Source organism: Dendrobates tinctorius, unplaced genomic scaffold (genome assembly GCF_039654945.1).
Source record: "Dendrobates tinctorius isolate UK_male_01 unplaced genomic scaffold, ASM3965494v1 ptg000029l, whole genome shotgun sequence".
NCBI lineage: Eukaryota > Metazoa > Chordata > Amphibia > Anura > Dendrobatidae > Dendrobates > Dendrobates tinctorius.
In genome coordinates, this window is record NW_027361697.1 from 6,560,390 (window position 1) to 6,704,568 (window position 144,179).

At 45.3% G+C, this 144,179-nt stretch overlaps 1 long non-coding RNA gene across 1 annotated transcript; it reads right to left on the reverse strand.

The window, feature by feature from the left end:
• Positions 1-60,528: 60,528 nt before the first annotated feature.
• On the reverse strand, positions 60,529-113,816 carry LOC141085780 (uncharacterized). Its single transcript, XR_012231406.1, has 4 exons — positions 113,734-113,816; positions 86,639-86,730; positions 83,793-83,894; positions 60,529-61,846 (listed from the first exon to the last, which is right to left on the reverse strand). It is a non-coding gene; the product is annotated as an uncharacterized lncRNA (long non-coding RNA).
• Positions 113,817-144,179: the final 30,363 nt, after the last annotated feature.

Sequence of the window (144,179 nt, forward strand, 5' to 3'; positions counted from 1 at the left end):
CCTATAAAAGCTTCACCTCACATTGTGCACTGTGAGAATTCTCCGGTGCCGGGAGCGGGTGGTCATGTGACCGCAGGTATGAGAGTGGCATACTTCCATCTAAATTCCGACTAGACGTGTCTGGCCTCGCACAATTCCCTTGTATTTAGCAAGTCACATAGATCACCTGCATACTTGAACCCCAAGCCTGGACAAACTCTTCAAATTTAATGTGTACACAGTAGACAGTTGTCTGTTTAGCGCCCTCTCATGGCGATTTCCATCAATCATTAGGTTAGATTTCGAGTACACTCACACTGGCGTATAACACCGCCGCGTGCTTTGCAATGTTTTATTGGATAACATTTGTCCCAATGTTACACTACGAACCAATGCAGATCTGCGATTATTTCCTCATTCGATAATTGGATCACACGACACCCATAAAAGACTATGGGGGCATGTGAAAAATGGGCTCAGATGTCATCCCAGTGCAGTCCAATGTACGCTCACAGAAACAATGCAGAAGATGAAGAAATTAAGTTCTCCATCTTCTCAACACTTGTGCTTTCATTCTCTCATGTGAGAGAATAGGAGGTTCACACTGAGATGAGACTAGGCTCAAACTCTGATAGAGTTCGAGCTGAATGTAATATTAGCATAATCGACCTGATTCTCTCACATGAGAGAACATACGCTAGTGTGAACGAGCCCTTAAAGCGAACCTGTCAGCAGGATTTTGGTAAGTAAACTACAGGCATTGTCAGGTTAGCAGTGTTAAACTGATTAAATCTGTCTTGTGGTTCTTGTGTAATCAGTGTTAGAAGTTTTCAGTTAATGATATGCCTGTGCTCTGGGGTGGGACTGTAGGCAGAGAAACCAAGGAGAGGCATGCCCAGAGGCCACCCTGAAGCACAAAAATGTTCCTCATCATACAGACGGAAAGAGCATGAGACTGATTGTGCTTCAGGCAGCCTGTGGTCAGGTTTTCTCTTGTTTTTTTCTGGCTTAATGCTGGAAAACAAGAATCTGCCTAGAGTCCCGCCCTGGAGCACAGGCTGTCATGTCGGACACGGTTCGCACCAGGTTGTCCGGCAGACAGCGGTAATACCCCATCCTACCACTTTGTTCTCAGCGGCGCCGGTTGGTCTTCTGATCTGGCTTGGATTGGGTTAACCAGGTTGTTAGTCTGGGTGAGGGATTAGCCACACCCCCTGCCTTTAAATTGTCCTGCGTGACTATGGGCGTCGCCGGCTATAGTTCTTGCCCTGTGCTAGCGATACCGGTCTGAAGGGGGCGTCTTAGGAGCATACAATATCTGGTGTAGTATATTCCGTTGTTGCCATTATTTCCTCCCTGCATGGTATTATTTGGTTGCCCTTGCACCTTATTGTTTTCTCTTGTGTGTACGCGGTGTGGTGCATTTCCCTTTCCCTTGTCCATACTTATTTGCGGGGTCTGGTGTTTGGTCTCTTCACTGGGTGGAGGGTGGTGGGTTCAGCTTAGGGCTGGACAGGAGACAAGGACAGGGTGGAGTCCCAGGCAGGCACACCTTCGGTGTAAACCCTGGGTTGAGGGACAGTCAGGGTTTCCTCTAGTCTGAGGGACACCGCAGGGGCCCCGGGGTTCATCCTAGAGTTACCTAAGCTTCCCATGACATTATAGTCTGCCCAAGAATTAGTTACCATGGATCCTATAGTCTCCATAACCAAACGACTGGAGGCTCTGTCCTTACAGGTCACTGAACTGAGGGGGAAAGTCCAGCAACAAGGCCTGTCAGTTCCTGCTGTACAAACTGAGGCAGCAGTCAGGGCAGCTGAACCCAAGTTACCTCTCCCTGAACGATTTTCTGGTGATCGCTATAAGTTCGTTGTATTGCGTGAATCCTGCAAATTGTATTTTCGTATGCGTCCACTCTCCTCAGGAAATGAGGCTCAGCGTGTGGGCTTGGTAATTTCCTTGCTGAGTGGTGATCCACAAGCATGGGCCTTTTCACTACCTTCTGATTCACCTGCATTTGAGTCTGTAGACCTTTTTTTTCTGATCTTGGTTTAATCTATGACGATCCTGACAGACTGGCGTTAGCAGAATCTAAAATACGCTCTCTGCTCCAGGGTGAGCGACTGACGGAGGATTACTGTACTGAATTTCGTCGCTGGGCTGTGGACACTCAGTGGAATGACCCTGCACTAAGGAGTCAATTTTTGCATGGGGTTTCTGGAAGGGTTAAACAGGCTCTGTTAATGTATGAGACTCCCGCCTCTCTGGAGGCTGCTATGGTGCTTGTAGTACGCATTGATCGCCGCTTTCGTCAGACTTCTCAGGAAACATTTCCTGTGGGGGGTGGGCAGTTTTTGGTGAGGCTACTTCAGGTGAATCTATTGAGCCTATGCAGATCGCTGGTATATCACATTCACAAAGTAACAAGCATAAATGTCCCTTGCCCAGAAAGCAAGGGGTTTGTTTTTTTGTGGCAAGAAAGGACATTTTATTAATGCTTGCCGGCTGGTACCTAAGAAGTACGCGCCGGCAGAAAACTGCTAGGCTCAGAGGGTTTGGAGGAGTCTAATCTGAGCTTCTGCATATCCTCCATGCTGGTCTCCCAGTGTATGCTCCCTGCCAAGGTAGTAGTCGGGGGCCAAGAGCTGTCGATTACTGTATTTGTTGATAGTGGTTCAGCTGCAAATCTCATTGATGAGAGATTTGCGCGGACAGCGGGATTGAAGGTGGAAAAGCTGCCTAATCCTATCCGGGTAGTTACCATCAATGCCTCCCCACTCTCACAAGGGGAGATTAAAGAGTTTGTGGCTGATGTACAACTCCACGTTGGGGTCTTACACTCTGAGCGGGTAACATATAAGGTGCTCAGTAATTTACCTGCTCAGGTAGTTCTGGGGTTTCCATGGTTGTCTATGCACAATCCGGTGATTGATTGGAAAACTCAGGACATAATTCAGTGGAGCAGAGATTGCCAGGAGAGTTGTCTGGCCACTTGTATTTCCACGGTGACTCCCAGCATCCCGGAGCCACTGCTGGACTTTGCTGATGTATTTTCTGAAAAGGGTTGTTCAGAGCTGCTACCGCACCGACCCTATGACTGTGCTATTAGGTTAAAACCGGGAGCCAAGTTACCGAAAGCCCGGATGTTTAATATCTCAGGTCTGGAGAGGCAAGCTCTCAAAGAATACATTGCAGAAAGTCTAAGCAAAGGGCACATTAGGCCTTCATCATCTCCATTAGCGGCGGGGTTCTTCTTTGTCAAGAAGAAAGATGGCGGATTTCGCCATGTCTGGATTTTAGGGAACTCAACCAGATTACGGTTCGTGACCCATACCTGATGCCACTCATACCCGATTTGTTCAACCAGGTGTCTGGTGCCAAATGGTTTTCCAAACTTGACCTCAGGGGGGCGTACAATCTCATAAGAGTCCGTCAAGGGGATGAATGGAAGACGGCATTTAATACCCCCCTGAGGGTCATTTTGTGAATTTGGTGATGCCATTTGGGTTGACTAGCGCACCAGCAGCATTTCAACATTTCATAAATGATGTCTTTTATCATCTTTTGGGGAAATTTGTTATCATATACCTTGATGACAATCTTTTTTACTCACGCGACCGTGATACACACATAGAGCATGTTAGGCAGGTGTTACAGTTGCTCAGAGAGAACAAGCTCTATGCCAAACTTGAGAAATGTGTATTTGTCGTCCAAGAATTACCTTTTTTGGGTTATGTAATTTCCGCCTCAGGGTTTAAAATGGACACCGCTAAGGTGCGAGCGGTGCTGCATTGGGATCGGCCTGATAATCTCAAAGCGCTTCAGCGGTTCCTAGGCTTTTCCAACTATTATAGGAAATTTATTAAGAATTTTTCTTTAATTGCTAAACCGCTCACCGACATGACTAAAAGAGGTACTAATATTTCTGACTAGTCTGAGGCTGCGGTGCGCGCGTTTGAATTCCTCAAAAACAGTTTTGCTTCAGCCCCCATCCTGGTTCAGCCTGATGTCTCCCTACCATTTACCGTGGAGGTGGATGCATCTGAGGTGGGAGTGGGGGCGGTACTGTCTCAGGGCCCATCCTTGGGCAAATTGCATCCGTGTACCTACTTCTCCAAGAAGCTGTCGCCTGCTGAGCGTAATTACGATATTGGTAACAGGGAATTGTTGGCCATCAAGTTGGCATTTGAGGAATGGCGACACTTCTTGGAGGGGGCTGTCCATCAGATTACTGTTATTACAGACCATAAAAATCTGCTTTATTTAGAGTCTGCTAAACGCCTGTCCCCAAACAGGCTCGCTGGGCGTTATTCTTCACCCGGTTCAATTTTTTTGTGACCTACCGACCAGGTTCTAAGAATACTAAGGCGGACGCCCGGTCCAGATGTTTTCCGGGGGGAGAGCCATGTGAGGAGCCGGTGCCTATCCTCCAAAAGGGTGTTGTAGTCTCGGCTATCACGACAGAAGTGGAGACAGAGATTGCTGAGGCTCAGGAGGAGGTACCGCCGGGTCTGCCTCCTAATAAATCATTTGTGCCACTACACCTACGCTTAAAAGTGTTAGGGGAACATCACGATACTGTCCTGGCAGGCCACCCAGGGGTTAAGGGCACTCTGGAACTTGTATCACGTCGGTTTTGGTGGCCCAAAATCTGGCAGGACGTGGCCTCATATGTGTCTGCCTGTACCACGTGCGCACGGGCCAAGACACCACGTTCCCGTCCTACTGGCATGTTGCATCCTCTCTGTGTGCCCAGTAAGCCATGGACTGAGATTTCCATGGATTTCATTATGGATTTGCCCTCCTCGGCTGGGAACATGGTCATTCTGGTAATAGTTGATCGGTTCTCTAAAATGTCGCATTTTGTTGCTTTGCCATCTTTGCCCAATGCGAAGACCCTTGCTCAGGTATTTATTTGCGAGGTGGTCAGATTTCATGGTGTCCCATCTGACATTGTCTCTGATAGAGGTGCACAATTTGTGGCAAAATTTTGGAGAGCATTTTGTTCACGTCTAGGGATCAAATTGTCTCATTCTTCGGCATTCCATCCTCAGTCGAATGGGCAGACTGAGCGTATGAACCAAAACCTGGAACAATACTTACGCTGTTTTGTGTCTGACAATCAGGAAGAGTGGTCGGCGTTTCTTCCTCTGGCTGAATTCGCGATAAACAATCATTGTCAGGAATCATCTGGGGAATCTCCTTTTTCTTGTGTTTATGGTCAACATCCCCAATTCTGTACCTTGCGCCAGGGGTACTCTGTTGGCGTCCCTAAGGAGGACCAGTTGGGAGCACAATTGTCATCCGTTTGGAGGAGAGTAAAGCAGTGCTTGCTGAGTGTAGGGTCTAGGTATAGACGTGTGGCTGACGGTAAACGTGTGCCAGGTCCGGACCTGTGTGTGGGTGATTGGGTATGGTTGTCTACAAGGAGCATCAAACTCAAAATACCATTGCTTAAGTTGGGTCCCAGGTTCATTGGTCCATTTAGGATCTCCACAATTGTCAACCCTGTGGCATTTCGTTTGGAGTTACCTGCTGTATACAAGATACATAATGTATTTCACAAGGCGTTACATAAAAAGGTCGTGGGTTATGTGGATGTTTCTCCCGTGCCACCGCCTCCCGTCTTAGTGTAGGGCACGTTGGAGTTTGAGGTGTCCAAGGTGGTGGACTCTTGGGTAGTGCGTCGCACTCTACAGTACCTGGTTCACTGGCGTGGCTATGGTCCGGAGGAGAGAACTTGGGTGCCGGCTTCGGACATACATGCAGACATAATAATAATAATAATAATAATCTTTATTTATATAGCACCAACATATTCCGCAGCGCTTTACAGTTGAACAGTTTCAAACACAACAGTCATAAGTAACAACGTTAACAATACAATAATTAAAGCGAAATAAGACGACCCTGCTCGTGGAGCTTACAATCTACAATGAGGTGGGGGGATACAAAGCACAGGTTTGTATTTACAATGATGTATTTACAATGACGGTCCAGCCATCTTCAGGGGGTGGGGGTTAGATGGAGATAGTGAATGGGCTACACACACACAAACATGACTTTGATTACTGAATGTGATAGGCCGCTCTGAACAAATGTGTTTTGAGCGAGCGCCTAAAACTATGCAAATTGTGGATGGTCCTAATATTTTGGGGTAGAGCATTCCAGAGGATTGGCGCAGCACGGGAGAAGTCTTGGAGTCGGAAGTGGGAGGTACGGATTAGGGCAGAGGTTAGTCGAAAGTCATTTGCAGAGCGCAGCGGTCGGTTAGGCCGATAGACAGAAATGAGGGAGGAGATGTAAGGGGGTGCCGCACTGTGGAGAGCTTTGTGGGTGAGAACAAGTACTTTGAATTGTACCCTGTAATGAATTGGCAGCCAGTGTAACGACTGGCAAAGAGCGGACGCGTCTGAGAAACGATTAGCCAGATGGACAACCCTGGCTGCTGCATTAAGGATAGACTGGAGAGGGGAGAGTCGAGTGAGAGGGAGGCCAATTAATAGAGCATTACAGTAGTCTAGGCGGGAGTGGATCAGGGCGACAGTGAGAGTTTTTGTTGTTTCCATGGTGAGAAAAGGGCGGATTCTAGAGATGTTCTTTAGGTGTAAGCGGCATGAGCAGGCAAGAGATTGTATATGGGAGGTGAAGGAGAGATCGGAGTCGAACATAACACCCAGGCAGCGCACCTGCTGTCGGGGTGTTATTATGGTGCCACCCACAGAGAGGGAAATGTCAGATTTAGGGAGGTTAGTAGATGGTGGGAGCAGAAGAAGTTCAGTTTTGGAGAGGTTGAGTTTCAGATAGAGAGCAGACATGATGTTGGAGACTGCAGACAGACAGTCAGTGGCGTTCTGTAGTACAGCAGAGGTAAGGTCAGGGGATGATGTGTACAGTTGTGTGTCATCAGCATAAAGATGGTACTGAAAGCCAAATCTGCTGATGGTCTGTCCAATTGGGGCTGTATAGAGAGAGAAGAGAAGGGGGCCAAGGACTGAGCCCTGAGGTACCCCAACAGTGAGAGGAAGAGGAGATGAAGTGGAGCCAGAAAACAGAACACTGAAGGAGCGGTCGGAAAGATAGGAGGAGAACCAGGAAAGAGCAGTGTCCTTAATGCCTAGTGACTGGAGCCTAGAGAGTAGGAGAGGATGGTCAACAGTGTCGAAAGCTGCAGAAAGGTCGAGAAGAATGAGCAGAGAATGGTCACCATTACGTTTTGCTGTCAGAAGGTCATTGGTCACTTTGATGAGTGCAGTTTCTGTCGAATGTAGGGGGCGGAAACCGGACTGTGAAGGGTCTAGGAGGGAGTGAGTGGAGAGGTAACGGGTAAGGCGTGAGTATATCAGGCGCTCCAAGAGTTTAGAGATGAAGGGGAGATTGGATTGGCCTGAGGAGGGAGTGAAAGGTGTCAAAAAGTTTCTTGGGGTTGTTACGATGTTTCATCGCCGCCATCCGGACAAGCCAGGCCCTCGTCATTGTGAGGTTCCTGGGGTCCCTCATAGAAGGAGGGGTGCTGTCATGTCGGACACGGTTAGCACCAGGTTGTCCGGCAGACAGAGGTAATACCCCATCCTACCACTTTGTTCTCAGTGGCGCCGGTTGGTCTTCTGAACCGGCTTGGATTGGGTTAACCAGGTTGTTAGTCTGGGTGAGGGATTAGCCACGCCCCTGCCTTTAAATTGTCCTGCGTGACTATGGGCGTCACCGACTATAGTTCTTGCCTTGTGCTAGGGATACCGGTCTGAAGGGGGTGTCTTAGGAGCATGCAATATCTGGTGTAGTAGATTCCATTGTTGCCATTATTTCCTCTCTGCGTGGTATTATTTGGTTGCCCTTACACCTTATTGTTTTCTCTTGTGTGTACGCGGTGTGGTGCTTTTCCTTTACCCTTGTCCATACTTATTTGTGGGTTCTGGTGTTTGGTCTCTTCACTGGGTGGAGGGTGGTGGGTTCAGCTTAGGGCTGGACAGGAGACAAGGACAGGGTGGAGTCCCAGGCAGGCACACCTTCAGTGTAAACCCTGGGTTGAGGGACAGTCAGGGTTTCCTCTAGTCTGAGGGACACCGCAGGGACCCCGGGGTTCAGCCTAGAGTTACCTAAGCTTCCCATGACACAGGCATATCATTATCTGAAAACTTCTAACACTGATTACACAAGAACCACAAGCCAGATTTCTTCACCCCAGGGATCATTTTAATCAGTTTAACACTGCCGTGCCAACCTGACCATGCCTGGAGTTTACTTAGAAAAATTCTGTTGACAGGTTAGCTTTAACCACTCTATGGGATAGGCTTGGGGTTCTGTATCAGAAAAATAAAGGTGGGAAATCCTAAAGATGTATCAAGTAATCGACTGTATATTGAAACCTTCTAGAAAAGATAGTTAAGTAAGAGAGGACATTCACTTTACTATTTAAGAAGATGTGAAAAATGTTATCTTATCGCATTATACAGTATAATTTTCATTTGTTTCTACTCCAGATTTGACTTGACTCTGCAAATGTCATTTCTTACCCATTAACCCTATTAACGGACTGAACAATAATCATTCCAAGCAGTAACATTTTCCATACATGATTTGTTTCATTCTTGTTATTCTGTGAAACTTCATAAATCCTGTATTGTCATCTGATCCTTACATTCAAAATGCTGCTTTTGATGAGAACTTAACTCTTGCCAGTTCATTGGGGACTCCTATGTACGCTGCGAATGGGATAGAAAATATTTGTTGTAAATCTATTCAAGGGAGGAAGTTACGTGTCATGAAATGCAGAACTTGATGGATGCTGAGAGCGCAACTATTCATGATTCAACTCAAAGTCTTCAAGGGAGGCGAACCCCTATTCAGGACAAGGCCATCCTGACTAAAGTATGAAAATATTTTTCAAGGATGGCTGGTGTAACACTTTCCGCTCCACTTCACTGGTTAATCAAAGGCACAATGCAAAACAGTTGCAAAGCTTGAATCTCACATTGTTTGGTTGTCCTACATGGTTCAGTTCATGAGTAACGTCCTGGAATTTCAGGGTTTTTTTTTTCCAACTGTACTGATCTGTAAACTTCATAGTATTTGTTGCCAACAATTGAACTTCAATTCCTATTGAAGTAAATAGGAGCTGAGCTACAGTTCTCAGCAACAGCCGCTACATGCCATGTGGAGACGTGCTGTACATCAGTCTGATCTGTAAACAGTTAATCAATAAAAGTGTCAGATATCAGGCCAGTGCCAATCTGATATTGACATTCTACCGATAGGTCATCTATATCATAAGCTTGGACAGCCCCTTTAAGGGCAGCACATATTAACTGCTAGGCCAAAAGGCCCTGGAAATATTAGGATATTATGATTAGTGGCGAGATCACTGTTTAATCCCTGTCTGTACACTGTCCTTGTATGGTGACACGGCCCTGTGCAATAATCCTTTCCTATGACTTCACAATTTTTATTGTCAATGTTCTGTGACATTACCGTGTTTATAATTTTTTTTTGTATCATCCCTTTTTGCATTATTCCTGTATTGTGATTCACAGTGACCATGACTACTACAAAGTGACATCACTGTGTGCATTACTGTATGCATTTTCTATGTACAGCGATATTATTGTGTTCAATATTCTACTACTTCGACAGCAGTGTGTGCATTATACCAGTACTATGACTTTACTATGTGAATTATTTCTGTGCTGATAGTTTGGATGCTGGCACTGGCTTTTTGATTAGAATTGCTCCAATTTTTATTCGTTTAGATTAAAAGCATGTTCCAAAGGTTTCCACAAACATTGAACAGGTAACACATTTGCTTACATGTTTCAGGCCGTGATGGAACTTAAAGGGAACCTGTCATATATAAAAATACTGATACTCTGCCAGTATGGGGTTAATAGCATTGTGAAACCGTGAAGCCATTGCACTGAGAGCCCTGCTGCCGGGAGGAAGGTGCTGCCGATGCGGTTTCAGTCACTGCTCTCTACATAGAGAGCAGCTGCTGTAACCGACCCCCGGCATTGACTGACAGCCGGACTTAATGATCAGCAGTTGTGATACATTCACTGTTTTCACTGATGCAGATCTAGCAGAGCTCGGAATGTTAAACACTGTGTAACCCCGCCCACCAGGGCTGGGATAAGGGGTAGGCAGGGTAGGCACTTGTCTAGGGCGCTATGTCTTGCCCACTTTGGGAAGGTGCACTTTGAAAGAAAAATAGCTGAATGTTTGCAACACCTTCCTCCAGCTACAGGCATTCAGCACAGTGACGGCAGGGGCACAGGCACACAAGAAAGCGTTGTCAGCCACTGATCCATCTCACCCCTTTCTCTGGCTCCTTCCCGCACTCAATTGTACTCGCTTCTGTCAGACACAAATACAGTTGTGATCGTCGCCCGGAACAAGAGCAAAGAAGCTGTAATCTCTCCTGCTCTGCTTGGATCTCCAGCAAGATGCAGGCTATTTCCAGCCTGCACCTTGTTGGAGATGGCGGATGCAGGGAACAGGGGATGGTGCAATGCAAGGATGCCATTGCGCTGTCCAGCGCCCACTGCTACACAGAGGAGGCGGTGAACGGGGAGCCTGGATTTAGGTGTGTATAAACCTTTTTCTAATTATGTTCCATATATTATTATTTTACTTGGCCATGAAATGAGGGGCTATGCAGGGGGAGCATGAAATACGGGACTGTGCAGGGGAGCATAGAATGAGGGGCTGTTTAGGGGGCATAAAATAAGGGGCTCTGGAAGGGGGTATAAAGTGAGGGACTGTGCAGGTGGGGGCATAAAATTAGGGGCTATGCAAGAGGGCATAAAATCAGGGCATGTGCGGGGGCATATAATGAGAGGCTTTGCAGAGGGGCATAAATGAGGAGCTGTGCAAGGGGCAGACTGTGCAGGGGGTCATAAAATTAAAAGCTGTGCAGGGGGGGCAAAAAATGAGGGGATGTGCATGGAGCATAAAATGAGGGGCTGTGCAGGGGGAACATAAAATGAGTGGCTCTGCGTGGAGCCGTAAAGTGAAGGGATGTGCAGGGGTGCATGAAATTAGGGACTGTGTAGGGGGCAAAAGATGAGGGATTGTGCAATGGGGCATGAAATGAGGGACTATGCAGGCAGGCTATGAAAGCAATTGAAGGTTTGGGGTCAGTAAATAAGGGGCTCTGCGGGGGGACAGAAAAGTATGTGAGGAGATCTCCAGCCAGACTCAGGCTACTTTTGGCCTGCACCTTGTTGGACAAGGCACACGCAGGGGATGTCAGATGGCATGATGCAGTGGCGTCAGCGCTTCGTCTAGTGCCTACTGCTACAGAGAGGAGACGGTGAATGAGGAGCCTGGATTAGGTGAATATAAGCCTTTTTTAATTCTATCACTTGGCCATGAAATGAGAGTCTGTAGAGGGGGGCATGAAATGAGGATCTGTGCATGGGGGCATAAAATGAGGGGCTGTGCAAGATAAGGCATAAAATGAGGGGCTGTGCAGGGGGAGCATAAAATGAGGGGCTTTGCAGGGGGCATATTATGAGGGTCTGTGTATGGGAGCATAAAATGAAGGCTTTAAAATGAGGGGCTTTGCGAGGGGGCATATTATGAGGGGCTGTATGGGGGGGCAAGCCTCTTCTGGGCACAAGGTATAATAGCAAATAAAAAATTCATTCAGCATACATGTATATGTCAGTGCAGGCTCACCCAAACAAATTACAGTACTTTCTCGCTCCCGGAACAAACTTTAGACAAAAAGGAGGTACGCTCCTAGAAGAATCGGTATCATCTTCAGCCTGAGATTCAGCATCCGCACAGCTCAGTTTTTCTAATTGACCCATGCAGTCTTCATTCTGAGAGGGACTGTGACTTGTTTCTCCTCCAGCTACAGATCACATTTTGTCTGGGCACTCACCAGCTTTGACACACTCCATTCTGCTCAATATCACTATCAAACTGAGATCTTCATGTGAACATATGCACCCGGTTGTTAGTCAAGATAGCCAGGTGCTTCAAACCAACCCTAGTATACCTGACTTTGCTACATATATATATACTGTAATACTGTATATACTTTATATATATACATACACACACCACCAGTCCATGCCCTAGCAAATTTGATAAATTTTGACAAGACTGAGTTACATAGAGCACTTTTTTTATCCCATGATATGGAAATAGGGTTAATAGTATAACTTTCATTACACAAAACTCAATTTTACTCAAACTGGTTGATGAAAAATGAATGACATGTAGCTCCCAACACCAGCAGCACTCATGCAGCTCCACATAAGGACACTATCATCATCATGTTTCACTCTAGGCACCATGCATTTTTCTATGTACTCCTCAACTGTACAACGTCATACCGTTTGAAGACATCAGTTCCAAAAACATTTGTCTTCATCTCATCACTCCGGAGGGTAGAGTCCAAGTTGTCTTCATATTTTTCTGCCTTGGCAGCATGAAAAGAGAGGCCGTACTGGGCCGCAGGCCTTAAAAGGGAGGCCGACATGACAGGGTTGAGTGGGAATTTAGTGAGCTGGAGTTAGGGATTAGGATGGTACTACGGGGTTAATGTATTTGGATAAGGTGGGGGCTAGTGCTGGGATGAGGGGGAGACGGGGTCAGAGCTGGAGTACGAGTTATCATTATAAAGACACTGACCATCTTAGTGTGGCAACCATTTTAGGTTCCCCCACATAGTGACAAGAAGCTCCCACCCACCCTCCCTTAATTAGTTTTTGGTTAGGTAATCACTTTGGGGTTAATCTTGTCTTAATAGGTTTCCTTTTCTTGTATGGATGGTATATGGACGGTATTTAGGGGTTGGGGTTATAATTTGTTTGTATGTCTGTATAATTACTTGTCACGGCAGTATTGCGTGGGGGGGAGGTCCTCGAAGTTGGTGGTGCTGGTAAATAGGGGATCTCAAGAGGTCCTGGACTCCCCCCTGGGTGGATTCAAGTGGACAGGTAATTGAATTATCCCGCCGAAGGGATTAAAGTGGACCCATGCTTAATGGTAATGGAAACTGGCCAGGTGGGTTGATATGTGACTCTGAGCTGGTGCTTAGCGGCTAGAGGCAAGACTCGACCTGGGGACCAAGTTGGGAATATCAAATCTGAGTTTTATGGTTTGGGGCTTCGAGGACCACCCCTTCTGGGACGTTGTGTTTAAAATGTTATGTTATATGTTTAATAAAAGGCTGCTGTGGCCAATTTATCCAAATACCTCTGGAATGTTTATTTTGTTGGTGTTTGAATCGATGGGGTTGGGTTCCCAATAAGAGTTTTAAATAACTAGGTACGGAAGCTCACATGAATCACGAATACCCATTTGTCATGGTAAGGGATTTTCTTTGTTGAGCAATACTCTTTTATAGTCAACTGTTTGCTGGACACCTGTTTAAGGAATAATTAGACTTACAAGTGGTTGAATTTTTGATAATTAGATTTTTCTTTTTTAATCTAAACTTTAGCTTTGCTCCTAAGAGATGTACTTATTTTTACAACATAGTCTTGCATGAATTTGTTAGGAAAATTACACTTTTTGGGTGTGCAAAATGACAAATCGTGCTTGCAATCAATGACCTACATTTCTGGGAGTATTTTTTAATATGGTATTCCATAGAAAATGTTGATTCTGAAAAAAAACCTAAAGGTTTCCTGACAGCCTGTTTGGGTATGCTCATTTATGTTGAGCACTGTATATAGAGCATTTGTTATATATTAGGATGGGTATTTATAGGATTATACATTTGTAGTCATCTTTTCGATAACTATGTCTAATATTAAGACGTCATATGGAAATATATTGAGGAATAAATCAAAATAGGCATGTGGGCTCTAATCCACGGGAAAATAATTTCTAACAAAATTCCTCGGTTGGAGACTGGGCACGCAGCCATGCAGAAAGCTTGTTCAGCTAACTGTTTCATATTTTTAGCTCTCTCTTCAATACCAGTAATGAGTGTTATAATAAGGACTATGCTTTGAAAGAACATTGCTTTTTGAAATATAATACAAAAACATTCTCAAAAGTACATTAATTATTGCTGCCTTGTGTAATAAAAATCAATCTAACACAAATGAATGTACAACATGTAGCTGGTAATGTGCAGATGAAACTGGCTAAAACAGCCATAAGTGATAGTTTTGACTCCCTTGTATCAAGGTTCAAATATTAACTCCATCTTACATAATGATAGAGATGACATCACTTATACTCGATTTCTGACCAATACATCAAACTGATTTACAAAGAACTTTAAAAATGTTGCTCCCTATATAGTGAATATTTTAATTGGTAATTGGTCTATCAGTAGAGGTGCTTAAGGTTCTTAGAATTGAAGTTACGCTTGTAAAGAGGTTGAAATAGAGAAGTGTCTTTATTACTTAGTAAATCACCTCTGACTGTTACGACCTGTTGCAAGTATCATGCATAGTCAGACAACAGCATTTCTAATCATTCCTACAGAATCTTAGCTTATTCCATATGAGCAATGTCCTCCAGTTCACTAATACTGTTGGGTTGGTATTCTGCAGTTGCCTTCTTTAAATGCCATCAAAGATGTTGCATGAGGCTGATGTTGTTTTGGGCTGGACAAAATGTTTGAGAAAATGGATACAGAAGAAGGTGTAGGTAGGAGGGGTTTTAACTGAATATAGTAGGAGATGGGGGGTTTATAAGGAGGGACCATTGGAAAAGAGACAACCATGTTAGATTACCATAATCCTGGGAATAGCAATCTCCTACCCATCCTCCCTTTTTGTGGTCTACAGCTGCCTTGGCGTTTGTTGTTTTGAGTCAGGAATATCAGTGGGTACAGGTGGGTGTTGTCTTCAGGAATCTGTCAGAGGGGAATGCTAGTTTGGTTAATGAGGCTTAATGAGTTTTGGACAATTTGTAAAACTTAGTAGATTTTATCACCACAGCGGGAAGAGGGGTCCTCAAAGTTGGGTGATGGGGTTGATGGTGGATGGGGGGAGCATGCTAAATTCCGAATCCCTGCTGAATTGAGTTAGGTTATGCTGGGTAGTGGAACGCTCATATTAAGGGTCTTAAGGGGCTCATGGGTAGTGACTTAATAATAAAATGTCAAATTGCTTAACAGGTGTCCTTGAGCTTGTGGCAAACAGATAAAACTAACATGACTTGAGCAGGTATATTGCCTGCCAGACATAAAGGGCTTTGAGGACCATCTGCTTCCATACAAAAGTTTATAGGATGGGACTATTTGGGTACAAATGTTATTTATGTTGTTCATTTAATAAATGGCTGCTGTGACCAATTTAATCCATCTCAGTGTATGGCCTCACTATCTCATGAGAGATCTGAAGGGGTAAATACTACTTTGTTTTTCAATGACGTTTCACGATTTCTTCTTCATTTTCCTTACAGAAGACATGATATTTTCTGCTAGGATTTCCAGATAATTGATTGAATCCATCTTTCCTTCCACAATCTGCAGGTTTCCTCTGCTAGAGAAAGCAAAGCAGCTTCCACCATGCTTCACTGTAGACACCACCAAGCCACCACTATGCTTTACTGTAGGCATCACCAAGCCCCCTCCATGCTTCACTGTAAACATCAAGGAGCTCCTACCATGCTTCACTATATTGAGCCACCACTGTGCTTCACTTTAGACATCTCCAAGCCACTGTCATGCTTTTCTGCAGGTATCACCGAATCATTATACTGCACTGTTGGTATCAATAAGTCAATGCCATGCTTCACTATAGACTTCAACATACCACTGCCACACTTCATTGTAGGCATAACAGAGCCTCTACTATGCTTCACTATAGGCATCATAGAGCCACTGCCATTGTTTACTGTAGACATCACAGAGGCACCTCTGTGCTTCACTGTAGGCTTCACAGAACCACTGCCATGCATCATTGGAGGCATCACCAAGCCAATACTATGCTTCACTGTAGGACAGTTGTTCTTTTCAGTTTAGGCTTTTTTTTCCCTCTTACTGGTGATGAGCGAGTATACTCATTGCTCGGGTTTCCCAGAGCATGCTCAGGTGTCCTCCGAGTATTTTGTAGTGCTCGGAGACTTGTTTTTTTGTTGCCGGAGGTGCATGATTTCCGGCTGCTAGACAGGCTGAATACATGAGGGGATTGCTTAACAAACAAACATTCCTCACATGTATTCAGGCTGTCCAGAAGCCAAAAATCATGCAGCTGAGGCGACGAAAACTAAATCTCCTGGCACTACAAAATACTCGGAGAACACCAGAACATGCTCTGCGAAAACCGAGTAATGAGTATACTCACTCATCGCTAACTCTTAGGGCATGTTTCCACAGGAAAAAATTTCCAAAAAAATTCAAAAAAACACATTTGAAAGGTTAACTCACCAAAACCCTGACTAATATGGGTTGCGTACTCGGTATCGGGCCGGCGTCGGCGGGATGTGTCACAGCAGCGGTGACCCGGTCCGTGGCCCTGGGCGCCCAAATAACAGGGGAAGTTTGAATGGTGGAATGTAATTAATGGAATAGTTTGTGATGCCACCTGTGGTGTTCGGCAAGTGAGATGTTGAGCTGACGCTGCGTGCAGATCCTCTGGGGCTGGTGGTCTGTTGCAGCCAAGATGGTGAAGCTCCCCACAGGTGGAGCTGTAGCCCCAGGGCAGTGTAGATGTAGGGGTAGAGGAGAGGCACAAGCGGTGTAGAAGCTGGTACCCCGATGTAGCGGTGATGGGTGTGTTGGCGCAAGAATCAATGGAGGACACCAGGGCTTGTAGTTCCAAAGCTTTACTCACAGTCTGTAGTACACGTACACGTGCCTGCCTCCATGCTGTGTCCTTCGGGTCAGAAACTCAATCAACCTCCAGGCCAGATGGAATGCTCCCTTCCAATGCTCCGCCAACATGTGCCTTTCTGAACGTCTCCTCTTATAGCGCCTTTAAGTGTGAAGTACTCCCAGTACTGAGTTACACTGGAGTGCCTCCTGACAGATGTTCCCAAGAACTCTACTTGTACGGCAGACAGCTGTAGCCTGCTTCGGGGACTCCTTACTCCTGAGTCCCTGCTCACTATCAAGGTTGCTGTTGTGCCCCCAAGTCTTAGATGGGAGTAGTGCATTTACAGCCCACTACTCCAACGGTGTCTGCTGTAGGACCATTAGTATCCGTACATCCTCGGGGACCGGGCCCCAGCCTTGCACTTAGAACTTCTAGGCAGGGTTCTTCCTCTAACCCACGTCCTCTGTTCCCGTTTACTCCTACATTCCGTACTAGTCTTTCCTTCTTATGGAAGATCAGGTTTCAGTTCAATGTCTTTCTCCTTCTTTCCTTTCCCGTGCCAGCAGACCCAGGTCACTGAGATATGCTGCAGCACCTCCTTCCTCCATCCCTCTCTCAGGGATCTTCTTTCCTCACTCCTCTCTGAGTGACTCTCCGACTGACTGACTACCTCTGAATCCTAAACCTTCCCGCTCTTTTATGTATTCTAACTCCACCCGCCTCCCAGCACGTTTTGTGTTCCAAGCAGGGAGCCACCAAAGGTGCTCTGCTACACTCCAAGCGGGAGCCGAACTACCATGTTGTGTGGGAAGCAGGTGTTGGAGCGTGGTCAGGAGCCTCCAACTTACCTGGATGGTGGGGCACCACACCTCAGGAGGAGGTGCAATACCTCTGTGGTGACTGAGCCTCAGGGGTGCCACAAATGCACGAGCAGGATGCAGCAGACCTCCATTAATAAAGGCTGGGGCAACACAGGTGCAAAACTACTGATGAGAACAGCCAGTAACCCAATATGGTCTGTCTGCCTAGTGGAAAAAAAAATGCACACAAATAGGGCTTGCATAGGACATAAGTCACCCAGATAAGTATGGTGCAAAGTGTCCGAACAGCCTATTAATGACGCCCATAGTATTAGCAGGCGGGCTGCTCAGCACTGTATATATGCATCACACAGAAAAAACCAAGCCAACATAAAGAGTTCTAACTGCATCCTGCAAAAATGATAAAAAGTGCAAAAAGATGAAAAGATATGGGGTATTAGTTACTATTTTGGCCAAAGAGGATTGGTCTCTTTTCATCTCTTTGCAATTTTTATCATTTTTGCAGGATGCAGCTAGACCTCTTTATTGTTGGCTTGGTTTTTCCTGTGTGATGCATATATATAGTGCTGAGCAGCCCGCCTGCTAATCCTATGGGCGTCATTAATAGGCTGTTCGGACACTTTGCACCATACTTATCTGGGTGACTTATGTCCTATGCAAGCCCTATTTGTGTGCATTTTTCTTTTCCACTAGGCAGACAGACCATCTTGGGTTACTGGCTGTTCTCATCAGTGGTTTTGCACATGTGCTGCCCTAGCCTTTATTAATGGAGGTCTGCTGCATCCTGCTAGTGCATTAGTCAGGGTTTTGGTGAGTGAACCTTTCAAATGTGTGAAAAGAGGCTGTACGCAGCGTCCAATCCGCAGCAAATATTGAAGGATTATGCCCTGTGGAAACATTCCCTAACAAATATACTGCTGATCCATAGGTCTGAAAAGTTCCATTTTTGCTTCAGACTTTCACAGAACACAGTCCCCACAATAACTTACTTATATGGTTTTGAAGTTATTGGGGCCAACATTTCTTTGAGTAAGTAGACGCATGAGTTTGGGCATGGAGGCATTCAGCAATTAGTATGTGTCTTATTGTGCAAACAGAAGCCTCAGCAACTGCTGCCAGATCTTGTTGCCAGTCTTCTGGGTTCTTGAGGGGTTTATTTGATTCAGTTGCATTTTAGGAACATTTATGTTTTTTTTTCAGGTCTTGCACTTAACCATCAAATCATGCTGTAATTAACATTTCATGGGCGTATGATCAGTTGCTTGATATTCAAATGGTCTGTCCAACACAGGCCACAGGTCACTGGTGATTTAGTCAATGTCAAAGTACCATCTTACATTTACAGTGCTTCCCTAAAGACATTGTACTGTGGTAGTGTAAGAGGTGGCCAGGACGGTAGTCGTAGCCGAGGACACCGGGGCTTTGGTGTCCTGGCCTCCTCCCACAGAAAAACCATCAGCTTCTACCGGCGTACCTGTTTGGGCTGCTGGTCCATGGACAGGGATTCCACTGTGGTGCGACCCAGCTCCTGCACACTTGGTTCCAGTGTTCAGGGTTGAATTATAAGGTCTGGGTTGGATCCCATGATTATTCGCTAGTGGTGCCCCCTTAATTCTTTATTATTACAAAATGTTAAAAGCACCAACTGTTATTTTACATCTCAGTAATGGAAAAACCTGTATTCACTGAATACAAAATTTACCCATCAATTGAGATCAATCCAGAAGCAGATATATATATATATATATATATATATATATATGTGTGTGTTTATTGTAGTAATTGTATAAAAAACACAGCCAAGGGCACTGGCTTCACACTCAATATGGGGGTGAGGCATATCTCAATTTTGGAGCTGATACATACATCCCCTCATTGTGGGGCACATTCATAATGCATCTGATTTTTATATAGTTTTTTCTCATTTCCAAACATTTTCCATTTGAGAAAGGTGTGTGGAATGGTCTCATTTATTAAAGTTGTGCTTAGATGATCCTAGAGTGAGAGTCACTATTGGCTACTCACTGCTGTGGCTCATAGAGGAGATCTTGAGTGGAAAATCCCCTGATATAATATCTATAACCCTAATGTTGCCCATACTGTTGTAGCAAGTGTAGACTCTTAGGCCTCAATTCATCATCTGTTTTTTTTTTTTAAGTCACTTTCTTTTTTTGTCTTGTGGTATTTGTTGATGTTTTTTTACACTAAATTCATCAAAATAGGGGACAGTAAAAAAAAAGTTTGCACAAAGTCAATACGCGTTTTTGTGACTTTTTAGCACAAAAAGTTTTGGTTTGCAAAAATGTCGCAAGTATTGCCTAAAAATATTGCTGTGGACATGAAGTCACTCCGGGAATAATAGAATACATTTGCAGCACATTTTATTACATTTTTTTTTTTACAAGTCGCAAGTGATGAATTACGGTAGCTGAAAATACCTGGAAAGCCTAAACTGACTATTCTGACTCCATAGACAGCATTTCTATAAATGTCTTTGTTGAGCCAGTACTCACACCAAGAATTTCATCAGACAGTATCAACCCAGTTGCAGAGGAAAAACACCAAAACTTGACAAACAATAGGCACAAATGCAATAATAAAACAGGCCCTCAGTCATTGCCTTTAACCCTGCATAGACTCTTGCCTATAGTCCAGTCTCATTTCACTGCAGCACAGTACCACTTAGGCTCCCATTGTTTCTGCTTTGAGCCCACTATCCCATCATGGCATACAAGGGGAATCTTAACATGACAAACCCTTTAACCCTTTAACGATGGCAAACAGTGTAAATTCTATGTTACTACCATCAACCGAACAATTTTTCCATGTGTACAAACTGCACAGCCAACAGCAACACTGGACTGAAAAAAAGATGCAACACTTTGTATCACATCATGCGACCAGTTGTGCATATCCTACTTTATGGGAAGATTTACTGAAGGGCGCTTTTTTCCACATTAAAGTGGTTGTCCAAGCTTGGGGCTAAAGTCTGCAGTCACGCTATGTAACTACAGACTTATGAACCTTACAGCACGCAGTGTGTGAGCTGTCAGGATTGCCCAGTGCTGAAAGCGGGAGAGCACATGACCACAAGTATGCGATTTGCATATATATGATCACATGGCAACTAAACATGCGTGGCATCACACAAGGATTTTGAATTGAGTGAGGACTGACACGTCTAGCCAGAATGTGGCTAGAAATATGCAAATCGCTTACTTGCGGTCACATGACCTCTTGCCGCCAGCGCCGGGGAATCCTAACAGTGTGCACTGTACGTGCTGTGAGGATTCACAAGTCTGCAGTCACATAGAGTCACAAGTCTGAACAACCCCTTTAAGTTGGTAGGTGAGATGAAAGGGAGAAGATGGAGTTGGTAAAGGAATAACTGATGATGTTGTTATCCCCAATGTTAAAATCCTATCTGGAACATGATGTTTTGTGAATTCTAGCTTTAGGGAGAGTACGTACATCCTACTTCTGACATACATACCCTGCTCACCAGAACACTGGTTACTGAGGTGGTAATCGTTGCCCGGGGCTAGATCACTGTGACGGCGCTTAGCGGGTGTGAAAATAAAAATGCACACACCCAGTTCTGCAGAGTCTTGTTACAATGTTCTCTTTCAGGTGCCAAACACAATGAGACATAGAGCAATTCACTGATAAAAAGGATGTAAATTGAAAAAAAGCATAGAAAAAAAAGCAGCCATGCTTACCAATACCAGTAGCCAATACAAATGCACTGCAGAATGCAGAAGGCCCCGTGATAAAGACTGGGGTAGTATCGGTGCAAAATACTAATATATTGCATGGGTTCCAGCCCACCGTTGAAGTTAACCCAATCCATTCAGGGCTCGGACTCTGGCTCTACCATGACCTGGATAATCAAGTAATAAGGGAGGAAATCCACCTCTATGAACAGATTCTTCTTTATTCAAACACAGTTCATACAAAGGACATAGGATAATGTGAAGGCAAATAGACTAGTGCTAGCATGGCACTGATATCTACGCGTTTCAGCTGTGTTTACCCTTGAAATGCGTAGATGTCTATTTGCCTTCACTGCGTTGAACTGTTTCTGAATACAGAAGAATCTGTTTATAGAGCTGGATTTCCTCCCTTATTACTGCAAAATACTAATGCAACAACCACTTACTAACCCCCAACACACCAGGGAAGTGGTTGGCTGATATTTCAAGTGCACACAGGCTTGCATAGGGCACCATGCACACCATTATGTGAGGTGCACCATTACTAAGGCCCCTATTATTAGATGAGGTGGTTTGTCCAGTACCACAAGTATACCCCATAGGACAGACACCATGCACCTTGTATAAAAATGGAAAAATTTACAACAAAAATATGTACAGTGGGTTCACTTCTCCAGGTGAGCCTAAATAGAGTCCAACAGCTAGCCACCTGGAAATTATACAGAGAATTTATCATACGCTTTATTTCTGCTGCACAAAATTTATGAACGTGTTGCTCGATGTTTGATAAACCTCTTCAACAAAGATTTATGGAACACATTATGGATTTTAAATGTGACAGGAAGAGCCAAACGAAAAGAGACCGGATTAATAATCTCCACAATCTTGTAAGGTCCAATAAATCTAGGCTTAAACTTAGGAGAAGCCACCTTCATAGCAATATTTTTTTGATGATAACCACACCATATCACCAACCTTAAACTGGGGACCAATGGTCCTATGTCGGTTGGAAAACCGCTAGGCCTTTTCCTGGGAGAGAGATAACTTATCCACCACTTGGTCCCAGATCTGGTGCATTCTCTCCACCACAGTGTCAACACCTGGGCAGGCAGAGGGCTCCACCTGCCCTGAAGAAAATCGAGGATGAAACCCAAAGTTACAAAAAAAAAGGTGACATCAAAGTGGCAGGACTAGCTCTATTATTTAAAGCAAATTCGGCCAAGGGCAAAAATGAAACCCAATCATCCTGATCAGCAGAAATAAAACTTCTCAAATATGACTCCAAGGTCTGGTTTGTTCTCTCTGTCTGCCCATTGGTCTGAGGGTGAAAAGCAGAGGAGAAGGACAACTGAATTCCCAGCCTGGAACAGAAAGTTCTCCAAAATCTAGACACAAACTGGACTCCTCTGTCAGATACAATGTTCTCAGGAATCCCGTGCAAACGAACCACCTGTTGTAAAAACAGGGGCACCAACTCAGAAGAAGACGGCAACTTAGGGAGTGGTACAAGATGAACCATCTTAGAGAACCTATCACAAATCACCCAAATAACAGTCATCCTTTGAGAGACAGGCATATCAGAGATGAAATCCATTGAAATATGGGTCCATGGCCTCTTGGGGACAGGCAAAGGCATCAACAACCCACTAGAGCGAGAACACAATTTAGACCGGGAGCACGTCCCACAGGACTGCACAAAATTCCTGACATCACGAGACAAGGCGGGCCACCAAAAAAAACCGACTCACCAGATCTCTAGTACCAAAAATACCTGGATGACCAGCCAAAGCAGAGCAATGAACTTCAGACATCACTCTCTTCTTCCACTGGTCAGGTACATACAACTTTCCACTGGGACAACGCTCAGGTTTGTCCTCCTGGAACTCTTCCAGAGCACGTCTCAAATCGGGCGAGATGGCAGAAAGAACTACCCCTTCGCCTAAGATGGTAGCAGGCTTGGTCACCACAGGAGAATCAGCAAAGAAGCTCCTAGAGAGGGCGTCTGCCTTGATATTCTTCGTTCCAGGAAGAAAAGAAACCACAAAATCAAAACGTGTAAAAAACAAGGCCCACCTAGCCTGTCTAGGGTTCAAGCGCTTAGCCGACTCTAGGTAAATCAAATTCTTGTGGTCAGTGAGGACCACGACTTGATGCTTGGCTCCCTCCAACCAATGTCTCCACTCCTCAAATGCCCATTTCATGGCCAACAGTTCCCTATCCCCCACATCATAGTTACGTTCAGATGGAGAGAACTTTCGGGAAAAGAAAGCACAGGGATTCATTTTAGATGTTACAGGATCCTTTTGGGACAAAACAGCTCCTGCACCAATCTCAGAAGCATCCACCTCTACCTGGAATGGAAGTGAGACATCAGGTTGCCGCAAAACCGGGGTGGAGGTGAATCTTCGCTTCAGCTCCTGAAAGGAAGAAACAGCCTCCGGAGACCAATTTAACACATCAGCACCCTTCTTAGTCAAATCAGTCAATGGCTTGGCAATACTAGAAAATTTTGCTATAAATTTCCGATAAAAATTAGCAAAACCCAAAAACTTCTGGAGGGCCTTCAAAGAAGTGGGCTGAACCCAATCGTAAATGGCCTGTACCTTGGCCGGGTCCATTTCAATAATTGACGGGGACAAAATAAATCCCAAAAAAGAAATCCTCTGTACTCCAAAAAGGCATTTAGATCCTTTGACATACAGGGAATTCTCCCTCAAGATCCGGAACACAGTCCGAATATGTTCCACATGAGAATCCCAATCCTTGGAGAAGATCAAAATATCATCCAGATAGATAATCAAAAATTTATCAACAAAATCGCGGAAAATATCGTTCATGAAGCACTGGAAGACAGAAGGGGCATTAGTGAGCCCAAAAGGCATCACCAGGTACTCAAAATGTCCCTCCGGAGTATTAAACGCCGTCTTCCATTCATCCCCATGCTTAATGCGAATAAGATTATACGCCCCCTGAGGTCAAGCTTGGTAAACCAGCAAACACCTTTAACTCTGGAGAATAGATCAGAAATCAGGGGTAACGGATACTGATATTTAACAGTAATCTTGTTGAGGGCACGATAATCAATACAAGGTCTTAATGATCCATCCTTTTTGGCTACAAAAAAAAAAACGGCACCTAAGGGTGACGAGGATGGTCTAATATGACCCTTCTCCAACGCCTCCTTAATATAGGATCGCATAGCCTCGTCCTCGGGTACAGATAAATTGAAGAGCCGACCCTTTGGAAATTTACACCCCGGGCTCAGTTCAATTGCACAGTCATAACTCCTATGAGGAGGCAGAGATGCAGACTCATTCTCACTAAATACATCATAAAAGTCCGCCAAATAATCAGGAACATCATGCGACTGAGGAGAGGTGGAAAACACCGGAGCCTCACTAAAGGCACACCGACAACCCCAACTCACCACAGACACAGATTTCCAATCCAAAACTGAATTATGAATTTGTAAACAGGGAAACCCCAGAACAATAGTATCATGCAGATTATGCAACACCAAAAATCTGCAATTTTCTTGATGGTCTGGGGCGACCCGCATTACCACCTGGGTCCAAAACTGAGGTTTATTTTTAGCCAAAGGAGTAGCATCAATCCCCCTCAAAGGGATAGGCGTCTGCAGAGGTGTCATTGGAAATCCACAACGTTTAGCAAAATCCAAGTCCATTAGGTTTAGGGCTGCTCCCGAATCCACAAAAGCCTTGGCGGAAAATGTGGACAGGGAGCAGATCAGAGAAATAGCCAGAAGAAACTTAGGTTGAACACCCCCAACAGAAAACGTGTGTGCAAAGCGTTTCTCTCGTTTAGGACAGACAGAAATAATATGAGAGGCATCTCCACAGAAAAAACACAACTTATTACGCCTTCTGAACTCCTGACGCTGCTCTCTGGAAAAAACTCTATCACATTGCATAGGTTCAGACATTTGTTCAACAGGTGGCAACGCCTCTCGTGCAGCTTTGCGTTCGCGCAAACGCCGATCAACCTGAATGGCTAATAACATAGAATCATCAAGACCAGAGGGAACAGGAAATCCCACCATAGTATCTTTTACGGCTTCTGACAACCCCTTCTGAAAGAGAGCAGCCAAGGCACTATCATTCCAGGTAGTAAGTACTGCCCACTTTCGGAATTTTTGACAGTACAATTCTGCAGAATCACGACCCTGGTTCAATGCCAGCAGGGTCTTTTCAGCCTGATCAATGGCATTAGGTTCGTCATACAACAACCCCAAGGCCTGAAAAAATGCGTTCACATTAGTCAGAATAGGATCATCTGGTTTCAAAGAAAACGCGCAATCCTGGGGATCGCCACGCAGCAAAGAGATGACAATTTTAACCTGCTGCGCGGAGCTCCCTGACGAGTTAGGCTTCAAGGCAAAAAATAATTTACAATTATTTTTGAAATTCAAAAATTTAGACCGATCCCCAAAAAATACATCAAGTGTAGGAATCTTTGGTTCAGCAGCATGTGAATGAGCAAGGTAGGCAGAAATTCCCCGCACTTCCACAGCGAGCTGCTCCACACGATCAGACAATTGCTTTATCTCCATTGAGAGAAAAAAAATTCCCCCTACGGCCTCAGAGATATAGAGGAAAAAATATACACACTTTTTTTTTTTTTTTTTTTTTTTACAATTCTTTCCTGCTATTGAGTACCCTAGGATCTGCGTTATGGTGGGTGATTCTGTTATGATTGAGTCACCATAGGAGGCAAAAACAGAAATACAAGCTAAGTCCAGAAAACCAGAGAAGTAGGCAACTATCAGATTGCAGACCCCTGAACCTATCAACACAACTAGCAGTGGCCGTGGGGGGTTCCTACGATGCCCTAGACCCCTCGATCACAGCCGGAGAATTAAATAGGCCTAAAGAATGAAAGGGGAAATCTAAACTGCCCCAGAGTAGACCCCAAAGCAATAGGCAGCCCCCAACATATAATGACGGTGAAGCAAGATGAAAACACTAACACAGACAGAAAGATAGACTGAGCAAAGCCGGGGCCCAAAACTACCTAGATAGGAAAGGACAGGAAGGCTGCTGTCTGCAATCTGCAAAAACCCTATCAAAGACATAAGCCAACAAGCTGATATGAAAAAGACCCTGAAGCAGCTAGGCTTCAAAAACTAAATCAACACTCAAGTATTTTCAGAAGACAGAGCTAAAGGAATTCAGCACACCCCAGCAGGGAATGGCAGAAATCCAGAAAAACAAAGCAAAACAAAGTCAAAGCACAAATGCAAAAAGCCGAGCAGTAAACTTAGCTTAGAGGAGCAGGAATTCAGACTGGTCTCCAAGGATCCCACAGAGAAATCACCCGCAGGGCAGAAGGGCGTCAGCAGCCTTATATCCAGTCAGTAACTCCACTCAGCCAGTCATCATCATCAGCCTCAGGTGTTTGATAATCAGGCTCACTACCTTTCTTTACCAGAAGAGGGAGTTCCTCGGGCCTCATTAGTGAAGGGGAAAATGAACTCACAACAGTTAAGCATTTTTTGCAACAGCACTGTTAGCGGCACTTTATATTTGTGATATGGGTTCAAGGCAGTTTATGATATCTTTATTTATCCTGTTATTGTCTGAGCCATGCACATGTCCAATTTTTTTCCTCAGACAGATTCTGTCCGAGGAAATAAATTACAGCATGCCAGAGTTTGATCCAATATTTGGATCACACTCAGCCATGCAAGTCAATGTCATCTGAGTGTAGTCCGATTTCCATGGACTGACAGAATGGAGAAAATTGAGAATTTTTTTTCCACATTTGAAAAAATTTGACAATACTCTGATCAAAGTGTGATTAGCTTCCACATTCTACAACTAAGGGCTACGGCCAGAAATGCATTAGAATGTTGGATTCTTTTTAATCTGTCTGGACAACCCTATTTTCCTTTTTAATAGAATAAAATAAAATAAATTTTATTTATATCCAGCCTATGGATCCTTTTTTCTCTCCTGTGATTAGCTTAATTGTCCCAATTCTCTTGGATGAGAGAAAATATGGTGACGTGACCCTAGACTTAAAGAATAGAATGTGGTACTCTACAGAGAAGATTCTGGTGCTCGAATAAGTTCCCTAATGCTTCCAAAATGATAGAAAGATCTTGGCACTCATTTATCACTTGCAAATTTGGTGTGTTTATGGTCGCAAAATGCAATAATATAATGCAACTTTTCAGTCATCTGGTATGACCCTTCACCAGTCATCAGATTGAAGATGCATTGATGGTATACATGGTATGATCAGAGACAATTGGATCACGATATAATCACACTCTATTCAGTCTCTGATCAGAGTTTCATCAGGGTGTGATTAGCATAGTTGACCCGATTCTTTCGGATGAGAGAATTTATGGCACCTGCCCTTAGAGTTAGAATTGTGACTTTTCGAAGAAAGAAAAGTTGCAATTCTTTACCCTGGATACAAGTAAAAAATATATCTTTGCACTGTGTTAGTCAATAGATAGAAAAATATTAAAATTTGAGAGTCCTCTAGGGTTGATACCTTTTAATGGCTAACTGAAAAGATGGTATCAAATTGCTAGCTTTCGAGACTACTCAGGTCTTTCATCGGGTCATCTTCTGAGATAGACACTAAAAGATATCAACCACTGAGGTCTATCAAATTGTAATATTTTTTTAACCCTGGATATAGACTTATTAATCTATCTAACTTTTCCTCACATTCCCACACTCTTTTTAAAAGTGGCAAGAGTGGCCCGATCACAAACAGTCATTAAGTTTTCCACAAAATTAGTGTCAGAGGCAGAGGGGAATGATGGGAGAGGGTGCTCCATCTGACGCTCTCTCCTCCATCATTGCTTTGAACTCTACAGGCGTATATGAGGCTGGTATAGTTCAATGCGACAGCGGCGGGGAGAGTCGGCACTGGCGGCAGGCGAGCCCCCCTGCCTCACGGGCCCCATAGCGGCTGCGTGATGGGCCGCTAGCTGGGGGCCCCTGGGGGAGTGGGGGCCCTAGGCAGCTGCCTGGTCTGCCTGCCGCTAACGCCGGCCCTGCTCTTTGCAGCTCCTCCAGAGTGACCACGGCTTTTCTATCTAGTGCTCGCCTTGCTTCGCGTATTAGTTTAGGTTGACGGCCATGTCTTGGTAGGGTTGTAGTTGTGCTATATGCTTTCCATTTTTGGATGATGGATTGAACAGTGCTTTGTGAGATGTTCAGAGCTTGGGCTATTTTTTATAACTTAACCATGCTTTTCTCTTTTCCTCAACTTTATCCCTGACCTTTCTGGTGTGTTCCTTGGTTTATATCATGGGTCCTCAAACTACGGCCCGTGGGCCACATGCGGCCCGCGAAGGACTTTTATCCGGCCCCTGGCCAGGCTGACATTAAACTGCACTGATTACAGGCCCGGCGGGCCCTGTAATCGCAGGTGGGACGAGGCGCCGAGGAAAGGCGTTGCGCAGCCCTCAGTATGCAGCAGAGACCACACAGGCGACGTGATTGTCATCACGCCGCCTGCGCGGCCTGATGACGTCACGCCGCCTGTGCCAGAAGAAGACTGAGATGAGCGGGTGCCTCTTCAGAGCAGTGGGGGACATAGGTGAGTACTGTTTTTTTTTCTTTTTAACTCCGGGTCCTATTGGGGACCTGTGCTGCCTAATGGGGACCTGTGCTACCTTTTGGGGACCTGTGCTACGTATTGGGAACATGTTCCTGCTTATTTGGGACCTGTACTGCCTAATGGGGACCTGTGCTACGTATTGGGAACCTGTTCCTGCCTATTTGGGACCTGTGCTACCTTTTGGGGACCTGTGCTACGTATTGGGAACATGTTCCTGCCTTTTTGGGACCTGTGTTGCCTATGGGGACCTGTGCTACGTATTGGGGACATGTTCCTGCCTATTTGGGACCTGTGCTACCTACTGGGGACCTGTGCTGCCTTTTGGAGACCTGTGCTATGTATTGAGGACATGTTCCTGCCTATTTGGGACCTGTGCTACCTACTGGGGACCTGTGCTACCTTTTGGAGACCTGTGCTACGTATTGGGGACATGTTCCTGCCTATTTGGGACCTGTGCTACCTACTGGGGACATTTACCTGCCTATTGGGGACCTGTGCTACCTTTTGGGGACCTGTGCTACCTGTTGTGGACATTTTCTTGCCTATTGTGGATCTGTGCTGCCTATTGGGGACCTGTGCTGCCTATTGGGGACCTGTGCTGCCTATTGGGGATCTGTGCTGCCTATTGGGGACCTGTGCTACCTTTTGGGGACCTGTGCTACCTGTTGGGAACCTTTTCCTGCCTATTGGGGACCTTTTCCTGCCTATTGGGGACCTGTGCTGCCTATTGGGGAACTGTGCTGCCTTTTGGGGACCTGTACTACATATTGAGCACATTTTCCTGCCTATTGGGGACCTGTGCTGCCTATTGGGGACCTGTGCTGCCTATTGGGGACATTTACCTGCCTATTAGGGACCTGTACCTGCCTATTGGGGACCTGTGCTGCCTATTGGGGATCTGTGCTGCCTATTGGGGAACCGTGCTGCCTTTTGGGGACCTGTACTACATATTGAGCACATTTTCCTGCCTATTGGGGACCTGTGCTGCCTATTGGGGAACTGTGCTGCCTTTTGGGGACCTGTACTACATATTGAGCACATTTTCCTGCCTATTGGGGACCTGTGCTGCCTATTGGGGACCTGTGCTGCCTATTGGGGACCTGTGCTACCTATTGGGGACCTGTGCTGCTTATTGGGGACATTTACCTGCCTTTTAGGGACCAATGCTGCCTATTGGTGATTCTTGCACCACACTAGTCTGAGCCTGATGTAAAATTGGAGTTCCACCAATATGGGCACTGATCAGTGTTGTGAGTTCATTTTCCCCTCCGTCACTGAGGCCTGGTGAACTCCCTATTCTAGTGAAGGAAGGTAGTGAGCCTGATTATCAGGCACCTGGGACTAATGAAGACGATTGGCTGAGTGGAGTCACTGACTGGATTTAAGGCAGCCTACGCCCTTTCTGCCCTGCGGGTGATTTCTCTGTGGACTCTTGGACACCAGTCTGATTCCTACTCTCCTAAAGCTAAGTTTTCTGTTTTGCCTTTTTGCATCTAAGATTTGTTTTTGTTTTTCTTGCTTTTTGGATTCTGCCACTCCCTGCTGGAGTGTGCAGTGTTCCTTGAGCTCTGTCTTCTGAAAGTACCTGAGTGCTGATTTAGTTTTTGAAGCTTAGTTGCTTCAGGGCCATTTTTATATCAGCTTGTTGGCTTTTGTCTCTGATAGGGTTTTGGCAGATTGCAGACAGCAGCCTTCCTATCCATTCCTATCTAGGTAGTTTTTGGGCCCCGTCTTTGCTCAGCCTGTCTTTCTGTCTGTGTAAGTGTTTTCATCTTGCTTCACCGTCATTATATGTGGGGGGCTGCCTATTGCTTTGGGGTCTGCTCTGGGGCAGTTAGATTTCCCCTTTCCTTCTTTAGGCCTATGTATCTCTCCGGCTGTGATCGAGGGGTCTAGGTCATCGTAGGAACCCCCCACGGCTACTGCTAGTTGTGTTGATAGGTTCAGGGGTCTGCAATCTGATAGTTGCCAACTTCTCTGGTTTTCTGGACTTAGCTAGCATTTCTATTTTTGCCTCCTACGGTGACTCAATCATAACAGATCAGGCTGCATTGATGGGCACTGATCAGGCCGGATTGATGGGCACTGATCAGGCCGCATTGATGGGCACTGATCAGGCCGCATTGATGGGCAGTGCAGTCTGTATGTCTCTGTGTGGGCAATTTTATTGCTGGTATATTGTTCTTGTAGCGCTGTATATATGTTGGTATTTTACTAATAGCAATTTTGAATCCCAAGGAAACAATGATATCAAGAAAGAGAAAAAAATTGCTCGAAGTGTAGGATATTCGAAGAACCCAAAAAATCGGTAAGTTTGATGATTTAACTTTACTTCTTCATTTTTAAGATTGTATTTGTTCCTATTTTGTTTTATTATTTCTAAATAAGATATGTGCAGTGTGCATATGAATTTGGTCCTAATTTTTTTTAAACTATATTCCGGCCCACCAATGGTCCGAGGGACCGTGATCTGGCCCCCTGTTTAAAAAGTTTGAGGACCCCTGGTTTATATGACGCTGTTTGATCCCTAATGTTCTCAAACAAATCTCTGAGGCCTTTACAGAAAAGCTGTAGTTATACTGAAAATAAATTACATATAGGTGGACTCAATAAACTAATTATGTGACTTCTGGAGGCAATTGGTCACTTAGTGTTATATTTAGGAGTATCAGACTACAGGGGGTTGAATACAAACTTTATGAATACAACTGTATGTAAGGAAATAATTCATAAAGACAACCACGTTACTGATTTTATAAAAGTCTAGTATTTTTCTGCGCAATGCAGTATTTATCTAAGTAATGTGCAAAATTGATTATAGTGCATAAGATGCAGTTTTGAAGGCAAAGGGAGGTGACACCAGATATTAATTTTATTTAGATTTGCATTTATTCATTCACTTTGCATTTTGTTAATATACCTTTAATACTTCTATTTTTGAAAGCATTCTTCACTTTGCAACTTATTTTCCACACCTGCCTAAAACTTTTGCACATAACTGTATGTTTAAAGGGAATCTGTCAGTAGGATCACTCCTCCTAAGCCGACTATATGGGCATGTTGGTCATAGAAAATTGAATTAAATGATACCTTGATATCGGCGATCCGATGTTTTATTCCAGAGAAATTCACTTTTTATTTTTGTAAGCAAGCTGTTAAGATCTATGAGCTGGACATAGATCTCCCTGAGAATCTGCCTCCAGAGCTTGTTTTAAATGAAAGTGGTTGTCACCAGTGTATGACATTCAGATCAGGAGAGCAGACTGTCAGGCTTTACCTGTCTTACACTGGCAATGCCCCCTTTCCTTTAAGATAAACTGTGGAGACAGATTCTCCGTGAGATCTATGTCCGGCCCATAGATCTTAACATCTCATTTACATATAAGAAAATCGTGAATTTCTCTGGAATAAGACATCGGATCGCAGATATCAAGGTATCATTTTGTTCAACTTCCTATGACCTACATGCTCATATAGACAGCTTAGGAGGGTCAATCCTACTGGCATGGCAGGTTTCCTTGAAATACTCTGACATAATACTGGCATGGTTGAATTCATGTGAGCTTGTGTTCTCTGGGTCATTTTGCTTGAGACCGGGAATTCATACCCCATCTAAATGCATAAGAATTTCCACTAGAACTTGATAACATCTATATCACTATTTGGCTGTTGAACTAAAGCCCCCTTGCTGAAGGCCTCTCTTGTTTTTTCCTCCATGCAGAACAATAACGACCTCCAGGGGTCACACATTTAATATTCAGACCATGTTTCACATTGAAAGCAAAAGGAGTAAAGGCAACATAAAAAGTGATCTGAAAGAAGTAGTGTGTGTATACGTGCAACCAGTAAATCAATGCAGCCGGAGCATTATAACATCAGCATCAGTTTATTATATTACCAGTGGATTGAGTCTTCTTGAGATTTGGCATTTTTATTGCCTGTCACAGAGATTTTATTGGAAAGTTCATAGATGTAACTAGTAAATAGCCTAATACAACCTTCATGTCAGGACCTGTACACAGCTCCGTATGCAACAATTTTTCTGCTACGGTTGGTCAAATGTAATCAGTGTTGGCCCGAACCTGCGTCATGATATCATGATATCATGATATGGGTCTTCTGCTTCTGGATACAATCCTTGGATGCTATGTACAGAAGAATTAAATGAAGTATAGATATTCTAATGGATCGGTACAGGGGCAGATATACCATTGGTGCAACCTGTGCAGCCGCACGAGGCCCAAGAGGTAAGGGAGCCACTACCAGCTGTGTTGTTGATAGAACTGTGCATTATGATGAGCTATTGGACCGCAAAGGGACCATGTACTGTTTTCGCACAGGGGCCTCTTTTGTCTTTGTCCCAATCCTGCTGTGGAAAATACATTATTCTACAGGAAACAACCTAGGGGACCTCGGCCCTGGTTAGAAGAATACAGATATGCTCCATTGACCATTGCTGAACCATGGATATGTTTGGAGAAAGCCAGAATTGAACCCGCCGGTCGCCTGGCTCCATGAAGATGTTCGGAGAAGCTAGGTTGTGACCCTCGGGTCAACTTATGTATGTAAATGGACTGTCATCTTCCTAAGCTCGTCATTTCCTCCTCTGTGTGTTTGTGTGCCATAGATGGGTAGTTGATCCTAGAAGATGAAGCCAGGCTGTGATCCTCCGGTCAACTGGCCTTGTACCTGAATGGACTGTCATCTTCCTACGCCTGTCATTACCTCCTCTCTGTGTGTGCCACAGGTGGGGTAGTCGACCCTGGGGTTTCTGAAGTAACAGCTGCCATTATCCTGGCGAGTCAGAGGAAGGGTGAGACCTCTATAATGTGCACCATCTTTGGGTACTGTGCTGGGACTGTTCTACGGGTTAACTGCCTGTTTTGGGGTTCAACAAAGCATTGCCACGCTGCTTTACCCCCACCCTGTGTTATCTGAGTACCGTTTTGCCCATGTTTAAAGGGAGAGTGGAACGATCCCTGGTCCATGCGGTTTTGGATAGTACACTTGAGCACCGGCCGACCCCCGTGTCTCCACACACGTATACTATGGCTATCCCCTGCTATGTGAAGAAAATTAATTTTCCATACCACAGGCAGCATGAATCTAAGCCCGGCTGCACAATTGCAACCAGTTATATTTTTCTCTAAAACTCGTTTTAGAGAATATACACTTTGGCGTCCCGTCACGTGATGGGTTGTCATGACAGCCGGGGGTCTGCAGAAGACCTCTGAGGCTGGTGTTTATAGGACATTATAATTTATACTGCACATAGCAGTGCTGAAGAAATATAAAATGATAATAACAAATAAAAATCAAATAAATGCAAATAGTAAAATTAGGTAATAATAGGATGATATGGGTTTCACCTGTAAAGCCAGTCGAAAAGCACACTGTAACGTTTACCTTTCATGAACGCAAAATATTTCAACGTGCTGAAAGTTCTGCTCTCTACAGCAGGCAATGCCAGGAAACAGAGCGTGCCTTATCCTAGTGCAAACACAGAACACACAATGCAGCGGGTCACCTTTATTCTTCAAGATGAAGAATGGAAAGAACTGGTTTTCAAGGCCGCACTGACATCTGCTTCATTTCTGGATAATACTTCATAACCTCATGGAGCAGCATTTCAATATTATCTCATAGTAGAAATGTAGTAAATGCGGATCAAGTGCTCTGTCTGGTGTAGGGGCGAACGCCGACAGCTGAGAGGCCTTGCGAATAGTCAACGTGTGGGCCTCCTTCTGCCAGCACTACTGCAATTCCATCTTTTATATTTAAAATAACCATGATATTTTAAATTATTTTATATATTTTTGAAAAATGAGAAGATAGTGTTCATTTTACCTGCAGTAAGGCAGTAAAGGGTTTAATGATTTGATCTCTTGTGGGCTAGAGCAGTGAAGGTATTAAAGTGGTGACCGCTTTACAAGATATTAATATAGAACATTAGATTGGTGGGGGTCTGACAGCTTGTACCCCCATCAATCAGCTGTCATAAGCTTTGGCGACAGCCAAAATACATTGAAAATACATTACATTGAAAATACAATAAATACATTGAACAGGGCAACAATGCCACCGCTGTCTGGTGCTGCAGAACAGCTCCTACTCATCTGAAAAAGAAGCTGTTCTGCAGTACTCGACAGCGGCCGCTACATATTGAATTCAGCAGCGCATTGTGTTTTTAAATCTGCCCACCATCAGAACCACCGCAGGAAAGAGTCCTTGTTCAAGGACAATATCTGGGCCCTTCTCGGTCCTATAGTTCATCATAATACACAATTCCACCTGCTTTGATGGAAGAAATGGGCCCCCTTACCTCTTGGGTCCCTATGCAGTGCTCCTCCAATGATATGTTCCTCCCCCTGGCCAGAGCTTATAATAGCTTATACATGGGCGGACATACTATTGGTACAACCTGTGCAAGGGAACAAAAGGGTGCAGTTCCACCTTCAAATCAGGCACATAGAGGGGTGTATTATGATGAACTACTGACCTTCAAAGCAGTGACGGACATAAGAAGAAGAAAGACCCTATGCAAGGGCAGTATATGGACCACTCTTTTCATCATCAGTGACTAAAGTTGTTGACTGGCCTCTTACTTGCAGCTGAAAAGGACGCCTCTAGTGTTCATGCACAAGGGCCTTCTTCTCTTCGTCCTTTCCTAAGCTGATCGGTGGGGGTGGCAAGTGTAGAGACCCCCACCAATCTGATATTACGACTCATTCCAATGATGGGCTATCAGTCTCTTGTGAACAGACAACCCTTTTAATGATGATTTCTTTTTCCAAGCCCTTCTTTAGAGTTGAGATTAGACCTGAGCGAATTTGTTCGGATTCAGTTCCGAATACGATCATTAGCGAATGTTGTTTTTTTTTGCAAAATTCGTCGAACACAGCCGAACATCAAACCGGTCATCAAACATACTTTCTGCACAAATAGGGTACCCATAGGGCACGAATATGGCAAATTCAGATTCGGCAACCGAATCCGAACAAATTTGCTCAACTCTAGTTGAGATCCACTTTGGCATTCCCAAATGATATGGACAACCATGTATTCGAATGACCATATTTCACTGCAGGTAATGGGTCTGACCCTACCTGACTTCTTCCTCTGATAACATCTAGTTTCCATGGGTCCAGGCAGGTTCCAGTTAAAATAAGGTAATCCTCATGAGACAACCCAATGGCATTTTAGAAAAAAAATATTCTACGACAATATTTTGACATATTGTGATATATTTTCAGAAATCCTCTGCAATTTACTAATTTATTTCTGTTGCCCAAGTCAGGGGAGTGATCTGTGTGATAGGGAGGAACAGCCACGGGGAAAAAAAAATACATTTAGTTATAATCTGCATCTGTAATAGTTGTGAAATTAAGGGTTTGAACGCAGACAGCCCAAACTGTTGCTCAATTAATGGCCTTTAATTACTCTGTGCTCGTATTGACAGCATTATCGTCTAATTTCAAACAGTAGTTGAACCTTCTCAAATGGAACATGAGATTTTTAGGGATAAAAAAAACCTTAATTATTCACTTGCACAACGCCTCCAATTATTTCACCATAGATCGACCCAATTGAATGTGTTTGCGTTTCTTAAGTCTTGACAAATACCTTCTGTTTTTCAATCCTCTGATCCCAATAGTAAACAGAACACGTTGTCCTCCAGACTATCTTCCTACACTCTGAGCAGCTCACACGGTGTTCTTCTGTCTCTGAGCTTTCCGCTTCAATAACACAGGGTCAAGTCATCTTAAATCCATTAAGAAGGAAATATATTTACATGGGTACTTATTATTTCTTCCGTACTGAGTCATGGAGGCTTTATTAGCCAAAGATTTGCAGCGAGTTAGAACTTGATGCAATAAAGTAATATGTAGAACTGTTGGCCTAAAGCAAGATGGTAACTCTATAGTCACACCCAGACCAACGACCTTATGGGGTCAAAAATACCCTCTATCCCATCATGTGAGGAGACCAGGACTAAAAATGTCTCAGAAACTTAATTTGCTCTTACACTTTAGATAGATGTCTACCAAGCAACAGCTATCTCTCTGGACTTTCACATACACGTGAAAGCTTCACTGAAGCCTATCTCCAGAGGGAAAATATGATAGGGAATTGAGACTTTTACACTCAAGAGGCCCTCAATCATATTAGATGGTCAGCAAGCCATGATGAAATCATCGGGTTCGCATTACTTTTTTCTAATGTGTATGTGGCCTTTAGGATACTTGGCTGTATCCATTAGTCTCATAGAATTTTTATAGAATTACAACAAACATGTTTGACATTCCATGGTCATGCAATTGGGCCGGAGGACCAAAGACTATATCTCTTGTCACTACATTCATCCCTAAGGTCAGACCCCCTAGTAATCTAATGTATTAGATGGTCAGCAAGACATGATGAAATCATCAGGTTCGGATTACTTATTTCTAATATGTATGTGGCCTTTAGGATACTTAGCTGTATCCATTAGTCTCATAGATTTTTTTATAGAATGGCAGCACAAATGCTTGGCATTCAATGGTTATGCAACTGGGCAAGAGGACCAAAAACCATGTCTCATGTCACTACATTCATCCCTAAGGTCAGACCCCCTAGTAATCTAATATTTATTGCATATCTGGTGGATAGATGCTAAGGTTTTAGGACTGAATACCCAATTGTAGTTTAATCAAGTTTATGCCTACTTAGCAAAAAAAACGTGGAGTATCTGTTGTTTGACATTTATTTTTTCATAAATCAAAATAACATTTGAAAATAAGAAATTTTGAAATAAATTTTCCTAAAAAAATCTGCTTCGCTTTCCTACTGATTATTCAGTCTCAAAATTCACATGTAAAATCTGTACTCGATAAAAACAGATTTTGCCATTACTGAGATAGGAGATGACAGTTAGTGCTCATAAAGTTCTATGGAACTTGCAGCAGAATGTCTGTGTTTGCCTCTAGTTCATCCCAACTCCATAGAATTTTAGAAGCACCAACTGTCATATCCTATGTCAGTAATATGAAGGTCTGTCTTCACTGAATACAGATTCTACTTCTGAATTGAGAGTGAAAGATCAATCCCTTAGGAGAAGGAAACAAATTTATCTGATAGGATTTGTTACAGAGTTGCTTTTTTTTTTCAATTATACTATTGATTTATCAAACAAAAAAATAAAATGATGGTTATTCTTTAAATGTGTAAGTGACTTATAAAACTATTTCAAGTAATTTTTCCCATACAGTCAAACATTTTAAATAAGCCATATTCTTACAAAATATATATTTTCTGGCAATTTACAGAACATCTGTGGACAACAATGTTGGCAATCCTTCCATCTACCAGTCCTTGTAAATTTCTAAATATTCTGTTTGGAACAAAGAACAATAAAGCAGAAAAAAACTGTTATTAAATTTCACTCGTTGTAATAGATCTCGTTATTACACTACGTTGGCACAACTAGTTTTTGCACAGCACTGGTAATGTATTCATTACAATTTCTGCATGACTGAGATCAAAACTATAAAAAAGCACCAAATTCCCTTCTATGAACTAGAGATCTATTTTCCAGTTCTTGCTGGACCTTTTGGAGAAAAGGAGTCCAGTCTTGGTAGGCTTCTTTTACAATCAGGTGACAAGCACCTGCAGAGGACCTGCATTGTTAGCAAACAAGGGGTGCAGGATAGCATCATAATGTAGAGACAGAGACCCTGATTCCAATAATGTAACACTTACTGGGCTGCATATTGGGCTTTTCATAAAATCACTGTTTTTTTAGCAGGAGATTATCACTAGAGGACTAGTAAACCAGGTAGTCCTCCATATTCATGAGCTCTGTATAAACCCACCTCCACCACCGATTGACAGCTTTCTGTGCACGCTGTGCATAGGCAGAAAGCTGCCAATCAAGGGTGTGGGCGGGGTTATGCAGAGCTCAGCATTCAGAAAACTGGTACATCTACAGCAGAGAAAACAAGTATTTTATCAAAACTGCACAAAGCAGCCTAGTAAGTGACACATCGCTGGAATCAGGGTCTCTGTCTCTATTTTATGTATAAAGTCTCTATATGGGCTTGTTGCATAATTAAAATCTGAAAAATAAAAGAGTTGCACTATTCATGCACAAACATGGTTTTTAAATTGATTGTTAAGGAACCATGCAATATTTGCAGCTAAACGAAGGGTATTTTTTTTTTTTATACAAAACTATGCAAAAGTTAGCGATTAATATGAAAGCAGGGCCAACATGCATTTAAACTGCAAACCTGAGAGTTTTTCTTTCACTGCATCATGGACTTATTGCCCAGATTCATCAAAAGGTTTACACCAGTAAAACACTTTGAAAACCCGTATCCATAATATTCTATGGTGCTGGTGACATTTACGTGTTTATTGTTTGTTGGCCATTTTGTCCACCCAAAAAAAAATCATGGAGACGTCTGTATTTAATCAAAGTCTCAAATCAAAATCACACAGGCAAGTCGATATAGTTCTTGGGACCATAAGTGAAAATCAGTGATGGCAAAAACAGGAACCACTGACCGAACACTTATTAAAATCCGATCCAAAATATTGATTAAAACTGCTCCTTTTTTTAAGGTTTTCAGGAAGAAAAAGCGGATGTCTGGATAAGGTCTTACTCGATGAAATTCCAGTCTTGGTAAATTTCTCCCGTCAGTAAATCATTATTACTAGTATCAATGCTAATCTGTTATATTAACATTACGTAGAAGCGCAACCACGGATGAAGACTTGTCATTTCGAACTCGCGGGTTGAACACCGTGACTCAGTTGTTTCCTAACGACGTCATCGCCCTTCCCTTAATTGCTAAGCACGGCGTCTGTAATGTGTCCTGGAGAATATACGAGAGGCAGAAGTAATTGTCACCTTGGCAGATTCCATACATATTCCACTTGTTAGACGCCGCAGGGCATGGAGTGCACCGTCCGCAACGGGGTTAATACAAGACGGTGGCTATAAGTATGCAACGTGCATTATGCTATGTGAATGCAGCATGAAAAATTGGGTGAAAGGTCTCATCCCCCCTCCCCAAACCAAGGTGCAGAACAGAGAAGAGGAACAGCAGCGGGGGGCGTCATATCCGTACGAAAACAAGTCTCAGATGTTGGGCGTAACTGGACAGAACCAGTCAGGACTGGTCCAACCCAAAAATACGTTCCCCCCTTCTCAGAATCATACGGGAAATTCCTTCTATTATCTGTGCTCTCCTCTTATAGCTCCTGCTGATTAAAGCTGCTCCTTCCCCTCCTCCGTTCCCCATCTTCTATTATAGGCAGCGTCATCCAATTTCCTAATATTTCCTTCCATGATTCACTCGTCCGTACCGCTACATCCAGACGGTTTGGGAATATGTAACGTTGTAGTAGACGGCCTCGAAAATCGACAATTTGATTTTCTTGAATATAGACCAAGAATATACAGATCCTTCAGAGACTGGATTTAGTGATCACTTGGGTCTCCGTGTTTAACTATTTCAGCTCAAGCATAGTGGTTGAAAGCAATGCTGCGGAGACTCTACGTTTCATTCAGACGTCCGTGTTGCATCTACTTTTTTTTCACAGATACAACAAGTATCCCTTACAACCTATGAGGCTGTTCACATGTCGAGTTTTTTTTCACGGACAATATGTCTGTGCAAAACACACGGAGACGTTCCTTTTATTTGGTATCACGGATGAAAATGGCCAATACAAGTCTATGGGTCTGTAAAAAGCCCGGACAGCACATGGATGGCATCAGTGTACGATGCGGGTGGTGTCTATATTTAACTCTGCAATGGATCGGAGAACCTTTCTCATTTATTTATATCTTGATCCATCAGTGAAATACACTGATGGTAAAAACGGACACACAGACCATATACTGATGGCACTGATGACACGATACCATTCTTCACGCACGTGTTTAAACATTAGGGATTTTGCATAGAACGGCTAAGAAGACTGAAACGTTGCCTTATATTCTTCAATTCTGCAACAATAAACACAACTAATTGGCAAGCGATAATTGAGCGCTGAGATCTTTCTATTGTTTTGGAAGCGGTCGGGACCCTATTCGAGCACCAGAATCTTCTCAGTAGAGTGCCACGAACTAATGGGATTGTGCACACGGCCCCAGTGCGATCGAACAAAAAGTCAGATCGCACTCGTATCAATGTTGTTCTATGGGGCCATGCACATACAAGATTTTTTCGTCAGATGAAAAATCTCAGCATATCTGAGTTTGATCCGATATTCTGATCGCCCTTTGACAGGCAAGTCAATGAGTCCATGGAAAATATTGAATTTACTTGGATGAGTACAGTCGATTTCCATGAACGGAATGGAGAAGATGGAGAATCACAATATGATTAGAGTGTGATTTGCATAATCAACCCGATTCTCTTGGATGAGAGGATCTAGGACCGTCGACACCAACCCTAAGGATGAGTTATGAGGCACCCTTTTTATAACCACTATCCTAAAAATGAATGTGAAAGCCATACACCACATCATCTGACCCTATCTATTATACAAGTATGAGATGCTTTTTTTTTTACTTGGGTAAAGAAAGTCACTTTCTCAGACTTTCAAATTACATTTTCTGACATTTCCTCATTAGTTAAAGGAGTTTACCACTTATAGACATTTTGACTTTTGTTGGCCATCGTTGTGTTAAAATAATATCAAATGGGTCCACACACACTGGGTCCAGTGCCTCCGCTCTGCTGCTGCTCCAGTCTCTGTGTACAGGCTGCAGCAGTGACATCATGACTACAGTGCGCATCACCACTGCAGCCAATCAAAGCGCTTAGCGGCTCATGCTCATTTACAAAAGGATCCCATTAACCAGGGGGGGGACATCTCATTAGAGTAACTTAGAGGCGCAAGAGGTAAGGGGGCTCATTTATACCTCCAAAACAAGTGCAATTTTGCATTTTTAGGAGCTCTTGGGCTGCAAAGTGCCCATATCTAGTTCTTGCACAGGTGCCCTTTTATTTCTTTGGCCGCCAGTGTCAGTGACATATAATGGGGTTTCAATATATTCAAACTAAAGGAACAAAAAAGCGCAATAGGGTCTTATCCGGGTTATAGCTGGAGAAATAGATTAGAATTTACTCACCCTTTTTAGGAGAGGTTCAGGCATGTGGGATCAGTAATCTGCTTGCTGCACGTCCAAAGGTCAGCTCTGCGACCGCTTGAAACATCAGATTTCGGAATAAATTCTTGGACTTTTGTGCGCTACCAGATAAATTCACTAATCCAGTATTAGGAGAAAGAATAATCCATTTATTTCCCAACGCGTTTCGAAATGTGTACCATTTCTTCTTCAGGGGATGTCATCCCCTGAAGAAGAAATGGTACACATTTCGAAACGCGTTGGGAAATAAATGGATTATTCTTTCTCCTAATACTGGATTAGTGAATTTATCTGGTAGCGCACAAAAGTCCAAGAATTTATTCCGAAATCTGATATAATGGGGTTTGTCAGATTTCCATTAATGGCAAGAATAGTGATAGAGCCTCGCTATTCTAGTGACTAGGACGAAAACCCGTGATGGGCAACGGATAAACCAAATCTAACAGAGCTGTTGTGCCATCATCCTTCTCGGATCCTTACAGTGTGGCACAGAAAAGAGGCATAAATCTATGTATAATTAATGCTAGAACAGTTATAAGTGTATATATATATCAATAAAATGCATCAATAAGTACAAATATATAAAGATATAAGGCTACTTTCACACATCAGGTTTTCGGCGTCAGGCGCGATCCGGCGTCGTGCCGGAATGCCGGATCCGGCAAATGTTTTGTAAAACCTGATGTGCCGGATCCGGTTTTCTGCCGGATCCGTCTTGTTCTTGACAGACAAAACCGGATCCGTCTCATCCGGTTCATCCGTTATTCTATCCGTTTTTCCACGGATTACGCCGGATCTGGTTTTTAAAATTGACCCTTGTGGCCTTCCGAACGGGATTGGCTACTGGAAAACTATATATAGCATGTTCCTACAGCCCTTCTTTGACAGGTTGTAGAGGAGAAAGTGCAGGTTGGAGAGAAGAGCAAGTTACTGGCGAAGATGGATGTTGTCATTGGAAATATTACCACTAGAAGTTCTGTGACGGTTTCAGTAATGAGGGACAATTTTGCACTATACTTTATGTCACCTCAAGGCAGAGTACACTGGCAGCATGACAGAGTGTGAAAGATTTGTGCCCTAACCAAACTTGTGTACCTTCTGGACCAACAGTATATACCTTTGCCAACCAAAGTTGGCTATCTTGTCATGGTCTTACTAGTTTTAGCTTTAGGCCACAGGTGTGTACCTGGTTGTGTTTTATGCAAAGTATTTCACCTTTTAACAAAAGTTGTGTACATTGTTAGGAAATCACCAACAATAAACACAACTTTTCAGGTGAAATACTTTGCTTCAAACACAACCAGGAACACAACTGTGGCAAAAAGCTAAAATTTACCCACAGTTATATACCTGGTTTTGAATACCTTTTTACCTTTTAAATACCCTGTATTTAACCTTTTTTTTAAACATATTTCGCCGCAGAAAGAAATGACAGACAACCAGTGTAAACAATAATTTAACTTTTATTTAAAATATTTTTTTTTGTGTAAACTGTTTTTAAAGTTAAAAAAACTTTTTTAATAAAGGTTTGAAACCAACCAAATGGGCATTTTTATTACAAAAAAAACATTATAACTCGGTGTAGTGTGGGGTGGAAATACTGCTGGAGGGGCTGCGGGACACTTCGACAATGGGAGTGTGGAGAGAGGACTGGGATCGTGGTGGGGAAGGAACAGTTAGAGGTGATGGTGTGGAAAAAGCTACAGAATGGGTGGACATGTGGGAGGCAGAAGAGGTGGTGGGCGGTGGAGTGGAGGGTTGGGCAGGGACTGTAGGAGCAGATGATGTTGATGGAAAGTTGTATGGGGAAGGAGTTTGGTACGGGGAAGGAGTTTGGTACGGGGAAGGAGTTTGGTACGGGGCAGGTTGCTGGAAGTGGGGAGATGTCTGGTACTGGGGAGGTTGCTGGTACTGGGAAGGTTGCTGGTACTGGTGAGGTTGCTGGTATGTAATAGGAGGGGGAGGATGGAAAGTGGCTGGAGGGGGTGCAGATGTAATAGGAGGGGGAGGATGGAAAGTGGCTGGAGGGGGTGCAGATGTAATAGGAGGGGGAGGATGGAAAGTGGCTGGAGGGGGTGCAGGTGGAGGAACTACAGTGGTGGGAGGTGGAGGTTGGGAGGTAACCTGCTGTAGAGCACCGTGGCACGAATGCATTACATGCATCTGCTGGGTAGGAGATAGTGTTGCCATGCGCTCCACAACAGACCTGAAAAAGGTGTGGTTTGGCGAAGATCTTGCTTCTGAATGCATGGTTTGCAGAAGTGTCTTCACCTCCAGAATGCTGGAGTTGATCTGCTGAAAGCCTGCGGAGATTTGCTCTGACAAGACTTTTAGACAGTTCTGGAAAGATGCATTCAGATGCAAGAACTGTGGCGCATAACTCTTTTCCTGACCCTTCTGCCGCTGCCGCCCAGTACCCGCAGGTGTACTAGAGGTGGCAGGGGCAGAAGGGTGGGGTAAAGGGAAAGCGATCTCCTCACCAGCAGCTTCATGTAATGTAGGCGGCCACGATGCTCCTGTGCTGGTGGATGGGACAGATGGGTCGAATGTGTGGGAAGGCTGGGAAGGTGCAGATGTACCGGGGCGGTCGAAGTGTCCCTCGGTGCCGGTCTCCTCAGGGATCGCCTCAGAAGGGTCCAATCGTGCAGGCTCCCGAGTGCTGCTCACCGTGCTGTGGAATAAAGAGAAAAAAAAACAATTAAAATACTGACATGGTATGGCCCTGGCTGAAAAAAAAAAGTTACATCTAACATTTTTTTTCACATGTGGTGTGTAATATTTACCTTCTGGTGAGCATTGTCTCCCGGAGGAACGACAGGGCTTCTGCGTACTTGTACTTGCTCCTGCGTCCTCCAGATCCACTTGGGGCCCGCATCTCTTTATTGAACTCCTTCTTGAAACGATCCCTCACAGACCGCCACCGATTCACAATTCTGTTCCCTGAAACGAGAAAGGACAAAGTGGTTAGTATACAACATCAGTGTTTCCCAAACTCCAGTCCTCATGGTCCCCAGGGGTCATGTTTTCAGGATTTCCATAGTAAATAGAAATCCTGAACACATCATCCGTGGGGACCACAAGGACTGGAGTTCGGGAAACACTGGTTTACATCAAGCAACCGGTACTGTATATACTTACGCTCTTTAATCTGGGCCCGAACATCGAGGTCCTCCCAGCGGCCCACAAGGAGCGAACAGATTTCCTCCCAGAGTCGTCGGGTAACGATAAGGTCAGCGTGGCGGCGGTCAGCCATATTCCAGAGCGGCTCCCTTTCTCTGACGAGATCGATGAGGTGGTCCACATCGAGTCCTCCATCCTCACCGTCAGAGTCGGGAGCACGCTGTGAAGGCTGTTAAAGAAAAAGACAAAAATAACATAATTAGCCTCCACAAAAGAAATGAAATAAAAAGTGCAAAAAAACAAAGCAAAAATATTTATACTTACACGCTGGTGACCGCCGCGTTGCTATCGCCGACGACCCTGGGAGGCACTGCAAGGACCTCTTGGCCAAGCACCAGATTGGGAAGACTAGAGAAGAAAACAAAAAATGTTATGTCTTTGGATGTAGACATTTGTTTGCTGTGTGTGGTCTGCAGAACATTGTTTTCTATGTGTTGTGTGTAGTGTGATGTTGTGTTTCTGCGTTTGATGCAAAATACTTACCAATTGTGAGCCCACTCCAGGTGTCTGTCCACCCCTTCCTTCTTCTTCTGGGAGCTCCTCTTCATCTTGTGAATCCTGTTTTGAAATAAAAGGGAATGAATAGACATATATTACAGAGATGATGGATTTTGGAAATAAAAACTTACCGTCAAATGCTGACGATGCGAGGGAGGGCTCCCAGAAGATGATGTGCTGTCTTCCTGGTGGCCACACTCCATGCCTGTGGGTGGTGTTCCACCTGCTGCCATTGCTGCTGCTGCTGCTGCTGCTGCTGCATCTATTGGGCGGCTGTTGAATAAAGAGAAACAAAGGGCCAATGAATATCTTGATATTCAATAGCCCTAGTTTGGAGGAATGGGGGATTTGATAATTACCGTCTCTCATCTGCTGCTGGCCTCCCCTCTTCAGCATGTTCCATTTGCTGCTCCATTTGGGGTGGTGGTGGTGCTGATGGTGCTGCAGTGGTCTCCTGCCTTCTCCTGCTGCGCTTGGTTGCTTTCTTGGGTGGCATGTTGGGTGTGGCTGTGGGTCCCACTGTCTTGCTTTTATATATGTCTTGTGGGCAGAGCTACTGAGCATGCTCAGACCCAAAAAACCGGATCCGGCCACCGGATCTGGCTTTCGCCGGATCCGGCGCATTGCGGCGCTCATAGGCTTTCATTGTGTGAAAAAGCCGGACGCGCCGGATCTGGCGTGTCCGGCTTTTTCGCCGGAGACAAAAAACGTTACAGTCTCCGTTTTTTCCAGACGCCGGATCGCGACACATTGCCGGATCCGGCGAAAACCGGATGAAACGCATGGACATCCGGCGCGATCCGGCGCAAATGCAAGTCAATGGGGGGGAAACCGGATCCGGCATTGCATTTCGCCGGATCCGGTTTCTGTCAAAAGCGCCGGATCGCGCCTGACGGCGAAAACCTGATGTGTGAAAGAGGCCTAAGAAGCAGTAAAAGAAATAGAACAGTAGAGTGAACCCTGCTCACAAGAGCTTACTATCTAAGTGGGTAGAAGGTTAGAAACAAGAGCTGTATTGGCTGGGATTAATACGGGATGCACTCTGCACCGAGTTAGATAATGGAACTGGAAGTTGGTGGGAAGCACTGGAAGAGATAAAACCTTGAAGTATTAAAAGTTTTTATGGCAAACGTAAATTGCAATGATTACGTTCCCCTCTAAGAAAGCGATTTGGCACCGCCTTATCTAGTAAATCAACAGTAGCTTCAGCTTCCAGCAATGAAAACTTTTGACGTAAAGCAGATGTTCTGCTGATATCTGTGAGTTTGGTTTCTAGAACCTTCAGTAGATGTCATAGCCAGGCACATGGTTCCCTGACAGTGGACACTGCAGGTCATAGGTAGTATTACATGGCCTGGAAACGGTCCACCAGAGCGTATGAATAGACCACCTCTATGCCCTTATGGACCTAATTTATCTTCATAAGTCCACCGCAATAACATATAAAATCCCTGGTCAAATATTCCTTTACATGAAAGTCTATGCAGATGTGCTCTCTCACACTTGGAAGGATACACTTAAAAAATTTTTACCCAGACTTTCCAGGCAGAAAATTGGCAGCATATAACAATAGCAGTAAATTTTGTCAAATATTATGGGCAAAAAACTATGCAGAATCTGAACGGAAATTAACCGGTGGTGTGGAATTTATATCGGCAGCACATTAATTAATGTTGAAAGTTTTTAACTTAAACTTCACCCTTTGCAAAGGATAGGGTGAAAATCGTGCAAAATTCATGGTATATGTGGTCATTTCAGGAACGTTGCCCTTAGCAAGCAAGATATTACACAAGGACAGTGTGGCCATTTACACACAGGGAATCCACTCCTGAGAAGCAAGGAGAAGGGTGAGGTTGGGAGCAATTCCCTGGTAGATAGTTTCTTTGGGTCATGGATATCCTGTGGAGGCATCGGGAAGAAAAACAGGGAGTAGCTGCTGCAACCCAGTTAGAAATTCCAATGTGGGTCAGGTTGAGGGTTAAGGGTAGGACCTACAGAAGTACAAACGAATAGGATATATTGTCAGCCCCTCTAGATTCCAATCGACTCTTGGTTATGCATGGTCCAGCCATCATTATAATAAATAGGGGTTATAATATAAAGCTACATGATCCGGCCAGGATCAGTCTGAGTGCAGTTACTATTGGTGCATGGAGGATGTGGAGACAGGTGAATAGGTGGGATGCAGATTATGATTAACATTTAGGAGGGAAGAGGTAGGTTACTGAGTTGAGGTGATAGGCTTGTCTAAACAGATGTGTTTTTAAAGCACATTTGAAAGCATACAGGCTAGATATTAGTCGGATCAGCTGGGATAGTGTATTCCAGAAAACTGGCGCAGCATGATAGAAGTCTTGGAGACAGAGGTGCCAGGTTCGGATTATGGAGGATGTTAATCTTAGATCGGTTGAAGAATGGAGAGCACGACTAGGGTGATAGACAGAAATAAGGGATGAGATTTAGGGCGGTGCATTACTGTGGAGGGCTTTGTGGGTGAGAGATGCGCTTGTATTGTATTCTGTAGCGAATGGGTAACCAGTACAATGACTGGCACAGGGTAGAGGTGTCGGTGAAGTGGCCTGATAGTAATATGACCCTGGTATGCTGCATTCAGAACGGGCTGGAGAGGAGAAAGTTTGGATAGAGAGAGACCGATCAGAAGAAAGTTGCAGTAGCCCAGATGAGAGTGAATAAGAGTGACAGTAAGAGGTTTTGTACTTTCAAAGGTGAGAAAAGGTCGGATTCTGGAGATCTTTTTAAGGTGCAGGTGACACGAGTGAATGAGTGATTGGGTATAGAGAATAAAGGAAAGTTCTGTTTCACATATGACACCAAGACAGCGAGCTTGCTGCTTGGGAGTTATGATTGCACCTCTCAAGGAAATTGCAAAGTCGAGTATAGGTAGTTTAGTAGAGGAAAGTCTCTGTTAGTTCATGTTCTATTTCTTGCTTTGTTAAATACACTTATTTGTCTCAGCTTTGGTCTCACTCGTTTTATCCCACGCAATCAGATTTCATAGTACCCACATAATTGTTACAGGGGGTTGTTATTTCATATTTGATTGAAGAGAGAAAGATATGCACAAGGTGGGTAGGAACAGATAGGGAGAGTTACTGAAGGAGATGTGAGAAAATAGGGTCACTTTTGTAGGCTTAGCGCAAGGAGATGGAAAGTGAACGTGAGGTGTAAGATCGAAGGTGATCCAGCCTCTGAGGGGATTGTGCAAAAATATGTTGACGGATATGATTGATTTTTTTGTAGGAAATAAGTGGACAGATCGTCAGAGCTTAGATTGATATGGGGGTCTGCACTTTAGGGCTCAGAAGGGAATGGAAAGTTTCAAAGAGTCATTTTGGATTCTTGGCTAGAGATGTGATGAGGGTGGTAAAATAGAGTTGTTTAGCTAGATGGAGAGCAGAGTCATCAGTTTTCAGAATAAATCGATACTGGACTAAGTCTTCTCCTGAAAGTGATTTTCTCCACAGACACTTGGCACACCCTGAACAGCACTGGAGAAAACGTGTGGGCAGCGTGCGCCAGGGCTGCCTTCTATACCGGGTCGTTCTGCATGTAGCATTCCCAATTGTTGTCCAATTGTTGGGATTCCCAGAATAAATGGGAATCCCAGCAGCTGAACCCTCATTGATCAGTAAGGTATCCCCCTATCTAATGTATAGGAAGTATCCCTCTAACATTACGTACTGTTACTCCATAATTCACTGTGTCCTGGTAAGGAGTTAACAAGTGACCCAGTTCTTATAACCTTACCCTTTGTTTAAAGAACAGGGAAAGAAAACATGTTTTGCTGGGAACTTGATCTTATTGTGTACTGGATTGCGCAGCTCCCTGTTACTGGGCAGACTTGTGTGTATATCAGACCTCAGTAACAGGGAGGGCTTGCCTCTGCAGCCGTCAGGCAGGGGGGCTGTTTTGAAACATAAGGAACACAGCTGGGAAAGTTTTTGCATCACTCTGCTCATTCTGTTCCTAGAAATGACTGTACTTAGAAAGTTTCTAAAGGATCTAGATCAAGTAACACAGAAAAGTTCATTTTCAGGGTGCTTAATTTCTAATTTGACATCATTAATATTAGGTTGCTATTTTTTTATTGACTTACGTAAATGACGTAAAGAGTCCACATGACCTTTTCTGCTTAGTTAATAGTCTCTCTACAAGTGTGCAATCCTTCAGTCTGACACCTCACATGTTTTGACAGGCTGTTGGGTGTAAAATGCTGCTGCCTTTTAGGAAATGATAGGATGCACAGGTGCAGTGAAAAACGCACCCAGAGGCAGACCACACGCACACTATGGGGTCCCAGAATCAGGAAGAGGAGGCTTTGTGCCAGTAAAAACGCTAAAAGAACACGAAAAAAAACGCTTACGTGTGCACACACCCTAAAAGGTTTGTTATTTTATGAAAGACTAAAGGCTCTGAAGGACAACACTTTTAAACCTGTGTTTGCAGCATATACCAGTTTATGTCTATGAATTGTTCTGACTTTGAAGCTGCGTAACTTTCCATTCACTCTTTTTTAGCTGATGGTTTCTCTTCATCAGCATATTGCCAGCACTAAGTGCAGAACCTCAGTTTTCCAGTATGCATTGTTCCTCCATTGCCTGCCTGAACTGAAAGCCCACCTCTTTGATATGCTTGTATATAATGTGACAGAGAGGAGAGCAGGAGCACAGAGACAAAGCCCTTTTTCCATTTCCTGTAAGGCCTGTTTCACACTTCCGTTTGTGACCATAAGTCAAGATCCGCCGATTTGAAAAAAAAAAACGGATCCGCCATTTTACTTGGCGGATCCGTTTTTTTCCTCATAGACTTGCATTATCGGTGGGTTTTGACGGATGGTCGTCCGTTCGATCCGCTTTTGTACGGATCCGCCAAGATTTTGGCGTCCGCTCAGCGGCCCGGACGGAGCATGTAACGCTATTTTGTTCTCCGGATCCGCTATTCACTAAATTAACCCGCATTTCTATCTGGCTGCTGGATAAAACTCTCTCTCTCCCCTCCATATCGCCGTTGCTGATCTCTCTCCTCCACATCGCCACTTCTGTCCCGCGAGATCTCTCTCTCCTCCACGACATACTCCTCCACATCGCCGCTTCTTTACAGCACCTTCTCCACGACATACTCCATCGCCGCTCCTTTACAGCACCTTCTCCACGACAGCACACCTACTGATGCCGCGAACACCCCTGCTGCTCCCGCTAACTTCACCGCTAATGATCCCGCCGTGCCGACAGCTCCCGCGTCACCATGCCCGCTCCCGGACTGCGCTACATCGCCGGTATTTTTAATTTTTTTTTTTTTCCACAGGCGCGGTTCCTTTAATTTTTCAACTTCGGTGGATCCGTACATCCGCCGATCCGATGCCACCCGTTCCTGTCAGTCCGCCTGCGGATCCGTTTTCCGCTATTTTGGCGGATTCGGACTGACAAGAAAAACTGAAGTGTGAAACAGGCCTAATCTGCCTTTGAGTCTTCGCTACTAGAGACGGACTACACTTAACAGGCAGGGGAAGTTTGACAGAAGAGAGACATCGAACAGTCAGTACTTTGCAGCAATTTTTAAGGGGGATAAGACAGCATAATTTATAAAGAAATTGATTATCTTTTGTTTTCTCTCAAGCTGTCTGAAATTACAGGGATAATTTAGGAGAAAAAGCAGATATTTTGTATAGGATGAGGGTACAAAGAAGCAATTATTCTGGTGGACACAAGTAATACTAAGTAGATTTGACGCAAATCGATTTGTACACCTTTATCTTTCGCCCACTGCACAGGAGATGCAAAACCACCTTTTACATGATGGCGTTTGCGTCTCTTACTTTAATTAGCCTGGCATGACAAGCCGGCTAATCAGAATAAGATCCATGAGTGCCGCCAGGTAAGAGGTTGTACTCCTCCTCCTGCAGGGCATGCTGGGCTGTCAGCTTACAGTTCGGTCATCCTATAGTATGCAGAGATGAGTTAGGCTGTCAGCTTACAGTTCGGTCATCCTATAGTATGCAGAGATGAGTTAGGCTGTCAGTTTTATGTGTAGTATTCCTTGCAGCTCAATTCGGCTGTACCTGCTGTAAATCCTCCAGGTGTCACCTTTTCATGGTGATTCCTCGGCCACTTAGCTGTTCGGCTATGCTGGGACTATTGCCAGTTGTAGCTTTCAGCTCATTGGGGTGTTTGCTCTGTGCTTTGAAATCTGATATTCTGATTTTTCTTGCTGGACCTTGAATTTGCCTTTTGATTACCCGTTTGTATAACTCCTTTTGTCTTGATGCATTCTGAACTTAGAATTTTGACCCTGGACTGTGACCTGACTATGCCTTTGCCTCTTCCCTCTGTTTATGATGTGCGCTCCTGACTCATGACCTCAGACTCCTTCACTTCCCTGACTCACGGCTTGTCAGTGAAATGTGACTTAGGATAATTGATTACTTATGTATCCGAAGGCGGGGAGAGCAACGACAGCGCTGATCGGGTGCACGGCTCATGTGTCATAAGAACTACATGTGAGCCTTGGGAATGCGAGGGCTGACACCATTGGAACTGTGCTAGCCCGGGAAATGAGCATAATTGTTTTTATTGTAACAGGGGCAAACATTCTGACTGAGAAGGCTTTCTCCTAGTAGTGGACACCCCCTTTAATCAGTAGGAGACTTTACATGTAAACTATAGCTTGATTGTTGGCTCCTGAGCTGAGACTGGGGTGGGCATAACTGATCCCAAAAATTTTTCAAGTTTGTTTAAATATGAAGCAGCGCTGTATCAGGCATAGTAAAGCTGAGTTTATAATTTGCTTCTTTCATTTTCAAAGGTCCCTAGAATATTGCTTGTGCACACTTTTACAATCTATATGTTTGCAATGTTTCCATAGGGATTGTAATGACATTCAAAAGACTTTCTTCCAGTATTTGGATTATTATGAGATTATTTTTTCCCTCCATTCAATTCATACACCTTGTCACTCTAGACTAGACCAATGCAATGAAAAAGAAAAGGCAAGTTTGAACAATCAAGTAAAAAATATAGGCACATTCCCTTGTAATAAGTGGGTGTGACATCTTGCATAATAAAACTGGCAGAAAAAATGCACAGGTAAATTAAAATCTGAGTACTACAATAGAGAAACAAAGGAGCGTTTAATATCCAGCAGGCAAAGCACAAGTTTATATAGCGTCACCCAGAGGGGAAAAAAACAATAGCCGTAAACTTTTTGAGTTGCAAAAAAGAACAAACTGTAATGAGAGCCAGCCTTAAAGAGGTTTTCTCAAAAAATGGCAAAGTGCTTGTAAAAACAAGCAACATTGCAATTTACGGTTTAATACAAATCCTCAATGTTCTTAAGAATGGAGACATTTTTAATTCTATAGATTACTGTTCGTTATCCGCCACCACTGCAGTCTATCAGATGTGGCTGTTTTCCCAGTCAAGGAGCGCAGTGCATGCATACTCACTGCTGTGTAGCTTGTAAGCATTGTTCTGAAGTTCTGATTGTTACATCCGATCAGCTTCAGTGGTTTTGGTTTCCTCCGATCCTGCAGAGGAAAACTGCTTCTGCATGCAGAACTGGAGAGTGTACAGTTTGGACCAGCGGCACGACCATGCAGTTGTTCCAAACTGTCATTCTCCAAGAGCACACTGCCTCTGGTAGGCAGGAAGCCCGGTGGCCGGGATCGGTGCAACTCTGAACACACAAATCTGGTGCATTCTGTTGGAAAACTCTCATATGCTGCACTGTCAGGTTTCTTGTTGGTTTATTTAAAGGAACGTGTCATAGCTAGTGTTGAGCGATACCTTCTGATATTCAGAAATATCGGATCGGATTGGATCGGCCCGATACAAAAAAAGTATCGGGTATCGACGATTCCGATCCCGGAAGCCCCATTTCAGTCAATGGGGCCGAAACATCGGAATTTAAAAAAACCCTTTCTTTCCTTGTACATCCTGTTCGGGAGGGGGGGAAGAGTGTGGGCGGTGTGTGGGCAGACACTGTGCGTGTCTGTGTGTGCGGCCGGGGCCTGTGCGGGCCTCTCGGGGGTCTGTACAGGCCTGTCGGGGGCCTGTGCCGGCTGCCGGTGTTCTGTACGGGCCTCTCAGGGGTCTGTGCCGACTGTCGGGGGTCTGTACGGGCCTGCCGGGGGCTTGTGCCGGCTGCCGGGGGTCTGTATGGGCCTGCCGGGGGCTTGTGCTGGCTGCCGGGGGTCTGTACGGGCCTGCCGGGGGCTTGTGCCGGCTGCCGGGGGTCTGTACGGGCCTGCCGGGGGCTTGTGCAGGCTGCCGGGTGTCTGTACGGGCCTGCCGGGGGCTTGTGCCGGCTGCCGGGGATCTGAACGGGCCTGCCGGGAGCTTGTGCCGGCTGCCAGGGGGTCTGTACGGGCCTGCCGGGGGCTTGTGCCGGCTGCCGGGGGTCTGTACGGGCCTGCCGGGGGGCTTGTGCCGGCTGCCGGGGGTCTGTACAGGCCTGCCGGGGGCTTGTGCCGGCTGCCGGGGGTCTGTATGGGCCTGCCGGGGGCATGTGCCGGATGCCGGGGGTCTGTGCGGGCCTGCTGGGGGTCTTGTGTGTGTGCAGGCATCGTCCGATGGGACTACAAGTCCCATCGGGCGATGCCTGCTACAATGACAGTGATTGACACATTAGCCAGTAGTAGTCCCATCATCCGGCTAATGTGTTAAATGTAAAAAAAACAAAAAACAAAAAACATACATACGGTACATACAGTCATATGTTAAAGTTTGGGCACCCCTATTAATGTTAACCTTTTTCTTTATAACAATTTTGGTTTTTGCAACAGCTATTTCAGTTTCATATATCTAATAACTGATGGGCTCAGTTATATTTCTGGATTCAAATGAGGTTTATTGTACTAACAGAAAATGTGCAATCTGCATTTTAACAAAATTTGACCGGTGCAAAAGTATGGGCACCTCAACATAAAAGTGACATTAATATTTCGTAGATCCTCCTTTTGCAAAAATAACAGCCTTTAGTCGCTTCCGGTAGCTATTAATGAGTTCCTGGATCCTGGATGAAGGTATTTGTGACCATTCCTGTTTACAAAACAATTCCAGTTCAGTTAAGTTTGATGGTCGCCGAGCATGGACAGCCCGCTTCAAATCATCCCACAGATGTTCAATGATATTCAGGTCTGGGGACTGGGATGGCCATTCCAGAACATTGTAATTGTTCCTCTGCATGAATGCCTGAGTAGATTTGGAGCGGTGTTTTGGATCATTATCTTGCTGAAATATCCATCCCCTGCGTAACTTCAACTTCGTCACTGATTCTTGTACATTATTGTAAGAATCTGCTGATACTGAGTTGAATCCATGCGATCCTCAACTTTAACAAGATTTCCGGTGCCGGCATTGGCCACACAGCCCCAAAGCATGATGGAACCTCCACCAAATTTTACTGTGGGTAGCAAGTGTTTTTCTTGGAATGCTGTGTTTTTTAGCCTCCATGCATTACGCCTTTTTGTATGACCAAACAACTCAATCTTTGTTTCATCAGTCCACAGGACCTTCTTCCAAAATGTAACTGGCTTGTCCAAATGTGCTTTTGCATACCTCAGGCGACTCTGTTTGTGGCGTGCTTGCAGAAACGGCTTCTTTCGCATCACTCTCCCATACAGCTTCTCCTTGTGCAAAGTGCGCTGTATTGTTGACCGATGCACAGTGACACCATCTGCAGCAAGATGATGCTGCAGGTCTTTGGAGGTGGTCTGTGGATTGTCCTTGACTGTTCTCACCATTCTTCTCCTCTGCCTTCCTGATATTTTTCTTGGCCTGCCACTTCTGGGCTTAACAAGAACTGTACCTGTGTTCTTCCATTTCCTTACTATGTTCCTCACAGTGGAAACTGACAGGTTAAATCTCTGAGACAACTTTTTGTATCCTTCCCCTGAAAAGCTATGTTGAATAATCTTTGTTTTCAGATCATTTGAGAGTTGTTTTGAGGAGCCCATGATGCCACTCTTCATAGGAGAATCAAATAGGAGAACTACTTGCAAGTGGCCACCTTAAATACCTTTTCTCATGATTTGATACACCTGGCTATGAAGTTCAAAGCTCAATGAGGTTACAAAACCAATTTAGTGCTTCAGGAAGTCAGTAAAAAGTAGTTAGGAGTGTTCAAATCAAGAAAATGATAAGGGTGCCCATACTTTTGCACCGGTCAAATTTTGTTTAGATGCAGATTGCACATTTTCTGTTAGTGCAATAAACCTCATTTGAATCCAGAAATATAACTGAGTCCATCAGTTATTAGATATATGAAACTGAAATAGCTGTTGCAAAAACCAAAATTGTTATAAAGAAAAAAGGTTAACATTAATAGGGGTGCCCAAACTTTTACATATGACTGTATTGAGGCTGCCTATGCAGCATCAGTAGTAAAAAGATCTAATGTTAAAAATAATAAAAAAAAAATAAAAAATTGTGTTTTTCTCACCTTCCGATGTCCCGCGCAGCGTTCCGATCATTGCGATGCGCCCGTTCCCAGTAATGCCTTGCGAGACCTTTGATGACGTAGCGGTCTCGCGATACTGTAGTCATCACAGATCCTTGCCGCAAGGCATTACTTACTGGGAACGGGAGTTGGCGGGAGCATCGGTAAGACTGCACGGGACGCCGGAAGGTGAATATAACCCGATTTTTTTATTTCAATTTTATTTTTTACAGGGATATGGTACCCACAGCCTGGAGGACAGTCTCCTCTCCTCCACCCCCTGGGTACCATCCGCAATTGTTCTGCTTACTTTTTGCATGGTGGGCACAGCCACATGCAGAAAGTAAGCAGAACAATGCATTCCTATGTGTGCGTAATCCCTGCAATTTCGCAAAATTAATGAGCATGCTGCGTATTTTTCCGCGATGCGATTCCGCAACAGGAAAATCCGCAGCATTAGCACAGCATTGCAGAATCCCATAGGATTACATAGGATACTGGGTTTTTTTTTTGCGTTTTCGTGGCAAAATCGCTCGTTAAAAACTGCCGCGAAAATGCGGATAAAAAAACGCAACGTGTGAACGCAGCCTAAAAGTTGGGACTTAAAGGGTTATTCTCAAGTTGTTTCTTGAGCAGCTCAGAGCTATGCAGTTTCCTTACTTCCAGGTTTCTAATAGGGAGGACTCTCTATGCCTGACAGTTCTAGTGACTAGCAGAGCTGCAGTATTTGCAGAACCATAAAGGTCAGCAAAAGTTCTTCTCCAACACATTCAGCCACCAGAGGTTTTTTCTGGAGTTTACACTGTTATCACTCTATTCACATAAAGAGATAACAGAAGATTTGAACAAGCACACAGCTGGGAGGGAAAGTGAGAGCCATGACTGTGCTTCTACAGGAATTATAAGTGCAAGGTGAATAGCAGCACTTCGGTCAGGAGCTAAGAGGAAAACAAGGGGAGGTGAGCAGCTAAATACTGTATCATGCATCAATGGACTGGAGTGAGCTAAATGGTATGTTAAGAGTTAACTTCACTCCTGGAATGTGACTACTATCCAGTTACCAGGGTCGGTGCAGTCAATAGTGGCTGAGCACCAGGAAAACAAATTATACACTCTAAAAGATAAAATCGCTCACTGCAGGCGAATGAAAGCAGGTAGAAAAAGCAAGTCAATCGCAAACTTACTTATTTTCATGCCGTCTAATTAATTAAAGCAGTTTAGTGACTTGAGAAAACTCCTTTAATATCAGGTATGGTAATTAGATATGCCATAAAACATTGGTTTGCAGTGTCCCAAGTGGCAGTCTGACCACCAAGTATCGTATTTTTACACTACTATTGGCATGTGGTGATCAGATGACAACTTTATTTATTTCATCCTCTCATTCCTTGAGGCAGTGTAGATAAACAGGCAGATCTCTTATTGATTGCTGGAAAATGGAAATTTTTGGCTTCAGGATATGGCACCATTAAATGACTATGAACCATAAAATAACAAGTAAGAACACACTAAAAAGTAAACTGATGCATAATTAGAGCAGTTGCCAAGGTTTAACTCTCCTGATACTATGATTTTGGTGCAGGCATTGATGTAGAGTTTAGAAGAATACCAACACATTTCAGAGAAATTTCACAGTATATTTTGCCTCCAATTAGGGAGCTCCTGTCAGCAGTTGAACTGTAGCTGGTGACACATTACCAAATGATTTTAAGGCTCATCTATCACATTTGTAACGCCGGTGGGTGTCAACTCACTGCACCACGGGCCGGGCTTGACTTGGAGGGGCGTGACTAAGTGTCTACCGGGTGTTCACTAGAACCTCTGATGGTGAGGCTGGGCCGCCAGTAGACCAGGTATTACTCAAGGGCAGTCCCCGCGACTGCAGCAGACTGGAGGGTCAGAGACTCGAGTATGGGGTACAAGTGGGCAAGACAAAAGTAAAGGAGGCTTTACACATAGCGATATCGCTAGTGATATCGCTAAAGCATCACCGATTTTGTGACGCAGCAGCGATACCGCTAGCGATATCGCTACATGTGACACTCACCTCTGACCGCCCCCCCCGCTGGTTATCGGTGATCGCGCGAGATCGGCCTGGTCCATTTCTCGTTGTCGGCTTCCTGCTGGCACCGACGAGCGAGCCATGGACGCAGGTGGAAGAAGTCATGCTCGCTGCGTGTGACGGTAAGTATTGACCGCCGACCGCTGCTGCATCGCTAGTGAAAGCTGCCTGTCTGGCAGCTCACTAGCGACCATTTAGCGATGCATCAGCGATCCTGACCGGGTCATATCGTGGTCGGGATCGCTGGTGCATCGCTAAATGTAACGGGGCCTTAGGGCCCCGTCACACATAGCGTCTCACCAGCGATCCCGACAACGATATCAACTTGTCAGGATCGCTGGTGAGTCGCTACATGATCGCTGGTGAGCTGTCAAACAGACAGCTTCACCAGCGATCAGCACCAGCTACACCGAGCGCGCGGCGTCGCTGTGTACGTTAGTTACCAGCGCGCTGATGCAGGGAGCTGGTAACTAAGGTACATATCGGGTTTCTAAGAGGCGTGAGTCACTTAGAAACTCGATGTGTACCTTGGTTACCAGCTCCCTTCATCAGCGCGCTGGTAACTAAGGTACACATCGGGTTTCTAAGCACCACGCGGTGCTTAGAAACCCTGCGCTTACCTTAGTTACCAGCGCGCTGATCGCTGGTCTCCCGCCTGTCACACGCAGCGAAGCGTGCTGGCCAGCGGGAGAACAGCGATCAAAAAAATGTCCTGGCTATTCCAGGGCAATCAGCGATAACCGGCAGAGGGGTCGGTCGCTGGTCAGTGTCACACACAGCGATCTCGCTGGTGAGATCGCTGTTGGGTCTCAAAACTTGTGACTCAGCAGCGATCTCGCTAGCAAGATCGCTATGTGTGATGGGGGCTTTAAGGTCAGACGATCCTAAAGCCCCCGTTACACACTGTGATATCGCTAGCAATATCGCTGTAAAGTCACCGATTTTGTGACGTTGCAGCGATATTGCTTGCAATATCGCTGCATGTGATACTTACCTCCGACCGGCTCCACCGCTGGTTATCGCTGATCGCGCGAGAAGCTCCTGGACCATTCCTCGTTGGTCACTTCCTGCTGGGCTTCCTGTGGCGCCGACGAGCGACGCGTGGAGCCGGGCGGGAGGAAGCAGGATCACCGCGTCTGACAGGTAAGTAGCGATCCCCGTCCCCAGCGATGTCGCTGGTGAGATCTGCCTGTGTGGCAGCTCACTAGCGACCACCTAGCGATGTACCAGCGATCCTGACCGGGTCATATCGCTGGTCGGGATCGCTGGTGCATCGCTAGGTGTAACGGTACACTAAGTCAAGGCAGGAAGCACAGGTTCAGAATTCGCAGTCGAGGTCGGGAGAGATCAAGACAAACGAGAAGGCAAGCCAGGCAGATAACAGGCGAGACAAAACAGAAATAAGCCAACACAGGAACTAATGGCAGAGATACTCAGAACCTAAGATAAGGCAAGAAATGGAAGCTAAAGTCACCTGATATATCACCTGAAGGCAGGTGATAGGCTGGGGAATCAGAACTCTGCAGGACAGAATCAATGCAAATTCCTGCAGAGATTGGGCGTGCGCATCTATGACTCACAAACAACAGAGTTGAAAGATAGCACAAGAGAGCTCAGAGAGACGGACAGGTACTGGGTGGAGTAGAGCGAAACATGCGTTGAGTGGGGCTGTGTTTAGAAGGCATGCGAGTGACTGGTGTCACAGCATTGCTTAAGGGGGAAGAGTCATCAGGTCATAAATGACCAGTCTTTGCTCTAATTTTATATCTGTTGCCTCCAACTATTTTGGGTTTTTTTTCCCCACAGTTATGGGCCTTTTATATACTGCCAAAATTTTTATGGTCTTTACCAAGGGGGCATGGCTGTTCCTAGGGTGATAATGCAGAGAAGCCAGTAGATACATCCCCAAAGAATTCTGTGAGCCAGCCTACATTGATAAGGACCAAAGAAATTAGCACTACATAAAAAGGCCAATATCTCTGTAACCATAAGAAGGATTTAAAAAAACAAACAAACAAAAAACCTGGTAAGCTCAGAAATAAAAAAAGAAAACTGTTGACTTTTGATCCATTGAGAGCTCCACTTTAAGTCACCCACATCTGAAATCCAGTGTACATTTGCTGGCCAATGACTGCACAATTTTAGAGGTAAAAACTCAGTTTAACATGCAAAACTGTGAGGCAATTGGACATTTTATGTTTACATGTTTTAGCATCATTTGGCTACCAATGAATGGAGACCCATTCTAGACTGTTGTGACCCAGGGTTAACTCCACACACCGTTTCCACTGTCCCCGCGTAACCATAATAAATCAAACTTGGCAAACCAAATGATGGGTCGGTCACAGCTTTATTGAAAGTTTTGTAACACAACCATTTTGAAGGCACATAACTTCTCTTAAAACGCGCTCGCTGCCAAATGCCCCGCTCTGTATTCGCAGGCAAGTCAGCCGGCAAGCCGTAACTTCGTGCCATTCCTTCTTTCACCGCTGTGACTTGCAAACTACAATAAACAGAACAAAATGAACATTAGTAATACACATAACAAAAGGGAGGGAGGGTGGGACAAGCACTTCAAGGATGTGAACCCAGGAGGAAAGAGGGAGGGCAGCCTCAGACCCCACTGATATATACCCACAGGAAGGGGCTGTGCTAACCCCTTCCTGATCCCATTGGACCCCTAGAATTAACCCCCACTCCACCAAGACACAGGGTGGGCAAAACCATCCTTTATGAAGGAAGGGGAGGGTGGAGAGAGGCACAACAGTCAGTGGCACCTTTTTTTAGACAGTACAGTGCCTGCCAGACTGTTGTGACCCAGGGTTAACCCCACACACCGTTTCCACTGCCCCCCCGTAACCATAATAAATCAAACTCGGCAAACCAAATGATGGGTGAAGGTCGGTCACAGCTTTATTGAACGTTTTGTAACACAACCATTTTGAAGGCACATAACTTCTCTTAAAACGCGCTCGCCGCCAAATGCCCCGCCCTGTATTCGCAGGCAAGTCAGCCGGCATGCCGCAACTTCGTGCCATTCCTTCTTTCACCGCCACGGAGGATCCTGTTTTTAAACAGGACTCTGACCCCCACCCATCAATAACAGACCTTGCTCTATACTATCTTGCAAACCAGATAGGAAGATATCAAGCCTGATATTGTTCAAATGCACCACGTCAGGCCTTAACAGGGCACTATTATCCCATTCTAGTGGTCTATGCCGAACGACCACGCCGAACCTGTCGCGCACAAACTTAAAGATGCGGGCATTAATTGACCTCCTTGTGCGTTCAACTGCCATACCATCTCGTGCCTCTTGCCACACCGCCCTCGGGGCAATCTCAGACCACACCAAAACGAGTTCCTGGAAAAACCCATGGAAGCGTTCCATATCAGCCCGCATCATGGTTAACAGCTCAGCCACCTTGTATGAGCACAAATCGTTCCCCCGCGTGCAGGACCAAATTGACCAGCCCACGCGCTCCCCTTGCAACCGAAACAACCTCCGGCAGAACTTGCGGCCATTGCAAGCCCCTGACGCCTCTCCACATGAAATCCACGTCATGAAATCCAAGGTGATGTCCACCTGGGTGACACTCGGCCCGTTGCGCAGCCCAGAAAATATAAGAATGTCCCAATAACCAGACAGTCGGTCTGACGGGAACCTGCAGAAAAGAAAAAACATTAGTATAACAAATCCGTACAAATATAATGGGCAAAGCATGCTGAACGCCACCTCCCAATCCTTTGGACTTCCATATCGGAAGACCTTCCCTGGCCGCTTCAACCCTGAAAAATGAGTCCCATACTCACCAGCTGGAACCCCTAACCCCTTCAAACATTTATTAAACACGAACTGAAATTGATACCTGGTTAAAGGTGACAAATCAAAATGCGTAGAAGAAACTACCCCCTTTTCTCATAGCCACATATGCCTTAAGTAAAGTGACCGAACACCTCGTGGATGTGGCAGCATGTAGCAAAAACCCAAGAACCCCGACCCAACGGATCAGACTTTGACTTACGAATTCTCACGCGAACCGATCCTTCCGGTAAAACCACGTCCTCGAACCGCAAACCGCACCCTAAATCGAGCTTCGAACGAGGAACCAATTCCCCAACCCTTAGGGCCCCAAAAATGCTAAAACAAAAGCAGCCGCCAACAGAGCTGCTTCAAAACAGAACTGCACACCTCATCCGTCATAGCTATGAGTTGACTAAGAAGGGCTAATGACACGGGCGCCGACACTCACCACTAGGTTGAACCCTCCTCCAACCCTTCATAGCCTGCCTAACAATGAAACAAAGTCAATGCAAGAAAGCGGACGGCACCGCTGTTACCGTGCTAAGGTCCGTGGCTGGCAGCAGCCGGAGAGCTCACGTCCAGGACTCCCGGGTGCTTGACCTCGTAGCAAGACGATTGTAGTTTCCACTACGGCCGTTTCACGCTACTCGAGCGCTTCCAAGGGTCGTTTGGACCCGTGGAAGCGCTCGAGTAGCGTGAAACGGCTGTAGTCAGCCATTTGACACACTCTCCTTCACATCTCCGACGTGACATGTAATTCAGTGTCAATAAACATTCATCATTATCCCGCAGAGTGCGACCTTTTTCTCTTGGAAACTAACAATGAAACATTTCGTAACGTCAGACCATCCTAATAGCTGAAAATGAAAAGCAACCCCCGACAAACACTGCTGCGCTGCCGTGCCCGATAGACCCATCTTAGTTAGCTGACACAAGTATTCAATCGTAACCTGCAATCTTGAATTCTCACATGCCTGAACCGGTCTCCTGCCCACCAACTGACGCCATTCCCTCCATGCCTTACCATACGCTCGCCATGGCAATTGGGACACAGAGGAACGAACAAGGGACATCAACTGTTCCCGACCACATCCCATAGGACCGACGGGCAACTGAAATCACCAGAAATGCATTGTGGCCATGAGCTGTGGAAACCTGAAAGGCAGAAAAATCAGAGGTTAAAAGCAATAAAAACATCATGGTCCTGGACAAGTTGAACCCGAAGTCAAATGTTGAACCTCAAACATAGCAGAGCCAACCTACGCAGAAGGCCCAAAGCCGGCAAGGAACAGGATGACATGTGATTGCTACAGCGTGACACCCCTGGGTTAACAGTCCCCAACTGAATTTCCTGATTGCACAGCAACTCACCCTACAACTCAATCAAGACCACGATTGGAAAAATCTTGCATAGGGTCCTGTCATGGCAAAAACCTGACCGAAACCAAAACTCCGGCCAATCCTCCCTGCACCGCCAATTCCCAAGACCTGCCACGAAACCCCCAACTCCATCCCCTGCTGGAAACAAATTCTAATCCTGCGCTGTCCAGCACGGTAGCATGAAACAAGTGTGACCGTTGAATGTATGCAAAAAGGAAAGCCACACCTCCAAATCCGCCTTCATAGCCCGTGTAACACGCACCCTGTGGTTGGGGCTGAAGGCTCCTTTCATAGCAAGCGACAGCCGTCGCGAGAACACCCTGCCTACCGGCATGACTCTGCTCGCAAAAACCAACAAACCAAGCAATGCTTGTAATTGAAACAGGGAAACCGTCCTAACTGCCATGAAACCTTCGATCAAATCACCCAGTTTTTGAATCTTTCGATGGGTAACCGAAAACCCATAGCTACCGTGTTAATTTCGATGCCAAGGAAGGACAAAATTTTTACCTTACCAATAGTGTTCTCCGGGGACAAAGGAACACCAAATTTCTGCACGATTGACGTAAACGTGGAAAGCAACCTGTTACACACATCCGAATCGTTTGGGCCTTCAAAAAAAAATGAAGTCATCCAGGTAGTGAGTAACTGACCAATCTCCTGATTCCCATCTCACCAGCCACTCCAAAAAGGAACTAAAAAGTTCAAAATAATAGCACGAAATAGATTCACCCCATGGGAAGACACATGTCAAAATAAAGCGCTCCTTCGACTTGACAGCACAACAAATAAAAACAATCCGGATGCACAGGCAACAGACGAAAAGCAGAATCGATATCCGACTTTGCTAACCACACTCCTTCGCCCACGCGCCTAATCAAAGGCACAGCCCTGTCGAAACACACATATGATACTGACGCATCATCTGCAGAAATCCCATCGTTCACCGAAACACCCCTTGGGTGCGAGAGATGGTGGATTAAACGAAAGGAACCCGGATCTTTCTTTGGAACCACTCCCAAAGGTGATACTCTAAAAATCCTGAACAGGTGGAGACAAAAACGGACCAGCCATCCTACTCAGTGCTACCTCCTTCTACACTTTTGCCAACAAAACATCCGGATGTTCACGAGCAGACTTCAAATTTGACGAAAAACCGGGGGACCTGTGCAATTGAAACGGAATGAAAAACCTTCCGAGAAACCAAAACGCAGCTGACCTTCCGCCTCCTTGTTAGGATACTGGTCTAACCATGGCTCCATCACGACTACGTTCACCGGTGTCCTTCCTCTCATTTTGCGGCGACTTGTCTGGCAGCTTCCCGCGGGGTGGGAACACCTAGACGCCGGGTGGGAACCTCCACAGGAGGAACACTCTTACCTGAATTTGCAGAGACTGTAAAATCGACAGTGTCCCTCATTAAACAACCAACAGGCCCCGGGTCTCCGGCAACCACTGAACTGGAACCTGTTGAACCCTGCCCAACGGCCGCTGATGGAAAGGGGTGTTGTTTCTGCAGCATCATGAGGCGCAACCAAACCTCAGTCGCCGTAACCCCCCAACCAATCTCCGAGTGGAGGGCTAACCGCCTCCTAAATTCCTCATCATACCGCCACCATGCCGAACCACCGTGAGCCTTATACGAGTTGTAAATCATAACCTGATAGATGAACACTCTGACACCTTCTGGCGCACTCTCTCCGAAAACCTCTCACCGGTCTCCTTTCCCTGTCCACAGTGTGTTGATCAAGCGGAGAATCAACCTTATTACACTCCTTTCCCGTACCCGTTGTGGAGGGCAATTGCCCAATCAACGCTCTCAACACAGATAACACCGCTGCATTTTCCACACTTGAAGAACCCCACAGGGAACACTTACCCGGATTCACCGTCGGAGGGGGGACTCCCAAAGATGGAGGAACTCCGGCTCCCGGATAACTCGCCTGGGTGTTGATGTGATGACTTGTAGCCTCGGGAGGTACGCTCAACTCAACCAGGCTGGAAGTCCTTAACGGAACCCTCGACTCCTGCCGCGCGGGAGGAGGAATAAGACCATGTTCGGGACTCGCAGACGTGCTGGACACCTCAGACTCTGAAGATGGAGAGCCACGCCTCGAGGACCAGGTGCGACGGCGACCCCGAGAGGACGCACTGCGGCCAGAGTGCCTGGATTTCTTTTGCCTCCGCGAAGCATGCCTGCCGTGATTACGCGACTGCGGGGATGGGGAATCAAGGGAAGAAGAGGAGGATCTCCGGCGACTACGCCTGTCCTGTCTCCCCCCCGGGGTAAAGAGCTCACAGCCCCCACCAAAAGAGCCTCCCCGCTACCCCAACAACGGCTGGAGCCGGAGCCATGCTCTGTAACATCACCCCTTGCTTGCCACCACCTTGTGGTGCAAAGCCAAGCACTGTAGTGCTAGGCAGGGTTAAACCCGTGTCGGGTGATTGCGGCTGCGTGTCCCCTGAAGCTGATGCATGAGCCCCTATGACCATATCCTGCTCCCCCCCTTGGCACAGAGGGATGACTACTGCCCTGCTCCTCTGCAGAAGCAGAGGAGGATGCACTGTGCCTCCCTCCCATCCTAGTCCCCTGTGCACCCGATGACGTCACACCCCTATGATGGGGCCAACCCAACCCGCTCCCCACTACCGCCGCTACTGCGCGTACTCCCCTCACAACCCCCTGGCACCGTCAGGCAATGCAGCGGCTCTGTTGCTCCTCGGTGCGCTCTGCTGCCACATGCAGAAGCCGCCGCTCGCCCCGAGACGCAGGGCCGGAAGTCAGGGGGCGGGGACTTCCGTCTCGCCGCGCACAGCCGAGATACAGCGGCCGACGGCGGCGAGGACTCTCGCAGCCGCGATGGAGGGTGGGAGCGCCGCACGGACCGCCTGCCTCCTCGTGGCCCTGCTTCCGCCGGCTGCTCCAGAGGAACCACCGCGGCAGCGGCCGGACCATCGCGCGGGGAAGCGGCGACCAGGCCGGGCACCACCACCGAGGCAGGAACCTGCCCTGATGGCAGGTAAGCACTGATCCCCACAAGCGCGCTGTGCAGCCATTCCTCCCCCTCCTGCGCAGACGCAGAGCCTCTATCAGAGGATCTGCCATTATTACCAGACAGTGCTCTACAAGCACTTCCAGGATGTGAACCCAGGAGGAAAGAGGGAGGGCAGCCTCAGACCCCACTGATATATACCCACAGGAAGGGGCTGTGCTAACCCCTTCCTGATCCCATTGGACCCCTAGAATTAACCCCTGCTCCACCAAGACACAGGGTGGGCAAAACCATCCTTTATGAAGGAAGGGGAGGGGGAGAGAGGCACAACAGTCAGTGGCACCTTTCCTTAGACAGTACAGTGCCTGCCAATGTGATCGAAAATCACAGCAATTAAACCGAAGCTCAGTCATTCCCCAAATTTGGCAGGAAACAGAAACTAACTCAATGCATCCTCTAGATTAGCTTAGTAGCAATAAATCCCATCGGTATGTAAGGAAAGTGGACCGACCTATGGACCTGTCTGCAGCAGGAAGGGTTAATGTACAATATGCTGGACATGGACTGCTGTATATGAAGGTAGGAGACAGCTAGACAGAGGAACAAGGTGGTGAAGGACTGGGTTTTGCCACTAGAGGGAGACCAAGGACAGCAGAAATGGAGGAAGGTGTAGTACTACAGTTTGGCCACAAGATGGGAGCAGGGAGTAGTGAGAGCAGGGCTTAACATCAGCTTATGGCTACGAAACTGCAAAGTCATGGGGGGCGGGGTTACAGGAGCTCTAGAGGGGAATTCCCAGGGAGGGGATATATATTATTGGAGAGAGTTCCAGAACGTCAGTGGGTCGCCCTCCTAGGGCTGTGGGGTACACGGTACCGGGCCGGTGTCAGGGGAATGTGTCACAGCAGTGGTGACCTGGTCCGTGGCCCTGGGCGCCCAAGTAATGGGGGAATGTAGTTAATGGAATGGAATAGCTCGTGACACCACCTGTGGTGTTCGGCAAGAGAGGTGTTAAGCCGACGCTGCAGACAGATCCTCTGGGACAGATGGTGTAGTGCAGCAAGGATGGTATAGCCCTCCACAGGCAGGGCTATTGTCCCAGGGCCGTGTAGATGTGGGGATGCTTATGTGGTGTAGTGTCCGGCGCAGGGGATGTAGCAGTGTCAAGCAGACGGACGCCGGAAGGAATGGAGGACACCAGGGCATGTAGTTCCAAAGCTTTACTCACAGTCAGTAATACCCGCTTCTGTGCCGTGTCCTCCGGGTCAGGGACTCGGTCAACCTCCAGGCAAAATGGAAAGCTCCCCTCCTACACTCCGCCAACTTATGTGCCTTTCCTGAACGTCTCCTCTATAGCGCCTTTAAGTGTGAAGATCTCCAATACCATGGTACTCTGGAGCTCCTCCTGACAGATGTTCCCAAGAACCTTAATTGTACGGCAGACAGCTGTAGCCTGCTTCGGGGACTCCCTTCTCCTGAGTCCCAGCTCTCTATCCAATTGCTGTTGTGCCCCAAGTCTTAGATGGGAGTAGTGCATTTACAGCCAACTACTCCACTAGTGTCTGCTGCAGAACCATAAGTGTCCATACAACCTCGGGGACCGGGCCCCGGCCTTGCGCTGAGAACATATAGGCAGGGTTCATCTTCCAACCCACGTCCTCTCTGTTCTCTCTTCTCCTTCATTCCGTACTTGTCTTTCACTCTCTTATGGAAGCTTAGGTTTCAGTTCTACATCTTTCTCCTTCTTTTCCTTTCCCGTGCCAGCTGGCTCAGATCACTGAGGCAGCTGCAGCACTCCTTCCTCCATCCCTTCTTCCAGGGATCCTCACTCCTGTCTGAGTGACTTCCTACCCGACTGACCTTCTGTCAGACTGACCTGTCATCCTACACTTTCCCACTCTTTTATCTATCTTAACTCCACCCACCTCCCAGCACATCCAGTGTTCCAAGCAGGGAACCACCAAAGGTGCTCTGCTACTCTCTAAGCACTGAGCCGCAATGTGGTTGTGCAAAACTACCCTGTTGTGTGGGGTGCGAGTGTTGGAGTGTGGAAAGGAGTTCCCACCTTACCTGGATGGTGGGGTACCACACCTTTAAAGAGAGAGGAAGGTGCAGTACCTCTGTGGCGACCGAGCCTCAGGGGCGCCACATCAGTCCCAGGAGAGGAGCTCAGGAGTGAAGAAGACTGAAGGGAGAGGCAGGACAAGCAGAAGCTCCAGGAAGGACTGGTGAGAGAGACGGTAAGGGGGGGAGGCCCTGACAGGAGAGCCGCAAGACAGCGAGAGCCCGGAAGGTACCAGAGACGGACGAACTCGGACAGGTGAAGCGCAGTGGTGGTAGGCCTAGGTCAGCCACAGTGAAAGAGCCACGAGGGAAGTCATTCAGGAAGACAGAAGAAAGGGAAAGGTGCCCGGGCCTTTGTGCGGAGCTCGTTGTGCAGCAGCTGTGTGGTCCTGCGGTCATCCAGAGGACGGCCAATAAAGGGGAACTGTTGGACACGCTTCAGTCTCTGTCTCAGTCTGTTCGCGGCGGAAAAAGGGACCACCCCCAGTCAGCTCCCCTACCTACATTTGGCGTAGTCGGCAGGATCATCGCCGCCAATACACCATCTTCTGCGGTAAGCCTGCACCAAAGGACCCAAGCTGAATAGGTTGAAGATAGAGTTGAGTGAAACGGGTCGAAAAAATTCAAAAGTCGCCTACTTTCGCAAAGTCGGGTTTCATGAAACGAAACCCGACCTTAGCGTGAGGTCGGCCACGAGGTCGGCGACTTTAGCGCCAAAGTCGCGTTTCAAAAGATGCTTTAGCGCCCTTTTTCAGCCAATCAGGAAGAACAGACACTGTGGGCAACGTGATGTCATAGGCAGCGGTCACCACCATCTTGGAGAAGGGCATGCAAGTGATTGGCTTGCTTTGTGTGGCGTCACAGGGGGTATAAAAGGGCGGGGACGCTGACCGCCATGTTACTCATGCTGATCTCAGAATAGGGAGAGCTGCTGCAGCTGCTGATTCTGTAGGGAGAGCGTTAGGAAGGCAAAAAGAAAAAAAAACTGCTTCTGCTGCTAGCGCTTTTCACTGTAGTTACTGTGCAGTGAAAGGTGAAGATTTTTGCTTTTGTGCAGCAGCGCTGGTGATGATTAGCCTGCCTTTTAAGGCTAGCTGCATTGCTGTGTGCACACTGGTGTTCAAACTGCTTTTTTAAAAGCAAACCAAATTGTATTGTTTTGTCCTGGTGAGGTAGTGAGCGTTCATTTTTTGACACACCGTACAGTGGTGTACGCTCCACACACAGTACCGTGTAACGGCTGTTATCACAGCCAAATTGAAGCTATCTACGTGTGTGACTCTGTAAGGAAAAGTCGAGGAGTTTGTCCGTTTTTACTGACCTACACCTTATAGTTTTGTCCGTTTTTCAAACAGTTTAGTATATTTGCTGTTTGATTACATTCAAAACTAGAGAGAGACAGCGTGTGTCAGTCCGTATACATAAACACGGAGCTTGAAAATTTTACATATACCGTACAGCGGTGTACGTGCACGCTCCTCTCTCAGTACCATGTAACGGCTGTTATCACGGCCAAATTGAAGCTATCTAAGTGTGTGACTCTGTAAGGAAAAGCTGCGGAGTTTGTTCGTTCTTACAGACCTACACTCTAGGGAGATTCCAATTCTGCCCAATTCTATATACACCTTGTAGTTTGTCATACACTAGGCAATTTCTGCCGGTCACATTGCGGTGTTATAGACACAGGGCCTGACAGAATCCAACTGTGTCCTGAAGTGTAGAGAGATTCCAATTCTCCACAGTCCTCTATCCACCTTTCTTACAACATCCAGAATCTGTCTGTCACATTGCGGTGTAAAATAAACAGGGCCTGACAGAATCCAACTGTGTCCTGAAGTCTACAGAGATTCCAATTCTCCCCACTACTATATACACCTTGTACCTTGTTTTACAGTACCATATAGTTGGTGGTTTTTTGGGTACATTTTCCAAAAAATGAGGAAGTGTGGTGGAAGAGTCCGCGGAAGTGGGCGGGGGTTGGCAGCTGGTAATGATGGTGTTGGTGGTGGATCTGCTGGTAGTGGCAAAAGCAAAAGAGCGCCTAATGCAGGAGGTGTTGGGCCTGCATCATCGTCTGGCTCCACAGGGCCTCGAAGGCTCCCTTTTCTGGGAGTAGGTAAACCGCTTTTAAAGCTGGAGCTTCAAGAACAAGTTTTGGCTTACATTGCTGACTCAGCCTCCAGCTCTATCGCCTCCTCTTCTGAAGTTTTAAAAAATAAAAGCACTGAGTCATCATTGGAGGCTCATGTTCATGAACCACACCTTTCCTTGTGTCCTTCACATAAAACCAAAATTGAAGGATGCGGCAGGCCACACAACAGATTACTCCATGGAGCTGTTTTCACATACCATGCCTGGGTTATCAAGTCAAATCGTGAATTACCCAGGCAAAGATGAATCTGACATGGAGTGTACTGATGCACAGCCACTGATAGATGATTCTGCTGGTACATTCACTCAGAGCACTACATTGTCCTCGCAGTCTACTGAGCCAGAATCTGACCCAGATGAAACTCAGGTGCCCCTTCCCGCATACTATACCACCATATACGGTGACACAGAGGAAGGTGCACATGACATTGAAGAGGAGGTGATGGATGACCCAGTTGTTGACCCAGATTGGCATCCATTGGGGGTAGAGGGTGCCACTGCCAATAGCTCAGAAGAGGAGGAGGAGCATCTGCAGCGGGCATCGACATCGCAACAGCTGTTATCTGGCAGGCCCGGAGCAGTCCAAAAACGGGTTACAAAAACCAAAAGAGTTGCAGGACAGCTTGGCCAGACGGTCAAAATAGCACAGCGTGCAAGGACTCAAAATGTCTTCCATAGTAGGAAGAGTGCAGTGTGGCACTTTTTTGATCAAAATCCTAATGATCAGGCAAAGGTTATCTGTAAGAAGTGTGCAAAGACCTTTAGCCGAGGGAAAAATCTGAGAAATTTGAATACCAGTTGCATGCTAAGACATTTAACCACCATGCACTTGCAAGCGTGGACGGACTACCAAACCTCACGTACCACATGTGCTACTGGTCCCAAAGAAGGTAGTCAACAACGCTACATTGTTTCCCCCACTGTAAGTCCACCGGTTAGCACACCACCAACAGCAAATGTTGAGTTGTCGTCGCAAGGGCAAATCAGTCAGGGAATCACACTGTTATTGCCACGAAAGGCTGAATCTAGGCCATCAGAAAGAACACCAACTCCATCACCATCATCAACCCTCTCTCAGTCCGCCGTGTCCACCGCTAGTTCCACCATATGCAGCTCTCAAGTCCAGCTCACCCTACCAGAGACAAGATATTACTCATCCTCTCATCCACATACACTGGGTTTGAACGCCCACATTGCCAAACTAATCTCGTTAGAGATGATGCCCTATCGGTTGGTTGAAAGCGCAGCTTTCCGCGAAATCATGGCCTACGCAGTACCACGCTATGACCTACCCAGTCACCACTTCTTTTCTCACAAAGCCATCCCAGCCCTTCACCTTCATGTGAAAGACCGCATTGTCCATGCACTCAAGCAATCAGTGAGTGGAAAGGTGCACCTCACAACTGATGCATGGTACAGTAGGCATGGCTAGGGCCGTTACGTGTCCATCACTGCGCACTGGGTTAATGTGGTGGATGCAGGGTCCACAGGGGACAGCTGTGATGGCACAGTGCTGCCTAGCCCACGGTATAGGAAACAGTTGGCTGTAGGCGTTCGACCCTCCTCCTCCTGCAGAAGCGAAAGCTCGTCCACACAGCGCAGTCGCACGAGCACTGCATCCGCAGCTGACAGTGGTGCACACGATGTGTCCCACTATCGATCAGCTAGTGGAAAGAGTCAGCAGGCTGTGTTGCAGATGATGTGTTTGGGCGACAGACACACCGCGGAGGTACTGGCCGACTATTTTCAGCGACAAACTGAGTCATGGCTGGGCAGTCTACATCTTGAGGCAGGCAAGGTAGTTAGTGATAACGGCCGGAATTTTGTGGCAGCCATAGCCCATTCGAAACTCTGACACATATCTTGCTTGGCTCACACATTGAACCTGGTGGTGCAGTGCTTCCTCACTAATTATCCGGAGTTAACAGGCCTGCTCCATAAGGTTCGAAGACTGTGCTCGCACGTCCGCCGGTCACCGGTACATTCCAGTCGTATGCAGAAGCTGCAGCAATTGCTCCACCTTCCCAAGCACCGCCTAATTATAGACGTTGCAACAAGGTGGAACTCCACCCTGCACATGATTGAGCGGCTGTGCGAACAGAGGCAGGCCGTAATGCATTTGTGGGAGGATACACGGGCAGGCACTTTGAGGGCAGACATGGAGTTGACATGTGTGCAGTGGTCGAAGCTGAAAGACCTCTGTAAAGTCCTTCAATGTTTTGAGGAATGCACACGGCTGGTAAGCGCAGACAACGCCATCATAAGCATGAGCATCCCACTTATGCGTCTGCTCATGCAAACTTTGACGCACATCAAGGAGCAGGCGTCTGCAGCAGAGGATGATGAGGAAGAGGAGGAGGGAAGCCTTGATGACCGTCAGCCATTGTCTGTTCAGGGAACTATCGTGGACGAGGTGGAGGAAGAAGAGGAGGAGGAGGATGATAATGGGGATGATTATTTAGGGGAGGAGGATGCTTCTCGTGGGGCAAGAGAAAATGTTGACGTGGCAAGGTCTGGTACTGGGTTTGTGCGTGACTGGAGGGATGTGGATTTGCCTGAAAGTGCTCCTCCAACCAGCACTTGCAGTGCATCATTGACACCGGGAACATTGGCCCACATGTCAGATTATGCCTTGCAGATCCTAAAAAGGGACCCCCCGCATTGCCAAAATGATGAACGATGATGACTACTGGTTGGCCAGCATCCTGGATCCACGCTATAAAGACAAATTCCAAAACATCATGCCACAGGAGAACCTTGACCTAATATTGGCTAACAAACAAGCAACTCTGGTAAACCGGTTGGTTGAGGCATTCCCAGCACACAGCAGCGGTGATGGTTGTCACACGAGCCGTAGGTGCCGGGGGCAACTTGGAAGAGGTGTTGGTGGTGCACACATCAGAAGTGGCGTTGGAGACAGGGGTTTCATGACCATGTTGTGGACTGATTTTTCAAGTCCCGCTCACACGACTGGTAATACTGCATCAATTGAAAGTGACAGGAGACAGCAGTTGTCAACTATGGTTACAAACTACTTTTCCTCCCATATCGATGTTCTCCCTCACAGGTCATTCCCATTTGACTATTGGGCAGCTAAACTGGACACCTGGCTTGAACTGGCACAATATGCCTTACAGGAGCTCGCTTGCCCAGCTGCAAGTGTGCTATCGGAAAGAGTCTTCAGTGCTGCTGGATCAATCCTGACAGAAAAAAGGACCCGTCTGTCGACCCAAAATGTGGATGATCTAACCTTCATTAAAATGAACCATGCATGGGATTCCAAGGATTTTGTCACACCTTACCCTGATGACACATAGGTTGACAGAAAAATGGCTTTCTTTGGTCCGCCTGTTCCTGGGACTTGACCAATTTCGCCTTTAGCAGCAGGTGAATGTCCCACATCAACATATGCCATTTTGTAAACCTCCCTAACTGGGCTGCCACCTCCCCCCATGGCCGGGGTCACCATCTAGCGCACGCAACCGTGCAAGTGGTGTTGCCCTGGACAGGTGGGTGGGCCGACTCTTGGGCGCGGGCACTGGCACAGGGTCCCTCATAGAGCAATCAAGTGTCTCTGACGGTGGGGGCGCACACCCGCCGTCAGACACACCGCCGTACTATGAGGGGCCCAGTGCCAGTACCGACGCCCACGAGTGGGCCCCCCTTGCTTGGGCAGGGCCCCAGAATTTGCAATGTTTACCGCTCCCTGCTCCTCCGTTGTGTAGTCTGGGCTGTCAAATCCTTCACTGGGACTGCCACTACAAATTTGGTGAACTGATAGAAGATGATGGTTAAAACGTAGCTATCCCCTGTCCCGCTAGCCGGGATCTAGCTTCAGAGGATCAATGACTTCCATTTCATATGGACCTCGACTCACAATGAGATGCAGTGGTGGTTTCTCATCAGCTTTCACAGTTTTCCTACTCACAGACGTGTGACATTCCAGCGCACATTTTAAAATGTGCCCTCTCATGCCAATCCAAATGAATCGCCTACGGCCTGTGGCTTCTGTCTTTTGCACTCCAAAGTTACGTGACAGAGCATGATAGGCAGTGAGCACCATATTTACATCTCTCCCTGTGATCAAAATTATATGGATATGAGTAATGGCGATGGGATCAACGGTACTGTGATACAGCAACACTTTCTTCACAAAGAAAGGTTTTTGCTGTCTCCACACACTAATTAATTGAGGGTCTGCATCGCCTCTGAGAATTGTGACGTAAGTTTATCCTGTGAATAGGAATTCCTAGATTTCTGCAATCACTAGAATTTATGTCAGTAATTGTATGCATCTCATTTCCTATTGCGGAGAGTCTGGAATGTCTTACTGAGACAGAAATATACTGTATATGAAGATTTAAAAATACCACCAAAAGTGTATACTGGTGTACGCTTCAAATACATTTCCTTTTTTCTACTTTTTAGATTGTGGTCTAATCCATACTGAGAACATGGAGATTTTAAATATTTAAACTATGCTATATATACCTGCTATCCAGTGATAAAGTACCCTTTCTCAACTTTGTACAAGCTGGTCAAATCCATACTGGGCCTGAGACCATCTGAGCCTGCCTCCTGATCTATAGACATAAGTTTTTAATGTGTAAACTATGCTACATATATACGTGTTACCCGGTGAAACTGTACCCTTTATCAACTTCTAGAATCTTGTCGAATCCATACTGGGCCTGAGAATGGCTGCCGAGCTGTTAAGCAAGCTACAGCAACTGTGGTTTGGACACGTAATTTTTTGCATTTTTTCAGGAATGCCGGTTAGGCCTAATTCAGGAATTGCGGTTGACCTGCACTTACTGGGAAATCATCGTTTGCGGGGAATAATTGGAATCACAGATCCCCATCACTAACGGTGTTCTGCTGGTTATCTGCACCTGTAAGCGACAAAAGCTGGTCCTTTCAGTGTAGCGCCCATGCAGCCCCGGACATGTAACGCCTTGATAGTGCCAGAGCCTCGCGTATCCCTCTAGTAAGCTTGACGCGTACCGCGGGGGTATGCCGGAGTCTCTTTCGTTAACGGAATAAAGCTGACAAATTGCTAGCACAACTACAAACGGACATACCACACCACACACACAATCGACAAAGCTTTCAATATGTGCATCTTTTCTTGAGGTGGCATGGTTGTGCTTTCCCGGGTGGAGTCCAATTAAGCCAAAAGGCTCCACTCCTGGTGGTGCCCTTTTGGACATTCCTTTAAGGTTCAGCTTTGCAATCATGCTGCCCCCGGAAAGCAAACACTTTGCCTTCATGGACGCTGTTTGGAGGTTCGTGGGAATAACGCCGCCCGATCGCAAGTTGGCATCATTTATTGGTGGGAAGTCCGACGGTATATGATCGTGTTCGATTTCAGAATTTATTTTTTTTGGTTGGTATTTTACATTTTTATTCCAGCCTTTCTTGACTTCATAAGGGAATGATAAGCCTATATCTGTGTCTCCTCCACCTCCTCCTTTTACTCCTCCACCTCTTTTCGAAATGTAGTTGCCCTTTTCCATATGTAATTTTTGTCTTCTGAGCATTTTCTCTGCTTTGGGACACCTTTTAAGGTGTTTTGTAATTGTTTTCTATGTGTTTGTATGTGTTTGTGTTTGCCTGCCATTATTTTCAATGGGGTTCGACGAACATTCGACTAACTTGCCTCCTGTGTGACGAACCAAAACACTAGTGTGGTGGCTCAACGCTACTCCTGATATATAGACGTACATTGTTAATGTTTAAACTATGCTATATATACCTGCTATCTGATGATACTATACACTTTGTCTACTTTTTATATTCTTGTCTAATCCATACTGAGCCTGTGAGCGTCTCTGTGTGACTGATGGAATATATATGGAGATTGACAATTAACCTTTGACTGAATAGAGCTGTACATTTCTGATACAGTGCCATATATCTCATGTTATTTTGTGTCTATTTTGTGCAAAATTTTGAAGTTTGGTGGAAGAGGCCACGGACGTGGGTGCGGGGGGGCCTGCTGGTGATGATGGTGGTGGTGCATCTGTTGGTAGTGGCAAAAGCACAATAGCAGCTAAGGCAGGAGGTGTTGAGCCTGTGTCATGGTCTGGCTCTGGAACGCCTGGAATGATACCTTTTCTGGGAGTAGGTTAACCGCTTTTAAAGGCGGAGCATGAGGAACTGGTTTTGGCTTACATTGCCGAAACAGACTCCATCAAATATGCCCGCCTCTTCTGAAGTTTAAAAAAATGCAAGCACTGAGTGGTCAAGTGCTGGTTCCTGGTCAGGAAGAATCCCTTTCCTTGTGCCCTGCACCCCCACCCAAACTGAATGAGACAGCAGGCCACACTTCACATTAGTCTATGTAGCTCCTTCTATCATGCCATGCCTGGGTTATCAAGTCAAATCGTGAATTCCCCAGTCCAAGATGAATCTGACATGGAGTGTGGGTGGCCAGCCAGGGCAGTGGGGTTAATCGGTACCGGGCCGGTGTCTCACAGGGATGTGTCACGGTGGTGGTGACCCGTTCCGTGGCCCTGGGTGTCCATGCAAAGGGGTGAATTACGTTTATAGGTGAATATTACGTGACGCCACCTCTGGTTTCTGATTAGATTGACCAGCGCTGCAGTGTCGCTTCTGTGGGACAGATGTTGTGGTGCAGCTAAGATGTAGAAGACCTGCACAGGTAGGGCCGTAGTCGCAGGGCAGATGAAAGAGTTGGTAGATGGTGTGCAGTGCAGGATGTAGCTGAGCCGGGTGCCAGGCTCAGGAGAAAGATGACAGACACAGTCGTGCAGTTCCTTTACCTGTACTTGGTAGGTGCTGTCCAGGACCCAGAGTACAGATGGAGGAGTTGGTCAGCCTGGAAGCCAATTTGTATTTCTCTCTCTGCAGATAGGTAGTGTGGCCTCCGTTCTAGCGATTATCTGAGGTACTCGCAGTGCTGAGTTCAATGAAGTTCCCCCTATTCACTCTCTTTTGGAACTTTCTCGTATGGCTGGCAGCCGTAGCCTTTTCCTTCTGGCTCACACACGTCGATGCTGGGGCCTCCAAGCCTCAGTTGGGTACAGAGCATTTATAGCTGCTACTTCCTCCGGATTCTGCTGCAGGAACGTCAGTGTCCCTACAAACTCGGAGACCGGAATCCGGACCATGCGCTCCAGCTAGGAGTGAGCCTTAACTCTGCTCATCCTCCAGCTCCCCTTCTCACGTCCACACACTTCCCCTTCCCTGCACAGAATGGCCTAACTTACCTCTTCCCGACCACAGAGAGCAGCTCCTCAGCAGTCATGTTCAGAGGTCTCCCTGCTGGCGTGGAGTGGGAAATGTGTTATGTGTTGGTTTAACTGCTAGAGAGATCCTTCGTTGCTCCCAAGCATGACATCACACTCCCTAGGAGGAAGGTAATGCCACTGTGGCGACCGTACTCCTGGGGACGCCACAAGTGCACTGATGCCCAGCCACTGCTAGATGATTCTGCTGTTACATTGACCCAGACCACTACATTCCCCTCACACTCTACACAGCCAGAATCTGACCTAGAGGAAACTCAGGTTCCCCTTCCCGCATACTATACCACCTTACACGGTGACAAAGAGGAAGGTGCAGATGAAAGTGCAGGTTCCTTGAGCTGGTGGGGGGCATACTCATGGGCGACGGCACTGGCACAGGGCCCCTCATAGTACGCAAAAGTGTCCCTGCCGGTCCACCCGAGGGCCCACCCCCACCCGCCGTCAGACACACCGCCACACACCGCCGTACTATTATAGGGGCCCTGTGCCACTGCCATCGCCAACGAGTGGGCCCCCCCTGCTTGCTCAGGATCACAGCACTTGCAAAGTTGAAATACTTACCTCTCCCTGCTCCACCGCCATGACGTCTTCCGCGTTTCCTGACAGTGATAGTCTGATCAGAGAGCGCAATGACATCACGTCTGTACGCCCTCTGCCTAAACAGCCAAGTGCAGTGAGATGGACGATGGGGACGACGAGGAGTCCAGACTAGTACAGGGATTCCATAGTGAGGAGACATATTTAATTGTTTTCAATGTTGGGACAGCAATTTTTGGGGAGCACGATACTCTGGAGAATGATATATGGGGCCCACCATTCACTGGAGCATTCCAAAGGTGGATATCAGACACTGGAGCAGCATTTACAGGGCACATTATACACTAGAGCATTAGAAATGGGGCCCATTATGTATGGAGCATTATTTGGGCCCATAAAACAGTGGAGCTTCATCCATGGCTACCAACATATACTGTAGCATTATGTGGAGCTCATCATATACTGTTTAAAACATTATATGGGACCAATGATTCTGTATGGAGAAATATATGGGCCTCATTACTCTGTATAGCGCACTATGCGGTGGCCATAATACTGTATGGAGTAATATACTGTCCATTTTTGGAGCTATTAAAAATGGATATCAGTCATGAGATGTAAAAAGTGAAGTATTTTTCATTTTACTATGCCGCTATTTCTCTGCAGTATCGGAGCATCATGAGTTGTGGTATGTGTTAAAGGGGCGCTCTTTGGCCCAGGGCACATGAAAACCTGGAGCCAGCCCTACCTCCCCACAAATTTAGCCAAATAACCCCCAGTTTTCAGTGCGTAACTATTATTATGAGGTAAATTAAGGTTGAAAAGCTTCAGTTATCAGAATTGATGTTTTTGGCATTCAAAAGGGCACTGTAGATGTGTTTCCTGTCCTCCACTCCCTGCTGACTTTGCTTCCCCATTGACTTGCATTGGGTTTCGTGTTTCAGTCGGCCTTCAACTTTTCACGATAATCGGCCGATTTCGTTCGACCAAAAGTCGGGTTTCATGAAACCCAACTCGACCAGAAAAAAGGCAAAGTCGCTCATCTCTAGTTGAAGATTTTCTCTGTGGATTACAAACTTGGACTGTGTGCTGGACTGTTGGCTTTCATCAGGCGGATCCGGAGCGGAAAAGGACTTTGCAGGAGGGCTGTGGCAGACAAGCGCCTGAAAGAATCACCAGAGTTTGCTGCTAAATTGTACTGTTGGGGGCAGCTAAGAGGAGCTCTCCCCTGGAACACTGCTGGGAAAGCTGGGTGCTGCTGGAAAGCTGGGTACCCTCCCACGTTAAAGGACTACAGCGAGAGCTGGGAGCAGTTGCCAACGCAGCAAGAACTAACCCACCCTGGAGATCTGCAGCAGATGGAGTCCCTGACATGGACCCGCGGGGCTGGAGTCGGAGGAGAAAACGGAGGAGCCCTCCCCCGCGGTCCAGGCTATGTTGGAGCAGCTGCCAGAGGAACTGTTGCCGACCCTCCCTGCAGGACCATCGGGCCTGGAGGCTGGTCCTGTCAGATGGCGGGATGAAGAACAGCAGTGGACACCAGATGAAGTGACCGGGAGCTGTGGAGGAGCAGCGAAGACCATCGACACCCTGGAAGAGCGGCGGAACGGCCTGAAGGGAGCTGCGGCACCGGGGAAGGTGAGTGTTCCCCCGGCTCAGCCGGCGGTCCAGCAGGCAGTTCCTACTCCCATGATCCGTGCTCCTGATGACTCCTTGGCCCCCGCAGGGCTGACCGGCGCCCCCCCTGCTGCGCTCCACCTTCCGGTGGCATCCTATCCATCGGGGCCGGCCGCCACTTCGGCCCCGCTCAAGATCGCCGTGGTGGCCAGGCCGCCAACCATCGCGGCCTACTCACCAGCATCCATGGTCGCCTCTGCTCCGTTCTCAGCCTTGGCTGCGGCCTACTCCGCGGCCGCTTCCACTCCACTCCCGGCGCCAGCCGCGGCTGACTTGTCAAGCTCCGTGGCCTACTCCCCAGTGCCTGCAGCTGCCTCTGCTGCACTCCAGGCTCCGCTCCAGATCGCAGCTGCGGCCGGATCACCGGGCTCTGCGGAGAAGGTACCAATCCTTGTGCAGGGGCGGCTGAGGTCTCCTCTGCCTCCGAGACTTTTCCGCCATTTGGAGATGCTGCGGTGGCGGAGTTCTCTTCGGCCCGTGCCAGGGCCTGGTGCCCAAGTGAAGATGCAGTGCAGGATGCGCGCTGTGGAACTATCTTCAGCCCCTTCTTCCTCTTTCAATGCATCTCTCAGGAGGGAGATGAACTCCTAGGTCCTGGGCAATGAGAACACTCGAGGCCAGGAGCAGTCAAGACATCCCTGGTGCTCCACAGCTGTGGAGTTCCTCGCTGCTGACAGAACATTGGCCGTCAGGAGATGGCCCGGAGTATCCTTAAAAAATGGACTACTGGGTCTGCTGTGTTCTGTTGCGCAGCATGGGGATTGTTCCGCGTCCCCTTGGGGTAAAATACCCTACTCTTGATGCAGCGGGGATGTGTGGAGGTGCTGTTCGCAACGGAAGAGGGTGCACCGTTGTTTATAAAAAGAAAAAAGTGCTTTTGACGATGTTTGCAAAGTTGCATAATGATGCTGATAGAGATATAGATAAAATGGAGAAAGAAAGAGTGAATCGTTTTATACCAAGAGTAGTTTTTTAGTAACTAGGTAACGGAACTGATGAATAGTTTAAGTGTAGGATGATAATTAATGTAGAATGTTGCAAGGAATAGGATAAATGTTGTACCCATCAAAAGTAGTGTATGTTGACATGTATAATATGAATAAGTTGTTTTGAAATGTTATTTGCATAAAAAATGGAGATGTTCAACAGGTCCCGGGTACTAGGTAACAGAGAAAACGCCGACTTTAACTAATTTAAATTGGAGGAACAATAAAGTGTGTGGAATTGAAACAGACAGCAGTCCATAGGTCGGGCCCTGAGTACCACGAACACCCCAAAATGAAAGGAGGAAGCTGAATGAGGTGGTAGGCTAGAGCCTCAATCATTGTGCTGCAAAATGGTACAGAACGGGAGAAAAGTGGGAAGTACGCACCCATAGAGGAGTCCGGGTGGTCCTATCTCAACAGGGATTGTCATAGTGGCGTATGCGCTGGTGGGTAGCCGTAAGCTACTCGGAGCATGATTGCTCCCGCTTTTGGCTCAGCTCCCTGCGTCGTGGGCCTTGCTCAACAACCGGTTTGACAAAAAGAAGGTGGGGAAGCTTCAGAATGCAAAATGAAGGTGACGAGATTGTCGGGACGACAGTGGTCCAAGGAAGGGAGCATGTAGGGGAAGTGGACCGACCTATGGACCTGTCTGCAGCAGGAAGTGTTAATGTACAATATGCTGGACATGGACTGCTGTATATGAAGGTGGGAGACAGACAGGGGAGCAGGGTGATGAAGGACTTGGTTTTGCCACTAGAGGGAGACCAAGGACAGCAGAAATGGAGGAAGGTGTAGTACTGCAGTTTGGCCACAAGATGTGAGCAGGGAGTAGTGAGTGCAGGGCTTAACATCAGCTTATGGCTACGAAACTGCAAAGTCATGGGGGGCAGGGTTACAGGAGCTCTAGAGGGGAATTCCCAGGGAGGGGATATATATAGTTGGAGAGAGTTCCAGAAGGTCAGTCCGGGGAGAGAAGCTCAGGAGTGAAGAAGACTGGAGGGAGAGGCAGGACAAGAAGAAGCTCCAGGAAGGACTGGTGAGAGAGACGGTCAGAGGGGTGGCCCTGACAGGAGAGTCACAGGACAGAGAGAGCCCGCGAGGTACCAGAGACGGACGGACTCGGACGGGTGAAGCGATGTGGTGGTAGGTCTAGGGCAGCCACAGTGAAAGAGCCATGAGGGACGTCATTCAGGAAGACAGAAGAAAGGGAAAGGTACCCGGCCTTTGTGCGAAGCTCGTTGTGCAGCAGCTGTGCGGTGCTGCGGTTGTCGAGAGGACGGCCAATAAAGAGGACCTGTTGGACACACTTCAGTCTCTGTCTCAGCCTGTTAGCAGTGGCAAAAGGGATCACTCCCCAGTCAGCTCCCCTACCTACAGGTTTATCATCAAAAAACTAAAAAGGCCACCACCATTTCATACACTGCTGAAGACTCAGAGAGCGGGATAATGACATCAGGCATGGCTGTGAGGGCTTCCACATGATGTCCTGCAGCTATCGAATGACATGGTCTAGCTCAGTGGTTAATATTACAGCCTTGCAGTGCTGGGGTCCTGGGCTCAAATCCCACCAAGGACAACATCAGCAGGGAGTTTGTATGGTCTCTCTGTGTCTGCGTGGATTTCATCTGGGTACTCTGGTTTCACCCCCCTCTAAAAACATACTGAAAGGGAAACTATATTGTAAGCCCCAACGGAGACATTGTCGATAATGTCTGTAAAGCGCTGTGGAATTAATGGTGCTATGTAAGTGAATAAAATAAATAAATTACATCCAGCTGTGCAGCTCTATTTTAAGTTTTTAAAGTATAGGAATAGAGTTAGATTCAACATAGGGATTTAAAAAGACCTAATCTGATTGTGGTGCTGTAAAGTGCTGCAGAGCGGTAGTCGCAATCGAACTGCTGTCTGGTTGCACTCTCACACTTTACAAACAAGGGATGTCCCAGTCCTAGTGTGATGTAGGGTGTGGGATGCATTACACTCTCTTGTAGGCCACAGGCCTCCTATGCCTTCAGGTTTCCGTCCTCAGGAGCCACCCCACACAAAGCATGGGACACCAGGATTTTTGCAACAGCCAAACTTTTACAAAACAGTCCAAGTTCATCAAGTGGATACAAGTGGGAAAGGACACAGCAATGCAGACTTCCTTCCTCTTTAGTACAGCTCCTCTTCTGTTCTACCACACATTCATTCTGGACTACCCCGATGACCACGTACCCCATCAGCCACAGGAATTCGTTGCCCACTCCAGCAGTGCACCAGGGACCGGCCACCTGCACCCCTTCCCATGTAACACGATGAGCACCTACCTCATAATGTCAGAAGACCAGGCACTCTCCATGGTACCAGGCCCAAGCCAGAGGCTCCTGCTATTGTTGGAGTGTCCATCACAGATCTACATTTTGCGGCCCACTGCTGTGAATGTTTGGCCCATGCTCCCCTTGCAATCCACCCCACCTGAACTCTCCTCCACAGTTCCCTGGCAGACATTGAACTCTCTCTAACCAGGAGTGCCCCCTTCTTATTAGCACCACTGCCCACCCGCTGGGCTAAACCTACCCTTAACCACTTCCTATCTACATGCTAACCTGTTCTATATCTAATGCTGTCATAAGCTTATACTTATGCTATATTCAGATTATGCTATAACATTTTATATGCTGTACATCACCATAATATATTACAGTATATCACATTACATTAGACACATGTCACTTTCACATATAAAACCATACAACGGTATTCACTTAGTGTGTCTGTTGTCTTCAGGGGCAGGGATGGGGTAACACAGTCCATATTCCTGAATTCCTCCCCTCTTTAAACACTGCCATCATTAACCATTCTGGAACCTGGAAGACAGCACAAAGGATGCAACAATTACATAAAACATTTAAACTGTTAGTTTCCTCTCATCTGGGGTATATTGTGTCCATTCACGGTGAGGGCATTGACCCCAAAATCAAAGAGCACAAATTCTTGGGCCTATAGGTCAATATATCAACCACCCTACTGTCTTTGGGTGAATATCATGTCCTTCTCCTGCATGAATCTTTAAGTAGGAAGTTCTCGTCTTCAGAACCGAAGAACAATGTCCATCCGAGTCCATTTTCCAGAAAAACAATGGCCCTTAGGCCAACATATTAACAGTTGGCCAACAGTCCATGGGCATAGTCTAATGTAGTTACTTCATGGGTCAGCATGACCCTGGTCTCACCTACTTGGAGACCCTGACACCACGAGTCTAAGCTCTTTGTAAAACAACGGAAGGTATCACCCATGCGCTGCTGAGATAGAATCCTTAAGATAAAAACGCTTATTAGAACAGGTTTACATGTCAACTCGTTTCGAGATCACGCTGGACCTCTTCATCAGGACAAACCTGGACAGGTCCGGCGTGACTTGTAGAACGCGTTCATTTGTAAACCGGTTCTATTTATTTTAAGGATTATATCTCAGCAGCGCATGAGTGATTCCTCCCGTTGTTTTCCTTTAACCTGTGGTCATCCTTTCTACCATTATCTGTGCATCAGCTGTTACATGCCGTTCATGTGTTGCCATTGAGCAACTCAGTAAGGTGACTGTATCTCACTTTTTCCCGAGACCCTATTGTTATTGGATAAGACCCTATTGTGCTTTTTACTTCCCCGTGTTTTTATTTCCTAAGTTCTTTGTACTTACAGGCACATTGGCCAACACAGATAAAGCTCCAGTAGTCTTGGAGCATAGTCAATACAATTACTCATCCATCTTTTAAGACAAGGATGCAATTAACACAGTCCTGACCCGGCTCGATCCTCGGGTCATCCGCTTCAACTCCTTCCATCCCCCTTTTCTGAACAACAGTCCATTTAGGTTACACAGTCCATAGGGACAGAAAAGGGTTTCTGGACCAATAAGGGTTCATAGTCCCGCAGTCCAGCAGGGGGTTCGCGTAAAACAAACTTGGAAGGGGGAAGAAAAGCACAAAACACTTTGGCCGTCCTGGCCAGCATCCAATGGTTCCCATCACACTTTAGGGCCTCTTGCCCTCAGGAATGCTGAATAGCTCCTTTTAGGTGCCTCTGGTCTGGTGCAACAAGCACAACTGAGCCTTTTCGGGACAGATTTTCACTTATAGATGCCTTACACCAGGTCCTTTCGCCTGGTTCAATCATCTGCACCTTCTCCCAGAGATGCCAATTCCCTGTACCTCAGGGCTAGTGTGCCCACTAGATTGTCCAGACCTCGCCCTGGCTTGCCTCCTCCTCTCTTGTGAACAGTGCAGGTCCTGCAGATTACTCACTAGATGCTGGATCCTTGCTCTCCCGTCCGCAGTTCGCAGGAATCCCAGCGGTGAAGGCCACGGTCTGGGTTTGGGTCTTGGTGTCTCCATGATGTCAGCTGTTTTTTTTACCAAAGGCTCCTGCTCTATGTGCTGCCGGTCTGGCCTGCTCCAGTTCTTCCACTTTTCCGGTTGCACCCTCGGAAGTCTCACTCCACTCCGTCATGGTCTCACCCTGTTTTTCTTTTGCCGATTCACTACACATGAATGGTGTTGTCTCTTCCAGCTTCTGGGACTTGTCATGGTTTCGCCCTTTCCTGGGTAGAGCTACTTCCGACTCACCTGCCCATTTTCCATTAACATGCTGTAATGGGCATGGTTTCTTCTTCTTTCATGGCATGCATTGGGGGCAGGTACTACTCACCATAGGCTGGCCTCTCTGGGCAAGCCTCTTCCTTGGCTGGATGGATTTTAGCGCTGTTTCTCCTCTTGTATGCAGAGGCTGGGTGGGTCTATCTAACCATTTCATGCTACTCACTGCCATCTTGTCTTTGGTGTTCAGTGCCATCTTTGTTTTGCTAGATCCTTTTCCTTCTCTGTCAAGATTTCTTTATGCATGAATGGATCCTGGTGACTACGCCAACTGTAAAGTGCTGCAAAGCAGCAGACGCAACCAAGCTGCAGTCTCTGATGTCTCTAAACTTACATCCTTAGGAGTTGATGCACACAATTCATGGAACACCATGCTCTTTGAAACAGTCAAATTTTTACTAAACAGTCCAAGTTCATCAGGTGGATACATGGGGAATAAGGCACAGCAATTCAGACTTCCTTACTCCTTATTTCAACTCCTCTTCTGTTCTGGAACACATTCATTCAGGACTGCCCCCAAGCCTCAGGGATTCGTTGTCCACTCCGGCAGTGCATCTAGGATCGACCACCTGCCCCCCCCCCCCATGTAACTCATTTTTGCAATTAGCCTTCATTAAAGATTTTGTACCATTACCCTTCTGTAGCCTCTGTGTTGCTATGTCTATGGCTGGCTGGAGAATGTAGCTGTCAGTTAACCCACTATGGATGTGCTACAGGGAGTATGTAACGCCCTTGTTGGACTGTCTTTTTCTGAACTTTTCTCAGCTGCAAAGGTGTAGCTAGGGGTTCAGCACAGGAGTGTGTGGGGGATGGCGAAACATATGAGTGGGTCCCTAACCAGTAACCCTGATTACAACTATCGTGGCACACTAATATTATCGCCAAATGGTGACATATAGTGGTAGATGCCAGTCCTGCAGAACATACAAGTGATTTCAGTACAGATATATAGTAACTTACAGCTGACATTCTTTGTGATAGAATCGTTCACTTTTCCCGTCTTCTGTATCTGCACCAGACCGACATGAAAACTTTTTCCAGCCACGACTCGTCTGCAGAGATTACAACAAAGACACATCATTAGCTTGCATAAAAATGTATTATATTTAATATTAATGAAACCAGTGATGGAGCCTGTTTACTGTGAGCAAAAGGAAGTAGAAGGGGAATATATAATATGTGGCTCTGGAAACTCTTACATTTTTGCCAATTTTCTCCTTTCTTTTGGGGATTAATGGGTATACTATCCTCAATACCAAACTCCCACTAATTTCATCTTCTGACTGTCTCTAAGATAGGTCACAAGATACATGAAGATGGAATTCCCTTTATTTCATCTATTTGATGTCCTCACCACATGTAGCAATAATTACAAAATCAATTGTCTTACCGATAGGGTAGGTTCATCTTTTGGGTTGCAGGATTTGCTGGAAACTTCTATTGCAGATTTTGTTAAAAGAAAAGTCAGAAAATAGTGCAGTGAGCTGTGACATTTTTTCTTTTTCTTGGAAAAATGACGGAACCAAGGTATAATTAAAATTCCAAAAATCAGGCAAATCTCAGAGGAAAATTCAATTTACAAGACAACTGTAAATGGGGGAAATCAAATTAATACTGATACACAGTCAGCGCTCAATTAGGCAATGTGTGATGGTTAAACTTTTTTTTTTAATTTTGTTACAGATATCATTACTTTTTCTTTCTCAAGAGGAAGAGACACAAAATAAAAAATACAATTACCAGTCTATACACATGCTGTCAGAACAAAAAAGAGAAACTGTTAAACTGCCTTCAGCAGCACATAACGTCACTGCCATGCACCACCAGTCACTGGAAAGCCGACATATGCTGCCTGCCTCTGATTGGCCTGTGGTGTGTATTACAGCCTAGGGAGCATCGAGTCTCTGCACCCTGATATATTTCTCATGAATGTGTCTGAGGACACACATCCAGGTGAAATTTACATTGGTGGACCCACCTCCTGCATGGGCTTGATGGTGGTTGCACCCTCCACGACCACGATCGGTACACCACTAGGTAGTGTATAAATATGTTGTGCGGTAGTAGACTCTTTTGTTAAGTCAACCTACATGCAAGTTGTTTCGGTCCTCATTGAGATTTTCGTCAGGCCTGAGGAATGAGGATTGAAACGCGTTGCAATGTGTCCTTAAGGAAGTCTGCATTAAGCTTGGAAGTTTGGAGATTTATATTTCTTGCAAACTGCCCGCGCTCAGGGAATTGAATGGAGAATATCTGTGCTCCATTCTTCTTACTGAGGGAAGTTTTATCAAATTCAGTTCAACAAAGAATTGTGAATGCAGTGTCGTACACACAGGCTCATTCACTGAAGCACAGTGAATCTCTCATTTTAGCAAATATTCAATAATTTTTTTTATGAAAAAGTAAACACAGTTACAAATGCAGAAATCTTTTGAACAATTGCAAGTGCAGGTAACTGACTACCAGTGCAAGAGTTGTATCCACAGGCTCCCCCCATCTTTGGTATGGTATTGTTGATATGCACCTAGCGCTCATGGTATGCGCTACTTTGGAGGATGGTCACCTGGCTCTGAATTAATGCAATCAGGGCTCAGATGCACTTTTTGTTTTCTACCTCCATATTATGTCTTCTCTCTGATTTATAGGCAAACTAGGTTATTGGTGCATTTCTTTACTATATAGTATTATATTTATTCTGGTCTTTTAGTGTTCCCACTTGGGTTCCATTCAAATGCATATGTATATGATATTTTTGACATAATGTGATCGTGTCATTTATCCAATATATTGACCAGCTATTTTTCTTTGCCTTACTGTCAAGGATAAAGGGCTTTATTCAAATGCATATATATGATATTTTTGACATGATCTTGTCATTTATTTAATACATTGACCAGCTCTTTGTCTTTATCTTACTGTAGAAAGGTGATAGGGGAGTCTTACAGGGTTACATTATTAACCCCTTGGGTCTACTGTAATTGTCATGGAGTGACTTTTTTAATGTTTTTAAACTGTGTTTTGGTCTGTCTGAAATTTAATAAAATGTATATATTCAGTGATTTATTGTGGTGATCCCAGTGTTTGGTCAGTAGCTTTCTTCTTCTTCTACTGCAAGAGTTGTATCTGTCGTGAAGGTGCTGTTTTTCATGACTGTACATTGATAGGTTCATAAACAGTACTCTAGCATAATTCCTCATGTAGAAGTGGGAATATGTTAGTATGAGTGCAAAGTGATAATGAAAGAATGGTAAATGAAAATTAAGGAAGCACAAAAAATTATTTGCTATCTGGATAGATTACATTACTCATCCTGGATATGGTCACCCTCTTTCAGGACTCTCTCCCTGAGCAAATTCTAGGAAGTCTGTGAGGGGAATACGAAGGCCCATTATCAGAGGAAGATAGCAGGAAACATGTCTATTACCAACACAATGGATATGCATGGCAGGATTTTAATGAAAAAAAAATGTTACATATTCACGATTGTCCGTAAAATGTTAATCCATTCTGCTTCTGTTTGCTTTAGCTCCTGTCCCTAATGGCCACCTCCGTAGGGGGTGGAAATACATTCGAGAACCTGGAACAGGCATTGTGAGACTGAATGTTTAGTTTGGATGAAGTGTGTTGGCAAAAGTAGCATAGTTTTCTGACATTATTGGGTTCACGCTGTAAAATGAAGTCTTGGATATGCCGGATGATTTCACCAATATATTCAGGGATGTATGAGTATTTCAGATGCTATATAGCAAATAAGAAGTCCCAAGGGGAAATAATTCTCTTTCCTGATTGGAAATGTGTAAAATATTCTACTTTTCTGATATTATTATACTAGACATGCCGTGGGCAAGGAAATGTGCCCCAATATCTCATGTGTAGGCTTCTTTATATTTTGTAATGGCAGCTTTTACCCAGTGATATATTTGGAGGTCTTCTGCAGTGGATCGGACATGTAGCACATGCGCGCTCACTTGAGCCTATGCATCTCCAGGAGAGGTGACCAAATAAAACTGATTGGAATTGAATCCTTCTGGAATGTTATAAAAATTCGCATTCAACAAAGTGCAGATTTTTTGTAATTCGCTTTTACACTGATTCAACTTCTTGCCACCATTTTTCTGAAACATAAAATTCCAGAAAAATGTTAAAAATTAAAGAAAAGAACCTCTGCTCCTCACCATAACCCATCTTGTCCATGTCACCAACACGAGCTCTGAAATACCTGGTCCTATCATGCTGGTCTAGATTTGCTGAGTGCATGGGAGGGCTCTGCGCATACACATAAGGCCATGGCCATTATGTCATGATGCCTTGATTTTTGGCACATGGTTGTGTTTAACCCTCCCAAGCTTCATCATAACCGGAAGTCTGGGCCGAGCAAGAGAAGTCCAGGGATTCCAGCACAAGTGGTAGTGATATGAAGATGCGGTGAGGACCGGATAAGTAACAGTGAGGAGCAGAGGGGCTGGAGCGTTGAACATAGGTGCCAGTGAGTTAAGCGGTGAGTATACTTTTTTTTTTTCATTTTCATACATATTATCCTTTTTGTGTTCTGGAGTCTGGAGAGATCCCAGAAAATAGTAATGGATCATTAAATGTGTTAAGAACAAATTCTCAAATCAAATTTGTCAAGTAAAAACATTCAAATATTTGAATTTGAATTTTGCCTGATCCGCTTACCTCTAATCGCCAGTGGATAAGCCATAGGAACAACAGCACAACCAGCCATAAACAACTAAGATGAGCAAGGAAGACTATCTAGAGAATGCGAATTTCCAAAAACTGACCGTCACATCCAAGCATAAACAGTGTGAACAGGTGCTTAACCTAGAGTCACCAACTCATATACATGTATCTAGAGAATGCGGGCTGTGAGGCAGTGATGGGAATTATATACAATGGTCGTTATTTGTCACCCAGGATGCGCATAGAAGCATAATAAACCCACTGGAGAGCATTGTAATTTCAGGCACAGCTATGGTTACAATGCAAAAAAGTGAGTTTGGATCTGGTCAAACTATTTGACCAGATCAGATTTAGGAAAACCTGATATGGGCTTTTATTTTTGGAGAGATCTGCAGGATGGTAGTGGGCCAGATCTCTCCCACCACTCTGGATCTTCAGTGGCCCATACCCAAGATTCCCATTTAAACTTTCAGTTAGGCTATGTACCCACGTGCGGATTTTTCGAGGATTTTATGCGTTTTTGCAGCGTTTTTTCACTGAGAAAACGCTGCAAAAATGCATAAAATAAGCAAGCCATTGAATTCAATGGCATTTCGCACATGCTGTGCTAATGTTGCGTATTTTTCCACGGCTAAATCGCATTGCAGAAAAATACGCAGCAGGCTCATTCTTTTTGCGGAAAATGTGCGGCTGGTACCCAGGGTCTGGAGGAGAGGAGACTTTCCTCTAGGCCCTGGGTACCATATCCCTGGTAAAAAAAAGAAATAAAATAAAAAATTGTAGATATTCTCACCTTCCGGTGTCCCCAGGCCTCAGCGATGCTCCCGGCAACTCCCGTTCCCAGTGATGCCTTGTGCGACAATGGCCTGTGATGATGTAGAGGTTTCGTGAGACTGCTACGCCATCAGAGGTCATTGTCGCAAGGCATCACTGGGACCGGGAGCTGCCGGGAGCATCGCGAGGACCGGGAAGGCTTAGTGCATAGGCAGCATCAATAGTAAAAAGTTGGTCACACTTGTCAAACACTATGTTTGACGAGTGTGACCAACCTGTCAATCAGCATGCGGATTTTTTGCGTATTTCCCGCGACAGGGAGTTGCGGAATTGCCACAGAAAATTCCCCAAAAAATCCACACGTGTGCACATAGCCTTAAGGTTTGGGTGTGTCAGTTTCTGGTGTGTAAGCATCAGAGCAGAAGGCTCTATGTATGTCAGATCTGTGTGAGACTGATCACAAGCCAGAACCAGAAAAAGCAAAACCACTTCACGAACCCACAAGTGATGTGGCGGTGCAGTGGCCCATGACAACATATTTGTTGCAGGCTGTTACGGACAATCCAGCTGCAAACTGGAGGAGAAAGTTATTGAGTTATTTTTGCAAGTTGCCAAAACAAAGACGTTTAAGTTGAATTAACCTGGGTCATTGCCTCATTTCTGCAGTGTCGTGGAAGCCATTGCATTACAGGGCATATAGATAATGCGGTGTATTCAAGAAAGTTTTTATTTTTACATTATCTTTCACAAAAAACTAATTTACGTACTTGACAATACCCTTGTAATGACCAGAGGCATCTAAAAATTGTTATTATTCATTTAGTGCCATTTATTCCATGGCCCTTTACATGTGAAAAAGGGGCACACAAAGACGAGTACAATAAAAATGAGCAATACAAGGCACAAACAAGTACAAAAGGAGAGAGGACCCTGCCCATGAGGGCTCACAGTCTACAGGGGATGGGTGAGGATACACTAGGAGAGGGTAGAGCTGGTCATGGGGCAGTTCAGAAGACTGAGGATCACTGCAGGTTGTAGGTTTTCCAAAAGAGGTAGGTCTTCAGGTTCCTTTTGAAGGTTTCCGTGGTAGGCGAAAGTCTGATGTGTTGGGGTAGAGAGTTCCAGAGTATGGGGGAAGCACGGGAAAAGTCTTGTATGTGGTTGTGGGAAGAAGAAGGAGATCTTGAGAGGATCGAAGGTTGCGAGTAGGTAAATACCGGGAGACCATGTCACAGATGTATGGAGGAGACAGGTTGTGGATGGCTTGCTGTCTCATAGTTAGGGTTTTGAACTGAAGCCTCTGGGCAATAGGAAGCCAGTGAAGGGCTTGGCAGAGAGAAGAGGCTGGGGAATAATGGGGAGACAGGTGGATTAGTCGGGTAGCAGAGTTTAGGATAGATTGGAGTGGTGCAAAAGTGCTAGAGGGGAGGCCAGAGAGTAGGAGGTTGCAATAGTCGAGGCAAGAGATGAGGGCGTGCACGAGCGTTTTTGCAGTTTTTTGGTGCCAGGCTGTGCGGGACTGTGCCGGGCTCTGCGGGGACTGTGCGGGGACTGTGCTGGGTTGTGCGGGACTGTGCCAGGCTGTGCGGGACTGTGCTGGGCTCTGCGGGGACTGTGCGGAGACTGTGCTGGGCTCTGCGGGGACTGTGCGGGGACTGTGCTGGGCTCTGCGGGGACTGTGCGGGGACTGTGCTGGGCTGTGCGGGGACTGTGCTGGGCTCTGCGGGGACTGTGCTGGGCTGTGCGGGGACTGTGCTGGGCTGTGCGGGGACTGTGCTGGGCTGTGCGGGGACTGTGCGGGGACTGTGCCAGGCTGTGCGGGACTGTGCTGGGCTCTGCGGGGACTGTGCTGGGCTGTGTGTGGACTGTGCGGGGACCGAACTGGGCTGTGCGGGGACTGTGCTGGGCTGTGCAGGGACTGTGCTGGGCTCTGCGGGGACTGTGCGGGGACTGTGCTGGGCTGTGCGTGGACTGTGTGGGGACCGAGCTGGACTGTGCGTTACCGTGCGGGGACTGCCAGACTGTGCTGGGCTGTGCGGGGACTGTGCGGGGACTGTGCTGGGCTGTGCAGGGACTGTGCTGGGCTCTGCGGGGACTGTGCGGGGACTGTGCTGGGCTGTGCGTGGACTGTGTGGGGACCGAGCTGGACTGTGCGTTACCGTGCGGGGACTGCCAGACTGTGCTGGGCTGTGTGGGGACTGTGCGGGGACTGTGCTGGGCTGTGCGGGGACCGAACTGGGCTGTGCAGGACTGTGCTGGGCTGTGCGGGACTGTGCGGCACTGTGCTGGGCAGTGCGGGGACTGTGCTGAGCTGTGTGTGGACTGTGCGTGGACCGAGCTAGGCTGTGCGGGACTGTACTGGGCTGTGCGGGGACTGTACCAGGCTGTGCTGGGCTGTGCGTTGACTGTGCTGGGCTGCGCGGGCTGTGCTGGATATTTCAAGGCGAGTAGTGAAATACTCACCAGGATTAGGGTACCGTGAGTACCGCATTACTCGCCGAGTACCGAATCCTAACGAGTATACTCGCTCATACCTAGTGATGGCGAACTCAGTCGAGGGGTTCAAGAGAGGCCTGGATGTCTTCCTGGAGCGTAACAATATTGTATCTTACAGTTATTAGGTTCTTTAGAAGGACGTAGATCTTGTGATTTATTCTGATGGAATAAAGACTGAACTGGAAGGACAAATGTCTTTTATCGACCTTGCTAACTATGTTACTATGTTACTATGTTTTGTGCCAGTCTGTTCCTGAAATCTGTGATTGTCTTAACAGTTTTGGGTTTTAAGAACCCATTCTACTCATTAGTTTAAGGTTGCAACGTTGGCCTATAAGTGAAGAAGCTGGAGAATTCAGCACGAGATCGGATGACGAGCAGCAGGAGAAGTCAATAGTGAGGTTTTATTTTTATCTATACATCTGACGTTCGTACCTAAGGGTTATATGTAATTCGGATGTTTGGAAGTTGAGGACTGCCTACCCCTTATTGAATGCCTATCTGGCCTCATATATGTTGATGAAACAACCTAGTTGATCATAGTTTGTATTTCGCAATGTAAATTCACTCTTTGCTGCCATAAAAAGATCTTACCATTGCCAGTACACTTAATTTACGCTAAAGATTAAACCTTACCACTCTTTTACAGGTTTTTTAACATTTTCCCATCCCCACAGAGGTAAGAATTGGGTGCAGAAGATAAAGAGAGGCATACTAGATTCCCGTCTTACAGTTGATGCATGAATATGTAGTATGTTATCATTAACCTCCGGCTAAGCATTGTGGTGGTAATAAACGCTTCATATGACAACCTTGTGATATTGTGCTTGATTTACATCTTATTACAGACACGTTGGAATCTGCTTGGTATGAGAGTCCATAAAATAACAGTGCGATCTCAAGCAGGGTAAGTATTAGAATATGAAGTCCAAAGAAAAATGCTGAACTTTGGGAGTCCAGATGGAATACAAAGTGGACACAGCAGGTCATAGACTAAATATAATATTTTATGGTTAAAAAGTTACTGAAAAGTATAAAAAGCAAACAGGCATGAAGTTAGAGGTATAAGTTTATGCAACACATGTCAACACTGAAACAGCAACTTCATCAGGTGTTAGAATCTATCTGGATCTAAGTAGCACCCAGGAATATTGCTTGGACATTGTAACAAGTCATGCCTGTAGTGAAACCTCCACCAGGGGGAGCTGGTGAGGGAAGAGAGGTTACACACCAAGAGCAGCAACCGTGAGCAACAGCACAGGTGCCACAGGTAACGAGAAAGAATAGTCAGACGAACCGAGTCAGAAACTAGCAGGTGCAGACGTACCAGAAGGAGCAGCAATACACGTAGTCAAAATACCAAGCCGAGGGTCAGAAAGCCAGAACATGAGCACGGGGTCCAAAACGTGAGGCGAAATACGTGGTCGGGGTACAAGCCGGGGGATCAGATGCCAGAGAGGGAACGTAACAGCAGAGACAAATACCAAGAGACGGGGTCAGAGATCAATCCGGGTCATACATGTGAATATCAGTCAAAGGCAGGAGGATCACCAAGGTACATGGGTCAGAGGCTCTAAACTGGAAGCTTGAGCTATCACTAACACTGGTCAGCAGGCTGTCAGAGACTGAAATAGCCCAGCTAGCTCCAGAACGAGGCTGAGGAGATTAACCCCCGCATGACCAGTCCGGAGTGAAAACAGCAGAAGATAAACTCCGGACTGGACCATGACAATGCCTATAGTTTAATGTATCAGACTTCCTAGTTGTGCAACTAAAGTGTTGCAAACAACGTATTTATAACATTACTTGCATAGCTTTTATATGAAAATTAAGCCACCATGTGATATATGAGGCCGTGCTTTACACGTGATCTCGCTTATAACTATGATTGATAACTTTGGAGAGGGGCATATGAGATACTCCAAAGGGAACAAAAAAGTGGTGTACATAGTGGGTCATCCAATATTCTGACTCCATAACTAGGCTGCAAGTGTAGGGTGCTTTGAGACACTATTTCTATGGCTGTCTCTATGTACCAATACTCACACGTAGTATATCATCAGATGGCAAGTTGGACTCAACTGCAGGGGGCTCTTATGAAGATTCCAGGAGAAGGTTTATTTTCCAGTTGAATTCTTGTAGTTATGTGCAAATACAGTAGGTAAAAATAACTTATTTTGAATCAGAGATAGAGACACTTGTGCTTGTTAACATGGCTGACATACAGAATCAGGAAGAAGAAGGGAGGGGTTACTGACATCAGAGTTACATCAGATTCCAGAGAAGAGCAGCAGCCAGCGAGGAGAGGTATTTCATTTTTTTAATATTTGAAACATTATATGGGACCCATTATATGTGGAGCATCACGTGGGGCTTATTATATATGGAGCATCATACAGGGCATATTATATATGGAACATCATATGGGGCCCATTATATATGGAGCATCATATGGGGCCATCATATACTCAAGCATCATATGGAGCCCATTATATACTGGAGCATCATATGAGGCCCATCATCTACTGTATGGAGAATTACATGGGACTCATTGCATATGGAGCATCATATGGGGTCCATCATATACTGGAGCACCATATAAAGCCAATCATACATGAAGCATCATATGGGGCCCATTATATATGGAGCATCATATGGGGCTATCATATACTGGAGTGTTGTGAGTTCATTTTCCCCTCCGTCACTGAGGCCTGGTGAACTCCCTATTCTAGTGAAGGAAGGTAGTGAGCCTGATTATCAGACACCTGGGACTAATGAAGACGATTGGCTGAGTGGAGTCACTGACTGGATTTAAGGCAGCCTACGCCCTTTCTGCCCTGCGGGTGATTTCTCTGTGGACTCTTGGACACCAGTCTGATTCCTGCTCTCCTAAAGCTAAGTTTTCTGTTTTGCCTTTTTGCATCTAAGATTTGTTTTTTGTTTTTCTTGCTTTTTGGATTCTGCCACTCCCTGCTGGAGTGTGCAGTGTTCCTTGAGCTCTGTCTTCTGAAAGTACCTGAGCGCTGATTTAGTTTTTGAAGCTTAGTTGCTTCAGGGCCATTTTTTATATCAGCTTGTTGGCTTTTGTCTCTGATAGGGTTTTGGCAGATTGCAGACAGCAGCCTTCCTATCCGTTCCTATCTAGGTAGTTTTTTGGCCCCGTCTTTGCTCAGCCTGTCTTTCTGTCTGTGTAAGTGTTTTCATCTTGCTTCACCGTCATTATATGTGGGGGGCTGCCTTTTGCTTTGGGGTCTGCTCTGGGGCAGTTAGATTTCCCCTTTCCTTCTTTAGGCCTATGTATCTCTCCGGCTGTGATCGAGGGGTCTAGGTCATCGTAGGAACCCCCCACGGCTACTGCTAGTTGTGTTGATAGGTTCAGGGGTCTGCAATCTGATAGTTGCCAACTTCTCTGGTTTTCAGGAATTAGCTAGTATTTCTGTTTTTGCCTCCTACGGTGACTCAATCATAACAGAATCACCCGCCCAACCGCATATCCTGGGGTACTCAATAGCAGGAAAGAATTGTGTTTAAAAAAAATAAAAAAAAGTGTATATTCTTTCCTCTATATCTCTGAGGCCGTAGGGGGAATTTTTTTTTTTCTCTCAATGAAGATAAAGCAAGTGTCTGATCATGTGGAGCAGCTCGCTGCTGAAGTGCGAGGAATTTCCGCCTATCTTGCTCGTTCACATGCTGTTGAACCAAAGATCCCCACACCTGATGTATTTTTTGGGGATCGATCTAAATTTTTGAGTTTCAAAAATAATTGTAAATTATTTTTTGCTTTGAAGCCTAACTCGTCAGGGAGCCCCGCGCAGCAGGTTAAAATTGTCATCTCTTTGCTGCGCGGCGATCCCCAGGATTGGGCGTTTTCTTTGAAACCAGATGACCCTATTCTGACTAATGTGTACGCATTTTTTCAAGCCTTGGGGTTGCTGTATGACGAACCTAATGCTATTGATCAGGCTGAAAAGACCTTGTTAGCATTGAACCAGGGTCGAGGATCTGCAGAGTTGTACTGTCAAAGGTTCCGAAAGTGGGCGGTCCTTACTACCTGGAATGATAGTTCCTTGGCTGCTCTCTTTCGGAAGGGTTTGTCAGAAGCCGTAAAAGATACTATGGTGGGATTTCCTGTTCCCTCTGGTCTGGACGATTCTATGTCTTTAGCCATTCAGGTTGATCGGCGTTTACGTGAACGCAGGATTACACGAGAGGTGTTGCCACCGGTTGAACAGACGTCTGAACCTATGCAATGTGATAGAGTTTTGTCTAAGGCGCAACGTCAGGAATTCAGAAGGCGTAATAAGCTGTGTTTTTTCTGTGGAGATGCCTCACATGTTATTTCTGTTTGTCCTAAACGTGAGAAACGCTTTGCACACACGTTTTCTGTTGGTGGGGTTCATCCTAAGTCTCTTTTGGCGATTACTCTGATCTGTTCCCTGTCCACATTTTCCGCCAAGGCTTTTGTGGATTCGGGAGCAGCGCTAAACCTAATGGACTTGGATTTTGCTAAACGTTGTGGATTTCCGTTGACACCTCTGCAGACGCCTATCCCTTTGAGGGGGATTGATGCTACCCCTCTGGCTAAAAATAAACCTCAGTTTTGGACCCAGTTGGTCATGCGGGTCGCCCCAGACCACCAAGAAAATTGCAGATTCTTGGTGTTGCATGGTCTGCATGATGCTGTTGTTCTGGGGTTTCCCTGGTTGCAGATTCATAATCCAGTTTTGGATTGGAAGTCTGTGTCTGTGGTGAGTTGGGGTTGCCGGTGTACCTTTAGTGAGGCTCCGGCTTTTTCCACCTCTCCTCAGTCGCATGAGGTTCCTGACTATTTGGCGGACTACTATGATGTATTTAGTGAGAATGAGTCTGCGTCCTTGCCTCCTCATAGGAGTTATGACTGTGCAATTGAACTAAACCCGGGGTGTAAATTTCCTAATGGTCGGCTCTTCAATTTATCTGTTCCCGAGCACGAGGCTATGCGGTCCTATATTAAGGAGGAGTTGGAGAAGGGTCATATTAGACCATCCTCTTCACCCTTAGGTGCCGGTTTTTTTTTTGTGGCCAAGAAGGATGGTTCTTTAAGGCCTTGTATTGATTATCGTGCCCTCAATAAAATTACTATTAAATATCAGTATCCGTTACCCCTGATTTCGGATCTATTCTCTAGAGTCAGAGGTGCTTGCTGGTTTACCAAGCTTGACCTCAGGGGGCGTATAATCTTATCCGCATTAAGCAGGGGGATGAATGGAAGATGGCGTTTAATACTCCGGAGGGACATTTTGAGTACCTGGTGATGCCTTTTGGGCTCACTAATGCCCCTTCTGTCTTCCAGTGCTTCATGAACGATATTTTCCGAGACTTTGTCGATAAATTTTTGATTATCTATCTGGATGATATTTTGATCTTCTCCAAGGATTGGGATTCTCATGTGGAACATATTCGGACTGTGTTCCGGATCTTGAGGGAGAATTCTCTGTATGTCAAAGGATCAAAATGCCTTTTTGGAGCACAGAGAATTTCTTTTTTGGGATTTATTTTGTCTCCGTCAACTATTGAAATGGACCCGGCCAAGGTACAGGCCATTTATGATTAGGTTCAGCCCACTTCTTTGAAGGCCCTCCAGAAGTTTTTGGGTTTTGCTAATTTTTATCAGAAATTTATAGCAAAATTTTCTAGTATTGCCAAACCATTGACTGACCTGACCAGGAAGGGTGCGGATGTGTTGAATTGGTCTCCGGAAGCGGTTGCTTCCTTTCAGGAGCTGAAGCGTAGATTTACCTCCGCCCCGGTTCTGCGGCAACCTGATGTCTCACTCCCATTCCAGGTAGAGGTGGATGCTTCTGAGATTGGTGCAGGAGCGGTGTTGTCCCAAAAGGATCCGGTAACATCTAAAATGAATCCCTGTGCTTTCTTTTCCCGTAAGTTCTCTTCATCTGAACGTAACTATGATGTGGGGAATTGGGAACTGTTGGCCATGAAATGGGCATTTGAGGAGTGGAGACATTGGTTGGAGGGAGCCAAACATCAAGTTGAGGTCCTCACTGACCACAAAAATTTGATTTACCTAGAGTCGGCTAAATGCTTGAACCCTAGACAAGCTAGGTGGGCCTTGTTTTTTACACGTTTTGATTTTGTGGTCTCTTTTCTTCCTGGAACTAAGAATGTCAAGGCAGACTCCCTCTCTAGGAGTTTCTTTGCTGATTCTCCTGTGGTGACCAAGCCTGCCACCATCTTAGGCGAAGGGGTAGTTCTTTCTGCCATCTCGCCCGATTTGAGACTTGCTCTGCAAGAGTTCCAGGAGGACAAACCTGAGCGTTGCCCCAGTGGAAAGTTGTATGTTCCTGACCAGTGGAAGAAGAGGGTGATGTCTGAAGTTCATTGCTCTGCATTGGCTGGTCATCCTGGTATTTTTGGTATTAGAGATCTGGTGAGTCGCTCTTTTTGGTGGCCCACCTTGTCTCATGATGTCAGGAATTTTGTGCAGTCCTGTGGGACTTGCTCCCGGTCTAAATCTTGTTCTCGCTCTAGTGGGTTGTTGATGCCTTTGCCGGTCCCCAGGAGGCCATGGACCCATATTTCAATGGATTTCATCTCTGATATGCCGGTCTCTCAAAGAATGACTGTTATTTGGGTGATTTGTGATAGGTTCTTTAAGATGGTTCATCTTGTACCACTCCCTAAGTTGCCATCTTCCTCTGAGTTGGTGCCTCTGTTTTTGCAACAGGTGGTTCGCTTGCACGGGATTCCTGAGAACATTGTATCTGACAGAGGAGTTCAATTTGTATCTAAATTTTGGAGGACGTTCTGTTCCAAGTTGGGAATTCAGTTGTCCTTCTCCTCTGCTTTTTACCCTCAGACCAATGGGCAGACAGAGAGAACAAACCAGACCTTGGAGTCGTATTTGAGATGTTTTATTTCCGCTGATCAGGATGATTGGGTTTCATTTTTGCCCTTGGCCGAATTTGCTTTAAATAATAGAGCTAGTTCTGCCACTTTGATGTCACCTTTTTTTGTAACTTTGGTTTTCACCCTCGATTTTCTTCAGGGCAGGTGGAGCCTTCTGCCTGCCCAGGTGTTGACACTGTGGTGGAGAGAATGCACCAGATCTGGGACCAAGTGGTGGATAAGTTATCTCTCTCCCAGGAAAAGGCCCAGCGGTTTTCCAATCGACATAGGACCATTGGTCCCCAGTTTAAGATTGGTGATATGGTGTGGTTATCATCAAAAAATATTGCTATGAAGGTGGCTTCTCCTAAGTTTAAGCCTAGATTTATTGGACCTTACAAGATTTTGGAGATTATTAATCCGGTCTCTTTTCGTTTGGCTCTTCCTGTCACATTTAAGATCCATAATGTGTTCCATAAGTCCTTGTTGAAGAGGTTTGTTAAGCCAGTTGTGCCTGAGGTGGCGCCTCCGGACCCTGTATTGGTTGAAGGTAACTTGGAATATGAGGTAGAGAAAATTCTGGATTCCCGTCTGGCTAGACGGAGACTCCAGTATTTGGTTAAGTGGAAGGGTTATGGTCAGGAGGATAATTCCTGGGTCTCTGCCTCTGATATTCATGCCAAAAGATTGGTGCATGCCTTTCATCGGGCTCACCCTGATCGCCCTGGTAGCGTTGTTGAGGGTTCGGTGACCCCCTCCTCAAGGGGGGGTACTGTTGTGAGTTCATTTTCCCCTCCGTCACTGAGGCCTGGTGAACTCCCTATTCTAGTGAAGGAAGGTAGTGAGCCTGATTATCAGACACCTGGGACTAATGAAGACGATTGGCTGAGTGGAGTCACTGACTGGATTTAAGGCAGCCTACGCCCTTTCTGCCCTGCGGGTGATTTCTCTGTGGACTCTTGGACACCAGTCTGATTCCTGCTCTCCTAAAGCTAAGTTTTCTGTTTTGCCTTTTTGCATCTAAGATTTGTTTTTTGTTTTTCTTGCTTTTTGGATTCTGCCACTCCCTGCTGGAGTGTGCAGTGTTCCTTGAGCTCTGTCTTCTGAAAGTACCTGAGCGCTGATTTAGTTTTTGAAGCTTAGTTGCTTCAGGGCCATTTTTTATATCAGCTTGTTGGCTTTTGTCTCTAATAGGGTTTTGGCAGATTGCAGACAGCAGCCTTCCTATCCGATTCCTATCTAGGTAGTTTTTTGGCCCCGTCTTTGCTCAGCCTGTCTTTCTGTCTGTGTAAGTGTTTTCATCTTGCTTCACCGTCATTATATGTGGGGGGCTGCCTTTTGCTTTGGGGTCTGCTCTGGGGCAGTTAGATTTCCCCTTTCCTTCTTTAGGCCTATGTATCTCTCCGGCTGTGATCGAGGGGTCTAGGTCATCGTAGGAACCCCCCACGGCTACTGCTAGTTGTGTTGATAGGTTCAGGGGTCTGCAATCTGATAGTTGCCAACTTCTCTGGTTTTCAGGACTAAGGCCGGTTTCATATTAGCGCTTTTTAAGCGCACGCACGGCCGGGGGTAGCTCCGCCCCCGAGCCGGCTCTCTGCCCGGCGTGCCCGCCCCTTGCTTGTAGCGCCGCCTCCTAGCGCACAGCGGCGCCTGCGATCGGCGCACCCTATCTTTAGCATAGGGTGCGCAGATCGTGCGCAGGCCGTGCGCTAGTTGCGCTTTGACCTGCGCTGCGCACTTTTGACGGTGCGCCATGCGCGCCAAAATCCGAAAAGTTTGATTTTGGCGCGCATGGCGCACCGTCAAAAGTGCGCAGCGCAGGTCAAAGCGCAACTAGCGCACGGCCTGCGCACGATCTGCGCACCCTATGCTAAAGATAGGGTGCGCCGATCGCAGGCGCCGCTGTGCGCTAGGAGGCGGCGCTACAAGCAAGGGGCGGGCACGCCGGGCAGAGAGCCGGCTCGGGGGCGGAGCTACCCCCGGCCGTGCGTGCGCTTAAAAAGCGCTAATGTGAAACCGGCCTTAGCTAGTATTTCTGTTTTTGCCTCCTACGGTGACTCAATCATAACACTGGAGCATCATATGGAGCCCATCATATACTGGAGCATCATATGGGGCCATCATATACTGGAGGATCATATGGGGCCCATCATATACAGGAGCATTATATAGGGCCCATTATATATGAAGCAATATATGGGGCCCATCATATACTGGAGCATCATATGGTGCCATCATATACTGGAGCATCATATGGGCCATCATATACTGAAGCATCATATGGGACCATCATACACTGGAGCATCATATGGAGAATCTTATGGGGCACATCATATACAAGAGTAGCACATGGCACCCATTATATGTGGAACAATATATGAGGCCCTTTAAACAATACATTGGGCCTATCATATGCTGGAGCATTATATGGGGCCCATCATATACTATATGGAGCAATATATGGGGCTCATTATGTATGGAGCAGTATATGGGGCCTATCATATATTGTATGAATCATTAAATGAGACCCATTATGTATATAGCCTTATATGGGGCTCATTATTCTGTATGGAGCAATATATGGGGCTCATTATTCTGTATGGAGCAATATATGGGGCACATTATTCTATATGGAGCAATATATGGAGCACATTATATTGTAAGGAGCAATATGTGTGGTCCATTTTTCTGTATAGAGCAATATATGAGGCTCATTATTCTTGCCTCTTACATAAGTTGTCCTTGGTCCAAATATGGGCCATGGGCTGAATCTGACCCACACAGTCATTGTATTTGGCCTGCATCGCAATGGAGGCACAATTTCTGGGGTAGTTGAGGGCTTAAGTTCTTAGTCTGGGAGGGGACCAATAGCCTCTTCCTAGGTTATTAATAACAGCCTGCAGCTGTTTGTTTAGCTTTTGCTGGTTAGTAAATATAAGGGGGACCACACATCATTTTTTTTGCGGTCCCCCATATAATTACCAGTAAAGGCTAAGCAAATAGCTGTGAGATGATAATAATAGCCTGGGAAGCTTCATGGCTGTTAGCCCCTTCCCAGTATATAAACATCATCTCCAAGCTGTTGGCTTTCCCTCAGCTCGTTAGTAAATTGAAAGGGGACCCGACAGCTTTTTAAAATTTATTTATTTAATACACACAGAGCTGATGCTGACCGCAACTCCTATCAGAGTCACCTGGTCTCACTGATTGCAGGGAGACCAGGCGATAATGATGAGAGCTGCATTCAGAACCCGGCACCTGGGAACAGCGCTAATTGCACTGCTTTTCCCAGGCGCTGGTATGTGTCACACTGATGCGGCACATGAATGTCACAGATATGTTACATATAGACACACGGGCACAGATGGCACCGTACTGGTTTTTCCAGTACTGGTACTATCAGGAAGTGTGAAGGGGGCCTTAGATGGTTTTGAGAAACCTCCCCGTTCTCTCTACCTTGCATTTAGTCAAGGTGAATGAGCACACATAAAAATGGTGATTATCGTCACTTGGAAACATGCTGGCGATCAGCTGATGAATGCACATAATGCTTGACTGTTGCATGATTGGATCGTATTAACCGGCATTAAAATCATTGTTAGTAGCAGCGCACCAACCCATGTAGATGTGGGAACTGCTGCCAATAACATGATGCTGCGAAAACTCATATTAACAAGAATACTGTTCTCGTCAGCCTGTGTAAACAGGTCTGTAAATATACGCCAATCAATATGAATAAGGCCTCCTTCACACGTTCGTGTTTCCAGTACGTGAAGCATACATTTTTTTTCACAGATACCACATGCACCCATTATAACTTATGGTGCTTTGTACGTGTCCACATCCCAGATGATAAGGGACAATGAAAATTTATGGGTCCATAAAAAACACATACAGCACATGGACGGCATCCGTGTGCCATCGATGTTTAACATTGCAAAGTATAGGACAATCTTTGTAATTTATTTCTTTATCCATACTGGAAACGGACATATGGAAGACACTGACGACACACTGATGGAAAACACTGATGACACCAGTATTGGCTTTTCACGTAGATACATGTGGAAGAAGGTGCTCTGGTCAGATGAAACCAAAATCGAACTTTTTGGCAACAATGCCAAACGATATGATTGGCGTAAAGGCAACACAGCTTATCACCCTGAACACACCATCCCCATTGTCAAACATGGCAGTGGCAGCATCATGGTTTGGGCCTGCTTTTCTTCAGCAGGGACAGGGAAGATGGCTAAAATTGATGGAAAGATGGATGGAGCCAAATACAGGACCATTCTTTCAGAAAACCTGTTGGAGTCTACAAAAGACCTGAGACTGGGACGGAGATTTGTCTTCCAACAAGACAATGATCACAAACATAAAGCAAAATCTACAGTGGAATGGCTCACAAATAAACGTATCCAGGTGTTAGAATGGCCAAGTCAAAGTCCAGACCTGAATCCAATCGAGAATCTGTGGAAAGAGCTGAAAACTGCTGATCACAAACGATCTCCATCCAACCTCAATGAGCTCGAGCTGATTGCCAAGGAAGAATGGGCAAGAATTTCAGTCTCTCGATGTACAAAACTGATAGAGACATACCCCAAGCGACTTGCAGCTGTAATCACAGCAAAAGGTGGCGCAACAAATATTAAGTTAAAGGGGCCGAATAATATTGGCCCCCCCCCCCCATTTTTCAGTTTTTGAATTTCCACAAAAAATGTAAAATAAGCAATAAATTTAGTTCAAATTCACAATTGTGTTCCACCTCCTGATTCTTCATCCAAAATTTACATTTGGTATCTTTATGTTTGAAGCATGATATGTGGGAAAAGGTTGAAAAGTTTCAGGGGGCTGAATACTTTCGCGAGGCACTGTAACACTGTAATCAAATTGGAAACCATAAGCCTGTTGACAGATGCACTTTAAGACAACAGGGAGTGGGCAGATATGTCAGTTTTGTGGATGTGAGCCTAGGTGCCTAGTTGGCAAACAATGGTGTAGAAAATAAAGTAGAACAGGTGATTATTATGAAGGACTTGAGAGTCAGATAGCACAAGGTCATAAACATCTAACATTTGCCTCTACAGAATAATCCTTCTGAAAAGAGTAGGACATCTGAGGAACAAGCTACGAGGTTGAATAAATGCACAGAAGGTTATGTATATTCATACAATCAGCCTTTATGTGACATTGAATCGAGTGTTTAAGTAATTTGGTAGCTGAGATGGACTGACCATTCGGACAGTAGGGCAAAGCCTGAAAACTCATAGCAAGCAGTGGCTCACAATAAGTTGTCAAGATAAAGTGCATCAATTTTAGGTGAAGGTCTGCCTGGGGAGTAATAAGGCTTCATTAATTGCTTAGAATGGAGGAAAATAAATCAATGCTCAACAATAAAAATGAGGAAATCCCCCGGAATTAGCTGTAGATAGAGAAGCTTGATTGAGTCATCAAGTTCAATTTGGTCTGAAGAAAATTAATCTTAATCTGAAGGGCCCTGATACGACTCTTTTTGTGCGCTAAGATATTCCAAAGCATATTACAGAGAGGGGATGGAAGGGGTTAACAAGACCCAAAAAACACATCATACTCATCCGTCCTTGGACCGCACCTTAATCATTTTACCGCTTCTATCGCTACAACTTCCCAATCTTCTAAGGCCTCTTTCACACTTCAGTCTTTTGACGTCAGTCAAAATCCGCCCTTTTTAAAAAAAAAAAAAAAAAAACGGATCCGTTTTTTGTTTTAGCGGAATCTGTTTTTTTCTCATTGACTTGCATTAGGGACGGATTGCAACGGATGGCCGTCCGTTGCATCCGTCATTTGACGGATCCGTCAAAATTTCAGCGTCCGTCGTCTGGATACAACGGACATAATAACGTTTTTTGTCTGCGATGAAAAGACGGCTGGTGACGGATCCGTCGCCGTCCGTCACCTGCTATAATGGACGCCTACGGGTGGCGGATTCGTCACTGACGGAAACCAGTGACGGATTCCGTTTTTTTTAAACTGAGCATGCCTGGAAAAATTTCTTAATGTAACCCCAAAAGCCGTTCTGGCACAGAAAATTTTCTCTCTCTTTCTCTCTCCAAACAAAGCGGCCCTCTACCAGACAGGCCCTTCTGGAATTTGCCAGAATTGCCAGATGGCCAATCTGGCCCTGCAGGTGAGTACCTTCTTGACTCCAAAAAGAATGTAGCAAAATGGTTTCAAATGACGGTCATTTTCTTGAAACCGTGTGGATCAAACCTAATAACTTTTGGATCTGCCAAAACTAAAAAATTCTGAGGAGATTTGTAAAGAATTTTATTTGTTGTAAATCTATTCATTCATCTGTATCCACTGATCCCCGGATGCTCCCGCCCCACGGCTGCTCTGTTCCCTGATGATCCCCCCTTTCGTTTTCAGAGAAGACCTCCTGTCACGTGGACATAGGACTGCCACAGTAAATCACCAAAGAGGTGAACTCTTCTTGCCATTTAGCGAATCTAAAAACTAAACTTTGTTTTGGAATATTATCCTCAAAATATAAAGTATTAGGAAATTTATCCTCGATAGGAATATACAGATGTAGCAATCCTTGACCACCTTGGCACATATTCTGGCACACCTACGAATGGCTGGTACATTATAAAATGTAGGTGGTTAGACCACGGGCAGAGGTGCCATTGGAGAAAGGCTCTCTGTGAACAGGCGGCTATATTGTAGCTACAACGGTCCCAGTGCAACAGTAATCTGTAGACACATAACGCAGTCTACGTTCCGTACTTTTCTACCTCTACACTTTGTGACAATCAGGTCACAGATAATTCCTGTACTTTTACAAGCTGACATGTAAGCTCGGACTGGCACACTGGGTAACAAGGCAAATCCCCCGGTAGGCCGCTATGCAGGATTGAGCCCTCAACCCTCTATATGAGCTGTAGTTGGCACAAAACACTTGCTTCAATATGTGCAGAATTACAGAATCTCATTCATTCATTTGTCAAACATCCTATTTTGTTAGTATATAGAAACATAGGTAGATTTGTGAATGAGGTAACGTAATATTAAACAGAGGGCCCTCAAAGTCAACGTTACTGGTGGGCTCTTGACACCCCTGCCCGACACTGCGGACATGCATTTTGTCTTTGTTGAATTCATATTATTTTGTGCCCAAACCATAATTTTTGGAAAAAAAGTTTTATAATAGCAAGAATCGAAAATTGCAGAGTACTGTGCTTTGTAAAGATTATTTCTGAGACTGGCCTCTATTGGCATCTTCTGTATTGCCTATGCACAGAGTGATGTCAATAAACTTTATTATGGTTTGAGCAGCATGAATTGAGTTGCAATTTCGCTTTAAGTTTAACCTGCTGATTCGGCCCCTCACCTAGGGGAAATTAATTGCCTACCCCTACCTGGGGCATTGCTTCACCGTAGGACAGTACAATGAGTGCTTATATGTACAAGGTTATACACTGTAAATGCACCAAGGCAGGCTTGTTTTTGTGCATCTCTAAAATATTTGCACACAACTTCTTTTTTCAAACAGGTAACTGTTTGTAACCCCACCTTAAAAAGAGCTTAAAGGGAAACTGTCAGTGGGTTTTTGCTATGTAATCTCCCGAAGAAGCGAAAGCGAAATGCGCGTCGGGGCAGAGGGACACCCTTCATGTGACACGGCAGCGCGGTCTTTACAGATATTATACCGTGTTTTTATTATTACTAATTGCACTAATTGAATATATAATTCATTAACATCTGGTCATATTGCTGTTTAGATTGTCTCATGAGGTGGGATTAATTCCCTCTTCTTTGTCCTTGCACCTTTCTTCATATTATATTCATGATTTTACTTATGTTTCAATAATATTATATTTTTATTTAATCATTGAGTGTACTTCACTTTATTCACCGGTACATCACATAGGGGTGAACAGAGGTGGTATGTAATCTGAGGGTAGCATGATGTAGGGGCTGAGAAATTGATTTTAGCGATGTGTCACTTATTAGGCTGTATGCTGTTATTCCAATACAATAAGTATTTTATCAGCAGGAAATTATTACTGCCGGACTAGATGTCTCGTGCATCCTGGTCCAATCAGGTCCTTAGCACAAATTAGCAGTTATCTGTCAATATATAATACAGTGAACAAAGAAAGCTGCTTATATCACAACTGCTGCACCCACTAAACTTAGTGACACCTTTCTGGAATCAAGGTCCCTGCCCCTACATTATGCTGCTCTCAGATGAAGTAGAAAAAAACAGGTAACAAATTCCCTTTAATAAATGCTAAAAACAGTGCACATTATACACTGCAATGTAAAAATAACATTGCTGTTCATACATACTGTCTTTTTTAGCTTTTTTTTAAACCTCTTCAGGCTTTGAAAGCCTCAAAGCAGTTAAAAGAAATGTCCTGACCATTCTTCAGGTGACTTCCACTTCCAAGGTTAAAAAAAAGAACGCAAAAAAATTAAATAAGAGTCATTAAAAAAGACTCTTCAGGAAAAATACCGCTAACATTTTCCTGATGTGTTTTGGAAATCGGGGCCAAAAAAAAACCATCTTGTGCACGTATCATTATAGGTAGTTTCCTAGTCTATAATAACAATGTTAATAGGCTATGTTCACATGTTGCGTTTTTGCTGGGGGGGGGGTTTCCGCAGGCAAATCCTGGCTTATTGGCAGTAAAGAAGATGCTTAAAAAATAGCAGGTTATGCAACGTTTTTTTTTTTTGCTGCGTTTTTTGCTTTTCTTTTCTCTTTGGCTATTACTGGATTCGCTTTGTGCTTTTATCACTAGTGCAGCAGCGCCCCTGGTGCCTATTCCCGGTATCTGCTCCAAATCCTGACAGAATTGAAGACAGAACTTGACACGTGTGAGCGTGTTGCTCACGGCAAAAAGAAGTGCATGCAAATTCACGCAGTCATGCATCAACACGGAAAGCAAAGCCCGAGCAATCGCAACGAGTCTCTTTCTCTGAGTCAGGAAATTACACTCACAACCTGACATTTTGGGCAGCCCAGCACCTATCTATATACATAGGCACGTTTTATTCTGCCTTGCAGTTACCTTGGAAACAGAATGTCGGAGCCTACATGCTTGCAATACAGCTTTTATGTTAATATATTGCAATGGTTATACATGGTTTAACCCCTTTGTCAACGTGACGCGTTATGTAAAATTTTGCCTCCTCTGAAATGGGGAAGGTTCAATGTGCGCTTGGCACAGAAAGCAGAAAAATACGACGGAGGATCTGAGAGGCACTGTCAGCTCCCCCCTTGTTTGGTGCTAATGAGGGGCTATTAAGGGTTGGCATGGCCCCATGCTCCCAGCAACGTACAAACCAGCACATTGCATCCCTTTCTTTCTGGTTTTCACAGGATATCCAGTGTGGGAAAATTTGGAGTGTTTGAGCTGCATCTCCTAATTCTCCTTCTTTGTGCCATCAAACCTTTTCTGCAATGTGAGCCAAGTCAGAACAGAGGCGTCTCAGATGCCGGTGCCTTTCTCACAGCCTCTGCCGCTCCGATATTGTTTTCTTGTCAAATCCTTTTCCAGTGAGGTGCGGGGTGCAGGAACTTACCAGGGGGTCACCATAACAGCATCATGCGGTGTTGGACTAACGCACAACAGAAAATAGACTTCTGGGCAGAATATTATCTTTAAGAGGTTAAGTCACTGAGCGCCTCCCTTATGTCCTTCCTGATGACTCGCGCTTTTCTACTAATACTGTTTTGCTGCTTTTAAAGTAAGAAATAAGAAAGAGTAACTTTTTTGCAGGGCTCCTTGTGGTCCACGGGCTTGTGAGATGACGCTTTCCCATAAAATTTAATTTTAATCAATTGAATTTAAGAACACCTATGCCCGTGAACAAATGATCAAAATAGACAAAAAATTATTAAAGCCCTGTTAAAGGCTACAATAAACTATCTGCACCCTTCTTTGCCATGGAGGTTGGCACCCTAATAGATACGATTGTTTGGCGCCCCCACTCAACGTCGACTGACCCTGTCTCCCCTGTCTCACCCTATTCTCACAGGTGGGAAAACAATGCCAAATAGATAAGATATGAAGGAAGGGAAAAAAAAGAGATAAAAACCTTTAAATATAAACAGAATGCAATGCGAGAGTAACCAAGGCAATAAGCCCACGAATATAATTGGAATAGAGGTAACCCTAATTGGGGCTACTGATGCTAACCCTCACAAAAAAGCAATAATAGTTTGCCTATTCATACACAATGAGCCAAAACCACCATAAATTGCTATCAGCATGATTGGCAAAATAAACATGCAAAAAAGACATAAAGTCCAAGCAATATAATATTAGCAATATATGGCAGAAAAATAGATAATCGCCTCTAATAATAACAATGAGAAAAAGAAGACCACTGATGGTGCAATAGAATGTCCTTTTTGCATATTTATTTTGCCAATCATGCTTTTTTAATAATTTTTTGTCTTTTTTTGATCATTTGTTCACGGGCATAGGTGTTCTTAAATTCAATTGATTAAAATTAAATTTTATGGGAATACATGTTCACAAAAAATATTATGCTATATTCCTTTTTCTATATAATGATTTTGTGAGATGACGCCACTGCTTTCATGGTTCTTCAACATCGCATTTTTTTCCCACGTTCATTGGTCCCATTGGTGTTTATATCCGAACCCCACCGTAAAACGGGATTCGGGCTTGTATGCCGACATGGCCTTGGTAACATTGCTGCTTTAAAGTAAGAAATAAGAAAGAGTAACTTTCTTGCAGGGCTCCTTGTGGTCCACGGGCTTGTGAGATGACTCCACTGCTTTAATGGTCCTTCAACATCGCATTTTTTTCCCACGTTCATTGGTCCCATTGGTGTTTACATCCGAACCCCACCGTTAAACGGGATTCGGGCTTATATGCCGACATGGCCAATGGCTATGATACCGACAATGTCAACATTGCTGCTATAAAGTAAGAAATAAGAAAGAGTAACTTTCTTGCAGGGCTCCTTGTGGTTCACGGGCTTGTGAGATGACTCCACTGCTTTAATGGTCCTTCAACATCGCATTTTTTTCCCACGTTCATTGGTCCCATTGGTGTTTACATCCGAACCCCACCGTTAAACGGGATTCGGGCTTATATGCCAACATGGCCAATGGCTATGATAACGACAATGTCAACATTGCTGCTATAAAGTAAGAAATAAGAAAGAGTAACTTTCTTGCAGGGCTCCTTGTGGTTCACGGGCTTGTGAGATGACTCCACTGCTTTTATGGTCCTTTAACATCGCTTTTTTCCCACGTTCATTGGTCCCATTGGTGTTTATATCCGAACCCCTCCGTTAAACGGGATTCGGGCTTATATGCCGACATGGCCATTGACAATAATGATGCCAACAATGTCAACATATGCTCTGTCGTGCACCATTTTCAGCCGTATACGCCTATTGGAGACGAGTACCAAGACGTAGTCTACTACACAACTTGCTGTTCGCCTCCAGTAAGTGTATATCCTTGAAGGTATCTTCCTTTTAGTGCATAGAGGTTTTTTTTCAACTTAGAGGAACACTACCCCCCAATCTCCAGGCTTCCTGCCTACCTAGGGGCAGTACACTCCTGCTTGATTGACAGTTGACCTGTGCAGTCTCCAATGCTGTAGGCAGAAAATTCCTTGTCTCTGCAGCATCAAAGGAGCGCAAGGGCACTGAATCTGGTTGGATCTAGCCATCCTGTTTTAGAACAGCACTTACAAGCTCTACTGAAAAGAGCGTATAATTGCTACACTGCTGGCTAGGAACCTGGCCACCACTGATTGACTGCACACATAGCCGGTAACAGAGTCCACAAGCAAAAGCACTCAAAATAAAAATCCCTCATTTTTTAGTGATTGGAAAGGACTTTTAACAACAAATAGGTCACAACGTTGCCTGTTGGAAAATCCCCACATGTGTTGCACCTGTCGAACAGCCTCAAGACATGCAGGTGCGGGGACTCCAACATATTTTTCGAGCACTCTGAAGTCAATTGATTCGCAGCACCAGGGCATGCTCAGATGACACCTTATCCGATCACGTTCGCTCATCATGCAGATCTTTTTAACTATAGCAAAAGAAAAAAATCCATCAAAGATCAACTTTCCCACAAATATCTGTTTCATCACAGTTTTCAGTCATCCAAAATCTGTAGTGTATGGCCAGCTTGAATCTGACGGGTCAGATATTGATACTTTAATTGCCTATTTCATGCACAGTTTTGATCATTAGCTGCTGAATTTCCTTTTTTTTTTTTTGAGCAGGCAATTAAGTGACCGTTATTCCATACAACCCAATACATAAAAGCCGGAAAGAGGACATTCCGTTAATTTTTATAATCGAGGCTAAAAGAGCAATGGAGACTAATGCTCATGTTAACAGAATCTAAACATCTCTCTGAATTGGAGTCTCTCTTGATATACAAGTTATGTCAAATATATGACTTTTCATTGAGTATTTACAAGTCTCGCCAATGGATTTTTGTTCTTGGAAAGTATCCTTGAGAATTGGCTAAAACTCTTTGTTATTAGCTGCTTTGTCTCAGCTATTGAGTCTTGTTATGACTTCGCAATATTCTGACATCAGCCTTTTCCGTTATACTCGCAATGGTTTTATATTCATGGATTTTCCTCTTCGTGTGAGCATAGGGATGAATGTGCTTAGCCAGAACAACTCACTAATTACCGTAATCTTCGGTCTTCCAAACTGATTTCATACAGAGGAACATTTTTTTTTTAGCACATATAATTAGGTATGTGGCTTGCAGCTAGACTTTTCTCTAGTTATCATGACATCTCTGATGCTTCAAATCTTCTTAACTTGTAACTATAAACTTGTCAACACATGACAGAAGGACGATAAGCTGCTTCTTAGTATTTTGAAGTGTAGTACAAAACTTTTTCCAATGCAGCTAATGAGTTGCAATGAGTAAACATGATTCGATTAGGTGTTATCTGAGCATGCTCTGGTGCTAACCTAGTGTCTTCAGTGTGCTCGAAAAATATGCTTGAGTCTCCAGAGCTGCATGCCATGTGGCTGTTCATCACGGGGTCACGTAAGGCCACATAGATAAATAACACATATCCTGAAATGGCTGCTCTCACTGCCACAGCCCCAAACCTCCCCCTCCTTCTCCTGCTGTCCCTTTTATGTCTTCGGCATCTCCGTTCTCTGCCCTACTCCCCCAGCACAGATGCCAGCATACTCACTGCCACAGTCCCGTGCCTTGTCCTCGCCCTCCTGCAGTTGCTCGGGGTCTGCGCAGTGCTCGCAGATTGATCCCCAGGCACTGTGCTTTGGGCACACACAGTCCTGGAATCTTAAAGGGACAGCACACGACATCCTAAAGTGTCCCCAGCCAATGACTAGGGAACACTTATTATTTAAGGCACCTCCACCTAGTGGGAGATGCCTGTGCAATGGCAAGTTTGTTCCTTAACACTCTTGCTAGTTCTTAGGTCCCAATGCTGTGTTCCTGTATACCTGCCTGTCTATCAGCCATGCCTGCCAGCCTCGATATCTGCCGTGCCCACCAGTCTGTCTGTCAGTCTTGCACACCGGCTTGCCTACCAGCCCGTTCTGCCTGCACCTACCAGGGCTCATCTATACATCAGCCGGTCCCGTCTACATCAGTAGTTTCCGCGGTTCTATAGTGCTTGCCTGCAGCAACTGGAACTTCCTTTGGGCTGTCCCAGCTACCGATCCCTAGGAGGTCAGTTGCCTTCTACTCAAGGTCAGTCCTGGTGTAGCACCTGGTCCACCTCTTTAGTCTCTCCTCGTATCATGGTATTGTATGCCGCTGTGCATCCGAGGTCGGATTGGGTGCGGCTCCTAGTTACGCCCTTCCAGGCTTTCCTTGGCCCCCGGCAAAGTGGTTCTACCACCCATCCCATTGCATACAGTAAGTCTCCTGAACTAGTTAATTCTCTCACATTACCATAGTGAGTTTCCTAACCTACGCAACTCTACTCCTTTGCTGGACTACTATACAGTTCTACAATAAACTTCAATGGCATTCCCTGCTTTGCCTCATTGCTAAGTCTACTCTGCTGCACCACTATTTCGACTCCCACTATTTCGACTCTCCCTCATCAGCCTCCCTATACTGAGCCTCCGACTTACCATGACTCCTTTGTTGACCAACCAGCCTGCCCTGCTTCTGCATCAACATCATCTGTCTGTGCTGCACAAATTCTCCTCCACACCAAAGGCTTTGAGGATCCATCTCACCCGATGAGATATATAATTTTGCATGCATTTTATTACAAACGTGAGACATTCATCACACAAATGACAATGTCTTATATTAAAATTCATCTTGTCCAACACTTGCTTCTCTCCAATAGGAGACATCAAGGGACAGTCAGACTGTCTCCATTTACATTAGATTTTAAATAGGCTCCATTAAAATTGGTGGCATCAGCCAACCAACATCCATTGTGTATGGTGAGCTAGGAAATGTTTAGGACTTTAGGTTCATGTCCCTTTGACCCCGGTATTTAAATAACTTTGCAATTCTAAGGTTTGTGCTTTAACTCACTAAATCTGGAAAGAACTGTTATTATACAGCAAAGATGTAGCATCTGGTCCGTACTTCTCTCAGATTATATCGTAGCAAGGGGATTTCATGACTACTAGACTGTGTCTGATTCACATGCCGCATTATTTCGCTGATGAGAAGTTTAACATCTGGAAGATTTAGAAATTCCCTACTATAGTCTCGATAGCACAAACCTCTACACTTGACACACTTCATTAAAGTCCGCTCTGTGTCTTAGAATAGATTACGTCTTTGGCATGGTGCACCGGATCTAAGCTGCTTTCAAAGGAGATTCATGGACCCAACACCACAATCCTTGTCCCCACCATGTTAAAAACATAGCGCTAATCACAGAGGATTAAAGCACAAAGAGATCTCATTAGCAGGCTTCATTTCTACAATGTGATTAAATTAAGTATGTATCAAGGAGGAAAAACAATTACCGGTGTCACAAGACATTATGAATAGATTTCTATGCAGTGTTAGTGTGCACAATGATCAGTTATTGCTTTAGTTTTTGATAGGTGTGGCCACAATATATGGTGCACACCCTGTTCACATTGGCAACTCCACCTAGGTAGGAATTCTTATACCTTTGTACCTTATTAAAGATGTGTCCAACCACACATTTATGCAAATTTCTTTAACAGGGATGTCCAGATTTAAAATTTGCATTGTTAAATGTTCCTAAATACGCAAGTTAAGCAATTTACTGGGCAGCACTTTGGCTCAGTGGTTAGCACTGTGGCTTTGCAGCGCTGGGGCCCTGGACTCAAATCCAACCGAGTACATGTGCAAGGAGTTTGTATGTTCTCCCAGTGTTTGTGTGGGTTTCCTGTTGGAAAAATGTGGAATTAATGGCGTTATATAAGTGAGCAAAAAAATATATATTTACTACTATATCTGTTTCTGACATAGGAAATTATTTCCTGTGTTGGCAGACTGCTAATTTTATTAGCTAAGCAAGTCCCATTTACTATCACAATTGATGTACAGGCAGAGAAGATAATGACTTAGCTATCAGTTGCGATTCCACCTTCACATTACACCTACAGGAACTTTTTGACATCCCATTCTAAGTCCATAGGCATTAATATGGAGTTGGTCCCTTTGCATCTATAACAGATTCCACTCTTCTGAGAAGGTTTTCTATAGGTTTCTAGAGATGTATGTGGGAATTTTTGCCCTGTTATCCAGAAGAGCATTTGTGAGGTCAGACACTGATGTTGGAGAAAAGGCCACAACTTCCATTCTTCTTAATGGTGTTAAATGAGGTAACGTTCAGGGCTCTGTATGAGTCAGCCAAGTTTTTATTACACCAAACTCCCCCAACCTTGATTTATGCTTTGGTTTGAGAAACTGAAAAGGCCCTTCCCCAAACGATTCCACAGAGATGGAATCAGTCATTGGTCGAAAATGTCTTTGTATGCTGATCCATTAAAATTTCCCGTCACTGGAACTACGGTAAGTGGTCTAGGTGATGCATGAAAAACAAGCGCATAGCGTTATCTATCTTCCACCAAACTTTATAGTTTGCATAATTTTGGTAGGCAATGTTCTCTTCGACTTCTCCAAACCAAGACTTGCCCCTCAGGCTGCCACATAGAGAAGTTTGATCCTTTACTCCACAGAACATATTTTCACTGCCCCAGAGTCCAGTGGAGGTGGCTTTATACCACTCCATCTGGCATTATGCTTGGAGATGAAAGACTTCATGCAACTGCTTAGCTATGGAAGCTTTCTACTTGGTGAATGTATCACATGTCATATGCCAACATACCAAGAACATGCCAGTGTTAGAGTATGTTCCCACGGTCAGTAAACACTGAGGGTTGGACACTGCGTACATCCACAGTGTCCAACCCGCAGTGGCCAGATGTTACAACATAGTGGATGGGATTTGAAGAAATCTATGAGTGCACGGACGCCTCTGGCTTACCTGCATCTTTCCAAACTGCAGCATGTCTATTTATGTAGCGGAGACGCTCAGTCTCTGCTGTGTAAATTACCAATGCACTTTCATTAGATGCAGTAAAACCGCATTATCTTCTTAGTCACATGCGTATTAAGTGCAGGAACACAGCTTACTATACATGTATACTAATGTAAATAATAATAACAAAAAAAAGGAAAATTTGGCACACCAACCTGTGTAATAAAATCTGAAAAACTTTATTAGACTAACAAGCCATATTAAAATGGAAAAAACCTGACGCGCTTCTGGTGCACTAAAAGCACCCTTACTCATAGGCTGTGCTCACCAGCAGAGCGAGCACCCACCTGTGTTTTTTCAATTGTGTTGGACCCAGCCCATTGTGGGTTTATTCTGTTGACTGAGTGCAAGCTCCCAGACCTCTGCCTCCTGCACTCCAAATTTAAATAATGGTGTACCTTGTTTCGGCCAGAAGTTCACCTAAACTGCAGTTTTCGCAATCAATCAGCAGGGCACGTGATCGCTGGGGAAGGGGTTATCTATGGTCACTAGCCAAGTTCTCATGATCAGCTGATCAAAAGAACTGCAGTGCATGTGACCGCCGGGGACTGAGTTATTTCCAATGATCATCTTCAAGCTCAGTTGTGTCTGGATGTCAGGCTGAATGGTGGCATAATGCCCTGATGTACCAAAACAGTGGAAACCCCCCACAAATGACACCATTTTGGAAACTAGACCCACCCCCAAGGAACTTATCTAGATGTGTGGTGAGCACTTTGAACCCCCCAGTGCTTCACAGAAGTTTATAACGCCCAGGCGTGAAAATAAAAAAATCGTATTTTTTCTACAAACATGATCTTTTAGTCACCAATTTTTTTATTTTCCCAAGGGTCACAGGACCACAAAAGTTGTTGTCCAATTTGTCCTGAGTACGCTGATACCCCATATGTGGGAGAAAACTACTGTATGGGCTCGGAAGGGAAGTAGTGACATTTTGGAATGCAGACTTTGATGGAATGGTCTGCGGGTGTCATGTTGCTTTTGGAGAGCCCCTGATGTAACTAAACAGTGGAAACCCCCACAAGTGACCCCATTTTGGAAACTAGACCCCCTAAGGAACTTATATAGATGTGAGGTGAACCCCCCAGTGCTTCACAGAAGTTTATAACGCCCGGGCGTGAAAATAAAAAAATCATTTTTTGCCACAAAAATGATATTTTTGCCCCAAATTTTTTATTTTCCTAAGGGTAACAGGAGAAATTGGACCCCAAAAGTTGTTTAGCAATTTGTCCTGAGTAGGCTGATACCCCATATGTGGGGGTAAAACACTGTTTGGGCGCATGGAAGAGCTTGGAAGGGAAGGAGCACCATTTGACTTTTTCAACTCAAAATTGGCTGAAATTGAGATCAGACGCCATGTTGCATTTGGAGAGCACCTGATGTGCCCAAACAGTGGAAACCCCCCAATTATTACTCCAACCCTAACCCCAACACACCTCTAACCCTAATCTCAGCACTAACCCACCCTAACCCTAATGGGAAAATGGAAATAAATACATTTTCTTTTAATTTTATTATTTTTCCCTAGCTAAGGGTGTGATAACGGGGGGTTTGATTTACTATTTATGGCGGGTTTTATTTTTGGCAGCTGTCGCACGCTAAAAGACACTTTTTATTGTAAAAATAGTTTTTGCATCACCACATATTGAGAGCTATAATTTTTCCATATTTTGACCCACAGGTCTTATTTTTTGTGGGATGAATTGACGTTTTTATTGGTATCATTTTTGGGCATTTTGATCGCTTTTTATTCCGATTTTTGGGATGCAGAATGAACAAAAACCAGAGTTTCATGATTTTCTTTTGGTGGGTGCGTTTACACCGTTCCACCTGCGGTAAAATTGATAAAGCGCTTTTATTCTTCGGGACAGTACGGTTAGAAGTGCATTGAGCAGCAAGGTGGTGTGCTGGTAAAAGGGGAAAAAAAAAAAAAACTCTTTTAAATCTTCTTCCTGAGCGAGTGTGAACGAGCTGAGTGTGACCTGAGCGTAAGTGCGAACTGTGGTAAGTGTGTGACTTGAAATTCAGTGAAGAGGTATTTGGAAAACCTTTAACAAATACCTGTGTGAGTTGCTGAATTGTAAGTTGCTGAGTGCTTTCTACCTGTTCAATTTTTGCGGGGCTTTGGGGACTTGTTTAACCTATATTTTCTCTCTTCAGGGTTAATCTCTTATTTTACTATCTGTGTTTTTAAGGGTTAACTATATTGCATTTAAATCTTGAGGTGTAACTATATTCACAAGGGGTTAATTAAGGGTGGGAGTTCATACAGTAATTAAGGGTTTATAAGGGGCAGCTGGTTGGGGCTCAACTCCTTTTGGAAGTGCATTGAGCAGCAAGGTGGTGTGCTGGTAAAAGGGGAAAAAATCTTCTTCCTGAGCGAGTGTGAATGAGCTGAGTGTGACCTGAGCATAAGTGCGAACTGTGGTAAGTGTGTGACTTGAGATTCAGTGACTTTAGATTCAGGGAGTTTCCAAGGGAGGTCTTACTGAATTGCTGTTATATTAATACTTTTTTTTTTTTAATTTATTTTTGCTTATCTTATTGTCTGGTGCAATCCCCATTAGGATGTGCTCCACTATTGCCAATGCCATCCAGTGCACGTCTTGCCGCATGTATGAAATCCTTGAACAGCCGGTGGAGGGTGCATACTGCTGTGCAAGATGTGAGCACGTTGTGCATTTGGAAGCCCAGATACTGGATCTAAATGTGCAGCTGGCAACACTGAGATCCATAGACAATATGGAAAGGAGTCTTCTGCTCACTGAGCAGACGCTCAATGGGATAGATGAGGGGGTGATGCTAGGTTGGAGCTGCAGGACAATGAAGCAGCTAGCTGGGTGACAGTTAGAAGGCGGGGTAGAGGGAAGAGCACCAGGGAGGCTAGTCCTGATCTGGCACACCCCAATAAGTTTGCTAAGTTGGCAGATGAGGGGAGTGTTAGTGCAGGAGTAGCACTGCTGCAGCAAGGCATGTCCTCTGAAAGCCGGAGGAGTGTCTGCTCCAGTAAGGGGGGAAATAGGAGAGCAGGGCAGGCCAGACAGGTTCTGGTAGTGGGAGACTCAATTATTAGGGGAACAGATAGGGCAATCTGTCACAAAGACAGGGATCGTCGAACGGTGTGCTGCCTACCTGGCGCTCGAGTCCGACACATCGCTGATCGGGTTGACAGATTACTGGGAGGGGCTGGAGAGGATCCAGCGGTCATGGTGCACATTGGCACAAATGACAAAGTTAGAGGTAGGTGGAAGGTCCTTAAAGATGATTTCAGGGAATTAGGCTGCAAGCTTAAAGCAAGGACCTCCAAGGTGGTATTTTCGGAAATACTTCCTGTACCACGTGCCACACCAGAGAGGCAACGGGAGATTAGGGAGGTTAATAAGTGGCTCAGGAATTGGTGTAGGAAGGAGGGGTTTGGGTTCCTGCAGAACTGGGCCGACTTCTCAGTTGGCTACAGGTTCTACGCTAGGGACGGGCTGCACCTCAATGGGGAGGGTGCCGCTGTGCTGGGGGAGAAAATGGCTAGAAGGTTGGAGGAGTGTTTAAACTAGGGACGGGGGGGAGGGTATTCCTTTTATAGGAGGGGAAGACAGTGCAGATAGAGACCTGGGCACAAATAATGACATTGGGGGTGGAGGTGGCATGGGGGGTGGGGTTAGAACAGTTAATAATTTAAGAAAGAATAGAGGTACAGAGAGATACATAAAGTGCATGTATATTAATGCCAGAAGCCTCGCCAACAAGATGGAGGAACTGGAGTTAATGTTGTTGGAACATAATTATGACATGGTGGGGATATCTGAGACATGGCTGGACGAGAGCCACGACTGGGCGGTTAATTTACAGGGCTATAGTCTGTTCAGAAATGACCGAACAAATAAGCGAGGGGGAGGTGTGTGTTTATATGTAAAATCATCCTTAAAACCCATCCTTCGTGATAATATATATGAATCTAATGAAAATGTAGAGTCCCTGTGGGTAGAGATAAGGGGAGGGGGGAAAAATAATAAATTACTGATAGGGGTTTGTTATAAATCTCCTAAAATAATGGAAGCTACAGAGAATATCCTCATAAAGCAAACAGATGAAGCAGCGACTCAAGGAGAAGTCATTATTATGGGGGACTTCAACTACCCTGAAATACATTGGGGAACCGAAACCTGCAGTTCCAGCAAGGGTAATAGGTTTCTGACAACGATGAGAGACAATTACCTTTCACAACTGGTTCAGGACCCAACCTCTTGTGCTAGACCTAGGGGCACTGCTAGACCTAATATTAACCAACAGGCCAGACCGCATATCAAATGTAAGGGTTGAGGGTCACTTGGGTAATAGTGATCACAAATTAATAAGTTTTCATGTATCCTTTAATAAGATGTGTAGTAGAGGGGTTACAAGGACACTAAACTTCAGGAAGGCAAATTTCCAACGGATGAGAGATGATCTTGGTGCAATTAACTGGGACGATATCCTGAGACATAAAAATACACAAAGAAAATGGGAGACATTTATTAGCATCCTGAATAGGACCTGTGCACAATATATACCGTATGGGAATAAACATGCGAGAAATAGGAGGAAACCACTATGGCTAAATAGAGCTGTAAGGGGAGCAATAAGAGATAAAAATAAAGCATTTAGAGAATTAAAGCAAGTAGGTAGTGATGAGGCATTAACTAAATACAGAAGATTAAATAAATTCTGTAAAAAGCAAATCAAGACAGCAAAGATTGAGACAGAGAGACTCATTGCCAGAGAAAGTAAAAATAATCCCAAAATATTCTTTAACTACATAAATAGTAAGAAGCTAAAAAATGATAGTGTTGGTCCCCTTAAAAATAGTCTGGGTGAAATGGTGGATGAGGATGAGGAAAAAGCCAATATGCTAAATAACTTTTTTTTCAACAGTATTTACACAAGAAAATCCCATGACGGATAACATGATCAGGGATAAAAATTCTCCATTAAATGTCACCTGCTTAACCCAGCAGGAAGTACGGCGGCATCTACAAATCACTAAAATTAACAAATCCCCGGGCCCGGATGGGATACACCCCCGAGTACTGCAGGAATTAAGCACAGTCATAGATAGACCACTATTTTTAATCTTTAAAGATTCCATAATAACAGGGTCTGTACCACAGGACTGGCGTATAGCAAATGTGGTGCCAATATTCAAAAAGGGGACAAAAACTGAACTTGGAAATTATAGGCCAGTAAGTTTAACCTCAACTGTGGGTAAAATCCTGGAGGGTTTTCTAAGAAATACTATACTGGAGTATCTGGAGAAGAATAACCTTATGACCCAATATCAACATGGGTTTACAAGAGACCGTTCCTGTCAGACTAATCTGATAAGCTTTTATGAAGAGGTAAGTTCCGGACTGGACCAAGGGAATGCAGTGGACGTGGTGTACATGGACTTTTCAAAAGCTTTTGATAAGGTGCCACACAAAAGGTTGATACATAAAATGAGAACAATGGGGATAGGGGAAAATATGTGTAGGTGGGTTAAGAGCTGGCTCAGGGATAGGAAACAAAGGGTGGTTATTAATGGAGCACACTCGGACTGGGTCACGGTTAGCAGTGGGGTACCACAGGGGTCAGTTTTGGGCCCGCTTCTTTTTAACATATTTATTAATGACCTTGTAGGGGGCATAGAGAGTAGAATTTCAATATTTGCAGATGACACTAAACTCTGCAGGGTAATCAATACAGAGGAGGACAATTTTATATTACAGGAGGATTTATGTAAACTAGAAGCTTGGGCTGATAAATGGCAAATGAGCTTTAATGGGGATAAATGTAAGGTCATGCACTTGGGTAGAACGAACAAGTTGTATAATTATGTGCTTAATTGTAAAACACTGGGCAAAACAGTCACTGAAAAAGACCTGGGTGTATGGGTGGACGACAAACTCACATTTAGTGGCCAGAGTCAAGCAGCTGCTGCAAAGGCAAATAAAATAATGGGATGCATTAAAAGAGGCATAGATGCTCATGAGGAGAACATAATTTTACCTCTATATAAGTCACTAGTGCGACCACACTTAGAATACTGTGTACAGTTCTGGTCTCCGGTGTATAAGAAAGACATAGCTGAACTGGAGCGGGTGCAGAGAAGAGCGACCAAGGTTATTAGGGAACTAGGGGGTCTGCAATACCAAGACAGGTTATTACACTTGGGGTTATTTAGTTTGGAGAATCGAAGGCTTAGGGGTGATCTTATTACAATGTATAAATATATGTGGGGACAATACAAAGACCTTTCTAATGATCTTTTTACTCTTAGACCTGTGACGGGGACAAGGGGGCATCCTCTACGTCTGGAGGAAAGAAGGTTTAAGCATACTCACAGACGCGGATTCTTTACTGTAAGAGCAGTGAGACTATGGAACTCTCTGCCATATGATGTTGTAATAAGTGATTCACTACTAAAATTTAAGAAGGGACTGGATGCCTTTCTTGAAAAGTATAATATTACAGGGTATATACACTAGTCTCCTTAATATTGCGTTGATCCAGGGAGCTAGTCTGATTGCCGTATGTGGAGTCGGGAAGGAATTTTTTTCCCCAATGTGAAGCTTACTGTTGCCACATGGGTTTTTTTTGCCTTCCTCTGGATCAACATGTTAGGGCAAGTTAGGATAGGATATGGGTTGAACTAGATGGACTTAAAGTCTCCCTTCAACCTTAATAACTATGTTACTATGTTACTATGTTACCTCATTTATGTCTTTTATTATGTTTTGGTGCTTTTATGCAATGAAAACAATTTTATATAAAAAAATAATTATTTTTGCATCGCTTTATTCTGTGAACAATAACTTTTCTATTTTTTTGCTGATGATGATGTGTGGCAGCTCGTTATTTGCGGGACAAGATGCCGTTTTCAGCAGTACCATGGATATTTATATGCATCTTTTTGATCACGCGATATTGCACTTTTTGCTCGGCGGTATGATAATAAATTATTATTTTTTGCCTCGTTTTTTATTTTTATTTTTTAAGGGGTTCTCTAAAGGGGTTAACTAATGGGGCAGTTTTATAGGGAGGGTCGTTACGGACACGGCGATACCAAATATGTGTACTTTTATTGTTTTTTTATTTCCAAAAAATTAATTTAATGGGGAATATTTTTTTTTAAATTTATTTAGCAATTTTTTTAAAATTATTTTTACACTTTTTTTTAACTTTATTACATTGTCCCAGTGGGGACATAACTGTCATGCGACAGATCGCTGATCTGTCACAGGCACTGCACAAAGCGTCCTCCTTGCCTGTGCTTTGAAGGCATGAGGAAGCCAGCTCCCTGCGGGCCCCCGAAGGTCCCCGTTGCCATCTTGGATTCGGGGACCTACAGGGATGGAGCCCCCCCACAGCAGTGCTGCACATTGCGCTGCTGTGGGGGGCTCAGGCAAGCACGGAGGGAGCCCCCTCCCTGCCGATGCTTCCCTTTAACCCCCGGTACACCGTGATTGTGTTTAATCGCGGTGTGCAAGGGGTTAACGTGTCGGGGCGGTCCGTGACCGCCCCTGACACATTGTGCTGGGTGTCAGCTGTGATAATCAGCTGACACCCGGCCGCGACCAGCGGCGCTCACCATGTGGGCGCCACTGATCGCTGTGACGTACTATCCCGTCCCTGGGAATTAAGTCTCAGGGCACATGGATGGGATAGTACGTCACATGACAGAAAGGGGTTAAAGGAGTCTGCGTCATTATTTAAATTAAAGGACTTTATTCTGGCTGTGTCTTTATTTACTATGTAACTATATGATTAGTTATGGATAGGTGTCTTATAGACGCTTCTCCTTTACTAAGCCATGGGCTTGATGTCACCTGACAATACAAAGGTGACATCAACCCCACAAATATGAACCCCACTTGGCACTGCTACAGGGCAAGTGGGAACAGCTGGGTAAAGTGCCACAGTTGGAACATCTTTGGATGTGCCAAATGTAGGGCGGCTGCAGGCTGCTATTTTTAGGCTGGTGAGGGTCAAAATCCTTGAGCCTTGCCAGCCTAGGAATACCAGGTCCCAGCTGTTTGCTTTTTAATTGGCTGGTTAACAAAAATAGGGGGACTCCACGCTATTTTTTTTGGAGGGGATCCCACTATTTTTGCTACCCATTCAAGGTAAGCAGACTACTGCAGCCTGGTATTATCAGGCTGGTAAGGTTCATGGATATTGGATCCTTACCAGCCTGAAATACCAGTCCCAGTGGTCTGCTTCACTCTGGCAGGTTAACAAATATAGGGGGACTCCACACTATTTTTTAAATTATTTATTTGTAAAAGGAGGGGACCCTTCTCTGTGCTTTCCTCCACTTTCTGTGTCATGTACGTCTGGCTGTGTCACAAGATTTACCATTATTTAAATTACCGTATATACTTGTGTATAAGCCGAGATTTTCAGCACATTTTTTTGTGCTGAATATGCCACTCTCGGCTTAAACACGGGTTATACACCAGAAAACCGGCGGGGGAGGGGGAGCGGGAGAGCAGAAGACATCATGCTCACTCTTCTGGCGTCTGCATATCAGACTCTGCTACATCTCAATCCCGGCGTTTGCTTCTCTCTTCATGTCTTCTTCCTGTGCGGTCATGTGACACCACTCATTAAGTAATGAATATGAACGCGTCTCCATTCCCATAGGGGTGGAGCGCATATTCATTACTTTAATGAGTGGTATCATGTGACCACACAGGAAGAAGACAGGAAGAGAGAAGCAGACACCGGAACTGAGATGTAGCAGGGTCTGATATGCAGACGCTAGGAGGGTGAGTAGGACTGGGGGAGGGTGAGCCATGCCATATTCACCTGTCCCCATTCCACCGCTGCACTCTGTCTCCCGGGTCCTCTGGCTGTGACATTCAGGTCAGAGGGCACGATGATGTTTTTAGTGTGCGCCCTTTACCTGAACTATCACTGCAGAGAGCCAGCGACGCTGAGTAGCAGCGGGCAGCGATGAGAGGTGAGTATGTCTTTTTTTTTTTCTTTTAAATCTCAGCAGCAACAGCATTATTATATGGGGCATTTATTAATATGGAGTATGTTATGGGGTCACCATTAACCTTTGTGCAGCATTATATGGGGCATATATTAATATGGAGCATGCTATGGGGCCACCATTAACCTTTCTGCAGCATTTTATGGGGCATAATTTTGTATGGAGCATCTTATGGGGCCTGTCATGAACTTTACTGAGCATCTTATGGGGCCATCATGAACTGTATGGAGCATTATATGGGGCTCCTGATCCAATATGGATATTCAAAAACATTTAACCTACTGATGTCTCAATTAATTTTACTCTTATTGGTATCTATTTTTATTTTTGAAATTTACGAGTAGCTGATGCATTTCCCACCCTCGGCTTATACTCGAGTCAATAAGTTTTCCCAGGTTTTTGTGGCAAAATTAGGGGGCCTCGGCTTATACACGGGTCGGCTTAAACTCTAGTATGTATGGTAGTACACATGCGTAGTTATTTGCGTTCCCTCACTTAATACGCATGTGACTAAGAAGATAATGCGGTTTTACCGAATCTAATGTAAGTCTATGGGTAATTTACAGAGCAGAGACTGAGCATCTCCACTACATAAATAGACATGCTGTGGTCTAGAAAGACGCGCCACATGTCCGGCTCCGCAGGTGAGCCGTGGGCATCTGTGCACGCATAGTGGGCATGGGTTTTCTTGAAATCCCATCCACTATGCTGTAACAGCTGGACGCTGTAGGTTGGACGCTGTGGATTTACGCAGCACATACCCCCAATATATCTGCAAACAGGAAATCACTTTTTTTTTCCTTCCCAGAAGCCAACTTTCAATTAGCTTTATTTCAAGTGACAAAAGAATGCATGCAATGAAAAAATGCATCAAAAACGCATGTGGAAAAAGCATCAAAATGCAAGTGACCTGCCAGTGACCTCAAATGCAGATTTGGTGAAGATTTCACCTGCCTCAAATCCTGAACAAATACTGAGCCATTCCTGATCCTGATTCCTGGGTATGTGCACATACCCTTATAGTTCTTAATGTACATTTTTTAAGGCATGCTGTTATAAAATGTCCCTGTAAGATGCATCACAAACAGAAGACCATATCTGCCAGGAAATCATTTTTGGGACGTAGATAGATGTATGCTGACCATCTGGGAGTTTCCAGTCACTTTGCCCATTGTCTGTTCAGGAGCAGATCGTCCTCCATATGGCATGAAAGCCAGACTTCAAGTATCGTGTATGAAGCCGTAAAACAGGAAAAAAAAGATTTATTTATGGTAAACACTTTACAGATTAATGCTGTTCAGCAGGCACGGCACAATAAGTTCAGCTGCTCCATAGTTTCTTCCATGGCATGCTCCAGTATAATATTCCCTTTGTGCCTTTCTATGATCATCTCAGTATGTGCTCCAATGACAAAATAATGATAAGCAACAATTATATTGTAATGACAAATTTGATTACAGTATATCAAATAAAAAAAGGAAATATGCTTGTATAGTGTATTGAGGAGAAGTGTATACATATGTACATACATAGAAAAAATAAGATGGAAGCAGCACTCCAATGGAAATAAGTGAAAACGTTGGATTTTGCTCACAGACACATGCAACATAGAAGCTTGTGATTTGAAGCCTTTCTCAAGCATGTGTATGTGGCACACAGCTAGCATGTGGAAGTAGGTGCTATGGTCAGATGAGTCCAACATATAACTTTTTTGGCAAATGCAAAATGCTATATGTTGCAGGAAACTAACCCTGCACATCACCTTGAAAACATCATCCTCACGGTCAAACATGTTGGTGGCAGCAGCATGCTTTGGGGATGCTTTTCTTCAACATGGACTGGTAAGCTAGTCAGAGTTGATGTGAAGATGAATGGAGCTAAATACAAGGCAATCCTGGAGGAAAACCTGTCATAGACTGCAAAAGACTTGAGACAGGGGCGTAGGTTCACCTTCCAACAGGACAACCACCCTAAACATACTGCCAGAGCTACTATGGAATGGTTTAGATCAAAGCATATTCATGTGTGTGAATGGTCCAATCACAGTAAAGACCTAAATCCCTTTGAAAATCTGTGGCAGGACTTTAAAATTGCTGTTCACTGATGTCTACATCCATTCTCACTGAGTTAGAGCTGGAGTGCAAAATAGAATGGGCAAAAATGTCAACTCTAGGTGTGCAAAGCTGGTACAGATATACCCCAATACATTGTCCTACAAAGTATTGACTCAGTATTGACAAATGCACATCACAATATTTAGATTTTAAAACAATTGGAAAACCATGTATCATTTCCCTTATGCTTAACAGATGCTTGCTACTAAATGAGCAACGTTCAGTAAAGATTAATTCAAGAAGACCTTGCCTTGTGAGTTACACTGTCACACCAACATGAGTAAGAAATCCCCAGCCGGGAACTCTCCTGCCTTGTTTTCAAGAGAACAGCCCTCTTACACACAGGGATCCGGCAGCTTTAGGTCTTGATGCTCTACTTATAGGGCCAGTACCCAACGACAGTGCCCCCATCTGTGACATCACAACCTGTTCTGTGCCCATTAAAGGGGCCTACAGCTCAGGTCCCTAGCATTCCTTAGCTGTGACCCGGTGTTGTCATGCCAGCAAAGACTTATTAAAGGGTGCAGGGTTTCTTGTTTCCAGACTAAACGTATACCTACTTTTGAACTTTCAGAATTTTTATACAGTAATTAGGCACAATAAAACTTTCTCCTCCAGAGTACTTTTCCCACAACTCAAGAGTAATATAGTATTTTTGTTTTTTTATTTAACAAGGGCAAAATGTGGTTAGATATATGTTCGGATAATTGTTTTGTACTCCTCTTCTTTATTGTTGTCACCCAAATGGTGTAATAGAAGTGGTAGATCAGAACAATGACCACCAGCCAAGTGCATGATCACTTTAACAAAAAATAGGGTATTGTTTTGCTATTGAGGTCTCTAAAACAGAGTGAGTAGACCCACACCCAGTTGGATGCAGGTGTTCCAAAAGGGACTCCCATGTTGTGGAAGTCCAAAGTCTCATTTCATATTGTATATGCTGTGGTACAATATCATCATTCAATAAAGCTGATGTTTTACGAAAACCTGGTTCCAGAGAGGCTGTACTGGACCCCTGGCATTGAAGGGAGGCCAACGTGGCAGGGTTGATGTGGGAATATATTGAGCTAGAGGGACATTTGGAAGTGTGGGGGTTAACATATTTGTACAGAGGTGGAGCTGGGGTCAGGTCTTGGGGAAGGAAGGGTCTGAGGTGGGGTTAAAAGGCAGCAATATAAAAGGGCCAGCCATCTTATTTGGGGTAGCTGTGGCACCCCTGCGGGTCCAGTAGCCACAGAGGTACTGCACCTCATCCAGAGGTGTGGTATCTCACGACCGGGTAAGACGGGGGCACTTTACCACACTCCTAACACTGCAATCAACACACACTAGTTAGTCAGGGTGTTTGGGTGTACCCTTCGGGAGGATGGCCTCATCCCAGACTGGCTAGGAAAGGGTGTTGGGGGTTAGTGGGGAAGGTATGTAGAAGGGGAGGAGCTTAGAAAGTGGAGTGATTTAGAACAGCCAATGAGTGATAGCGAGTGGGTGGAGCTTAGAGGAAGAGTGGGAGATTTGAAAGCAGTTGAGGAAGTTCCCTCAGGGGGAGAGCAAGTGGAAGGACGTGTTGGGGGCAGCTCCTGTCAGGAGCTGCTGGACTGATTGGCTTGGAAAGAAAGGCTCCCTGAAGGAAGGAGTGGTTCTTCTAGAGTCCCACGCTGATAGCCATCAGGTGGGGGAAGAAATTAGGTTGCAGAAGGGTCGCAGCCCCTAGCCTAGTGACGTGAACATCGAACTTAACTAGCAAGCTGACAGTTGTGGTTGCCGTATGGGCCACAGAGAACTTCCACAGTTACCTTCTCCAGAAAGGCTGCCACGTAGGATCAAGAAATCGCCTGAGTTACGAATTCTGACAGGATCCGTGGCAGCTAGCCTGGGACACTGACTGTGAGATGCTGATAGGAAGGAAGGAGTTAAAGCAGCATTGAGGAGACAGCCTAGAAAGGAATATACTGACAGGGAGTGTTGGAGGGGTGTACTCATCTACCTGGGAGTTTACTGGACCCCTGACCTGGAGGACACAGCACAGAGGCGGGCATCTGTACTGCAGAACAGAACTGTGAGTAAAGCCGATTGAACTACCTGCAATTGTGTCCTCTACCATTCTTTCTGTGTCATCAACCCGACTCTGCTACATCCACCCCTCCACACTACCCCACCATCTGTCAACTAATCTTAACGGCCCTGGGACTATTGCTCTACCTGTGGAGAACCATTTTCACCTCAGCTGCAACACACCAGCAGTCTCAGGGGCATAATACCGCAGCGCTGGTCACCCCTGACCAGCATACCACAGGTGGCGTCATGTATTCATATATAAACTTCATTTTCATTTTTACTACACTCCAATAATAATAACTCTTATAACTGAAACATTTTTCATTTGACTGCCTAGGGCCACGGACCGGGTCACAGCCACTGTGACACCATCCCCCACTGAAGTCGACGGGCCCGGTACCGAGTACCCCACGGCCCCGGGGCGCGTCAGATTTTGGCTTCACGAACAGGATTAACGAAGCCCGGTGTCACCGGGTCCTGTGTGCCGAAGATTTTGATGGATTTGAGAGATAAAAATGCTTAAAATGTGTGAAAGAACGGATTTTTTGAACTGTGATTTGGACTCTTAAAATGGCCGCCAGAGCTGTGAAGAGGGGTGTGTCCTCATGGGTGTCACCAAGAAAAGAGCGCAAACTGTCCTGGGCTTCCTCTGTCTGAATTTCTATGCCACCGCAACATGGCCCACCCCCAGAGGGGCTCGTATACTGGCCTGGTATGGTGGAAAAGGAAGAAAGCTCTGAACCAAGAAGGCGGAGCACAACCCAGTGGCGGGAAGAAGGGCCAAGAGGAAGCGAGAACGCCCTGAGGCTATCATGGAAGGAGGATGGAGACCTAGAGAGCACGGGGAAGAGGAGCTTTCCTTCCCCAGCGCATTCGTTGTAGGCTCCGGCCCCATCTCATCGATGGATCAACAGCAACTGGAGGAGGAGATTGCCCTGCTGAGCCGCAGCCTGCGGCTAAGACAGGAGGCCCTGCAAGAGCTTAAACAGCAACGCACCCGGGAGGGGCCTGTACAAGATGAAACCTCACGTGCGGTACCTGGACCATCGGTACCCGTCACCGCTGCTCCAGCCTCTTCCCTGGCAGCCTCCGATCACCACGCGGCATCCGCAACCTGGCTGCCAGCGTCTGCTGCTACCCCCACCCTGAAACCGCTGCCGGACGCCGCCTGCCAGGAGGTGTTGTCCATGGGAACGGGAGCCAATGTGGATGTGGAAGCTGTGCTCCTGCCCGGACCTGACGTGGCTGCAGAGGTCCCGCTGACGGCTCCACCAGGGACTGTCGCTACACCGGCTTCACCCCTGTGGTTACCTGTCACGGTTGCCGATCAGGCAGCCGGGAAGACTGATGCTGCTACCGGCCTCCACCTGTCGCCTGCACCGGGCCCTGATGATCAGGAGAACGAAGGTATGGCCGCCGCCCCTGCGTCCTGGGGGGCTCCCGACTTCCCATCTGCTCCAACACCCGGGCAGATAGTACTTGACCTGGCCTGGGACTGGGACACTATCCCCAGGGGGGAGACAACAGAACCCCAGACCTTGAAAAGAAATGGCAAACCCGCGCAAACCCGCCATGCCTAAGGATGCGGCAGGATGGGGCCAGGTCTTCAACTTTAATCTGGAAAAGGGGTTTGGGTTTATCCAGGACCCCCAAAACATCTCAGACCTATTCGTCAGCCACCGGGACGTAGAGTCCCACCTTAAAAAAGGACACCCAGGCCGTTAGCTCTACAGGGGGGATTACGTCACCTTTACTCGGCATGAGGGGCTACGCGGCTGGTATGCACTCAATGTACACCGCATCCCGGAGGAGTTTATCACGGCCTATAAAGAAAAGAAGGCCTATGTCCCCCCGGCAGATGTGGCTCCCACCACCGTCTGTGTCCCGGCCAGGTCCCAGGTGGCAACATCAACAACAGTCAGCCATCCCCTGGTCCGAGTCGTAACCACTGCAGTCCCTCAGGCAGAGGTCTAACCGGCTGTCAGGCCAAAAACCCATGCAGCTGCAACTCCCCAGCAGGCTGCAGCCCTAAAAACCCAGGCAGCTGCACATCTCCAGCAGGCTGCAGCTCCACAAGCTCAGGCAGCCATCACTTCAGCTCCACCAGGAGGAGCCCAACCACCATCGGAGGACTACCAACAATGGGTGGTGCCACCAGGAGGTGGACACCCAGATAGTCTGCCATGGAAGCAGAAGAAGAAACATATTTCATCTTCCCTAGGAGGGGATCCCCAGTAAGAAAGTTGCTTATTAACAGAACAGTTACCCGGGAGGGTATTTGCACCGTTGTGCCTATGTTGGTTACTTTTTCCAGCTTTCTTTTTGCCTAGTTTTTGGCATTGGTTTAAAAACTGCTGAGGTCACGAACTTGAAGTGATCTCAAACTTTCCTTGTACATAGTTCTGCACCTCATAAGGTGCTTCCTCTTGGTTTTACTTAAACCACAGCAAAACAGAAACTACCTTAGACCAGAACAAAAACCCGTGGGTGTGGCCAAAAACTGGGTCTAAAAGAAATGACAGCATCAATTATGTCCTTCAGCCCACCCAGGACCACCGTTGGAGGTTTAGGGCGGGTCCTTCACCAGCAAAAGAGACACTTTAAGATACCTTGGTTGGGACAGTGTCCGCTGTTTGCCAAGAATGGTTGAATGTTTAATGAAATGTTGACAGTATTTAAATATTGATAGAAATGAAACGATGACAGTATCTTAATATTGATAGAATGGGAAGCACTTTTCGTAGTATATATTACTAGAGTAGTGATGTTTCATAATTAAAAGTCTTGTTTTGCAGATAGGATGTCCAGAGCAGGTGGCGAACCATAGTTAGCGGTTGTCACCAGCTAGCACTTTGAGTTATAGATAGCATAAATAAAGTTATAAAAAGTTATTCTAGGTAATGTTAAAAGAAAAGGTACCTCTCCCTGGAGAAGAAGTTATAGTCTATATTGTTATCTACCGGTAATAATGCTTTAAAAATGTTTTGTATGTTCTTTTGTAACATCTTGTGCTTTATTTTCAGCCCGCGGACGTGCTAGGTTTAACAGGCGGGGAATGTGGTGCCCCTGAAGGTCCAGTAGCCACAGAGGTACTGAACCTCATCCAGAGGTGTGGTATCTCACGACCGGGTAAGATGGGGACACTTTATCACACTCCTAGCACTGCAACTAACACACTAGTTAGTCAGGGCATCTGGGTGTACCATTCGGAAGGATGGCCTCATCCCAGACTGGCTAGGAAAGGGTGTTGGGGGGTTAGTGGGGAAGGTAGGTAGAAGGGGAGGAGCTTAGCCAATGAGTGATAGTGAGTGGGCGGAGCTTAGAGAAAGAGTGGGAGATTTGAAGGCAATTGAGGGAATTCCCTCAGGGGGAGAGCAAGTGGAAGGACGTGTTGGGGGCAGCTCCTGTCAGGAGCTTCTGGACTGATTGGCTTGGAAAGAAAGGCACCCTGAAGGAAGGTGTGATTCTTCTAGAGTCGCACGCTGATAGCCATCAGGTGGGGGAAGAAATTAGGTCACAGAATTGTCTCAAACCCTAGCCTAGTGAAGTGAATATCGAACTTAACTAGCAAGCTGACAGTTGTGCTTGCTGTATGGGCCACAGTGAACTTCCACAGTTACCTTCTCCAGAAAGGCTGCCACGTAGGATCAAGAAATCGCCGGAGTTACGAATTCTGACAGGATCCGCGGCAACTAGTCTGGTACACTGACACTGACTCTGCTACATCCACCCCTCCACGCTACCCCACCATCTGTCAACTAATCTTAATGGCCCTGGGACTACTGCTCTACCTGTGGAGAACCATTTTCACCTCAGCTGCGACACCCCAACAGTCTCAGGGGAACAATACCGCAGTGCTGGTCACCCCTGACCAGAATACCACAGGTGGCGCCACGTATTCATATATAAACTTCATTTTCATTTTTACTACACTCCAATAATAATAACTCTTATAACTGAAACATTTTTCATTTGACTGCCTAGGGCCACGGACCGGGTCACAGCCACTGTGACACCATCCCCCATTGAAGTCGATGAGTCTGGTACAGAGTACCCCACGGCCCCGGGGCGTGTCATAGCCATACCCCTTTACAGTGTTAAGAAGCATATTATTTGGTTCTGAGGTTTTACTGGGGTGGTTTTTTTATTTTGTTTTCAGTTCTTTGTAGTGTTGGGATTAATGTGATTTTGAATCATTGAAGGTTTTTTTAATTAAATAATATAAATAAATGTATATCATGGCAGAGTGGCATGGGGGAGGTCCTCGAAGTTGGTGGAGTTGGTTAATGGCGGATTGGAGGGGGGGGAAATCTTAAGAGGTCCTGGACTCCCCCCTGGGTGGATTCAAGTGGACGGGTGTTTAAATAATTCCGCAGAAGGGACTAAAGGAGACCCATGGTTAATGGTTTTGGATATTGGCTAGGTTGGTTAATAAGTGACTCTGAGCTGGTGTATAGCGGCTAGAGGTAAGACTCGACTTGGGACCAAGGTGGGATTATTAAACCTGTGGTTTACAGTTTTTTGGGGCTTCGAGGACCATCCCTTCTGGGAGGTTGTCCTTTAAACTGTTTTTGTATTAAATGTTAATAAAAGGCTGCTGTGGACAATTTATCCAATCTAAGCGTTCTGTGTTTATTGGGTCTTTTAGTATAAAGGATGAGGCGGGGATTAGGAGGATAAAAGGGGTAAAAAAACTGAAGCTCACATGAATCACGAATGCCTCTTAAGGCCCCGTTACACACAACGATGTCCCAGCGATCCCATCAATGATCCGACATGGATGGGATCGCTGGGACATAGTTAGGCTGATCGCTGGTGACCTGTCACATAGACAGACCCACCAGCAATCAGCACCAGTGAGCAAGCTGGTATCTAGGGTAAACTGCGGGTATCCAAGAGCCGCGCGGCTCTTAGTTACCCGCTGTTTACCCTATATACCAGCTCCGAGGGTCGCTGATCGCTGGTCTCTCACTGCCACACGCAGCGATGCATGCTGGCCAGCGGGAGACCAACGATCAAAAAATGGCCCAGGACGATCCTGCACGATCAACGATGGATGTCACAGCGATGTCGCTGGAGAGATCGCTGATGCGTCACAAAATCAGTGATCTTGCTAGCGATCTCGCTGTGTGTGACGGGGCCCTTATGTCATGCTTGGCTTGCATTTTAACAATTCTTCAATGCTATCTGTTGTCCATCTTGTTGCATGCACTGACATTGACTTTATAGAGCCAACAACCCTTATGACACAAATAAAGTGGTTACATCAGCATCCTCTACGTCATGACCCCTTTTCGGGCTATAAAGGGGATAGATATACCAAGCAATGTCACTGACGTTTCTCATTCTGATATCCCCTCTAGTATGAAGTAACAAACTATACGAGATAATAACAGGTTACAGAGTAGAAGGCGACATGCTTGGCAGTAACAAATATTCTTAAAAAGAATCTATCACCAGTTTTTTGCTCCCCTATGTGAAAGCAGTAAAATGTGTGGGCAGAGACCCTGATTCCAGTATGTGCTGCTTGTTGGGCTATGTATTGTATTTTTAATAAAATCTAATTTTATCTGCTGCAGATCTCCCAGTTCTCTGAATGCTGAGCTTTGTATAACCCCACCCACACCACTGATTGGGATATTTTTGTGTACACTGTGCATAGGCAGAAAGCTGCCAATCAGTAGCGAGGTTGAGGTTATACAGAGCTCATTTCTGTAAGCAGATATAATAATCATCACAGTAATCATCACAATAATCATCACAAATAAATGTAAATGAGGGTCTAACAGCCCCATAGGTGGTGGTGTCATGAAGCGACACAACACTCCTATTTATACACTTAAATACTGACACGCATGGAGTCAAAGCATTCTGTCTATAGTAAGTGCAAACATCTTTATTATTACATCATACAACATTTTAAAAAAATCAATCAGAATAAATAGTAGTGTAAAAGCGTGAAGGTAGCATGAAAGACTCATGTAGAACGAGCCTGGGATCAACACAAAGCAATACAGTGGAAGGCTGTGTGCCCACGTTGTGTTTTTTCTGCGTTTCCGCTGCATTTTTTCCACAGCATAAACGCTTAAAAAACGTTAATAAAACGCATCCCCATGCACTCCTATGGGATTCCGCAGTTGCTGTGGCCATGCTGCGGATTTTTCAGCTGCGGAATCGCATAGCGGTAAAATCGGCAGCATGTTCATTATTTCTGCGTAATCGCAGCGATTCCGCCGCCATAGAATTGCATTGAAACGCTCACTGTACGGATGTGGCTATGCCCACCATGCACAAAGTGAGCGCTTCATGTGCGGATGGTACCCAGGGTCTGGAGACTCTCCTCCAGGCCCTAGGTACCTTATTCCTATTAAAAATAATTAAAAAATAGAGATATACTCATCCTCCGTCTGCCTCTGGAGTCGTCACGCCCCTCATTGGCGCTGCCGGCAACTTCCGTTCCCTGGGATGCATTGCGCGAATGACCTCTGATGATGTAGCGGTACCGCAGACGTTTATCATAAACATTATCACTTAGCAATATATACACAATAACATAGGAGGGACAATCTGAGGAAGGGAAGCAAGAAAGACATCATATCTCACTCCCTTACATGACTAACAAGGTACTACAATCTTTATGCACATATACAGCTTTAGAGGCCAGATCTCCTTCCACTTTGGTTCCATTTGTGGGATCCAATATTAGATAGGTGTACAAAATTTGCTTTTCCTAGCAGAGAATAGAAATTTAGCAGTAATGGTTACCTATTAGTGATGAGTGAGTGTGCTCATTACTCGAGTTTTCCGAGCATGCTCGGGTGTTCTCCGAGTATCTTGGGCATACTCGTAGATTATGTTTGTGTCTCCGCAGCTGCATGATTTGCGGCTGCTAGACAGCCTGAATACATGTGGGAATTCCCTAACAGACAGGCAATCCCTGCATGTGTTCAAGTTGTCTAACAGCCACAAATCATGCAGCTGCGGAGACACAAACATAATCTACGCGCATGCCCAAGATACTCGGAGAACACCGGAGCCTGCTCGGAAAACTCGAGTAACGAGCACACTCACTCATCACTATTACCTATCTGTCTTCAAGCCAAATAGCAATTGGTAGCTGAAGACTGTAATTACTTTCTTCATGCTCTATTTCTGAATATTATCTCTCTTTATTCAACCAAAATTTAAAAAAAAAAAATGATTGTTAAAAAGCAAATTAAGAATGCAGAAAATTGAAAGGACAATTTCCTATTTTATTTATGTTCTGGAAAACATCTCGATACGCACAAATTGTTTTTGGCTGCAGCACAATTGTTTTTTCTAAACACACAGTGGGGTACTATGCACACAGACTCACTGATAAATACACATGAAGGTTTCTGCTGACTTCATCATTCGATTTTCTGGCAGCGAAGTTCTTACGCTCACTGCCCTGACCAGCATGCTTACTTCTCTCAGTGCCGTGTGCTCATCCAGCTGGAGCCTTCCACACAGGGACCGTCATTGCTGCCAATGAAAAACTGCACATTTATTTATCTGACTTTATACTCATAAACACGTCCATCCCATAAAATAATAGATTATGCAATACATGAAAGATAAATTCATAATCCCTTTAACCCAACCCCTAACCTGCCCCACATGGGGGGGGGAGAGAAAAACATCACAGTAAATCAGTAAGAATTATACTACAAGTCATCTCTGCCACAGACTATTTAGTATGAGTATTCATGGTATGTTGGAGTGAGGATGTCTGAAGATCTCAGAATTCAGCTCTAGCTCCAGATCAACACTCCTGAGGATGCAAAATATTTTATGACCAAGTTCTGTTGAAACATGGGCAGTGAAAGGGAATCTGTCACCAATTTTTTTGTGTATAAGATGCGGCCACCGCCATCAGGGGCTTATCTACAGCATTCTGTAATGCATTCTGTAATGCTGTAGATAAGTCCCCGATGTAACCTGAAAGATAAGAAAAACGAGTTATATTATACTCACTGGGGGGGCGGTCCGGTCGGGTCCGGGTCCGATGAGTGTCTCGGTCCGGGTCCGGCGCCTCCCATCTCCTAGCGATGACATCCTCTTCTTTGCTTCCCGTCGCGGCTCCGGCACAGGTGTACTGCTCTGCCTTGTTGAGGGCAGAGCAGAGTACTGCAGTGCGCAAGCGCTGGGAAACGTCAGAGAGGTCCGGCGCCTGCACACTGCAGTACTCTGCTCTGCTGTAGATAAGCCCCTGATGGCTGTGGCCGCATCTTACACGCGAAAAAATAGGTGACAGATTCCCTTTAATAACGTAGCCATCCCGGATAATCAAAGGGGATTACAGATTTTAAAATACTCACAAACCTACCGTCCAGCGTCTATGGACAACTTACCTGGCCGATGGGCCGGAGTCCCGCAAATCGATCCACTCAACTCGCTTTGAAACCATACAAAGCAGTGCAACTAATGGCTCAAAGAAAAAGTAACTTGTTTTATTTATATTTATATATATATACTGTATATATATATATATATATACAGTGGGGAAAAAAAGTATTTAGTCAGTCAGCAATAGTGCAAGTTCCACCACTTAAAAAGATGAGAGGTGTCTGTAATTTACATCATAGGTAGACCTCAACTATGGGAGACAAACTGAGAAAAAAAAATCCAGAAAATCACATTGTCTGTTTTTTTTTCATTTTATTTGCATATTATGGTGGAAAATAAGTATTTGGTCAGAAACAAGCAATCAAGATTTCTGGCTCTCACAGACCTGTAACTTCTTCTTCAAGAGTCTCCTCTTTCCTCCACTCATTACCTGTAGTAATGGCACCTGTTTAAACTTGTTATCAGTATAAAAAGACACCTGTGCACACCCTCAAACAGTCTGACTCCAAACTCCACTATGGTGAAGACCAAAGAGCTGTCAAAGGACACCAGAAACAAAATTGTAGCCCTGCACCAGGCTGGGAAGACTGAATCTGCAATAGCCAACCAGCTTGGCGTGAAGAAATCAACTGTGGGAGCAATAATTAGAAAATGGAAGACATACAAGACCACTGATAATCTCCCTCGATCTGGTGCTCCACGCAAAATCCAACCCTGTGGGGTCAGAATGATGACAAGAACGGTGAGCAAAAATCCCAGAACCACGCGGGGGGACCTAGTGAATGAACTGCAGAGAGCTGGGACCAATGAAACAAGGCCTACCATAAGTAACACACTATGCCACCATGGACTCAGATCCTGCAGTGCCAGACGTATCCCACTGCTTAAGCCTGTACATGTCCAGGCCCGTCTGAAGTTTGCTAGAGAGCATTTGGATGATCCAGAGGAGTTTTGGGAGAATGTCCTATGGTCTGATGAAACCAAACTGGAACTGTTTGGTAGAAACACAACTTGTCGTGTTTGGAGGAAAAAGAATACTGAGTTGCATCCATCAAACACCATACCTACTGTAAAGCATGGTGGTGGAAACATCATGCTTTGGGGCTGTTTCTCTGCAAAGGGGCCAGGACGACTGATCCGGGTACATGAAAGAATGAATGGGGCCATGTATCGTGAGATTTTGAGTGCAAACCTCCTTCCATCAGCAAGGGCATTGAAGATGAAACGTGGCTGGGTCTTTCAACATGACAATGATCCAAAGCACACCGCCAGGGCAACGAAGGAGTGGCTTCGTAAGAAGCATTTCAAGGTCCTGGAGTGGCCTAGCCAGTCTCCAGATCTCAACCCTATAGAAAACCTTTGGAGGGAGTTGAAAGTCCGTGTTGCCAAGCGAAAAGCCAAAAACATCACTGCTCTAGAGGAGATCTGCATGGAGGAATGGGCCAACATACCAACAACAGTGTGTGGCAACCTTGTGAAGACTTACAGAAAACGTTTGACCTCTGTCATTGCCAACAAAGGATATATCACAAAGTATTGAGATGAAATTTTGTTTCTGACCAAATACTTATTTTCCACCATAATATGCAAATAAAATGAAAAAAAAAACAGACAATGTGATTTTCTGGATTTTTTTTTCTCAGTTTGACTCCCATAGTTGAGGTTTACCTATGATGTAAATTACAGACGCCTCTCATCTTTTTAAGTGGTGGAACTTGCACTATTGCTGACTGACTAAATACTTTTTTTCCCCACTGTATATATATACATAATTGTGTCCACTAGGAAAAACTATGAAACTTTGAAAATCACTTTATTAGGGAATTTATTCTCACTCCTGTAAAAAATTTACATTTACGTGACTTCCGATCCCCTGATTTTTGTTGTTTATTTGCCCACCTTCAACAGCATTACAGATGATGGGAGTGATTTGTCAGCCCCTGTCTCCTCTCTACAGTATATATTCTGCTTATCACAACAATCTCCTAAAAAGCCACAGCGTATATAGATATTTGAGTACACAGTATTTTGAAACCAATTCACCGCCAATTGGTTATACTTTGAAAAAATATTCAACATAATTTTGGATCCAATAATTAAAAAAAATGTATATACAATAGACAAACACCAATTACAATATAAAAGCTTAGGGGGACAAAGTCTATCCTTATACAGTCTTTCACACTGTTTCCTACTGCACAGCAGAGGTTGAAACCCTAGACCTGCGCAGATGGAGCCCTCGCTCACTGGCAGCTGACCCTTCTTTCCCTGTTATTCCCTGTCAGCTTGAGAGATCAGAAAGGTTGGTCAAAAAGTGCTAACACTGTTTACAGATTCATTTCTTTAATAGATAGAGAAGGTTAGTACTGAGGATACATATAGTACCAAAAGATATATGATACCGAGAGATTGGAATAGAAAGTGCTAAAAAGTCACATGCCGAAAATGTATCAATAAAAATGTCACCTTGTCCCGCGAAAAACAAGCTTGTCAGCTGACTCTGTCAGCATGAAATATGGAAAAATTATAGAAAATTTTATTATTATAAAATAAATAGCAGCTTTTAGTGTGTGACAGCAACCAAACAGAAAAAAACTACATAAATCTGGTTTGATGTAATTGCACTGACCCGAAGAATAAAGTCACCTAATCACTTATACCACATGAGGAACAACAAAATAAATAAATTAAACCTATTCTTCACCTGCTGTTTATTTTTTCATTCTGCCTGCCAAAGGTCACAGTAAGGGTCAGAGCATATTTATCCTGTGCTCTCCGCTGAGCACTTACAACGGGGTTTCCATGTAAATCTCTGAAATATGTGATTCAGATGGAACCAACAGTTGAAGATTTCCTATAGCGAGGCAGATGGAGGCACTGTGGATGCGGTTTGGCCTATGATCCGGTGGTGTACATCTGTTTACGTGTGCATAAAAGCCCTGTCCGCCACAGTTTTATGCACTTCTAAAATTAAATACACCGTGAAACAGATACCAAACGGAGTTTAGAGTAACTCTGCAGCCACATTACAGTGAATGGATCCATCGATGGTCTCATCTGCATCATGTCATTTAGAGATTTAGATGGAAATCCTGATGTTAGAGCTCAACTTAGAGCGTTGGATAAATGTGATCTCAAATATTGTGTAAAATATTCACAACAAAAGCTTCAACTCAATCCACAAAAAAATCCAGTCCTCTTCAATTCCATCATCTGTAATGGAAATACAGGGGGCTTCCACGTTATTGGCAGTACAAAGGCAAATAGCGCTCAGTCTCTCTCGAGTCTCGCCATCTTGCTAAGCAGTACTGTACAGCCACATATGGGCTATTTCCACATTCAGCAGAAATTGTGTGACAAATTTTGGTGCCGTTTTTACCCATTTCACAGTGTGAAAATGTAAAATCTGGAGCTAAAACTAAATTTTGTGGTGTCAATATGATCACTGCACACATAGATGAATTCATTGAGAGGTGTATTTGGAAAATGGGGACACTAATGAGGGTTCTGCTGTTATGGCACTTTAGTGGTTCTACCAATGTGACATGCACCCTCTAACCAGTCCAGCAAAATCTGAACTCCAATATGACACTTCTTCTGTTCTGAGCTTTGCACTATGCCTCAAAAGTAGTTTTTGACCACATATGGGGTATTGGTGTACTCAGAAGAAATTGCAAAACAAATTTTGGGTCCATTGTCCCATGAATAAAAAATTTGGGGCTAAAAGAACATTTTTGTGGGAAAAATATTTTTTTAATTTCATGGATCAACATTATGAATTTCTGTGAAGCACTTGGGGATTTAAGGTGCTCACCACTCATCTAGATAAATTCCTTGAGAGATCTAGTTTCCAAAACAGTCACTTGTTGGGTGTTTCCACTATTTAGGCACATTAGGGGTTCTCCAAACGCAACATAATACCAGCAGAACATTCCATCAAAACATCAGTCCATCATTTCTGAGCACTGCCGTGTCCCCAAACTGTAGTTTCCCCCCACATATGGGGTATCTACATACTCAAGAGAAATTGCTCAAAAAATTTTGGGGTCCATTTTGTCCTGTTACTACCCTGTTTTTATTTTCACGGCTCAACGTTATGAGCTTCTGTGAAGCACCTGATGGTTCCACTCTTTAGGCACATCAGGGAGTATGCCAACAAACAGGCTCTCCATGCATGTGATGTGACTGTCACACAGCCATGACACATGCAGCTGCGGAGCCAAACAGCTGATTATTGGAAGCGCTTCAGGTATCCGGGTTCCCGATGCAGCTATTTGGTAAACGCTATAGCTATTCGGAGAAGGAGCTATCCGAAGCTATTCACTCATCCCTAAAAATTATCTCTTGTGAAAAGTATAGGAGATAACTTGCTAATTGCTGGGGGTCAGACTCTGGAACCCCTGAGATCCTAATATTGGGGTTGTGGAACCCTGTGAATGTGGCTCTGCAACCATGTAGCTGAGTTGCGCATGCTCATCATCTCTCCATTCATTGTCAGTCGAACTGTTGGAGAAAGCCAAGTACATTGCTCTGTTTTCTCCAGCACTCCCATAGACAATGAATGTTTGGCACCTCTGATCCATTAATCAATGGATCATGGATAACTTGTTTTTTGTGGAATAACCTTTAAGTTCTTGGGGGGGAGTTTACAAAGTTTACATGAAGCACTGCAAAGTTTTCACAAGGAACCACCATTTTTATTGCCCAGATGTTCATGGGTAAATTCTTTTAGGAATATACATTTATCTGTGTGTGTCTAATCCATAGATATGATAAAGCATAGCTTTACACCACTATAGACAACCAGATCCTTGACCTCAAGCTAAGAGCTCTGTCATAGAAAACATTCTTAACAGACTCTCTAAGGTGTCAGTTATTTTCCCATAACGTGTCCGATTTTCAACAATGCTTCTGATCAGTGGGTCATCAGAGTTTGGTCAAAATTTTACCAGTTTTTTTCCAACGGGAAAAAAAGTTTCTCCAGCTTCTATCCTTTGTTAAAAAAAGGACAGCACTCATTTGGTATACAAGTTCTCCCCATTTTTTTCACTGAGTCATGGACTTGCATTGGCAATTTTGATCCGACACTCGGATCAATATCGGACAAGTCTACGTGCTTTCGTGCAGACTGCTCGGTCCGAGGAAAAAAAACATGTATATGAACTACCCCACAGAAAAAGAAACAGCATTACAACATCAGGTCAGAATATCAATGCACTAACAGGATGCAGCAGACCTCCATGATAAAGGTGGAGGCAGCAGAGGGGCTGATGAAACTACCACTACTCCAAAACCTAACAATTCATAGATGGCGTGATTGACTAATGGTAAAAATGCAAGCGGATGAGGTTTGAATAGGGCACTAGTGACGCAAGTACATGTGATGCATAGTGTCTGCCTTACAGCCTATTGATGACGCCCATACTATTAGATCAGTCGGACTGCCCAGTATCATAAAAGTGCAGCCCACAATGACAGACACTCCAAATCAACCAATTGATGCCCTATGCAAACCTCCTCTGTGTGCATTTTTAACACTGGGCAACAAACCCTTCCATGAATTAGTAGGT